The sequence below is a fragment of the Apteryx rowi genome, unplaced genomic scaffold, assembly GCF_003343035.1.
Source record: "Apteryx rowi isolate R43461 unplaced genomic scaffold, aptRow1 scaffold_1140, whole genome shotgun sequence".
In the NCBI taxonomy this organism is placed as follows: domain Eukaryota; kingdom Metazoa; phylum Chordata; class Aves; order Apterygiformes; family Apterygidae; genus Apteryx; species Apteryx rowi.
This window is the reverse complement of record NW_020447354.1, coordinates 1-135911: the sequence shown is the minus strand read 5'-3', so window position 1 is coordinate 135911 and position 135911 is coordinate 1. Positions and strand designations below refer to the sequence as shown.

The 135911-nt window shown below is 36.9% G+C and overlaps 2 protein-coding genes across 2 annotated transcripts; one reads left to right on the top strand and one right to left on the bottom strand.

Moving 5' to 3' along the window:
* The first annotated feature begins 34641 nt into the window (after window positions 1-34641).
* IMPG1 (interphotoreceptor matrix proteoglycan 1) lies at window positions 34642-83244 on the top strand. The gene is given in 19 exon segments (XM_026079243.1): window positions 34642-34645; window positions 35287-35520; window positions 40402-40568; window positions 40781-40809; window positions 43481-43548; window positions 44620-44711; window positions 47272-47418; window positions 51356-51414; window positions 53206-53226; window positions 54616-54869; window positions 56393-56469; window positions 56983-57493; window positions 71914-72488; window positions 73461-73680; window positions 78119-78329; window positions 81363-81462; window positions 81464-81540; window positions 81638-81819; window positions 83048-83244. Coding segments are annotated over 19 exon segments (3225 nt in total).
* A 4825-nt stretch (window positions 83245-88069) lies between these two features.
* LOC112972565 (unconventional myosin-VI) lies at window positions 88070-133133 on the bottom strand (the record flags this gene model as incomplete). Its single annotated transcript, XM_026079230.1, has 22 exons — window positions 88070-91412; window positions 92820-93038; window positions 97674-97805; window positions 99328-99431; window positions 102876-102914; window positions 103401-103430; window positions 107214-107374; window positions 111915-111993; window positions 112393-112601; window positions 114050-114200; window positions 115078-115168; window positions 115972-116101; window positions 117062-117139; window positions 117267-117397; window positions 119497-119590; window positions 121197-121235; window positions 124878-125051; window positions 127183-127278; window positions 128385-128512; window positions 131145-131217; window positions 131765-131856; window positions 132976-133133. Coding segments are annotated over 22 exons (2608 nt in total), but the record flags the coding sequence as incomplete, so codon positions are not given.
* Window positions 133134-135911: the final 2778 nt, after the last annotated feature.

The following is a 135911-nucleotide window of genomic DNA, read 5'->3' as shown; positions in this document are numbered from 1 at the left end:
ACTGACTCACAGGGTGCTTGACCGCCCTAATCAAGGGCCACTGGGATCAAAGGCCCCAACTCCCTCTGGCCGGGGCAACCAAGAGAGCTCGTTAGAAGCTATCATACACTAAATTTCTTAACTTTCAATTTTATGAAATTTCATATATTTCAAAACAATAAACTAAAACATCAGTGAAGCAAGCGGTCACTTACAAAGTCACATTAGCACTAAAATTTCCTCTAGCGAACTTGGAACGTATTTCTAACAAAGGAGGTAGCAACACTTCCCAACAGTAACAAAGCAGTATACAAGAGTTCTCAAATGTACAATAGTTCGAGGAATTCTTAGGAAGCATCTCTCAATTTGGATGGTAGCAGGAGAAGCAAATAGGCTAGCAATATTTAGAGTAAGACAGCAATATTTAGACAGGAGAACTTTCTTCTTACTTTTACTGGTGCAGACTTTCCTGCCCCAAAGCTACTGGCCATAAATGGAAGCATGACACAAAGAAGGAAATGAAATTAAGCGGTATTCGCCAATTTTATTCATAATTGTATATAGAGATACCTCTAGGCATAAATCCTGTCTAGCACACAGTAATGTTGTACCCTGCACAGAAATACTGAGGTTCCTAGATCTAATTTCAACTCTTGCTGGACACAGAGTGCAGAGCATGATTCATATACACCTAGAAGTGGCCACCTTCTTTTCCCAAGGAAAAAAGCATGGCTGGATCTGTAGTACAGAAGTCAAGACAGAACAACCTTGTACGTAGCAAGCATAAGTTACACAGTAATGCTATGTTGCCCTGTAGAATGTGTACCCTTCCACATGGGCATGTTGCCCTTTAGACTATCCATGCTTCAACATCATAACTGAAGTAAAAGAGGCTAYTGCTATTCTTAAGGAACGAACAGCAAAATCATCACTGTTCAGACCCATAATCTCATTTCATCACTGCTGCAAACTGAAATCTGTTTAGCAGTCCCCAGTCCCATGTATGAATGGGTAGATACTGACTGACTCTAAATTCCCAAATACCTCTATCCAAACATACTGCAGAAGAACCCAAGCATTCCCTTCAGTATATCCTACATAATTGTTCTCAGACATGTATCCCAACACACAGCAGCAGGAAATCCGGAAAGCTATACCAAAAATTGGATTCCATCCAACTGATTAAATATGATGGTAGCAGCTGGGCTCATGGTGCTGAAGTGATTTATATAATAAATATAATAAATCAATACATAATTGACTGAGACACCACCACCACCACCCAAATTCTAAAACTTTAAGTGTGAACCTATTTCAAGTCAGTTTTTTGGCACGAATGCTACCAACACTCTTTTCAATGCTGACCAGGACCAATGCTGAATAAGCAGCGTTGAGCATCAAGATGGCTCTCTGTCAGCCTCTGAAAAGATACATGAAAGTTATTCCTAGAACTTTCATCTGAAACTGAACTGAGCACTTAATCAATAGTCTACAAAGTACTTCTRCCACCTCATGGTTTGAGGTCTTAGGCCAGAAATGACCCAGGATTACTTACTCCAGGTGCTGATCCAGGTGGACACAGATCTAGCAGAGGCAGTGTCAGATATGTCAGCCCTGTAGAGATGTTTTGGATACCTTTGGGCACCTCAAATAACACAAGACACATACGGGAGCCATTAAATCAAGCCCTAGGGAGTTTCTTAAGCATCAGCTGAATTTTTATGATCCTGTTGACTAGATCTACAGTGACAATGGCTTAGATACTTAACTCCTGTGCAGATTCCTACATTCAGAAACCTAAATTTAGGTGTCTTATTCTCAATATGGATCTTTTGCTGAAGTATGAAAGTGGCCTTAGCTATTTGTTTAAAAAAAAAAAAAAAAGTGGAAGCCCAGGAACATAAGTGATGAGAGGATCAGAAATTTCGCTGGAGAATTACTAATAATAATAATAATTACTCCACTTTTCCTTAGATATTTCCCACTGGCTACAGTAGTGAGAGATAAACAAATCAGGACAAATATTTGGCCTGATCGAGTATGGCCATATTTATCTTTCTTAGTTTTTTTCATGAATAAAATATTTAAAATGGAAGAAAATGTATTTAAATACCAAGTCTTCTGCCTTGAATACGGTAGTTTTAAAATATAATCAAATGCCTGCTTTTAAACCAGAATCTTGCATATAAGTTTTCTTTAGAAATTTGACTTAAAGTACTTAACTGTCCTTCTTTAAGAAAAAGTTAACATAAACATCAAAGACTAAGCAGTTTCTTCCACTTATGCAATACGGTCTCCATTATATAACATATAAATAATCAATAGTAATAGATGCTATTTGCAAGTGGTACTAGAATAATTAGCTGTATAAAAAAATACAGGAAAAAGGGGGCTGAAACTCTCAAAATAATTCTCAGCAAGTTTGTCCATGAAAGATAATAAAGTCACACTTCTTCCTAAATTTTCATAACCATGGTCTTCAATGCTCTACTGGCTCACAGAAATGGAAGATGCTAATCAGTCACATAAAAATGGGACTGAAAATGAATTTGCATGCACAGACAGACATACTTCCTTGAATTTATTTTCAGCAGGTGCCTCATCAGAGATGCTAGGTTTTTAGGAATGATTTTCTCATTTAGGAGGTGCAATAGGTGTAGGATGAACAGAAAAGGGGTTTTATAGGAATAGTTGGACTGTGGATAACATTTTGAATCAATCAATATTCATGGTGTCTGAGCATTAAAAATCTTTGCCATCTTAAATGCTAATGTGATGCAATAATAATACTCTGCACTATTATATTACCTTTCATCGAGAGGTCTCAAAATAGTTATCAGGCATCTTTAAATTAAGCCTCAGAAAATCATTGTTACGTAAGTATCATATCTATTCTGCAGGAAGGGGAACAGGCAAAGAACAGTTCCATGTCTTGCTGGAGGTAATGCAAGAAATGTTGTAGGGGAAAGATGACAGAACCAAAAACAATATTCCAGGTGAGTACATCCCACTGAGTTACATGAAAATTTTACAGTAAATTCAGGATCATTTCTCTTCTATTTTGGCCATTCCCTAACCATGTCTTATTTTTCACTGAGGTGTCAACAGTGATGGTTAGGTCTTTGTATCTGAGTGGCTCTGTATTCAGATCTCAGTGATAGATACGAGTAAATCCAATTATTTCTTCTACCACTGATTATGTTGCATACATCAGCCATGAATTCTGTTTGCCATCATGCTGCTCAGTTTCCTAGTTCCCTCTGGAGTTCCTCTCAAGGTTATTTACTGAGCCAATAAAAATGTAATAGATCTGACTAATCATATTGCTTTCCAACAGCCAACATATCTGCATATATTTTTATATAAATACATTGGGACAAATTCTTTTCCAATGTAAGATGAATAGATTTACAACTCTGTAGAACTAACCTTTTAAAATTTTAATCGGGGGAAGAGTAAACCATGGCTGCCATCAATTCATGCCTTCTCAGCAGGCAATAATCATTAGTAATATATCGGATATCTTCTTTTGTTTTTTCTACATTCACTCTTGTCTTTTAATAATTAAACTTGTAGATAAACTGATAGATAGTTTTGAGACAGAGCACAAAACCATTTTCATAACATTTCCTGTGCCTACAGCTCTGTGTTTGCAAAGGTTCCATTATTTTTATATCTTATGGCAAATGAATGAGATGATTGATATAGAGGGGTGTCTAAAAAAGTGCACAAATTAGATCAGCGCAAGTAAATTCAAACAGTCTCTCTGAACCCAAAAGTAAAGTTGCTATTCTAGTCTTATGTAAACAAACTTAAAACAATCGTTATCTTTTCTACAAATAATCTATCATTCATGCTTCAAGAACTACTGAGAAGATGATACCCGAAAATCCATCTTATAAGAGAGAGACACAAACAGAGAGAATGTTCAAAGGCAGGATTTCATTTTCATTCCTCAGGAGAGAAATTTTCAAATATATTTTTATAAGGGAAGAGAAATTGTATGAAGAAACATTATATCAATGATTTAAAAGCAATGGGAAGGCCTATAATGTATGAGAAGATGTCCCCGGAGTCCACTGACATTTTCAACACAGAGAAAATCTGTCGGGGATCTTTTTTTTTTTTGGTAGCCAGTGGGAGTTAAATAAATTCTAGGAAGATATTAAAGTCAAGCAAGCAATGACAGGCAGTCTATCTTTTTGTCTTAATAATATCAGAGTTCAGTGATTTTTTTTTTTATAACAATTCCCACTGACTGAAGAGTCATCTACAGATGAAAACAGAATTGACCAGCTAAAAGTTTCTTTGCTATTGTTCTTATTCAGATCATCAACCTTGCCTTGAAGTTGTCTTATCTAGTATCTTGAAAACCTCAAGAAAACTTTTTCTACTACACAAGAAGGAAAGCTATATTATGATTTAAACAGTCAGGCATAACTAACAACTTCATTAAAAAAAATCCCTTTTGCAGCAAAAGCAGTTAATGATTATATTTCAAACACAGGAATACAGGAATAACATAGATGCATAACAATTATTAGAGTAACATGAACCCAAGAATGAGGGCAAAGCGCATACAAAATAATCATTCTATCTGCACACACAGGCCTTTTTATAATATCACAAACAAAGCATCTGTACAAGCAAATAACTAGCTGTGAATCAGCAATCTGAACAAATAATTGGCATACACCTTTTGAAGGTATAGGAAAGGTCAGCAACTGCGCACAAGTCAGTGCTTCTGATTTCCAAATGTCTGTGGTACTCCCCTCACTATCATAAAACTACTCTTTTTTTTTTTACCATGTTCAACCTCCCAGTATTATCTTGAGATAGAAAAGTATTATGGAAATGAGTTAGATTGACAGATAAAGCCCCAGATCATCAGAGGCGATTAAGCCCCTAACTCCCACAGACTGCAGCCTTGGGGATCTGACCAAAGGGCTGTTCTGAAGGTCACACAGGATGTCTGTAGAAGAACAGAGAATTCAATCCATCTAAATTCCCAGAATATTATCCTAATTACATTTCCTTGAATCCCTACGCCTTAAGGAGATTGCTGAGATAGTTTTTCTATATTAGAAATACTTAGCAATTTTTTTTTTAATGTAGATAGATACTGTTATTTTAAAACTATACATTGTTCAGTGGCAAAATATGTGTGGAGTTGCTGGTTTTAAGTTGTTTTAATTAGCTTTAATTTTGCATAGGTCAGGATTATCTCAGTTACTTATTCACCTGACAATCTCATTCTAGGTCATAATATTCAGTCTCATTTGTATTATGTTAGGCAATATTTGCATATATGTGAGGTAATTTTCTGAATAGCTGCTTTGCCTGTACTCCACCCCAGCCACTCCCGTGAAAACTTCTTCTCTCTTATGTGCTGTAGCCAGAAAACACGTTTAGTTGCAGTCTCTGATTCAGTCATTAGATGTCTCCGTGCACTGTGAAGGATTCTATGCAAGGTGTAGTCCCTGGTAAACAACACAGAGCTGAACTAGACCGGTTCTGAGAAGTCTGCTTGTTGTATTAATACTTGTTACTCTTCTGTTAAATAAGTGCCTTCTCTTTAAGAAGGCCTGTTGTACATCATTGTACAGGATCCAAGTGGTTACATATCCAGAAACATTAATCAGTTATTCCTGGTTAAATAACATTGTTCCTTTTACTCAGTAGGACAAAATGCTGTCAACTGACAGGTGGCCCCTTTAATTCGTCCAGCATTAGATTAAAGCTAAACAATAAGAACTAAAGATCACTGACTTGCAGCGATCACTTGCTGTGAGCATCTTTTCTTCTTCACTTGAGTTCATGCCATTCCTCAACTCTCTGGCTTTTGCTCTCTACCCACCCTCCTTGTGCAACACGCACTCATCTGAATAATGGAGTAGATTCTGTGGGGATGACAACCTGGTGATTTTCCCATAAGCTTGCAGTTTTTCATGAGACTGAATTTTGGACTCAGCCATATAATAAACATTCACAACAAATTAGTTACAAAGCCTAAAAGAAGTAAACAATAAATCATAAAATATAAGCATAATATAAAATACTTCATGCTAATTCCCTTAAGACCATAAACAACTTCAACAGGAATACTGACTGCACAATTAAAGCAGAACAGACCAGTTTGTATTATATCAAAAGAATGATTATTACCTGCCCTATCTATTCCTCATTCTGGAGGAATGTTTTTTTCACATTGCACTCAACAAACGGTAGAATTTCCAGCACTGACCATCAGTACCAAAGTACCCATTCTGCATTTGTGGACATGAAATAAGCTTTACAAAAGCAAAGGGGAGAAAAAGTACTTTTCTGTCCTATCACTTGGCAAGCCCAACTAACGCCACACAATATTTTCATATCCCCTAATGCTTCAATAGTTGTCATATGAATTTCACAAAGCCTTTTATATTATGAAATGGAAAATATATTCAGAAGTATCAGAAGACCCTGATATTAAATGTTTTCTCTCTGTAATGAAGTCTCTGTAAATGTAACAAATGCAACTACTGTAGCAACAATTCTAATTACTTTCCTGTCACACAAAGAAATGATGACATTTTAATGGAAATTTAATCTCTGCAATTTAACAAAGATGTGTATTCCTATTATTTCCCTTACACTAGTTCATGTATTAAGTTAGACTGTGTAGGTTTCCCTGCCCTAAACAAACATCTCAGTAAAAAGATTTTTAGGTAACCTTTTAATTACTGTTCTCTTCAGTGTTTTTAAATTCTATATAAAATGCCACAAATGAACTATATTTTTAAAGAGGCTCTGACAAAATGAGTAAGTGTCATGAAATATTCCCATCCTACATTTGTACCGATCTTTGTAAAGGACAGATTCATTTAATTTCTTGTGTAACAGATTTTAAGATCTCTATGAAACAATGGCCTACTTTTAGAATTCAGTCACTACAAAACAAATAGCTAATTCAGCTCATTGTATTATTTATATTTCAGCCACTTATTTATCTTTTTAAGATTTTCCTCTCTGTAAATTATAGCTGACAATCTGGGAATGTGACTAATACATTTGTTAATTCTGAATTAGAAAATTATTAACAAAGGCTAATGAAAGTTGGTATCCAGGGCTACAATCATACCAACACATACATGTGTGCTACACTTTGCTTACATAAGAGGAATCAGTAGTTTTGATGAGACTAGTTATGTACTCTAAATCAATTATGTATTTTTCTGTAGAATTCAAGCCAAAAAGATGATGGAATCAAGTCCTTTATTAAGAGCACACTTGGGACATTTATACATAGGACCCTTCAGATTACAGCTCTCCATCTGTTGTGTGTTAATGGGAATCAGAATAAAGCTAATTTACATGCTGAAAGGCAATGCACTTTCACTAAAAAAACACCAATCCAGTCTACTAAGAGGGTTACAAGAAGAAGAATCAGTAACGCAAATATAAGATACTTATCTGATGTTGCTGGCTCTAGTAATTTTCTGGAAGAAGCAGCTATCTTCCTGTTCAGCAGAAGCCCTAGCTTCAGTCTCTGCAAATTTTCAGTAGAACAGTCTGCATTCACATCTGAATTCTATAGAAGAAAATGATTAAGTCCCATGTGGGACTTTTTAGTTACTCTTACAAAACACTTAAACTGACAACTATTCTACAGCACACAATTCTCTGCAGAAAGTAATATAATTCAACCAATGCAATAAAAGTAAGCGTGTAGCATAATATATGACAATTTAAATTTATGCGACATTAACTGCTTTTCTGCAGTAAAGCAAAATATAATTTGAAAACATTTCTCCTCCATTGTCAATAAAGACCCAATTTTGAAATAATTATGATGTATTGCAGAAACCCTTCTATACCTTTATGGTAGGCTTTGTAATACTGAATGAGCAGCTACGTTTTATGATTCTCAGCCATCCTAATGGTGGTAGCTGACAGTTTGCTTTACAGACAAGTGTTAGTTCTGCCAGGTAAATCACTTATACCTCTAGATCAGGTATATGCAATCAGCATTCATCCTCATAGTGAATTCCATTTTTATCTAGTCTGTTCCCATTAGAGATGCAACACACATAGGTTCAATACAGCTTCTACAAATCAAATAGTGAGATGTTTTTATTCACCAGTTGTGCTTATTTAGTTAGCTTTGCTGTAGAACTTGCTGGGTGAGCAGTGTTTCTGAGGCGCACCAGGAAATCAATGTCAAAAGTGTTACTGGGGGAATTCTAATGTATTTGAAAACATTTTACCATATTATTTAATCTATGTTACATTTGTTAGTAGGAATCTTTGTGTCATAGATGTAATAAGACTTTTTGTTACTGCATTAGCAAAAATGAATACTGATAAGAGAATATTACAAATAATGAAAATTTGATCAGACTGTCATATTGTAGCAGAAGGCTATTTCTATATTCAAAAAATTGCATTAAGAGAGAACATGGAGCACACTGCATCTCATTTTCACAGCTGATGCAGGAATATTGAGAGTGGTGCCATTCACACATTTTTAAGATATTAGGATAGGATCTCAGTCCATCTCTCCCTTCTTCTTGCCTGGCTTAGCAAAGTTCTGGGAGATTTGAGCAAAAACAATCTGCATTTTCCCAAATGTTTAATAAATATATACAGCACCTTATTCCATTGTTTTCCATCACTGTTATTCCTTGCATTGTTATTATTATTTGCTATTATTTGGTCTCATGTTTCTCCTCTGTTTCTTCATTATGACCATTTTATTTCATTACAACATCTTAATTTCAGTCTCTTTTTACTGAGTAGGTTTGTCTGTGGTTTTACCCTCACTTACACATTATGCTTTTGGATAAAATCCTGGTCACCATGAGGGATTTTTGCTAATCACAGTAGGATTTTTGCCAATCACTTCCATAACACCAAAAACTTAACCTTTTAATCTCTGCAATTAAGTTCTCTTTTCTACTCTCCATATGTTATATTGCCTAAATCATTTGTAGTTTTTTGACGATGAAAGTAAGTTACATTTTATAGCACAGAGTTTAAAAATATATGTAATATTTCTCAGAAGTGGCTACTGAGCTCTCCACATTTTAACACAGCGTCTGGCCCCAAATCCAACCAGTGCTAACCTCCAGTGTTGAAGATATCGCTGTGGAAAGCTGCCCCAGTTGACAGCCAGAAGCAATCAGTAATTATTATATTTTTTATATTTATATATTATAATTTTATATTTATATATTATAATTAAAAATCAGTACTGCACCCTCCCCCACATACCCAACCTTAAATCCAGATCAACCACAGACATCCCACAGGCTTACTCACAAGAGCCCTTAGCACAAAGAAAAGTTGCTTATTACTAAGCACTGTTCTCTGTTTTAAAATCAGGTATCCAGATTATGCTGCTACTGACAAGGCATAGCAACGCTAGTTCAGGAATTTCAGCTTAGTGAGGCATTCCTTTGCATTGTTCTCAAAAAGGTGTTAGATTTCCTAAGAGAGTTAATCTTTTCCAACTGAAAAACAGATAGCCAATTTCAACTCAAGCATGGAGACATGCTTGCCCTGGATAAAAATGAGACCCAGGGAAAAATATATGGAAAGAAAAATGAGGATAAATGCAAATTTGACATTGTCTTCAACATGAATGTAGGACAGAATGTTGCTTTCAACTTGTTTTTGTGGTCTAGTGTTGACAATCATATGTTTATCACTTTCCTAGGATAAATCAGACTCCCTGTAGACAGAATTCCTATAAAGCAGGGCCATTTGATGAACACTCCAAGGTATATGAACAGATGGCCCCTAAGGAATGCCCCCCAACTATTTTCAGAGAAAATACAGGCCCCCAAAAAGCAGGAACTTCCTTACATATGGTGGGCACATCCACCCATCTGGAGAATAAAGGATAAGACAAGATAGGTGCTAAATCCCTGCACAAGCTTCCCATGAGAGGTGCTACCACAGACCCTAACCCAGGATCCCACAAGTTATATGCTTCAAATAAGGATGGCCATACTTGTTTCAAACTAGGTTTTAAACTGCTAGAAAAGTAACATGGAGCTATGCACTGTGTAACTGCTTAAATACTTTTCTTCTTGACTTTCATAGACAATGCTGAGCTATGTGCTGCTGTGTCTCCATCACTAAGATATGGATGGACTTCGGGTATCAGTACACAAGTTGCAGAATGTCTCAACAATGCACATTTGAACTGAAAACAGAGGCCTCTGTGGTAAATGGGAGAAATACAGGGCAGTGGCATCCTTCCAGAGACAGTGTTCCCTTTCCTTCAYCCCAAATTATTCAAGCTGCATGAGTCAGGAGGGTGGAGTTTCCACTCAGTGCCACAGGTCCCCCCCATCCTCACATATGAAGGGTCAACGAGACCTGTTTGTTTTGGGTACAATACTATAAAATGCTCATGGAACATCTTCATGGAAGCTGGCACCTAGCATCCATTCCCCAAAAAACTTCCAGCATGACTAGATGGCACTATTAAAGGTGGGTTAGTTTCACAGGCTGGATCTGTTTGCAGAAGCAGGATCCCAAACAGATCTCAAACASAGAGCAGTAAAATAGCTGCCACTAGCACCCTCAAGAGTGGCCTCTGATCACTTTCAAATGAAGTATGATATTAGCATTTATTGTATTTGTTACCACAGTGCTTAGGAAAGTGGGGCTGGCACAATACAAGCATAGCATCCCTGGCCCACAACAACTTATTATCTAAACAGACAAGCAGATAAAAGCTAGCAAAAAGGATTAAATGGGCAAACAGTGCAAGAAGAATAACAGCCTGCAAGTTTCATGCCAGTTCAGCTACTTTATTTGTCCTTTGGGCAGAGTTTATATTAGTAGAGGATTAGCTGACAGAAAGATAGAGGACAGGAGATGTGAAAGAGAGGCACGAGAGAGACAGAGCAATAGCCAGAGCAAAGGATGGAAGGAGGAGAGGAGCGTGAAAAGCAGCTGGAGTGACACTAAGCTGAAAGAGGCTGTGAGGAAGGAAGCTTAAGGGGTTGCAAAAGGTGGCTGTATGTCAGAGGGGAGAGGTATTCATAAAAAGAAGTTGTAAAAAGCAGTCTCATGTCTGTGACGTTAACTGTAAAGGGACAGAGCCACTAACCTGCATTACTATTAAGGGGTTTATAGCAAGGAGGCAGCCCTGAATAAGAAATACACAGTGTGTCTTCTCATATTTACAGGGAAATAGCTGGTATACAGAATGCTATTTGCTTTAATTTCTTTAGTGCCAAAAACCAAACAAACAAAAACTGTGACTGGCTCCTCCATTTAAAGCTTTTGCATGGCTGAAGAAAGTTAAAATGTGGTGAAAAAACAAAACCTGACAAATCCCTGAAGGTACCTTTCCTTTGCTATTCCAGATGAGAGTGCTAAGGATCCCCAGCAAACCTGAGTTCTTTCGCTCCCCTGTCACCTCAGGTAAGGTGGGAGCAATCCACACAAAACATCCTCTTTCAGCTGCACTGAGCAAAGCACCAAGTCCAGCTGAAAACAGTTTCTGGAGTTTGCTTGAGAAGGGGAAAAAGACCCTCATTGTAGTGTGTCATGGGGAAGCTGGAGATCACTGTGGGAAATTACAAAATAGTAATTAAGGAAGAGGAGTCAGAATGAAAAAGATGTCAGACAAAAACAAGCTAAATAAATTCACATGCTGACACAGTGCAACACGGGGCGGGAAGAAAGGCACAGTGCTGGAGTTTCTTTTTCCCAATAAGAAGATATTCAGCCTTTCCAGGTTATTACTTCTCTTGTTAATTTTGACAGCAGGAGTTTGCTACACATTGCAATAGGCTTCAGTAAAATGTAGAGGGAAGGAAGGAGGAACTGCCAGAGGAGGGTGGTATTATATAAAATAAAATTGAAAAAAGTTTTTCCCTTCTTATCCTGGACTCATCAATAAGGGGTAGCTAATAACCCCCACCACCGTCTTCTACTCCATTATTAGCTTTCAAAACAACATGCAGTAAGTAGTGGGCTGGAAAGCACCTTAAGGCCAAGGACATGTAGAAGATGAAAAAACTGCAGAAAGAAGCAGAATGAAATTGGGAGGTGGACTGAAATGGGAAGGTCAGAAAGGAGGAAAAGCAGAAATGGGGATGATGCAAACCTGGGGAAAGATGACCAGATGGGAGGTTAGACAGTCACCATGGAAGATCATCATCAGATGGTGGTTGGGTAAATAATAACTTGGTGGGGAAGGTGATAAAAAAAAAAGGAAAAATAGATGAGGGAAAGATTGACAGTTTAGGGTTAATTCTGGAGTGAAGAAGAAGGAACAAGAGGATTTGTGTACAACAGATTTCCTGATCCAGCTTCTCCCATCCTGCCTTCCATATGCACCATCAATGCTATGCAGAGGGTAAGTGTACCCTAACTGAAGGATGCAGGTTACAAACTGGAAGTTACTTCACCACARTTGATCCTGCTTACACTGTGAAACATTTCTGAACTCCTGTCCTATAACTTTGATCAATCCTGTACGTTCTTTTTTGGGAATGGATCATCTTTAACTGAGCATTAGTACACTGTACCCTGAACAGCTGAAGCCTGCTTTAGGAATTACTGTAAGAATTATGATTAACACATAAAAGCCTGAATACTATACTAACCCCATTTCTAACAATGCACGCAACAGAACTTCTGCCACACCCTGGAATTTTGTTCCAGGCATGAACAAATTCCAGAAGTTTTTCTTTTTATTGTCTRAAGTTTCCTTTCTTTAAAATGTAATTTTAGCTTTCTACACTTGATATCCTCCTAACTGCATGCCAAATAATTCTTCACCTTCTGTATGGGTTACGCTTTTAAATGTTTGTATGTGAATATATTGGCTACATCAAAGAATCACATTGAAAATACTGTTTGGAGCTAAATGTGCCTTATGGAGGCCCTATGGTAGACTTAGGTGGTACACAAATGAATCTGAGAAATAGCTGTTTGCCTCTTTATGGGGAGTTCCTTCTGTTCACTCACTATGAGAATACCACTGAACAGCTGAGGTAGGAAGGGATGTCTGCAGATCATCTAGTCCAGCCCCTCTGCTCAAAGCGGGGTCACCTAGAGCAGATTGCTCACGGCCATGTTCAGTCAGATGTTGAGTATCTCCAAGAATGGAGACTCCACAACCTCTCCAGACAACCTATTACAGTGTTTAATCACTCTTACAGTGAAGAAGTGTTTTATGTTTGARTGGAATTTGCTGTATTTCAATTTGTGCCCATTGCCTCCTGTCTAGCACCACTGAAAAGAGTCTGGCTCCATCCTCCTTACTCCCTTCCCCCCCCATCAGATATTTGTACATATTGATAAGATCCCCCTGGAGCCTGCTCTTCTCAAAAATAAACAAACCAAGCTCTACTCAGCATTCAGAGTAATGCATGTAAAACACATTTGGCCCTGTAGAACGGTACATTTAAACTGCAAACACTTTCAGAAATACAAATAGGTAGAAAAGAAAAATAAACAGAAGTGAGAGGCAATCTGCATCTTTACAGAAAAGCATAGGTCATAGCCTTGCTAAATAACATATGACAACTTTCCAAGTTGTTTAGTGAAAGTTAAAAAATAAATTCTTAAACATGAGAATGCCTTCAAGTTACAACTTTTGGAAACGATAAAAATATACATGTCTTCATAGAAAACAGCCAAAATTCATTCAGAAAGTTTTCTGTTAGGAACAGACAGTGAACAAGAACTCATCTATTTCATGTTGCTCATAAACACTATCAGTAACAAAATATCAAAATGAGAAAGGGCAATTGAGCAATATAATGAATAACTGTAACATGATTTGAAAGAACTAGCATAAATATCTTCATGTCATTAGGCTGCATCAACTCCTTTTCCAAAAAAAGTAGATATGAGATGCAGAATTAGGGCCAACTCATATAGAGCCCTTTGGAGACAATGTAAAAGTAAAATAATAATTAATAATAATAATACAATCTGATTTAACAATCTAAAATAAAGTGACTAATTATACCAGGAAAAGAGCATAATCTGTATCATGGCAATGTTATACTGAATAAACCATAGAGGAGATTACTGGTGGTAACCAAAATAACAAAGTTAACTGTGAGATTCCATGGAGGGATCCAGCAGCAGCAGCAGAAGGTAAAAAAGCAACTTCTGCACTTACATAGACTCCTTTATCTAAACAATGATAAGCATAATAGTGTAGGCTGGGTAGAAAAGAGATATGAATCAATCAAAAGCATAAAACAAGCTATACAGATGAGAGGACAGTACTTGTTAGTATATAAACTGCCTCTCAAATATCTTTGACAGAAGAGATTTTCACGGAATTTCTCTGAGTACACATACCATAAGTTTATTACCAAAAGTAACTGAAGCAGAAAGATCAGTAATACTGACAACAGCAGAGCTTAAATTGTATAAATGCTTCCCCAAGTATTGTCAGGCATAGTTAAATGCAACCTCAAACTATCCTTCCAATTTTCCTGGAGTTTGTTAAGAAACTTTGGGACCTAAATCTGGAAATTTACTCTTGTTAGTACTAAGTGTTACTGAATGACAGTTACCATCACACTTATAGTAAGGAAAGATCAGGAAATCCCAGGGTATGGTCAGGCCCAAGGAGTCCTGCTGACTGTCRATGCAAGTACAAGGTTCACCTGTCCCTGGCCAGAACAAAAAGGGACATGCACCCCTCCTGAAAAAAGGACAGTAAGAAACTTCAAGTAAAGCAGTAAGTATTAAAAAAATCAAAGCTGCAACCTTAAGGATACTAATTTTCTGTTTTCATTGTGGCTTTCAACTATAGAATAGCAAACAAACTGAAGAGGAAAGGTTAGTGAAAAACTGCTTGCCAGTGATGTGCACTTTTAACTACATCTTGTGCAGATTTTTATTTTTCTGGATAGGTTTTTGAGATAGATTTCTCTCCCCTTAACAGTTTCAGTGCCTCATGACACCAGTGCACATCCTGAGTTTTTGCAAGAACATTTCTTGGGCCAAATACTCTTGCCTGTGCACACAGGAAACACGGTCATTTCATGCTTCACTCTCATTTGGCAAATCCAGAAAATAAAACACTGATGATAACAAAACGCTGTCATTGTTCATGATGAGGAATAACTGAAAAACAGTGAAGAAAAAAAAAATGAAGTGTTAGACTTGGCAATAAAAGGTAGCTACTGTATCATGCCAAGTCCCTCACAGAGGGAAAGCTAAGCTAGTATAAAGATACAAGCACACCTAACACTTCAGATGTTTCCCTTCTTCCCTTCTCACTCGCTACTAAACATCTTCATCCATTGCTATAAAAAGAAACTGAGCTACCAGCTACTTCTGTATTTTCTGCTTCTGATTAGACAATACATATTATAACAGATCATGTCCCTGCCTGCCTTGCTTCACATACAGGGACACATTTGGTAGCTTTTATTTTTTTATAACTGATAACTACAATGTTCAACATAATTTGCTACACTACCCAGGACCCTTTTATGAACAGTAACATCAGCTAACTCTATCAGCTAAATCTAGAAAAATCCTTTCTGAGAAGCAAGAGGAAAACAACTTGTCAAGTAGGTGAAGAAACATGTTTCAGCTCATTACAGCTCCCCATGATAAAAGCTTAAATAGCTCTGGGAATAACAGAAAGTTGTGTATGGGTATGCAGATGAGTACAAGATAATCTGTTTGGGCAGATGTACTGTAGACTATCTCCCCTGACTGGAAGCTAATGGTCAGCTTGCTGTATCACTGTCCACCAGAAAAAATCATTTTAATCCCATTTAGACTGTCAACATTAACACTGTCAAGATTAGTATAATTGGTTAATCAGCAATCATCCTGAAATAGCAGCCAGACTGAGGTATCTTCCCCACAATTATGCTGAGTTACTCAGTTAATACCATGCTTTTTCCATACTCTTAACTTTCTATCACACTAAACAGCACCTAAACTCATTAATTCTTTTAACAGTGTATAGCATAAAAAATTCCAGAAGAAAACACAGATGGCAGGTCAAGCAGTCATTGACAGGGACACATCTGGAATCCTCATGTAAACGTACGCACATGACAACATTTTTTTGAGAGATGCTAGTATTACGTAACTGTGTTAGTAACTGCAAAACAGCAAAGCTTTTTATAGATGCCAGAGCATCTTGGAGATTATTTAGATTATAAAAGACTTAAAAATCTTTCATTCATGGAAGGAGACACAGAACTGCATTAAAGCATCATCTGTACTTCAGTTTTGGGCCCAGACTAGAATTCCACAGCATTTGCTGCCATCGCAGAACAGAACTTCAGGATCTTTGTCTTGGAGGAGAGAGGTATCAGAGAAAGCAGACCAGTTTGTTGCAGCACTCAATGTTAGCTGGAGTTGTCATAACACTTGGGTCAGCTTGAGTTAAGGACTACAGCTCAGTGCCTAACAGTAGCCACGTTGACCAACGGTCCTGTTAATCTACTATTTTATCTACATTAATGGCCCATAGCAGATGCACAGGAGAATACAAAGAACAGACAAGAAATAAGTGATCCATTTCCTAGCTTTCCCTCACAACGTTTGAAAATCATGAGCTAACAGACATTGAAGAGGYTGCAGCTGGAACTTTACCACATTCCTTGATGGACTTAACCGTCATTAATTTGTCTAATTGCTTCTTATTCTTATATAGAGGAAGCACTTTTTCATAAAATGTCTAATTATAGTGGAGAATGCACTGCCCCATGCAGTTGTGGAAACCAAAAATATATAAGGCTCAGGAAGAAAGTGGACAATATATTTACTGCCTGAAAATTAAGTTGGGTATTTTTGTGTTTTCCTATAATGAGAAAAAGTAAATAATCATTTCCTTTTTGCCATTCTTTTGTAATTTTATATATCAAGGTTCAACCTCCCTGATCATCTCTCTTCAGGCCAAAGACTCCTAGCCTGTGTAATGTTTCCTTACATGGAAGCCATTCTACACCTTTGATCAACTTCACCATCCTCTCATTAACATCTTTAGTTTTACTATGTGTTATTGCTATTACAGGACCAGAGCATCATTAAATACTCCTGATATGGATATACCAAAGTTTTATAAAGTTTTTTTTATTTGTTTTCATGCCTTTCCCAGTAAAGCACTAATATTTTATTTGTCCTTCTGATCATGACTAAACATTGAGCTTCTATTATCAAAGAATTATTATTTCAAACTCTGCTTTCCAAGTGGCTATACCCAATTTACAGCAAATAATTATCTATTCATTGCTAGGATTTTTTTTTTCCTTTGGATATATTTCATCCACGGCTTTATTATCCATGCTCAGTAGGAGGACACAGGTCTGTATTTTTTCACTRTTATTTAAATCTTAACTTTTTGAACAAGTCTGTGCCATCAGCAAATTTTGTCACCTTATTATTTGCCTCCTCTTCCAGCATAAATCCCTGGGGAAACATCTTGCCATTGAAATCCTTTTTCTTTCCCTGATTTCTCATCTTTTAACAAGTTATTAATACAAAAGAAAAATTTTCCTTTTATTCTATGACAGCTTCTCATCAAAAGCTGTTGGATAACCACAGACACTGTGTCAGCCAGATCCTTCTCATTAGCATGCTCATTGCTTTTGTTATAGTTTCTATCAATTTGCCTAATACAGAAGTCAGACTTGCCAAACTGCAGTTCCCTGGACTCCTAATGAAAGCTTTCTGAAAACCCAGTCCTTCGGTACAGAGACTGATTTAAACAGTCAGTTGCATGGTCAGCAACTCAAAACTTTAATTTCTGAGTTTCTTTTGAACTCCCAGGTCACTGATATCTGCTTTTGGCTATTCATCACTGTTAAAATTTACTGCTTTTTTCTAAAGAAATTACTCTACTTTAGACAGCTACTCAGACTAATACTCCATCTCATTTCCATAGTAGGTGTTGTATTATTATTATTTTATTGACACCCCAACAGAAATGTAGGTGGGACTTTAAGTCCATAATCCCAGTGCTATCACTGTCTATGGCCATCAGCAAAGTAAGTTATGTTGCACTCCTACAGGATATACTGGCCAAGTTCAGCACTGAGGGGAGAATTTAAGGATTTTCAGAAGAAATAGGTTTTAATGAACAATTGGTCTGAAAAACAACATGGCATTTTGCACGGAAAGTGTCTGGACATGGATCAATTCTTTCATGCAGAAAATAGTTTTGCTTATTCCCGAACTGGCTTTCCCCTGATGTGACTTATTTGCTCCCTGCTACTAAGAAGAGATGCCAGAGAGAAGCTGTCTATGAAATATAAACAAAGACAGTAACTACAACATAAATATTGTTAAACTGTATTGAGGGGTAGGTTTTACGCTTCTTTTTTATTTGATTTTCCTCACTAAATATGTCTTGCATTACTTCAGTAAGAAAAAGAAAACTAGATGACTGGGCAACAGTAGAGGGCAAAATACAAATACGGCCTAGCCGGAAAAGCTTAAAGAAGAGGGAAAAAAAGTTGTGGTCTTCACAACAAACTCATTAAATCCAATATAGGACTAGTGCTGATGCCTAACTTTGATATGCAAAACAGATCATCTAAAAATAAAATAATAATTCAACTCACAGTTTTTTCAATTTCAAAGTAATAATTTTGTTTGTGAAATATTTCATTATCATTTTAATTTCAAGGAGGAGAAAAAAAAAAAAAATCAGCCATTCTTGCTTATACCTATTCTCTCATTTGCTCTTACAGAGACTCTTCTAGTTCTCCAGGGTCATCCCTTCCATTTGCAGATAGGGAGACTGAGAGACAAGGCTTGGTTTGGCCAGACCCAACAGCAAAGAAGGGAGCAGAAAAAAACAGGTTTCCTCAGTTTTAATCAGAAGCCTAAAGCTGTGCCTGGCATGTGCTGGCTGCCAGGTACCAACCTGGCTCCTATATAAGTAATGAACACTGGAGAAGGACTTGGGGTTATGGCTAAATGGTAGTTCCTGATCATAGATCTCCCCTGGCTCAGGGTGGGACAGGTCTCTGAAGTAAATATAGCATGGAAAACAGTTGGCTAAACTGCTAGGAGAAGTGACTTGGGTCAACTAAAGCCAGAATTCTAACTTACGTGGTATGAATTGCTCTTTGGAAAAGAAAATCAGTTTCTCCTCATGGGGAACTTGAGTTGGCTGGCATCCCAAGTTACATACCTAAGTAAAGTACCTAAAATTCAGCAGTGTACATACCTAGTTGTAGATCATCTTTATGCTGCCAAGTGCCTTGAATCCCAGACCAGCCAACCATTTACATAAAAAGCTTTCTAAACTGAGTCCTTGATGGCTCAAACTGTCATCTTTCTGCACGCAAAGGAAACAGCTTTTGTTGTCTTTAAACAGCACAGCAGTGCATTATTTCAGATATGTGCAGTGAATCATTGAGGTGACCATTAACAGGTATGATTTATCCATTTATGTGCACTTATCTTGGATGAATGGATACTTTAGTATAAGGTATTGATTGCCCTTCCCATGCCTTGGTAGTGCACTATTTGTGCACTTTGTGTATTTGTAATGCACTACTGAATTTCAGTAGATTTTTTTTTAATTGCCTCTTTAAGAATATATAATTATTGTTGACAGCAAACCAGCTAGGAGAAGCACTTCTAGATTAATTAACAGTGACCTATAATTAAACACAACAGTACTTAGAGATGGAGTGGTCCCTAGATAATATTGCTTTAGCTTTAATGAGTGTTTATCATTCTTGTTTGCTTCCACTGTGGCAGTTATCAAGGTTAGTTACCAGATTTCTTAATTAAATGGAAATACATAGAAGGCACTGCCTTAACAGAAAACAGCTTGAAATATTCATGACTTAAACACAATCTCAAAGTATGCAGACTCCCTCCCTACAATTTCTTAGGTGCATTTTACCTGTGAAGCCTAGTATTTTCCATAAGTCATACCTTGACACTAAAGAACGCTGCTGTCTTCTAGGATTGCGCATGTGCATGTTCATTTTAAGTTCTCTGAAAGACAAGAATAAAGTATGTTTTATTAAATGTGTGTTATTCTCCAACATGTGAAAGGCTCACTCATCAATGTTTTTAGAGAAAGCTTTGCTACAGGGATTTTTGATTCTTGGTCCAGGCTTCATTAACAACTCTCTGCATAATAATGAAGCAAATCTCTATTGCACATGTTCAAAGCATTCTCCGATGCTTAAATTAGATCTCTAATGGAATTAAAAGATCAAATTCCTACTGAATTCCATAGGGAATTTGGTACCCAGAGTGGTCTGAGGAACTAGCCTATGACTTTTTGAAACACCAACCCTGCACTTTCACATGATGTCAACACAAACAGTAGATTCCACCAACCTCAGAAAAACTTCCCAGAATTCCAAAATGTGCAGATTCAGAGCCAAAGCAACTAAAAACACAATGAGGTTTTGGGGGAACTTCATCTTTCAACTATAATGTGCTTCTAAATGCTTGCTAAAGCTTACTTGGACCATAGGGGTAGGCCTTATATGACTATATTATATACCATATGATTATGGTATATAACTTACATAAAGACAAATAGTGGTGTTACTAAAGAATGGTCTTTACATACTACTCAAATATTCTCCAGTTGAAATTCTCATCACCTCCACTGTTGCCTTGCATTGCTTTGCTAGCAAGGTCTTAATTTGTTTTGTTGGAACAGTTTTCTAAAAATGATGTACATAAAACAGTATATATAACACATTACAATGAGCACTGAAAAGAAGAAAAAGGACTGGGAAAATAGAAAGCAGATCATGTCTGGTCCTAGCTCAGTCTCTGTACTATTTGCTCTAAGTAGGTAAAATTAGGCAATCTTGGGAAGGGAGCAAGGTTGCCATTGTTTAAATGCAAGGTAAAAATAGAATACTGACTGGGTTCAAACGAAGGCTGTTCTTAAAGCAACTTGTACTTACAGTGATAAACAAGAGATTCTTGCTGTCAGTGTCGATAGCTCCTATGCTAAAGCACAGTTGCACAGAAGTCTCTAAGTAGGTCAGACCATTACAAATGTCCACCTGGTAGCTTTTTATGTGCAGTGAAACTCTACAAAACATTCTTAAAAATAAAAAATAAGTGTGAGGCACCTACATGTGCCAAATATATAACAGGAATAGTTATTCAGGAAACTGCAAAAGATCTGTTCGAAAAATGTATTCACTCACTGACGATTCTTGGCCTATTTATAGCTATTCGCTTGAAATGGCATTTCCCTCTTTCTGTTTCTTATTCTCTCTCCATACAGCATCCTCCCTCCCCCATTCCCAATTTGGAATTATATTGTGCTAGCCCTGAACGCTGCTGCAATTTACTGCTGAGTCACATTGTTTCACCACTGTCACAGAAAATCATCATCACTGCTCTGATAGGAGTACTGCAACAGCAACCTTTGGGCAAGAGGAGGGAGACAGGCTTCCAAGTCAAATGCAGTAAAAAAGCTGAATACAGTATGTTCTTGCAGAAAAATACGGTCTTCCTCTTCAAAGTTACCCACTTTTTATGATCACAAGTTTGGAAACAGTACAATCAGCTCTCCCCATGATTTCACCTCTGCTCACACGCCATACCTCTGGAATGCCCAAATGACCAATGACTGAAGGCAATGGGCACTAGAAGAGACTTCTGTTGTTTATCCTGGTGCTACTGAAGGCTTCTGGGGCTGACAGATGCTGCTCCAGAAGGTTAATAAGATGAAGACAGCTCTTCCAGCTGGACCGTAAGAGGGATTATGTCTGAGCAGCAGATAAACAGATTATTCCAGAAACAGACACTGCTTTTAAAAAAACAAAAAACAAACAAAATAAACCTTCGTCACTCTAGTCTTAACACTCCAGTCCCCAAGGCTAGAAGCATGTGCATTTGAGGGGTTTGTCCAGTTCTTGCCTTCTGGCACCTGTTGCACTGTTCGCCTAGGTGCAACTCAAAGCAGTCCAAAGCTGTGGGACACCTGAAAAAACAATAAAAAGAAGGAAGAGGAAGAAGTTTGGGGATTTTAGTTCTTTAAGAAAAAAATTTTTTCTACTTGACCTAAATATTCATGTTTCCTGCATGACTGTTCTTGAAAATTGTGAATGATTAATAGCCGGCATGCATTTGAAAACTGGATTAATATTTCTGGTCATTTGCCTTTCTCTACAAGCCCACGGAAGCAAGGGTAAGTTAATGTATAACAAGATTATATTAATTTACATTGCATGTGTTGAAAAAAATTGGAAAAATCAGGTTGTCAGTTACGGAATTTGTTTGGAATTTGGTGGTGTTACAGTATAGTTAGTAACAATGTTACCACTGAAAGGCTAGATAAATGAAATGTTGACCAGATTTATCACATGTATTTTCACATTTTACATTCTTTCTGATGTAAATTTCTAAAGAAGCTTTGGAGTCTCTGCAAGAGATGCCATTTAGTTTTGATACATTTGCATATGTTTCATGATGAAAAAAACTTAATTTTAAAACAATTGTATGAAAGGGGCAAAACAGCTGAAAAGAATATCAAAGAAAGTGCTGTCATTGTTAAAGATGTTTGCTATAATCAACATGAAGAGAAACTAAATTTCTGTATTTACTAGMCATTCTTAGAAACAACTCCAAAGACTTTCAAATATGCAAATTCTGGAGGCATAAACCATATTGCCAAATAAATAAAGATGGCAATACTGGTAAGGACTATGTGCAGAACAGAACAAGCAGAAAAATATACACATTACAAAACAAAAATGAGAAAGGATCCATCTGCCAACATAAGTACTTATTTGGGAAAGTAAAAACAGAGAAAGAAAACAGCTATAATCATAATAATTGGACAGAATATATACCTTTCATAACATGTAATATAATTTTCAAATCCACTATGATGAATAGTGCTCCTTTTAAACACACTAAAAAGTTTACAGCAATTTTAAAGCTTCAACAACAAAAAACAAAAGATGGTGATGTGATTTTTCCCTGCTCATTTCCATACTCAATAGATTTAGAGGTTTGGGGGAGGTCTTTAATTTTTGGGTAGGCTGCTTACTAACATTTCTGCCTATGCTTTGACATTTATATAACTGAATAAAAAGCCCACATCACAACTGCTTTATGCTTGGCCCAAATTATTCATGAATGACCACCTACTTTCTGTCAATCTTAGTCATGTTAATTAAATGCAAAAAAATAAAAGTGATAAAAGAGATGGTCTCTTCAATGGTATATTTAAATATTTGTTAAAGAGACAGCACAAAACAAAACRCTGTGCTGTCAATACTATTTGGAAAGCTTTGTTTATACGTCACATTTATCATTTTTTCAGTCTTGCTGTTCTCTGCACTGATTTTCTTCAAAAAATAAAGAACACAAAAGTCTTATATCTCACTGGAATTATGTACATCTTCTCTAGTGGACAACTGCAGCAGTGAAAAACTCCCCGATACAATATAATGCATCAGCTAACAGCAGATTTATATGCTGGTGCTCTATGATTTTACCTTCCCATTTCATGTAAATAGTCTCATTTAATCATTAATAATATCCTGCAAATGTGGCCAAAAAGAGAGAATGAGTGATAGATAGTTCATCTCTGACAAGAAGAGGTTTATCAGTATGCACTGCATTTAAGTTGTATATTCTATGATGGAATGAGATAAAATGAATTTCAGGTTATTAGTGCATGATTGATGGTATCATTTATGTTCACAGTTGTAATTATGAAATGAGAAAGCAATAATGTGAAAAGTGGGGTCAAATATTTTCACCCATTGTTAATTGTGCTTGTATGTTACAATACATTTCCTATAAAAGACTTTGGTAAAACACTGTGAGAGTATCTTGACAGAGGGGAATACAGAACCACATATCATTTCTCCAACAGATGTAGTAGAAGACTCAGTGCTTAGAATGTTTGTCAATACTCAGGAACTAATGCTGAATAATAAACTCCATACAGCATCTTGCATTAGGGGAAAGAAAGACTAAATTAAGAGTGAAATGATCTTTTTTCCTCTCTTGTATTCTCACCCTTTCAGATATGACAAACAACTCACCTGTCATTGCAATATGTAACAAAGTTTACATAACAGTCTTGGAATTTTCGGATTTTTGATGGCTTTCAAGGCAAAGATATTCTTTCTACATATTCATGGGAATGACAATTGAAAAAATTCCTTCCTACCAATTTTATAAAGTACATCTGGTAGGCACAAATGTGTAAAAATTAGTTTTTACTGTCATGTAGTTATGCCATATATTATAACATTTTATAACTCTGTTGTATCTCAAGTATATGCACACAAATCTCTAAGGAAACTTAATGCTTGCCTGAAGAATCATCTTTACGAGAGGAGGGATGGTTACAAAACTGCTGTTCTACAACTTAGCATTAGGGCCAGATATTTAGGGGAAAATATGTGCAAAAGTACACAGGCATTCCCAGTAGTTTGAATGCTTATATTAGTCACTCATTAATGATCTTAATATAGATGATCTGAGGCTTTTAGGGCTACTTAAGTTTACAGTACACGTCAACTACAACAGACTAGGAAATAAGAGGCTAAGATACAAAATACTCCTATCTTAAAAGAAAAACACAGAACTAATAATCTCCACATATTTATAGGGTTAACCAGTTGCTTTTTTCCCCTCAATAACAAAACTGTCTTAAACCTAAATTCCTGTTTTACTCATACCTGTATTTCAGGGTGAACAAATATGGGGTTAGGTCAGGAATGCCTTTTGGTCCTTCTTTTCCCACCTTATTTTACTAAAAGAGTCCTTCTCTCAGCCACTTAGAGGCCATCCAGGAGCACCTCCAGTTCCCAAGCAAGCAAACAGAAATCTGTGGGGGGTAATGCAAAGACTCTTCAGAGATGGAGTATTTATCTTTGGCCACAAATAGTGCCAGCTTTCAGGAAATGACCTCAGGTCTTGAGCTCAGATATTTGCCCTTGTCCTGACACAAAGTGTCTCTAAGAATGAGAAAAGAAGGTAAGGGGGATAAAATCTTTATGATGACAAAAAAAATATACATGCAAAATATGATGCTAGAGCAAATTTTAACTGTTGAATTGTAAAGCATTGAAAATTCAGGCTAACTAGTGAAATATAGAGAAGCTTTGAACTCTCAAAACTGTATACTGATGCTGGGTACATCCTAGCAGTTGACGGTCACTGAGAATGCAAGGGAGCCAGAGAGTATTCAAGGCTGCTTAGTGTTAGTTTTTACTCAACAAGCAAATATCCTCTATTTACTCAGTCATTCTTTAGGACACAAAGGCTTTCTGTGTGCTCTGTGAAATCATTTTAATTCATTCTGACTTACCCCTTCCCATTCAGCTGTCCCAATTCAACAATAACTGTTGCAGATCTTCATTACTATAACTGCCCTTGAAAAAAGGGTTAAACAAATCTGTGCCAAAAGGAGAGGGAAGTGAAAGAACAAGAAACTTCAAAGAAAGAAAGAAAAGACATTAGCTTTTTGCACTAAGATTATTCTCTACTTTAACCCATGAAATAAGATTTATCAACTTAAAGCTAGCTGTCCTTGCTGTACTTCTAAACATACGAAAAGTAAAACTTTGTTTTTCAAACAAAAGTGAAACTGTATTAGTTTTAGATAGACTAGAATAATTTTTAGTTATTTCCTAAGAGCTAAAATTGAATAAACATTCTAGAATATTAAATTTTAATTCCAGATGTCCTCACACCCATACCAGAGTGATTAGTGTGCGATATGTAACTGAACAGTTAGTTGTGTGGCTTTTTTGTCTGAAAGCAACTGTGGAGAACAAGGTTATTATTAATAATAAAAGATTTTCTCCTTTGATAGGACATGATTTAATAGGCTACAATAAATTAACTTTACCTGGAGGTAGTCTTCACCTGCTAGAAATCCAGATTACCATTTACGCTATTCTACACTGCTCAGTTAACTGTGGTTTCCTTGTAGCTTCAGCAGAACACTAAGTGACATAGCCAAAATTCATCATGTGTAGCAAACATTCTATCCTCTTCCCAGAAGGAAAACTGTATATGCATTCTGTTGCATCCTGATGGTTTCAAATCTTTTAGATACATGTTTTCTCCTCTGAGTACCTCTTTCCCATTCCCGGTCCCTCTGAGATTAAAGTAAGAGTCATCTCCTGCTTCTCTCCCACACAATTCTTCTATCTTTATCAGGAAATAGGTGCACTAACCTGCACATTCTTGCAAGGCCAGCTAGATTTCCAACAATGAATTTCTTCCCTTTAGGAATGTATGGTATTGAACAACACATCTCTTAAAAAGAAATATCTCCCAATATCTCTATCTATATACACAGAGATAGATATAAAATATAAAAATAGATCTATTTGATCAATAAATTGCTTTGTCTGTAAATGAAGTTAAATTGGTCAAGTATTTTTCCATCCTAAGTACAGACCATTGCCTGTATTTTCCTGCAAGCCCAAATGCTGTGTGGTCCTTATCCAAACTGTTCCTCCCATAAGCAAATGACAGACATGCAAGGTGCTCATTCTGTCATTGCCTTTTAACAAGTGGCTATTATACTCTTATTTAATAAGGCTATTATTAAAAAGGGACTACTCTATAGATGTGAAGAGGGGCCTTCATACTCTACTGGCACTTAGTCACTATCAATTACCATTTACTGGGCAGGTACTTTAGAATAATAGCATATCTGAAAAACACAGGATTGACAACCATCTGAGAGTTCCCTGCTATCTTCCACAGAGCAGGTATGTTTATATTCCCTTACGTAATTGGCACTCATTATCAGAGTATACAAGTGGATCACCAGTTCTAACTTTACAATCTACCCATCAGACAGAGCAACACCATCATCCTCATTTCACAAAAGGGGACCTGAGATGCAATGTAGAAACCGAAGCTCTAACTTGTAAGAGACATTAGGGTCATAAAGTAAGACAACTGTAGAGTTTAGCAAGTTGATTTTCAAAGCAAATGTCTAATCACATAGATGTCTGCAAGTTAGTAGGGCCTATATTCCATTTAAAAATCAAACAAAAATTAGGAGCCTATGTACCCGATCACATTTAGGCCACTGTGCCTGCCTTTTCAGTAATGAGGTTCTACTGGCTCTTAAATTTCTACTTCACTTGCAGAGCCAAAATTAGTTCCCTGATGACCATTCTGAACCTTTCAGTACCTCTCTCAGACATTATCCAACCATGTATTAATAACCTCAGTATCCATGAACCTAAGTGGCCTGAAAATGCCAGTTTTAGTAGGTATGCTCCAGGTATACCTTTCATACATATGAGTATTCATGTCAACACAGATCATGAAAGCCTTAGCAATTTCAGGTAGGAGGTAGTGATGTACTCACCTTTATTTTATGACATTACTGTTACAGCACTAATGGAGATAGTTCTTCTAATCAAGTTATTTTCCTTCTCCTCTCTTCCCTCAAATCTAGATCAATTTGATCTAGCTCAGAAATTGTCCCAGCTTAGAGCAAGGAATGAGACTAGATGACCTCCAGATACCCCTTCCAACTTAACTTTTTCTATGTAGCTTCACACTCAAACTTTACTGCAATCTAACTTGGGAGATACCAATTAAGTACAGTTAAGACCAAGTCACCCTCTGTCAGAATGAGATGGAATGAATTAACCAGAGACTGTAGATTATATTGCAGGATGAGTGCTCCTAAACTGAGGAAAAATTGACTGGTTCCAATTATACTGATTCAAGCACCAGGATGGCACAGTGGCTTCTCGTTCCTGGAAACTTTCTCATATACCAGCCATTCTAATCATGACCATACTTGAATTCAGCTACTTCAATAAGCCCATTCTGTACTAATGTTACTCTTTGTCCTGCACACCACGATTGCTGCAATGTTGACATATATGGCAAATATTGTAAGAACCTGAACCTACGCTGTCTCACTGACTTTCTTAGAGGATGGTTGTACATCTTGAGTAAGGCTGGTTAGCAAATGAATAGCAGAGGTGCTGAAATGAGTGTTGCAACATTGCAGATTTGGATGAGTCTCTCAAAGAACCACTCAGAACATTCACTTGCATATTTTGATGCAATACTTATCAGATAATAAAACCGCACTTCAGACCAAATGCTTCTAATATGGCCAAGGAAATAGAAAGAGATATACAAGCTTCATATGTCAACATTAAAAACCACCATCTTTCAATGCTGTTTCTAGTCTGGTTCCTGGGCTTTAACCAGACTGTGACAGGATTCAGATGTTGGTAATGAACTCATTAACAGCCTTTGATAGTTTTTCCATGAACTTCAGCAGCAGTGGTTAGTAGAGCTGAAGATGATCAATGAGACTTCTTCACCAGAATTTGTACACGTCTGCATGAAAGAGAAAGAATATATTTCTACCCTAAATGAGATATGTGACATCAAGGAAAACATGAGTTTCTTACAATGCTCTTTCAGCTAAGAAGGACACGGGTCAGAATCACATGTGTTGAGTCATAAAGTTTTCAGCATGTCCAATATTTGTGGTTGGTACAACTGTGTTCATTGTGAATGCGGATTTGTTATTGGTCAGTATAAGACAACTGTATTCACAAAAGCAAGAGAATGTTACCAGTAACATATTATCTTTCCAGTATAATAGGTAGATAATTCACCACAGTTCTTTTGTCATGAATTGTACAGTTAGCATAATTCAAAGATTTTTACCAAATTATCTTTTTAGAGGGTGAGAAGAAATTTCCACTTAGCACTGAAAATCCCACAGACCTGTGCGAGTGGTTGGGAGAAGGGGAACAGCTGAGATATTATTATATCTGCTTTAGTTTCTTTCAGAAATGAATTTCTTCACACTTAATGAAATTCCAAAGCACCTTAGTCAAATAAAAGCAGTGATCTTTGCCAATCCAGGTTAATGAAAGGTTTGTGCCTAAAAAGAATAAGTTACCATTATTTAATTCCATATCCTAGCTTTGGATGTAACACCATTAAAAATAAAAAGAAAATTTAAAAAAATTACAATGACATTGCTGTCATTGCTAAAAGCCATATAGTTTAGAATAAATTATCACTTTTTCTCCAGATTTTTTTCCATATATGATCTGAGGTGCAGATTGCTTCCCTATAATCAGACAGTTAGTATTTTTCACATAAGGAAAACAAGAGGAATATATCATATAAGGACTCATTCAAGTACTATGCTACAATGAAAAAAATTGTTCATCTTCCATAAATGCATGAAGGAGCGTTGTCACCTGTTCCTGCCAAATAGCAGGATTTATGAAAACCCACCACTTTCCTGAATTCTGAAGAATGAAAATCCCTTTATATAGAGCTATCTCAAAACAAGAATTTAAAAATGCTTTAAAGCTTCAGCTTTAAAATCCTGAATGTTACAGAACATTCTTTTAAGCAACTTAATATCACAGCTCCATGCCAGGAGCCGAGAGCTCCTCTCCTGTGTCTCAGAGGGCTTGAGCACAGCTTGTGAATATGTGCAGGTGACTTTTTTGTCATAATGAATCCAAGCATGAGATACAGAGACTGGATTTACTGTGCTTTCAGTACAGAGTCTATTGTACATGTGCATATGAAGGGCCCAGTGATTCCCTGACACGTAAGGTGACACTGAATCTAGCATAAGACTAGATAATAACAGGTACATGAAAGGTTCTGTGCTGCTGGGGATGCAGACATCAGCTATGTGACATTTACTAGTGGACAGTCAATTCAAGACAGAGTCTTCCTGGCTGGAGGTCTGGGCCAGGACCCCACAGATCCTTGCCACAATTAGACACCCAAGCTTCATTCCACAGCTAATGTTACAATTCAATGACACTTAAGAATGGCATTCACACAAGCCAACAGGCCAGCTAGCAATCGCAGAGCTCATTATAGCCAATATTAATTTTGAGAAGTATTTGCCTTAGCCCTCTTCCTGTCTTTCAGGAACACAAGCATTATTCTCTGGCCAGTGTTCAATTTCCTCTGAAGTTAGGCATCTATGTGCATCCTTTATCCCTCAGCAAAATATACCTGCAGTAGCGGGGACTGCCCTCTTACTGAGCAGTTCACCAGCTGAGTGTACTTAAATCTGGAGGAGTGAGATCCAAATCAAATTCCCTCCTGTGCCTCAGCTATACCAGTTAGCTCACAGATAAGACGCACTACCCACCAGGATGCAATGAACATTGGGCAGAGTCCTCTCAGCAATTCCTCTCAAAGTTTTTCCACTCTATGCATTCAAAATAGTTAAAGGATATATTGGACCCAAAGATAAGCACAAACAAGACAAGTAATTTTGGGTTTAAGGGCACTCTGCTAGCAGAGAAAAGACTTGAGCAGATGAACTTTTAGTATTGATTTTTCTAACATGGGATTCCATTCTGTCAAGCTTTTAGAGTTGTCAGCTCTCACAGTTGTGAAAACAAGCTGGGAGACATTACCCAAATACAGTCAGAGCCATAGTTTCTGACAAAGCACTAACAGCAAGCAGCCCCAACAACAGCAAGAGGTATAAAAGGCACCACACATCTCAGCTGGGTGCCAATGCCTGAAACCCCTGCTCTGGAAAAAAAAAAAAAAAAAGTAAAAAGCACATTAGCAGACTTGTTGGAACTTGGTAAAAGAAGTACAGTGTGACAAGCATCATCCACCAACCATAGTGCACAAACCTTGACTGCCAGATTAAGCGTGGGAGGGGTCCTGTTATTCCTGCTTCTCTGCAAAGCTAAGAGCCTCTGCTTCGATTTCTGCATGGGAAAATGGAGGCTCTTGCATGCTTCTCTGGAAGTATAAGTCTTGCTCCTAGTATTCATTTATAGAACGTAGGCTGCATTTGATTGATAAAGCCATGTCTTATTTCAATCTGCCTCTGCTCATCTGATCCCCTTTTAGCTGGTCAGATCCTCCCCATGCAACTCGGATAGAAACTATACAGTATAAAAAGTATATAGCAAGGAAGATAAGGAGAGAATACATCATGGATACCTTATCTGTCACTGGCAAGTGCCATTAGAATTTAGGATCCTCACTACTCCAGTGTAAGGAAGAGACCGACTCCAAGTGAAGGGTCCAGGATCTTACCTTTATTTGTACCTTCTGCGCTCCATCTGGTGTTTACACTAGCCAGCCCTTTCAGAGATCTCAAGATCTACTTTCATCATTATTCATCCTTGTTTTTTGTTACCAACATGGCTGTTGGCCCCGCTGTACACTTAACTGCATCACAAACACATTTACAGGGTCTTTGCTGAAATCACCCTCTTTGCTAAGCTTTCTTCTTGATCTATTTCAGCAGACCTCCTTAAATAAGACTTGTTTTCTTAATTAGTAATTGTTTTACTACAAAGGCAACGTCTCATTTATCAATCAAGCATTCCTATCTATCCTAGAAGAACATCCACATATTTATACAGCTCCATGAGTCCCAACCCCCTACAGCAGTGGAGTTGCCAGAGGGCTCTGTGCCATGTGAAATGGTACATCATAACACCGTAGAAGAAGGCTGGAAACTGGTCACTGCTCGTGGGAGGAGAAAGGCTCCTACTCCTCCYGAAGACYTGMAGCTGAAGAACAGGTTTAGTGCCCTCCAGGATGAGGAGGAGATGGGCATGGCTGCAAGGGAAGTAACTGGGACAGCAGACCCTGTGCCTTGTCAGAACGCCCAGAAGAAGCGGCGGGTGATTGTTGTGGGGGACTCCCTGCTGCAGGGGAGAGAGGCACCTATCTGCCGACCTGACCTCTTGTCTAGAGAGGTTTGTGGCCTGCCAGGGGCTCGCGTACGAGACACCATGGAAAGACTGCCAAGGCTTGTCCACGCTTCGGACTATTACCCACTGCTGCTCTTCCATGTGGGCACYAATGACACCAAGGGCAAACTGGAGACCATCAAGCAGGATTTCAGAGCTCTGGGGATGGTGGTCAAGGGTCTGGGAGCCCAGGTCATCTTCTCCTCAATCCTGCCAGTGAGGRGGATGGATGAGAGGAGGAGGAGACAGACTTTCCAAGTTAACAACTGGCTGCGCCGCTGGTGTTGGCAACAGGGTTTTGGTTTCTACGACCATGGGACCCTGTTTGAAGATCGACAACTSATGGCAAGAGATGGGATCCACCTCACGAGGCAGGGCACGCGGGTCTTTGCCAACAGGTTGGCCAACCTGGTAAGGAGGGCTTTAAACTAGGAAAGATGGGGGAAGGGGAGAGTTATAGTGCCAGGGTAGYTGGCAAAAGACTGCTCAAGTCAGGATGCCTCCAGCAGGTGAATGCAGCCAGGGAAGTGCGCATGGGACGTGGCTATGGAGGATCCTCTTGTATCCCTCCTGGGAAACCTGCATGCTCGATCACCTCCCTGAAATGCCTGTACACCAACGCACGCAGCATGGGGAATAAACAGGAAGAAGTAGAGATGTGTGTGCGGTCACAGGGCCGTGATCTCATTGCCGTTACAGAGACATGGTGGGATAGCTCGCATGACTGGAATGTTGTCATGGATGGCTACGTGCTTTTTAGGAAAGACAGRCCAGGAAAGCGAGGTGGTGGAGTTGCTCTTTATGTGAGAGAGCAACTGGAATGTATTGAGCTGTGCCTAGGGTGGATGAAGAGCGAGTCGAGAGCTTATGGGTAAGGATTAAAGGGCAGGCTAGCATGGGTGACACTGTTGTGGGTGTTTACTACAGGCCACCTGATCAGGAAGAGGAAGTCGATGAGGCCTTCTACAGACAGCTGGAAGTAGCCTCACGATCCCAGGCCCTGGTTCTCATGGGGGACTTCAACCACCCTGACATCTGCTGGAAAGACAACACAGCTAGGCACAAACAGTCCCGGAGGTTCCTGCAGAGCATTGGTGACAACTTCTTGACACAGGTGGTGGAGGAGCCAACAAGGAGAGGTGTGCTGCTGGACCTGGTACTAACAAACAAAGAAGGACTGGTTGAAGATGTGAAGGCTGGGGGTGGCCTTGGCTGCAGTGATCATGAGATGGTGGAGTCAGGATCCTGCGAGGAGGAGAGCGGTGCATCCCTGTGAGTAAGAAGTCAAGCAAAGGAGGCAGGAGACCTGCATGGATGAGTAAGGAGCTCCTGGCAAAACTCAAGCAGAAGAAGGAAGTATACAGAAAGTGGAAAGGGGGACAGGCCACTTGGGAGGAATATAGGAACCTTGTCAGAGTATGCAGGGATGTGACGAGGAAGGCTAAGGCCCGTTTGGAATTAAATTTGGAATTAAAATCTGGAATTAAATTTCATTGAAATCATTCAACGTCTCAAATGATCCAGTGTTTGGCCCCTTGTGGTTTCTGACAAACCTTGAAGCCACGTGTTCACAGGGCAAGTTCCTTTTCTGCAGTGTTACTGTTATAGTTCATGATCTGACATCACAGCAGAAAAATATTTATTTCCACTRGATTTTATGACAAACACCATATGCATCATTTTTATTTACCTTGCAACTATCAGACAGTTCCATTTGCTGGGTCTACAGGTTGCTACTGAGCTACCTGTAGCATGATTTACAAAGCAGTCAGTCGCCTGCTGCCTTCATTTTTATAAATTCCCATCTTACATACAAAACTTATCATAATCAAGCAGTCAACTCTTTTCCTTACCAGAGTACCACCTATTTCATAACAGATTTGTTATTGTCATTTCTGCTCAGTAAACACTGGATGTTCACTCTGAACTTAAATAAGAACGAGACAATATTGACATACACAGAACAGCTTCTCCCATCCTTCACTTGAAGTAGCTTTCTTTTGCAACATTACACTTTTCTATTATTTTTCTCTTATCTTTTATCTACCCATTTTTCTTTAAATGTTTAATTAACACAGTTGTCAAGATGATGTGTTTTTACCTTCCTTTTCTCTTGATTTGTCTAAGAAAATAATAATTGTTGGTGGGTTTGTTTGTTTTAAACACATTTACCGCACGTCATTTCTTCCCTTTCTTGAGCAAATTGATCTTTTTTAATTTTTCTATTATTACTCTCTCTAAACTTGATCCTTTGGAACCATACTATTTCCTTTCAATTTTCCTTTAAAAAAATTTTAAACTGTTCTCCAAAGCAATCTTTTTTCAGTCAATTCATCAGCTGTCTTTCTCACATTTTCTACCTTAGAAAGTTTTCCAAGTACATCCAGATTTTACCCCTTTCTTTCAGAGCAGTTCTTCCATCAAGCCATTTATTATATGAAAATACAGCAAAAAAGACCCTTACAAACTAACTTTAGTATCATTATTACAATGGATACAAAAATTTGGAAGATAATCTAATATATATTAATTGCTTCATTCAAATGATCCAGCAAAATACCATATTTCAGCTCATGTAAATGCATACCTTACATTTTTATTGTTAACATTTTTACAGGAAATTAAATTATGTCATATATTACTGCATCACAAACACTTAGGAAGTAGAACCAAACAAGTCCTGAATTTTTGTGTGCTTAAGATAGGGGGTTTGTGTTCTTGAGGCTATTTTGACACTCTAGAAGCATTTCCATTTTTTTTAACTGAATAACTGCATAAACAAAACTCAGCCTAGATCCTCAATTCCCACTCACTGATTTCACTCTTTTATACTGAAGCTGCTTCACTTTCCAAAGAATAGTTAAAGATCTGTTAAGATATAAAGAACCAGAGTGTTCATGACACTATCATCCAGTGGTGAAGAAACACAGTGAGAAAGAGAAGACCTATGTTCCAGTCGCTCTAATTAATACTTCAGGCTAGGCGAGGGATGGGTAGAGGAGTGCACTGCAGAGTAAAGGAGGACAACCAGAAACAGCTCTTTCTTTCCCCAAAGATGATCAAAATCCTGTTCAGCTTTTGAAAGAGTTTCAGTGTTTAGTTTCTGGGGTGGGTTGAAGAGTATGAACCTTATGTGAAGGGAGATGTACCCTGAAGCCCAGAGCAAAGATCAGAACACCTTAAAAAGGTGATGATTTAAGGTACAACTATCCTTCATATTACCTATTGACTAGCATAAGCACCATTTAACACTGTCAGCTGATACAGATACCTTTCATTTTCCCCAAGCTCCAGATAGGTACTTACTGCAGTGCTGCTAATTTCAAGCACCTAAGTGTCCTTTGTGGATCCAAAGTTCAATCAAGAAAACAAGACAGGTTTTTAAAACTTTTACCCTGTATGACCTGGAGGTGATGTGATGAGCTACCAGGTCTCTTGAGTCTCAGCTCTCCAGGGTGATCACAGAACTGTTCTCCTCAGTACATTCATTCAGTCAGAACATTGAAAACACCAACACAATGCAACAGAAAGAGCTCTCAGGTTCACACCCATTTTCAAGACACGATCTTGCAGTGCACACCTACTGCCTACACAATGTATGTTTATGTACATGTTTACATTTTATCTTTTCCAGAAATCCCTAATAAAATAAATCGTGGTGAAGTCAAACATCTTGCAGACACCTCAGGGTCAGATAAAACAGAAAGAACAACAAAGAGGTCCAGAGTGTCAACCATAAGGCGAATATTTGACATGGCAAAGCACCGAACAAAGAGGTCACCCTTCTTCCCAACTGGTGTGAAAGTTTGCCCACAAGAATCAGTGAAGCAGATTTTAGCCAGTCACCAAGCTCACTATAGATTACGAGGTAAGATGATGATTGTACCACATGCTTCCTTCCTGAAGGTCTTTCCTTTCATTGAGGAAAAACAAGAATTTTTCAGAAGCCTGTTTTATAACTCTGGGCAGTGTATGTGGTACTTGCTCTATTCTTTGTTTTTATTTACCTGATTAAATGTTATATGTACATCAGCGTGCTTCAAGATACAGACAATTATCAGAACAGAATAAAACAATGCACTCAAAAGGCTAATGAGTTCAGTGAAATGGTATGTGTTCTACTATGGCAGAATGTGAAGACCACATTTTGTTAGCACTACTGTGTAAAGATGTACCACCTTCCCCAAAAGTGTAGCACGTACCATGTTTGCTACTCAGAGTTAATCCCACCAGTTTAAGTCAGGTAATGAAACTATTCATCCGTCATTGTATAAATACTTCAGTGTATCTGCAGTTGTATTTAGTCTGTGGCAGTGCTGGTACTCTTCAAACATTAAGATAATTGTGATAGCTCCTGCAAAGAGCTGAAGAGAGCCCACAGAGGTGCCACTACAATTTCAGGCCCCTAGAGAGCACAGTGCACCCTCTTTCTCCCAGCCTTTCATGCTGCAGCAGTTCCAAATTGTATTAAAAAATTGCATATTTTTGGGCTGCAGCTAGGGAGTCCAACACTAACTCTAAAACCTACTCAGGACTTCTGGGATGCAAGTAGTCTACACCTACTCTCTTAAATAATGTAATTTATCTATTTGTTCCTCTGTATTAGTATCCAACAATTCATATACATGTATGTTATTCTGCTGCTCCTGAGCTCTCTTCCATGGAACCAACTAGTTCCCTCTAAAATGAAACTAGGGTGTAAAGCTGGGAAAATTTTGCTGTAGCAGCCACTTCCTATAGGCAGCATAGCAGACTGTATAAGCAGACTACACCAATGTCTGTAGCCATTCCTATGGATCCAAACATATTCAGATTCCAGTTAGGGACTAAGTTCCAACTAAGTTGGGCATTAGACAGAATTCAGAAACCTGTGTGAAAGAGCTGATTGAAAAAGCCTTTCCTAAACATTAATTAGACTCCTAAAACAAGCTCTCTTATGGTGGTACCATTTAACCTGAAATCAAAGCACTGAACCTATGACATTTTCATTTAAAACTCATACTGATGCTACTACTACCTTTTCTGGAGAGCAACACATTGGTTCAGAGCAGGACAATGTGGTCTCTAAGCCTTCTAGTGCAAGCAGGTTTAACCTTACAGCTCTTCTTTCCAGTAGTGTCCTACACACTCAGATTTTTCTGTATAGGGATCATCCTGTTCTCCAGCTGAAACTCAGCTACTTCCCAAAGAGGAAGCAAGAGAACAGAAGACTGCAGCTGAATAATTCAGATATTCATCCAGAAATAGGTGTTCCTGCTTCCTTGAACAGCTGCACATTTTCCATTACAATATGTCCCTGGTAAAAACCTGGAAAAAAAAAAAATCTTTCTTTCAAGGAAAAATCAGAACCAAACACTTATGTCCTCCCAGCTGAGCACACGAAACTACTTGACAAATGGGAAAAAAAAAAAAAAAAAAGTGGAGGTGAAAATTTGGTGACACAAGCATTATCCTTGAAGCTGGGCCTAGTAACCACAAAACTAACCTTCATGGAAATGTAACCTGGTAGCCACACTGGATGGAGTCTTATGGCTTACACTAGATAGCATATCTGTGGCACAACCTTATCTTCATTTTTTTTTGTGGACATAACTTTAGATCCATTCTCTCTTCCTTATCTAAAGGCTAGGGGACCGCTTCCACCCCTCCAAGTGCCACGAGACATTTAGAACAGTAATGGCACCATGAATCACATTTGTCCTCTATAGAATTTCACTGCTTCCTAAAGGAAGTTACACAAAAATTTTGATATTCTACCACCCTTAGTTTACCTTAAAAGGCTTTCAGGAATGAGTACACAACACAAAGCAGCTGAGATAAGAGCCTAGCCAGTTACTGGCTGAGCCTAGTGTGACCCTACACCAACTCTGAAATACACCATAGCACAAATCACCATAAAGGCAGTCTCTCAAGTGAGGCAACATGAGAACACATACGGAGTCAGCTACAACATCTCCTCAGCTGGCCATGTGTCATGTTTATCTAAACCATAATAACGGGATTGCTTTTCATCAGATATGATCTCCTTCTTCAGCAGATACTGCTCAGAAAAAACAAGACACTAAAAAAGTAATAAACGAGAGAAAGATGACAGAAAGTAGCCCTAACTGCTAGGTCATTATGAACAAATTCTCCCAAAAGACAGCCTGTTCCCTTTTAATAATCTAGCCACCTATGCTCTATAATCAGCTGCTCTACTGGGAGGGCAGGTGGTTCCCTAGTTATTACTGAGGTGCCCTGACACAGCTGTGTGAGTATATCCCTACAGCAAGTTTGGGAAATAAGGCAATCAGTGTTAGGAATGGGTAATTTCAAACAGTGGTATTTTAGATAATGCAGATAATTATATCATCCTAAGTCAGAGAAGGTATTCAGTACTGAAAACAAATATCCCATCTCACAGTAACTAACTATGCAAAGTGCTAAAGGCAACAGTGTTTAAATTGCTGGAAAGTTTTTTGCCAAAATTATTTTTCTATTATGTTTGAAAATCTCCTTCTCTAAAAGCATTTTAACTTGAAAGAATATTTTGAAGTCTGTTCTTTCATTTTAACAAAGCCAAAATTCCAGCTAGGTTTGTTGACACTAAAAATACTAAACAGAGGAATCAACAAGTAACAACAGAAGCAGTCATCCATTAAYGGGGAGGTAGGGACTTCAGTAAGGAAAAACAACATTGTCAAACTGCTGAGTTCATAAATCCAAGAACTAGATTGTATTACAAGCAGTATTAGAGCTGATACGGAAGCCTTTAATACTTAATCGTCACAGCCATCATTAGCAAAGACAAATCCTTTCACACCAGTCTTGAAGACTGACTTGTTTTGTATCTGCAGATAAACTGAACTGATTCTGCTCAAAACAGATGGGTTCTAACAGGCACAGAGCCATGTTTGTTATCCTACAAGAGCCAAATTTACAGGTCCTGCAGCAGACAACCCGCATAAGTGTGTATTTCTGCAGGTAAGAAGGAAAGCCCACACAGAACTGCACTTCCTGGCTGTAGCTTGTGCTAGCCTGAGGATTTCTGCAGCACTCAGTGATTTCAGACACAACCCAAGTACAGCCAGGATTCATTCTACACTTAGTTCAAGGCTGTGCAAAGTATATTAGGTGAAACCCAAACATTTTAGGTGCAGGGAAGGGCTGGTATCTAGACAGGCATCCAAAGACATATCAGCATAATTAATCAGATAGGCAGTAGCTTTCTGGAAATCCCTAAATCAGTTTATCTTCCAGAATCTTTTAGAGTTAGAAATGGTTTCAATTAACAAAAAAGAGGAGACTTCAGCAAGGTGTTTGTAACAGTGCACTCGGAAGTGGAGCCCCACCTGCCCTGTTCTACATCTCCTCGACTTTCAAAAACTCCCTTCTGCAGAGACACCTAGAAGCTGTGTTCTCAGAAAAATTAAAGGAAAATAAGCCTTATAAAGTATGTCTGAGCAGCCATTTTATAACCTAGCTGCTTCTGCTTTCTCTCCTCCCTCACTTATTCATCCATGTCATGAACCTCACTTACACACCATGTAGAGACCAAGCTCTTTGCAGCAGAACTCTTTACAAGTTCTCTTTGGAATGCCTGACACACTTCTGGTTGTTACAAAATAGATTAAAAAACTGAAGGCCAGGACCGAATATGCCATGACCGAATATACATGTTTGCAACATACTACAGCTAAACTTCACAGCTTTTGTGCATAAGGAGTGAGGCAGCGGGATATGTATGAGTACTAGTAACCATTATTAGATTTTTATGTATGCATCATCTCACATAAGTAACAGCTGGAGCCAGTTTGTATCCACTAAATGAAAATCCCTTAGAGCCATTCACAAATACCATCTTTTCCAAATCTCCCCCACTGTCATACTCTCTGTGTTCATTTTCATTTCCTTAAATGATTTAGAATACTGCTCTTCTCTCCATAGCTACAGTACCTGTTAACCTTGCTTGATGTAGCTTGGCATTCAACAGAGTGATTCATCACTGTGGAGGAGATATTTAATATTGAATAAATGAATGTGTACACTTGTAGGGGAAAAAGGAAACTCTGTTCTTTCCAAAGGAGTTTTACCTTTATTCAATTTTTCCAGAGGTGCTTAAAGAAACAGGAAAAAGAAATAGGTAGTTTTATATGTCAAATTCTTGCTGCAAAAAAAATCTTTAAGGCTTTTAAAAGACTAAATACACTTAAAATTCAGAATATTAGCATAGCATTTTGGCCTGCTGCATTTTAAAAAAAATGTTTTCCATTAAAAGGATTTTATTATATGAGTGGGAAATATCAAAATCTTAAGCATGTTCTGTTTAGCTTGTTCTATCCCTAGTTAATAATTTCTAATATATAAAACCTTAGTATACAGTTAAAATTATGATTATTCAAGTATTAAAACTGCTAGATGATTTACTTTACCTCCCTGTTTGCTCTCATTACAAAAACATTCGGTGTATGTGTCTTTGAGATGAAGGAAGAGTGATTTGTGTTTGTTCTTTATTTATAATGATGATGATGGGCCAAATTAATCTCTCTTTTAAGATGAGGGTAGTCAGCAAGCCTTAAGTCAGAGAAGACTAAACCTTCAACATAAAGGCAAATGACCGTCAACTCAAAAATACCTAAAAGACTTAAAGAAGTTTGATTTGTTTACTAGCTACAATAAAATGTGCAACTCCCAAATCATTTTAAAATGGCTTTAAAGTTTTACTTTTTGGTACAAAGTATCCATCCCTAGCCCCCTTCTTCTTATTCAGTCTGCCAGGAAGCTGTATGGGAAGCCTTTCGTATTTTTCTGGATCGGATTCCTGACAGTTTTGAGTATCAGAACTGGGTTACTGCCTGCCAGAGGGAAACCTTCTGCATATTCGACATTGGCAAAAACTTCAGCAATTCCCAAGAGCATCTGGAAATAATTCAACAGGTAAGAATCACTGACATTTGTTTAGAAACTGAGGAGGATTTCCCAGCCCCTCCCCAACTGTATATATAAAAGCAAAGTATTGCTCAGGAAGAGGAGGGGGTATGTGTTAGAAGGATAACATAAAAGTACTGTAAACAAAGGGCTAACAGGCTTCTGTTATATTGTTGGATACATCCACTAGTAAAATGTTGTTTTTCTTAATCTTTTTGCAGCGAGTAAAATATAGAACCTTCCAGGAAAGGTAAGTAAAGCAAAAGTAGAAATCTTGCTGCTTGATGCTACTGCCTTTTTTTGAAAAAGTTACATGTAGATGTGCATGGCTGCGAGTATATACACAGACAGCACTGTGATGTATTTGGTGTGTGCCATGAGAGATGTGTATACTGTACATACTGTAGTACAGGTAACTGAATCACAAATAATGAATGTTGCCCAAATGTTTGAGTTGCCTGTCTACTTTGAGAAAGAATGTCCTCTTAGACCAACATAAGCATCAATCTCCAGCAGAGTCACCACCTGTTAGCCACTGGACTAGTTTTGATGCTGAGCGTGGCTAAAGCTTACCCACAGACCATAATTCTCCTCAAAAGGAAAGTCAGAGAGGTGAAAAAAAAGTTTATCTTGGAGGTTGCATTGAGCAATAATATGACAACTCTGTGTCTTCATTTCAGCTTTCCTCTGTATTTGTATAGGTCACACTAGTGTTAATGTGCTGCTTTATTCTGTAAATACTCTTTGAAAAAAAAAAAATTATGCTTCTCCCAATCCTCTGAAGTCTGAGAAAGGTAGGATTAAAGTTACAAGACTGAACTCTGTCTCTCTGCATGTAAATATCACAGTACAGCCAGACAAGTCATTGTCCACTGTTTCTCAGATTAATGTATTATTTCTCCTTCAAATTTTCCTAGATTTTCAGATGTAGCAAACAATTCCTTCCATTCTTATGTTCTACTGTCTCAGGATCACAGAGGTTTTATGTATCTTTATTGGTTACAATATGGGAGCTTTGAGTGTTCTTCTAAGAAATGTATTTTTAATAATGTAGGGCATAATAAAACTCCCCTTGAAGTCCAAAGGGAGGTCTTTCACTCAGTCTAGTGCAAACAGCAGCAGCGAGGCAATGAGTGAAGTGACTGATTTCAGAGATTTTATGCTCTTTGTGAACTGTACAGCTTTCCCTAGGCACAGCTCAGAGGATGAAGTAAATTATATACATATTTTAGCTGGAAATGTAGGCAACCATGGTGCATTGTTGGACTTCATTACTATTGTGTAGTTTGGGGAAACAGGTTGTTCTGTATCTTCTGTAGATGTCATGTAAAGAGATCAGTCTCACAATTAAAGATGCTACACATAATTACTTGACATTCTCAAACATTACAAATGGTAATTTAGTTCTAACCACACAAGATATCTTAGAGTAGGAGGTAAGTCAGGCATTGCCCATATTCTTTAGATATGTTACTAAAAAGCAAGGTTGGTTCTGTACACAAATGCAGCCCAACCCTCTTTTGCTGTATGCATTACATGAGCTTCACGGTGATAAATGAGAACACCACACTATGCGTTTGCAGTGCCCTGAATTCTTTCACTTAGATCAGTCTTCACAAACATTCCAGTCTTATGCATTGCCTTAATAGTAGCTATTTCTATAGAAATTTGAAGAAATTCTATCCTCATTTATTTCAGTGATGGCACTTTTTTATTTTTATGTTGTAATTTTTTTTTCCCACTTAGAATCCAAATAATCTGAAATTCTTCATTTCAATTTTCAGGAAAGGAAAATCTCAAAATATAACTTAGAAAATCCTTATCTAAGAATCTGAATGTTTCCAAAAGCTATAAATGAATAAAAGTTAGGTTTTTACAGCAAAAATTATTTGATAGTCTTATGGAAATCTTTAACACATTTATTATAAAATGGGCATATATACATATACCACCTCTGCTTATCAGACAAGTTAACACTCGCTTTCAAAATTCATTCATCAGCACATATCTGTAAAACTTACAACCAAAATAATGAATAACAACAACAATACAAAAACTAATGCCATGACACAAGGTAGACAATCTGTGTATCACACATACCATATTCTTGAGTTCTCAAGTACCTGCCATAGGGCTCATGGTAGGCTTTAGTCCATGAATATTACAACCAGATCTAAATCTAAACATCCCTACAATTCATAATGATCTTGATCCAGAAATCTAATTTGAAACTATCATTAGTTGGAAGTGGCCTAACGATATTCTAATGCAGACTGACAACTGAACAGTAACTCCTCCCCATTCTCTACTCACACCAAACCACGAAATGCCCTGGAAGAATCCAGAGGCTACAAAATTAAAAGAAGCCCAAAGCCCCCACTAAACTATACTGATAGCATGAGGTACAGCAAAGGAGAGAATGCTTGATTTAGATAAGTTACAAGAAAGCTTACTCCCATTTTAGGCAGTGGTCAACTATTTGTTAACTTCATAGAGAGAAAAAGCAAGCCCTGCTGCATAGTCCATGAATTGACAGTACTATTACAGTTCATTTGTGTGACTCCATCTGTCTGACTTCCCAGAGAAAATCACTCGTGAAACCTCATCAACCAAGAGGAGTGATAGTCACACAGCTTCTCAGTGGAGGACAGTATCAAATCAGTATTGTTCTCAATGAAAGAACAAATATGCTGAAGGAAAAGAAGCAAATATTTTATAAACTGTAGAATATAAAATAGGACCTACTGTACCACTGCCCTATTTAACCAGGTTCTCAAAATATTACATTAGAAATTCATTAGTTCTTTCATTTAAAAGCACATTTAATATAGGAGTAATTTCTACATTTTGTTACATCTTTGCCATTGCCAGTAAAGCATTGGTGTTGATAATTAAATTACTCATTTCTATTTGATTGATAGGAAAGATGAAATATCCACACAGAAAACAGGTGGCAAAAAGCTGGAAGACATTCCTTCCATTTCTACAGGTAAAAATCAAAACTGCTTGCTCCAAATCTACCCATTAAACAGACTTGCTAAAGCCAGTGACTTGTAGATCTCAAAAGGCTGTAGTTTAACSAATGCAATAGAAGCATGTCAAGTTCAGTGAACTACAATAAAAACGCTTTGACAAAATGATCTATAAAAAGCACTTTTTGACTTCTCAATAGCATGTCTGCTACGCAAATGTAGCATTTCAGGTTTGTTTCACAGTTTTTAAATGCATCTTCTGAACTATGTTTTCTTTGTTTCATGTGCAGTGAGTAAAGCTAATTTTGCTTCAGTTATGAAATAACATTTAGAGTGTCAGCTGCTGCATTTTGTTAGCCAAAATAAGCAAACAGATGAAAATAAAGAATGAGTAATAGCCATAAAGTCACACTGATGCCAAAATATTAAGATCAGTAGATTATTCAGTTTAGATATATCAACACTGTTGCATACCATAGTTCTTTAAAACAATGCTAGAAAATCACGCAGTGATAAGAATCTGTAAATATGACCAGCTTGGTTCAATGAGGAAACATCCTGCATATATATTTTTGAGGGCTGTACATGACAGAACCTTACTGACAGTGACTTCCAGCACAGTATATTTGCCTCCAGCTAGAAAATTCAGTCTTCCTCAAAGCCTCTTGTTACTTTAAATTGAAGCCCTAAAGAAGGGTGTCCATTATAGAGACAATTATCTCAGCTGCCAAAATCAAAGAAACACATTCAGTTATATATATTTCAGTGTAACAGGAATTGCTCATGTATAATATTTAATTCACATGACTTCATACACACATAGACAGTTCCATTTTGCTTTCAGTCACAAACATGCAGCTCTATTGATGTTTCAACCAGAAAGAAAGGTCATCTGTTATACAAAAAGATGCAGCTTTACTCATGCCACAAGTCATGGCCACCTTTAAATGGCACAGGCTTGCACCCCAACACACCCTCCTTAAGGAAAGCTTCTCCTGCAAGCTGGCAGCTCAGCGACAGAAAAAGAAGATTTTTGTCTGTCTGATGCGCATCCCATTCTTGCTCGATTTTATTTCAAACTCTCGCAGGTTCCCCCAGCCCGTCCCTTTCTGCATACGCACCGGTGCTGAATGGTACACTGCTCAACGAAATCATCAACGACACAAAGACTCCCGTGAAGGTGAGGACAGCCTACATTCCCATCCCACTTACCTGCAGTTTCTGAACTCAGCGGGCAAAAAAGAGGAGGGTGGGGGCAGCCTTATAAACTCTGCAGCTCACAGCCATTAGCGCTACACTCTGCTACTGCTGATGGGACTGAAGGGTTTTAATTAGCATCTATTCTACACTGGAATCGTGAATAACGTTTCTTGTAGCCTTGTTTTTCATTAAATTCTGTAAAAGCGCGTACCTTTCGAGCTTTCCGCAACACAGTGGACAGGACCAGACCTTCTCGCCTCCTTCCTGCCTCGTCAGTCAGCCCCCCAGAGGGGATCTCCTCCACCAGAGTCTCCTCGGGCAGCACCGAGAGCCGCCCCGTCTCCGTGCAGGTTTACAACCGCTCCCAAGCGCCGCAGCTCACGTCCGCCAGCGCTCGAGGAACGGCCGTTGTTTGCCCGACCGGGGCTGCTGCGTCGGGGCAGCGCCCCTCCCCCCACCCTCCCCCGAGCGGCTGCGCGGCCGCCGCGGAACCTTCTGGAAAGCGATGAGGGCCGCGCGGTGGAGCTGCTGGCGCTTGCCTCCGCCGCCCAAAGTTTCCCAAACCGAGAGGAAAGCCTATCCCAAATTATTACGGCCTCAGGATCTAAAGAAACAGAACCATCTTAATGTACTTGCCTATATATTGCTTATCTGTATCATGGCTCTGGGAGAGGAACAGCAGATACAAATATGAGGAAAAAATGGGTCTAAGATCTCTTATTTGTGTTAAGTTTGAGATGGACTAGGAGACTGGCATTGATTAATTCCTCCTTTCTTGCTCTCCTCATTCTTTCTTGGCCCAGTCTTTGGTAGCCAGCTCCCTAAAGGAATTTTGAAAGTCTTATAGCAGCTCTATGTATAGCATGTATACCTTGATCACGTTTTTATTGTAGAACAGCACTGCGTGCTCTAGCTCTGACTGATGAGCCACTGAAAGTTATTTTTTATGTACAGCACAAGACATATTTGTCTGAAACTGAGGCATCCTAAGTAATGATTTAGCACAGCTGAGTCATGCAGAATGGATGGGTGCAAAAAGTATTCTTTCCTGTTTTGCTCATTTTTGATTACATTAACATTTTATCTCTTATCCCCTGTCTCATAATAGGACCCATTTCTTGTTCTGCTTTTTCTTGGAAGCTAGCAAAACCTAGACGTTAGGTAAGGGACTGATCTCCCCAGCAGCATAGTGCCAACCCACCTGACAGCAGAAATGGAAACACCGCCTGTGTTGGATTCAAAATTGATGAGCTTGCTGCTTTGTTGGGCCAATTTCTTCTTTAACATTGACTTGCTCTTGTTGGTGGGTTTCTTTTGTTTGTTAAAAAGCCTAGCTGAGAGTAGAATTGCCCTTCAGCAAATAAAAATGTCAAAAATAAAGTATTCARAGAACACAGAATATTTAAGTTTTACTAGTAAGTATAAATATGCAATATTTATGCAATAAATGCAGTAAAGAAAAACTTGTTCTAGATTCTTTGTGTTTTTAACAGGCAAACATAATAGAACCCTGAAAGGTTTTATTCAGAAAAAACTGAAAGGTTTTATTCTGCAGTAAAATAGATTGGCAATGGAATAAAGGCATGATACCTGTTCACATTAGTAATGAGAGTTATAAAGAAGGACTGAGAGACTGACAAAAGGCAAGAGTTTCCTATGTGGCCCATCTGTATCACCTTTTCAGGTACTTGCATTCCAAGACTTAAAATCTGAAGCTCAGCTTTGCTTGTGAGTGAGGAGCAGGAGAGTTCTCCTGATCTTAAAATTAACAAAAGCGTAATATTATATCTGGGATGAGTTAGGAAATATTTGTGAATGCACCCAAAGTGGCTGTCCTTCTTATGAGCAGCACACAGTAGCCTGTAAATGACATGTCTTCTGGAGATTAACATTATTAAAGGAAAAAATTAGAAAGTGTAGACCAAAATTGCACATAGTGTTATGAAGCAGTAAACAAAAGAAGAGTGCTTTTAATAACAGTAAATTCAACTGCATAGGGAAGGTGTAACACAAGTAGCACCAATTCTATTTTTTTTTACCAGAAAACAAAACAAAACAAAACTGCAAATATCTAAACATGAAACAGCATCAGACAATCTGGCAATCTCCTCTGATCGACTAAAGGTGTTCTGAGCATAGGATACCAACTAGCTTTTAGCATTTGCTTGTCCCTCTCCTTAATGTCACAAATCTTCCTCCAAAGTGGCAATTAAAGCTGTATCACTTTAATCATGGTGGAAACAAGAAAACTTTTTGCAACACTCACTCTGCAACAAATGACTTGTTTCTCTTTATCGTCCTCCTTTATGCATATCAATAGCAACTTTCAAGCCACAGTGATAAAAACTTGTTTATAAAGGCAGAAGAATTAAGCCAACAGATGTGGTTAGGAGTCCTCACCCTTTGCGGGATAGAGTTCAGAAAGTTGTTTTAGGGAAGGGCTTAAGAGGGAGCCCTTCTACCTATTAAATATTGAAGTATGGGGAAAAAAATCACTTAGTATTATTTCTCCTCTTTTTTTCTTTTGCCTTTTTTTCCAGGAGCTGGGAACAAATACAGTTCCAGAACTGCCTGTGGAGCAAATGGTAGAATTCAGTGTCACTCTCACTAATCAGGAGTATACAGCTGAGCTTAATGATCTCAACTCCCCACAGTACCGGCAACTTGCTGCCAAATTTCAGCTACAGGTAAGGAGGCTGACTAAATGCTTTGTACACCTTGATAGACTCATAATAAGAAACTACAGAAATGTGCTCACAACAGTGAAATGAAGGCACTTTGGCAACTATCCCTAACTAGGTATCACACTGCAGCATGTTGGCCTATTAAAATGCCAGTTTGCAGGTTTCTAGGGAATTGGTCACTGCTGGTCACTGAGGGATATTAATGGAAGTTAGTAGACTCTCTAACATTGCCAACTCTCTGCACTAATTCAAGATGTCATCAGAACTTCAGGCAAGTACAATATGAGTATCACAAGTATGATTATAAACAAGACGGCAGTAGAAAGTATAAGCCATTGCACTACACAAGGAAAGATTAGGARTATTATTTATATCATAGCAGCACAGGGCAGAGGGGCACTGGTCAAATGATGTACCTTCATAAACTCACAGCGGAGCGTATCTTTGGATGTTCAGAAATCATCATTGTTCCACAGGAGTAACATAACTATTAAAATGTGTAATAAGGCCTTGTATTTTATGTTCAAGAGCACAAAGTTGGGGTACTCTTCCATACTTCATGTTTGCATAGTGCCTGCCATCACTGGGACTTCCACCATGAAATAGAACTAGAATCTAGATAACTGTCCTCATTTAAACCAGATAATTTGTATTGTCTCCAGTTTTGCTTCAGGTATAGCCATCTTCCCCCACCATTTAGGACATCTGTTCAGCTACCAAGCTAACAAGACAACATCTTTTTCAACAGTAAAGCCTCAGATAACTGGTGAACAGAGTATTAGCCCCCCTGTAGCTTTAGAAACATCATTTGGGCCTGATCAGGAATTAATGAACAGTACTTTGATGTAATTTAATTTCTACAGGTTAATAAACCTAATGAGAAATGTAATACAAATGAAAGAAATTAGCTATCATTGTCTGAACTATTCTTCAAAGGCAGCGGCCAACAGATCTGAAAACAGAATGATTTCCAAGTCATTTTGTTGTGCATTACCATAGTCTTTTCAAGACCTGTAACGTTTGTGGTGTTTTTATATAATTAATAACATTAACTGAATGTTCAGTTATCAGTTTAATAGATAGCAGTTAATGAGCTAAGGTTCCCCAAAGGTTTGCTCAATAAAATTAACTAAAGCTCCTCATCAGTTTCACAGGTACTCCTTAGTGCAAGCTATTTTACTATCCTGGTTCAGTTTCAGCTATGCATAGAGAAATGATGATGCAAGTGTTGGCAGAGCTGATGAAAAGTGGGTTCTCTGGAGATTTCCAGGATTATTCTCACATAGAACACAGAACTGCCTGCAGGCTTTGTTTGCTACACATAAAGTTTTGTAATTCAGCAATCTGATTTTTGAGTTATTTCGCTACTTTTGTTTTAACAAGTTCCTATTGCATCTATGAGGAATATAAGAGGAAAAAAATTGGAAAGTTTCTTGACTGTTAAGCTATTTTCCATTTTCATGAAATTTTATCCATCCACTTTAAAAGTGTCCAAAGCTGTTCTTGACATGCAGTTTTGAATAGAAAATGAATTGTAACCCAAGACCATGAAATGCAACTGGTGTTCTTTCCTCCAAAGTATGCTGAAGGGGTGAAAGTGAGGAGGTTAGAATCAGAAACTCATCCAACTGTATGAACTCCTGCACAAACTCCCATAAAAGCCCTTGTGAGGGTTGGGACTGTGGGGTTCCAAGCTCCTATCACCTTCTAATTCATTCTAGGACATGGCAAAAGAGAGGAGTTACAGCAGACATTACAATGTAAATGTTCTGAAGGACATTTATATATTACAGAATTTACTTAAAACCACATGAAAAATGGAATACACATTCAGTTGCTTATGCTACTCAGTGAATCGAGTTTCATTTGGCTAAAGTAGGAAATATTAAGCTGCATGTGTGCATACAGTTAAAAGAAAGCATTATTTATTATGGTATAAAGTGAACCAGGAAGAGACAGAGCCCATAGCAACAGTCAACTGGCAAAATATATCTAAAAACAGATTGAGTGTCATCACCATCAACATCAGTTGCCATTTTAGGTGCCTGAGGGTATCCAACTATCTGCATAGGGCTTTCAAATATGAGAGCAGCAGCTGAGCAGAAAACCTTGAGGAATCTAGAATGATACTACTGGCCTACATTTAGGAAAATCAATTTTATCCTGCTGACGCAGATTTTACTGATATTTAGGCCCTTAACCTCTGTTATCTTTAGTATTATTGCCCTGAATACTATTAAAAATCTCCCTGCAGTCTAATTATTAATTCTGCTCCACTTTTACTAACTCAAACCAAGCTCAAAAGTGAAGCAGTCATCTGAGTTCCTTCCCTACTTTCCTCTTGAGAGAGATGGTCAAAGGGAGTATAGATGATAGGCCATTTTCTGCCCTAGACATTAGCTTCTCTACTGCTTGCTATGATGAAAAAGACACCTAGGCAGATACTGTGTAGCTGACATCTGGAACTGTGATAATATACTGGTCCTGGGCTACTTCACTTAGCTAATATTAGAGACACAAAGAAAGTTGTGGAAGTTACCTAGCAATCTTTCTGACACCTAACAAAGAACATCTTCTGTGTTCGTAGGGTTATGTAACACCCAAACCCTAAGATGCCGTTTTAATACAGGGAGAATAAATCTGAAACTCTCTCAACCATTGGTGAAACCTAGAAAAGAACAGGCATTAAGCAACAACCAACAAAACATAGCACCTTGGTTCTTTCAAAGACTCAAGAAAGGAGGAATGGAAAAAGTGAAAATCTCTGCACACTAGAGGGCTTTATAGATGTTCCCTACTCACCTTCCTTGGAGTTACCAGCCATTTCCAGTACTACTGAAACAGCTAACCTGGTTCTGACTGCCTACCAGTTCGGACAAATTCTCACTCATGAATGAATTTTAAATTTATGCTGAGTTTGTACAGAATCATACAACTAAAAAAGAGAAAAGACCTCCACATTTGTTCATACTTTTTAAGTGATAAACTGAATTAAAAAGACCTGATTCCTCAAAAGGCTTTTTCACTTCTTTTCAAGTGCTGACTTCCCCCTCCTCCACAGACTTTACTAGCAGATGAAAGGCCTAAGGGATGTGCTGCCTGGCACTTAGCAGGACCAGGAAGTTAATCAGAGAGGAACTGTGCATTTAAAAAAAAAACACCTTTCCTCTGATATACTAGAAGTACATAAAGTATTTTGTTTGACTTAGCTGTATAAATGTTACCACAGTTTGAAGAGATCAGTTTGTTTCTATCAATGTGCTGGACCTCAATACATTGTTAGTGCTGGAGGTGCTAATAAAAATGCTTACCCTCTGAAGTCTGAAAGATGCATACAAAATTCACATTTTCTGTTCATTATTTGTGCTTCATATTGGCTTTTCTATTTAAAAAGTTCTAACTGCAATTACTTGCATTAGAATTAAAAATATATGAAGTGACTGTACAAGACAGTTAAAATGTTTAATTCATAAATAATTTCACAAGTAATCTAAATCCATCTGCATTTGGTTAATATTTTTAAATAATTAATAATTTACAGTTAAGGTGAATTACAAAGTAATTCATGAACCAAAATTTTTGAAGATAAGAAAAACGTTTGATTCAATTAATACCAATTTGACTTGCTCTATTATGAACTAGATTACCACTAATTTACATAATTACAATACCAAAAAAGCTATAGTTTGTATTTCATTTTGCCTATTAACAGGTAATACAGACAGCATATACAAAACCAAATAGTGTTTTTAAGTTGAGCAATGATGATACTACAGAAAGGGCTGTTGACACAGTTTCCTAAAACTTTTACTGAAATATGAAAAATGTGGTCTAGGTAACTAACCTGTGCTTTTACTTTTTGGCAGCAGATATTTGCATTTAAATAAATCATTTAGCAGCAGAACTTACACTGAATTAATGAGCTTATATTTTTTTGTAGATGCAAAAAATATTTGAGAAACTTCCAGGATTCAAAGAAATCCATGTGTTAGGATTTAAGTAAGTAAGAAAATGGGACTCATTTTTCTGTTGGCTGCTAGGATTCTCATCTCCCTTCCCTCCTCCATTATTAAGAGACCTATTAGTAGTGGAGCGTGTGTTGCTGTAAATAGAAATTAATTCTCTGGGAAAAATACAGAGAAAATATGGAGAGAAGTACAAACACATCCCAAGTGAGGCTATAAACCTTTGAATTATTAAGGAGGAGAAGTAGTTCTGGTTCCCTGAGGAAATTAGAAATACTGTTTCAGGTGACTTATTAATGTTTTCAAATCGTTTGTTTGCTAGCATCATTGAAATAAGAAATTTCTTAAATGGCTTGGGCAAAGAGGGTTAAGAGCATGAATGATTTGAATGGATAGCTTTTTGTGTGTGGATCCTGTGCCCTTTATAGAGCACAGTGAAGGTGCTTTGGCAAGAGTAGGTTGCAGGAGGATATGATACATTCACACATGTAAAATTTTTGCACTTTTCCAGGTGTTTTAAACCATTCAGATGCTTTACTTTTGAATCAATTCCTGTTCTGTCTTGCCCTTCTTATATTTTTAACTTCCTCATATGTTTACTGCTAATACAAGCTACTATGTATTGTTTCAATAGAGAATCTACAGTTTTTTCAAAAAATGAGTATTTCATGTGGTTGATTCCAAAGATAAGAGCATGTGATATGTGAAGAGTCCAGGGAAAACAAAATTACAAATAGTAATAAAAAACAGAAACTGAAAGGGGAGAAAGAGCAAGAAGAGACATGAATTCATGTGGGCTTATGTCACAGCCTGAAGAAGATTCAGTTTTTCTATTAGTATTTAGTACATGTTGAAGAATAATCATATTACAGTGTAATTTTAGACAAGAGCTTACTTTTCCCAGCTTTTCTCTCTGCAAAATTACTGGGAAAAGGGAGAGATAAGAACAAAACAGAGTGAAAGTGAGTTGTTTAACATTTTGATAGACAGTGAAAGGAAGAAGAGCAAAAGCTGACTACTACAGAACAAGCAGAGAAAATCTGTAGAGGCATCTTGCAGTCACAGCTTACACTAAGTAACCTCCTTCAGTTGCGACTCCAAGAGATTTGGGATCAATTTTTGTTTAGTATCTTGGTCTTAAGTCTCAGACGCTGATGAGAAAGTACGTTCATCAATGTAAAAGACAAGGATTGCTTCCCAACAGCAAAAATAGGCTTAGAATGTTGCTGTCTATTCTCCTTTGGCTGTTTTGGTACATTTGTTAGCAGAATTTGCCATGAGGCAATACAGAGGGACAATATTGGAGATGTGCTAGAGAATTCATCAGGGAAATAAAAATAACAGGGCATCATGCTGCATTATATTACAGAAGGTCACTACAGGCATGTCATCCAGATGCAATTAATAGGTCAAAGTTACTCTGCGACTAGGATCTGAGTAGGCAACAAGTACGGTAACAGTAATAGTTGCCACTGTCATCATAGGTGTTCATTACCACTGTAAAAATATAGAATAGCGAAGACAGTACCTCAAATTGCATTATTTGTCTTGGAAATATGAAAGCAAATCTTTCAAGCTATCAAGGTAAAGTAAAATTCCTGTTTTCCCACTCATGAAGATTCCCATTGTTTGGAAGAGAAACAGTGTAATGATGGAGAGTAGGCTGTAATTTTCACTGAGATAAAGACTATAGAGGACAGACAGAAGATAAAATGTCATGATGTTTTTGATGTATGACTGCATGGTTTGCCAATATACATGAATCTCTGTTTTTCTTTTTTTTTGCCATGCATTCTCACACCCTTTCTTCTGTGATGAAATGAAGACAGAAGAAGGAAAAAGATGGGTAATTTGTCTGTAATTAATAAGATAAATCTTTTTATAAACTAATAAATGTAGATAGGTACATCCATAAATGTTTTTTATCTTGATGTGACAAAGTAAATTGATTTGTGTTCTGCCCAGGTACAGGATCTGAGATAAAGTGGCAGGGACAGTTTTTGCCTTAATCTGAAAGGTTCACATAATCAAATTTTGTCAGTATCTCTCTAGAAAGAAGGGAATTGTCTGAACAAAATTCCCATTCAGATGACTGGAGATCTCTGTTAGCCATAAACTTAAAGTAAAAAAATAGGGAAACTTCATATTTACATTTGCATTTTTGATCAGCTGTTTCTTAGCTGTGTTCCATATATACATTCTGCTGAGTAAGTATGTAGGATTTGATTGGCTGCCTCAATTACCAGAACGGATAGAATGGTAAAGAGACCAGTTGTTAGTCTGATAAAATGCAGGGAGCTTTTGACTGGTAATACATACAACTGTGGAATCTTTTGTTATTGCTTGAAAGTGCTCCTGGCGATTAATTTCTCTAGCAAGTCTCAAAATTTCTCTTTTACCTGTATTTTAAAAGGAATAGTTGCCTAGTGCCTTTCCTGTATTTTTGTAATGTCACATAAATACATAGCACGTACTAGATAAGATGAAATTTCTCTCTCTCCGGTTATGTGAAATTGTAGAAAGCAACATAGTGCAATACAAATGTTTCACAATATATTTGTTATTTTTTCACTTTAGTTAAGTACATTTAGCATTTATGAAAAGTGCTGTATTAATAATTGAAAAGATTCAAGTCTTTCGTTAAACTAGTACATCTAAGCAGAATCTATACACACTCAGCTGGACAAGCTAACACCTACTGTGGAAAGTGATTTGCTTCCAACATTAGTTAATTTTCTTGGCTGTTCTTCAAAAAGAGTGAAAATTGTATGAAACATGATAGAATTTTTGGTTATGTGTAGTTCTATAAGCTGAAGACTGTCTACTCACTTTTCATGGGTTCCTGCATAATCAATAGGTGATTATGGCTTCTGTTAACTTCCAGCGTGCATTTATGACTGTGTGAACCGATAACCAATAACTTCACACTGCATTATCAGTCCTACAAGGCTCTGAGTAGTCAGCTTTAACTGGATTATGTTAGGACATTTTTATAATGTTCTTCAAAATTGAAATTTTTATTAAAAAATTATGCATAGAAGAAAAAAGGCTTAGGTATAGCAAAAGTAATTTGGAGGTGACCATATGGCTAGAAAAAAGTTTATCTGTGTTATTTTTACAGGCGATGATATGTTTGGGCTGCATAGATTGTTTTTGTTTTTGTTTTTTCTAAATTCAGTCCTCAACCAGTAAGTGATTTTGTTGCACTGGACATTATTGTATCCTCCCTTTGCAGATCAAGCAGCACTATAGCACGATATGTGGTAAACTTTGAGAGAGATGGCTCAGAAATCAAAAGCCCAGCAGATGACATCTCAACTATTGGCTCTAATAAGGTTGAAAATGAAAAAACTCCACCTTCTCCAAAGGAAGAGAAGGAGGTAGCAGCAACTAAACTCACAGTAATAGATCTTCAGCAACTGGTTGCCACAGCACTCCGTGAGGACAAGTCCCTGCCGATGGACCTTGGAACACTTCAATTTAACGATGGTCAGTAGGCAGGCCAGTACAGGCACAGGTCTAAACCTTGCCTTGCAAATATATGCAATTTGAGTAAGGTCTTTGCCTCCCTCACAGATCATTTTCATTTGACATAGCCCATTCTGCTATACTTTGCATAGCATCCAAAGGATGCTTAGATCTAAGTTAAATTTTAAAACAAAATGGCCCTTTATAATTTTAGAGCCTAACGTCTAATCACATTGGAGGATCTGTTTTTATAGGTCATTTGTTTAGAAAAGCTGAATATTTTGTAGATTCAGTCAAATAAGAGAAGAAACAAGAAATATAGTACGGAAATTCACAAAATCATTTGATTTCCCAGTAAGGACAGTCTCCTGTTTTTAATAAGAAAAAAGTGAGTGTTTCCGCTAACCTAGATTTAGCTATCTGAAAACTAAGCCTCCATTGTAGGCAAGCTGTCTAACCTTCCAGTGGAGTCAGAGGAGAAAGGCAAGCACTTTAAAGAGCATTTGATCTCATGCTAAAATTGGTGGTGTGAATCTCACATTGTGAGGGGGCATTTCTTTCCCGGAAGCACAGATGGAGTGTAGATGACAAGCTTAGAGTAGAGAGCTAAAGCTGGGTGAGGAAAAACCCCAGCAGAAGGTTCAGAGGCTCTATCATGTCCAGTAATCCATCGTAGATATCCCCTTATAGTCCATCAGTTATTTTTTCAAAGCTAGCATAGCCTTAGTTTTGGAGAGCTAGGTTAAAAATTGGGAAAACAGTTCAAAAGTTTTTTTTCATATATATATATATATCAAAACAATGTTAAAACACTCAGCAAATTTTAGCCATACCATTTCATTTACAAACAGCAACATTTTCTTCTGTCAAAAAATGTTTAGATGAACTAATATTTTTGGCATGATTAAAATGTTTTATTTAATAAAGATTAAAAGTGACAAGAAAAAAATTAAGGGGTGTAAAACATTTTAACAATATAAATTGTTAAGTAACTTTTTTCCCACTAGCTATTTTTAATTACTAGTTTTAGGAAATCAACTTGCGTGTATGTATGTTTTACAGAGCTCCTCAGAGAAGGTTAAGGAGGCAACTGGGCATTAAAACCAAAACTACTGAGAGTAACAATGGTGTGGGCTTTGGGTAAAACTGAAAAGAATTTTAGCTTAATGAACAACACAATGTAATGAGTCATCATAACCCTTGTGGATTTCACTGATTGGTTTGTACTTCAACTGGTTTTAATCATTCATCCAGCTATGCATGGTTCAGCCCTCTGCAGACCTATCCCATTTATACTATATAAGGAGTACAAAGAATAGTGCATATAAAATTCCTACTTTCCTCACAATTGTCAGTTTAAATTGAAGTTTATGCCTCTTTCTTCTTAACATTGATTTTTAAAAGTCATCTTTTTGATGGAGAATAATTGTTTTAATACTGTTTTTTACTGAGTTTATAAGTTTTGATCAGTTGTCAATGTGACCATCTTTGAACTATTCAGTTCTCTGTGTGTGTATATATAAAAATATGATTATTTTTTGCAGAATCTATTAAACCACCTAGTGATTCAGATAATGATATCCAGTCCATGGTCACTGTTCCTCTAGCAATCCCTGAGTTGGTAAGTTAATTCAGGGTGAGATTTTTATTCATTTCTCCACAAGAAATGAATGTAAACAGTCTAAGATATATGCAAATATAAGGAAAAATACTCTAGTACTAAAATACATATCTGTCTTTATATAAATTCTGCAAAGATAAGTATTGTGATGTTCCACAGCAAAAGCAGAGACATTGTTTAAAGTATTTACACATGAATACTACTGCTTGATTACCTTTGCCATTTTTAATTACAAGGTAAACCATGGCTCACCAGTAAAGTAATACATGTCAGTGAGGAAAGAAGAGCAAATGATAGAGGTAGTAAAAGTCATCTTTCTTTGACTGATTTTAAAATAACAGGCAATGTGATTAGGATCACATGCATATGTCAAACATTTTATATATCCCATGACTTCATGATGAGTTAGTTGTTCACAAGATCCTGTGACTAAAGATTATTAGCCTTTCTAGCAGTGAAAGTTAATGCAAATGACTTTGCATTAATTTTTTTCCCTCTGAATCCCTTTTTCAGGAGGAATCCATGAGTGTTGAACTTCCACTAGCTTATCCCAGCCCAGCACCAGTGGACCAAACAGGAGACATCTTGGTCAATGAATTTGCAACTGAAATCCCTGTGCTAAGTGGAGAGATCAGTGCCCCTGAAGACTTTAATAATTTTTTTTCATCTGAAACTGCATTCCCTACCAAACCCTCCAGAGAACTGTCTCGAGAGAGATTTCCTCCAAACACAGAAGATACCACTACTGACCAACAAAGTTTCACAGTGCCTTTCAATGCTCTGGGTGGCACTCACAGTCCTCCAAAACCAGAAGATTCCTATTTGCTTCCTCCAGCAGATGAGTATACCAGCAGTGAATTAATCACTGATGACTTGGAGTCTCCAACAGAGCAGGCTATCATGCTGGCAGTTTATACCACAGGTAGCTTTACCCCACTCTCTGAAGCAGAGAGGAAGAAAGAGCTGACCGGTATAACAGAACCACCTTTCAAGGAAGCTGACCAAGATGGTCTGGCTGGACAAGGTAAGATGCAAAACACGTTTCCATTAGGAAGAGTAGGAGAGATTCAGTTGTTACTACACATACACAGTCACGTATGGGTGCTGTAAACATTCCTTTAAGTTTTCACTTGTCACAGAAATATTTCTGGACCATCAAGGGTAGAACATACACTTTGCATTTCTGATGCCCACTTCAAGAAAATCCTATTCTAATTGACTTAGAGGTTGGCAAAGCAAAAAAGAACACATAYCTAAGGATAAGACAGGATTTGTACAGGGTATTGTGGTAAAATTTCACAAACCCAAAGCAAAAAGACATGCCAGAAAAAAATAAAATAAAGGAAATCTGAGGCTAGCACAAATAAGAATAATTCCAGTACTTAAAACATGGGAGGTAAATTACTTTGAGTACTACAGACAGGTCTGGATGATGTCCACAAGAGTATCATACAATAATTTATTCCAAGCAATGAGTAGCATGGCTCAGAAAAATTTACATTTCTACAGGTCTGATGAATGTGAAAAACTTTTAAAAAATTACTCTTTTCCATGTTTGTTTATTCAGTTTTATCTATACTGTAGTTCTTTGCTTTATAGCATACAGTTGTATAAGAAAAAACACATTGTAAGTCAAAAACACAAATACCTACATAAGTCTGGGTAGAGAAAAGTCTGTATAATCTAAAATGAAAGGATAGCCATGTTTTTCATAGCTAGCAGAAAAGCGTTGACCCTGCAGATGAAAAAAGTCAGCAGGAAGATATCAGGATGAGCTTTAGGGCACAGACAAATCATGGTTTTCCACAGAGCAGCAAAATACTGGTAAGGCTGCTGCCTCCATCACCTTCACCAGCAGCCTGGAAAGCCAGGCTGGACACAGCGGAGAATTATGGTGTGGAGGTAACTGGCGTGTATGGGGCTGCAGCTTCCACTGGCAGAGCAGCCTTTGAGCAGTAGTTCCTGCCATCACCCTCCATCTATCCCARAATTCCAGCCATCATAGAGGAAGCAATATTTCTGAAATATAGGACCAGAAATATAGGACATTCCAGAAATATAGGACAAAATAAAGCTTTTTACTATTCTGTTGTACTCATACATCTCAGTCTCACCAGCCTGGATCATCCTCATGCTCTCAAGAAACACTTTAAGGAGGGAAGACACTGCAGAGTGTATCACAGTGTTTTTCCTGTGAGAAAAACACTGATGAGGAGTGGATGGTGGTCACATCCCTGTATGCGTGACTGGTAAGAGCCTCACTCATGAACTGTATTTTCATAATTGCTCTCATATTGACACAGCCTTGCTTTGAGCCGAGCTGTTTGACATCCTCTTCCTGCCTGACAATTAATTCAGTTGCACAATTCTCCTCACTCACTGCTATTTCCTAGCAGTCTCTAGAAAAGCTGAATTTTCTGGATGTTTGGCAGGTTCTTTCTGCCTCTGGTTCATCTCCAGCTGCCTGAGAGCCATGTGTGTTTAGCATAGCTTTCTTTTTGGCATAACGAGCATTGTCATGGAAGAGAAAACCCCATCACTTCTTGCAAGAACTACTCCAAATGTTCCCAGGACTGGAATTCACCCATCCTTTGTGCCGGACATGCCAGCCAGGTTTTTTTGCATCACTGGTTATACAGGGTAAGAATTCCTCTGTTTTCACTGCAGGTTTTTCTGGTTTCCTTGTTCCCTTTGACCATAAACTGACAAGCTTCTTTCAACATTCTCCCCCATCAGATTCGCTCTGCACCCTTTCACTCTCCCTGATTGTCACTGGCTGCTTCAGATGTGCTAAGAATGCTTTTTGTGAAGGTGCTGCTTTAGTCTGATGCTCAGAAGAGTGAAAAGGTAGGTCTAGTTGTGTAATTTTCTCAAGCATGATATACAAGATTGATTAGCCTAAAATTTTTCCTTAAACTGAAGCTGAGGGTGAATGCAAAAGTTTCAGCACGCACATGTTAAGATGCATCAAGCTTAAGAAAAAGTTCATAGTATGCTCACTGTTGTGCTCAAGTTAGTTAGAATTCGATACTGAGAGTCCTACATGTATCCTGAAGAGTCCTAAAGATACTAGAATATGTGAATAGCATACAGCAAATGTAGATAGCCTGCTGTTCAGCTATCTCCTTGCTGGACACAGCAGAAACAACCTAAACAGAATAAAACTTGCATCACATCCTCAAAACATACTTAAAAATGCTGAATTGAAATATAATCTGAGCAAAAAGGTACGAGACAAATAGAGTACTATCTATTTTCCCAATTTAACACATCACTTGCTTAAATTATCCAGTTTCTCCTGTTCAGTTTCATTTTATTTTAAGGTTAAGCTTTCCTTCCTTCAAATATGATTTCTTATTCACTTCCCCCAAATATGCAGTGTAAATACACTTTAACAAAAGCACRTGAGACTCTATGCATTTATATACAACTGGTAATTCCATTGACTCAGTGACATTTTTATGTAAAGTACAAAAACAATTTATATTTCTGTTGAGAAAATTTGCCTATCCAGAGGCAAAACTCCTAAGCCACTTGTACAGTGAAAAAGCGTAACACTTCATTCTCCACCTATATGCAGGGAGATGTACCTCAGTGCTCTGCGACACGTTCAGTTATACTTTTTCATCTAGCTTTCTTCCACAGACACGGGCACACATTGCTCTTTCATAGTTTCCACATGTGCACACCTGGACCACATTGCTCATCTCCCACACTCATACTTGGAGTCTCTCTCACACAGTCATCATTTTGCATCACTTAGTCAACTCCCTTACTCAGCTCCTGCAGTTCTCATGCACCTCACATGTGCCCTTTTAATCTCTCAGAACTAACCTTTCCTCAGTACCGCTGTTTCCAAAATGCTATCACTTCATATATGTTTCCTTCATATCCTATAATCAGCATTACCCTCCTGGCTGTCCCCTTCCATGTCAGAGCTATTTTACTCCAAAGTAATCATCTCCCTCCCTCCAAATTCACCATAATATTGCTTCTTTAAAATGATCCTACCAGCCAAAACTTAAGCTTTTCACTGATTGCAGGTAACCCTCCGCTATTAGTGAGATGTAATGTATGTAATACAGACTTTGGCACATTTCAGTCTCAGATCCTGTCTTGTGTTAAAAACAATATACGATAACCTTTCTGTCTGTATGCAGGCATGAGATTGAAGCAGAAAAAATGATAAAGTTCTCCCACCTGCTCCCAAGGCTGACAGCAACAGCCACAAAGGCTACAGAGAGTCAGAGGAGAGGAGGAAGGGAGTACCTGCTGTATGGTAATATTTAAAATCTGACAAACCTACAACCCACCTATACTTCTTTACCTTCTTTGTTACAGTGTGCATAGAAGCTTTCCCTCCAGAAGGGGTATGTAGCTGCTGCTGCTATGGCTCAGCTTGTGGTAGCTGAATCTTTGATTGCATTTTGTTCCAGTTAATTTTTTTTGAAACTAAAGGGATGAAAACTCCTTTGAGGAAGTTACATTCTTCAGGCACTGATTGCAGTAGTTCTAATCCTCTAATAAAAAAGGAATATAAAAAAGGCAGAAATAAGTTCAGAAGTTTAAAGGCCAGTATCACAAATAACTTCAATATATTAACATCTTGAAAAATTTATTTAGAAACTTGCCACCAGTGCAGTAATAAAATAAGAAAAATGTTTTTAAGTAAATGATACAGACTTTTAGGCTGAAGCTGTAAGATTACCCTTTACCAGGTTATAAATATGTGAAGCTACTGAAGTTTACACATCATATAGTCCTATACTAACAAATATCAGCCAAAGTTGCACTGCTGAGACTAACATGCCCTGAATAATACATTTCCCTCACTCAGTAAAAATCCTTGATTTTGCTAGAAATGCTGGCTTCAAGAAATAATGTATTATGACCAAATAGTACTAAAATTTTGATTTTCTAAAATTACTACAGCTGTTTCTTTGGAGGATTCAGTATCCTTTCAGTGTAAGAAGGTACATTATAAGCTTGGGCTGGCATTTTCGTAGTGAATTCCTTGTTAGGGAATAACTCATGCCATCTGTACTAGACTATTTTAGGTGTGTAACTTGGGTGCTCTGAATCACATCTCCGGATCTACAAGCTATGGAGAGAGCTTCAGCTTCCAACTTTGGTTCTCTCAGCCATACCTGAGATGCCTAACATAGGTGGCACTGGTGCTTATATCAACATAAGCTGCGTATTCTTCAATCTGAAAGATGTCATAACATTAAAAAAAAGGACTTAAAAAATCCTCAATGAAGCCAAATTTAAGAAAAGATTTATACTAAATTTCTTGAGTATTGTGTCTGTGAAAATCTAGAATGTGCAAAACTCCTGGTTTTCTAGGAGTTTTTTATATTTGCACATTGGAATTTTTGTATGCCTATTTTTTTTAATCAGTTCTGACTTCTGCTTGAAGATACTGGGCATTTTTTCCATTAAGTTCTTAACACTGCTTTCTCAGTACAACTATATAGAAAGGTATATAGCTCAAAAGATTAAACACTATTTCAAGTAAGGATATCCATGATCTAAATAGAAAGAGGGATTTCACTTTCTAGTGGTTTGGTCCTTCACTCTGTATGGTGGGGTTTGTGGGGGGGTGTTTTGTTTTTTGTTTTTTTCCTACCAGGTAGAAGTTTCACTTTCATTCTGAAGAGTGATAAGATAATTATGTGTGTCATTAAGAACTTGATTAAACCAAGCCTGGATGCAAAAGAATTAGTTTCTTGTTCATTTTATTACATTCACGTTTGGGTTTCTTTTAGTTCTTCCCCAGTTAGTGGAAATGTGTTTGGTTTTTTTAATTTAAAAAAATATTGTTACTGTACAATAGTGTTGCAAATAACAGATAACCAAGTTTACTATCAAAAATTTTACTTTCTGTATATGGTCAATCATTCCTTTAGTAACCATATTTTTTGCCATGCAATTTGCACTGACAGCAGATTTCAAGCAGAGTTGGAGGAGAGTATTGTGGATGTAGCAAAACCTGCCAGCAAAGGAGATAACTGAGAAAACAAGTAGTATTAGTGGTCTCATTAGTGACCTTCCCAACAAAAATGAACAGTATCTTCAAACAGAAGTTGGAACTAATTTTTTAAAAATAGGCATACAAAAATTCCAGTGTGCAAATCAGTTTCTTTGTGTCCACTTACATCTATTGCAGTTCAGTTGTTCCCCTTTTACTGAAAAGTTCTTTTTAAAATATTGTGAAGCTGGTATTGGTTACACCTAAAATTTCTTTCATGTGGATGAAGAGTGGAGTTTAGAAACAGCTAGCTGGTTGTTTTTTCTTTGCTTTGGGTTCCCATTATAATAGTAAGTTCTGTGACCAGTCACTCTTGTTGCAGTAACAGCTGTAATAATGGTTCTTCTTTGCATCATCACCTCTGCCAAACAACAATTAAGAAAAGTTAAATGAAATCCATGTAATTTAATCCAAAGGTTTTAGGTGAGAAAGGTCACTTTTTTTTTTTAAATGTCATTTTTTGAGAGAAACTAGCAAATGTCTTATGACTTCCACACCCCAGTGTTTTATGAAAGTCTCAGGGAATTTCAATACAAACAGCTAAAGGCTGTATGGACCCATTTTACTGAACCATGTAGTTATTGTTGTTTTTAATATTTAAACTGCCAACTCCCAGATAACAGTGCTCTGTTATGAGCTGCTCAGATTCAGAATCTGGCCATGATGATATTTTAACAAGCCAAGTCAGCACTAAGGCATCTGGTCCAAAATCATTATCAGTAGCATTTAAATTGAAATGCATACTTACAATACAAGATACTGTAAAACCAACAGGACCATCATGGTTAAGTATTTCCTTCCATCTCTCTCTGTCACACAGAAATATATATATAGTCAGTCATTTCCTTCAAAGCTATGAAAAGATCAGCTTACTTGCATGATTTCCAAGGCATTGTTTAGGACAATAAAATACTCTTCATTCTCTGACTTTCATTCATTAATTCCATATTATTCAAGCACAAGTGATCATATAGTATGAAAAATTTCTGTGTATTTAGTGTTACCATTTTTCTTTGCAAGTCTAGAAGTGCTCATATGATGACAAGATCTGAAGATAGTCACAAGTTTTAACTTTCTAATTTCATGTTTGTCTTTTTGTTTCTAGGTCCTTGGATCAACAATATTACTTGAATTTATGTAGTGTGTGACTTCTATTTTGTTTTTATGATTCCACAAACTTAATAAACTCCAATATCACAAAACTGTCTGATGATCCCATCACCTACAAAAATTTGCTGTTATTTTTCCTATTATATGGTAGAGAAAAATAGAGAAAGTGTCCAGGGATTTGGAGGGTGCGCTCAGTTCTGAAGGACAGGTATTGTACTTGTAACTTGTCAGGGTGTAACTTTGTAAGAGTGTATTCATATTTGCAAATTCACTGCTCCTCAATTTCGTTTCTCTGTTTAATTCATTGATTTGAATACTGATCAAATCCAGACATCTTGGTTTGACATGGTACCTTACTTGTTTGGGATATATTTTAATACTGATAAATACAAATGGCAAATAGTGCATCATTTTACTACAAAAGAACTTACAATAAAAGATAGTCACAGCAGCCATTAACAATTTTGACATGTTTTCACTGTAAATGAAATTTACTTACTTACTTACAAATTTAATTGCTACCTTACTAATTCCTCTATTTCACAGTATTATTCTACTCTCAGTTGAATCATTTATCAAGGACTTTAATGAGAAAACTGACTTTTCCAGCACTTGAACACTAAAATGTCATTTTATTTGGCAATCTCAGTAAGAGATGGGGTAAGGGTTCAGTAAAGGGTAAAAGCGACTTGTCATGGAAAATAACCTACCATTGACCTACTGACCATACAAGGTATCTAATTATACTCCTGTGTGTTTAATATTCTTATAAAATGCAGGAATACTGGCTCAACATTCCACTCTCTTCATAATACTTTAATTAAGAGTGTGCATACTGTTAACTACCTAAAGCAACTAATACAGAAATACTGACTTTTCTATTGCTATAGTCAGAAGGGTCCTGAGGCAAGTGAATGTTCGCACATCTGTTTTGAGTCTTAACTTAAAGAGGCAACACATTTGCCATAAACAGGTGCAACAGCTCTTGAAATCAGTGGAGAAACTGCAGTGGAATGATGGATCAGGCCCCAGGTTAACTGATTATCATTTTCTGCTCTCCAGTGTCTTTCCCACAGATACTTTTATTGAAGAGCTTCATTGCAGAATGAAGACAAACATTACTACTCAGAGGTCTTGGGACATTTTAAACACCACGTATTCCTGTATTTTTCAAAGTATTTATGTGTTTCCAAAATGGTTAACGCTTTTGAACTGCTGAAACATGATAATGCCAAAGACAGTCAAGTCTCTTAGTATATGTATTTGACACAGGTCTATAAAGTAAACTAGTCTAATTACTTGTATCTATTTTATTCCCACCTTTTGTAGTTAAATGGCCATTTTGTATCTGAGAAAATTATAAAATTCATATATTTATTGTATTTATTACATTATTTCAAATCTTTAAAGCAGTGAGCTTACTCAACAAAGCATGTAGAAAGCCTTTAGTGAAAAATCTGTTAGCAGATAGCTAACTGGAGTATATAAAATCCTTAATGAGACGCAAAATAGCAAGTTGAATTACTATTTTTGGACCATGCATTGGCCAACACATGTGGAAATGTAAATCAAAAAAAAAAAGGATTTGTAATAGAGATCACAAGAAACTGATACTTCAGTGGACTCTAACAGGTACAACAAAACACCTGAAATTGCTAAAGTGGATCTGATTCTCTCATAGTTGCAGCTGACTGACTTCTATAAAGGCTAAGGAGCTTGCATTTCCCAGGGAGAGCTGGGTCAAAGAATATTAACCCTCAAATATTCTGTAAAGGGAATTCCTTCCTTATGGGGAAGACTGGGTGATTTGAGGAAGACTAGCTAATTTATGTCAGTGAAAAGTTCATGGACAGTCAGACAGATACTGATGTTGTGAGCTGCATCACTCTCTCTCAGTCACAGGCAAAAATAGCTGAACTGAGGGGAAAGCTTCAGGCAGGTAAGAATAGTCAGGGGATAGATGTGTGGTTTGGGCTTGATTTTGTTTTTAATCATTTGCTCTAAATGTTTTGCATCTTTAAGGAACAAATGTACAATTCTTTGCTTTTAAGTTATTCTTTCAATCCCTGCAGAAGTATATACTGCTGCTGACATCAAAAAAGGAAACATTGCAAAGGTGCCTAAATGAGATGAGGGCCATGTCATAACTTTGGGAGGAAATATGTCGCAAAGCAAGGGGACAGTCTATTGTCTTGATCAAATTATCCAGTTAAGCATAAAAGTCAGTAAAACAGGCTTGTCCAGTTGTTGCCAAACAGAAGGTGGGCCTTGCTGTCAAAGTAGAGAGTCCAGCTAAATAAGTTCTTTCAGTCTTGGCTTTGTGAAGAGGCTCCTGCAGTGCTTCCCCAGACTGGATTTCAGGCTAACTGCAGTCAGCAGCCCCAGGTCCCACAGCCATCAGAATTATGGTTACCTATGTAAAATTAACTAGTCTTCTAAGTGCATATAAATTTGACACAGTTTTAAAATACATGGGCACATACCATTTTTTCCCACAGTCACAAGATGGACCTGCTCTGAATGTGCTAGGTCTGTCTAAACAGAGGAAACTATTGCAAATAGGACACAGAAATGAGGAAGCACATAGCAAAGAATAGGTCTCCACAAAGACAGAGAATGATCTGATGATCAAAATCAGATCTGACTGCCGCAGGAAACAGGGCTCTTCCTTTTACTCTAGTTGCTTTCTGATGCTCAGCAATCCCATGAACTGAATTTTACAGGTAATGTTGCAGTCCTCATTCTGCAACCTAATATCTTGAAGCAAGTTTGCAGGAATGCTGAGCGTTCACGTCTGTGATGCAAGCTCTGCTTAGAGCACATAATTTAAATGTCCAAAAGCCAGTCATTGAAGTCTGAGATTCTCACTTTAGGTCCCTTTATGGAAAGAAAGAGACTCTAGAGAGCAATGCAGTCATCTTAAATTGAAGTGAAATGAGTTGCCAATCAGAGATACCTTTTTGCCTTCAGTTACTGTAAAAGAAGCCTCAGGTGACTAGTTCAGACTTGGATAACTAACTATAAACATCTAAAATTAGAATGAGGACTTAGCACTGAGGGGCAGAATTCAAATATCAAATACCAAAACTACCCATGAAACAATGAAGGAATGCTGCATTGCTGCTCACTCATGGAGAATCACCAACTTCTGTCCCCCATGATGCAGAGGTACTTATGGAAAAATAAATAGTTAGGTAATCAAAGATTCTTTCATAAAGAACATATACAAAAGAGTAGCAAGATATGGTTGTTCAGTACCCTGAATTCTGCAGTTTTAGCATTTCAGAGCTTGATTTTGCAAATTTAACTCTTAGTACTTAGTACTCTTAGTTTTCTGAGTGTAAGGTAGAAGTGAAATGTTCTTAGAATGAGAGATGATTATCATTACTAAATATTATTTTCTTGGGATACAGAGTACTCCTCTTGTGACATCATAAATCAGAATGACATTTATTTGCATCTTTGGTGGTGAGGACATGATGACAACGCATAGCTGTGGGGTATGAAGGCTTTCAGAATAAACTGAAGGCTTTTAAAATAAGTTACATAGAGCACTACATGGTATTGGAGCTAGGGCTGCAGCTATCAGGCTGTTCTGTGAAAAATAAGACCACAGAGAAGGTTTCAGCCAGGATTCTGAAGAAGAACATCAAGAGATGCAACATTTTTTAGGCCTGAAGATAAAGAAGTGATAGGGTTTGCTTCCAGTGTACAGGGGTTCACTGAAGTCAGTAGAGAAGGAGTTCTACTGGTTTCACTGGGCACTAAACCCAGCTTCTGGAGAGTTCATATACAGCCACCAGTAAGGCTCGTCTGGTTTGTTCTTACAGTTAAAAAGGCAAACTTATTCAGTAATTATGTGTGGTGAGACATTTGCTGTGACATGTTAGATCAGTGATCCTCTTCCCTGTAGCTCTCTTACTCCTCGTCTTACTTGTACCCTAGTTAAAAATGAAAGACCTGAAGCACAAACTCACCACTTTTTATCTGTTTGCTTGTATATAACAGTCCTGCATCCAGCATTTACATTTCAGGCACCAACAAAATATATAAATTTGAATTCAGCTACTTGCTGTACCATTCCTTCTGGGATTTATGTCAGCAGAACTGCGCATAAGGAGTTTCTTATGCTTCTTTATGGACCAATCATCTTTTAAGTGTGTATTTATTTCTTGGTTAGCTCTTTTCTCTCTTCAGTCGTCATATATACAAACACATGCATATAGAGCATAATACTTCAGTCTTCATATAGAGAACAATGTGTGTCAGTGGAACTGGAAAATTTGTCCATTGCCTATAGGAAATATCAGTGCTTATTAAGCTCATGAATGAAATGAGATGCCAGGCTCTCTTATGTATAACCTTCTGGGCCTGCTTATAAATGCAAAGCTGCTAGAAAAACATTCCATGGCAATTTGACCTTTCACAAATAATAATTCCTTATTCACAGTGAATTAGAAGGGTTTTCCTCACTTAAAAAATATAAGAGGACAGCTAATTAGTTATCTAAAATAAAACTGTTAAAATTGCAGTCAATTTTTTTTCTGGTAAATCAGACCTACATATTCTACTGTCTCTGCTGGGAATAAATGCCTGCATGTAGCATTTCTTTTACAAAGATTTAATATAGCAGCATGCACAGCAAATTGCCTCTTAATTTAGAGTTTACACATATTTGCCAACAGCAGTTTAGTTTTAGATACAAAGCTCTCCTCAGTACAAGCTTGTCCTGCAGTATCCATATAATACAAAAATGTCTGGAGATTTCAGTGAACTTCTTTGTGGGAGGGTAAGAGGTGGCTGAGAGCTAGAGTTGAGTTTTTTTATTGTTGACAACAGTTTTTAATCCCATGCCATTGTTCAACCTTTGATATGGTTACTCTGGGGGCATGTTTGACTTCAGCATCCTATTTCCTACTCTCTACAGGTTCACTACACCTAAATGGTGGTGTTGTAGATCAAACTGCATGCTGAAATGAAATACGCTGAGACTAAGAATGTCTAAAACTTCAGTGTTTATGCATTTAAAGGTTTCATAAAATAATTGCCTGTGTAGTTTTTTTTTTAATCCTTCTGCCGTAAAAATCCTATCTAAAAGGCAAACCATGGAAAAGTGTTGCAAATACTTGCTTTATGAGGAAGTAGTTCAAGTATAGTTTGTGTTCCAAGCTATTTCAAAGTAATATAAAACTAACATTTAAAATGCAAATGGGCAGGAGTGTTTTGGATTCCAAATGTCTAGGTCTTCTTTACATTTCACCCATAGTTTTTAATTCATAAAGATTCATTTGAATACATAGCCTCATGTAGACAGTGAAAAAACTTGGCATAAACTGGTTGCAAATCATTTTACTGCTGATTTTAAAGGGTGGCTTGTGTAGGCATGTCCTGCAGCAGTAATAAGACACACACACATTAGCCAAAGTGCGACCAAGAGACTGGGTCAGTAACCCAAGGTTTGGGATTGGTGCTGTGTTGCAGTAAGCACTCAGCAGTCTTTTGGTGAGCCCATTTTCTTTCACTTTGCAGGTGATTGATAAACCCATCTGTGGTCAGTGACTGTCTCAGCTAGAGGGGCAGTGACTGATAAATAAGGATTGGCATCTTATTACAACAGGTGATATATGTGCCATCTTGGTATGCCCTCAAGGCCTTCTAAGTTACTTTGCTTGTGTATAAGAGAATGCCAGAAGACATTTATAGTCTATATGTAGCCTATAGGCTATATATATGCATATATAAGGTAGGCTATATATAGCTATATTCCAAATCTATGGTGTATGTATGATTTGTCTGCTTCATATTTGCTGCAATTTCAAAGCCTTTTTGGTACTTCTTTCTCCTATAGTTGCCTATTTCTAAAATGTAAACTGCCTAACAAATACCGTCATGATTGTACATCCACCAGACCTCGAAACATTTGGGTGTATGTTGTCATGCTGAAAGAAGGTTGTTCCAGGGAGCTGCAGCTTCATCCCGTCAGTAGATCATCCTGCATTAAAGTCTCAAGTACTAACTCTAAGAAATCTTTTCTGAATTCCCTTAACCAATGTGTGTCACACTCTTTATCAGTGCAACAAATAACATCAAGAGTTTTGTTAAACAGAGAACATCACTTGTGCTGTTTTAATTTGCTTTCCTAATCTGTCCATATCCTTGATAATACAACAAACATGAGGTCGTGACAAAAGAAAAGCACCTCAGGTTCCTGATGTAGTGTTAGGGCACCAAGCTGTGGTGCAGCGTTTGGTGTTACATGCTGCATGCACAACCCCTGTTCCATGCAATGCTCTGCTATTCTCTTTGGCTCCATTGTCTCAGACTACAGGACTAGGGCTGTAGCTCTTGTATTATATTGGCATCAGTGCAAATTACACATCACGACAAATGGAGACTGCACAACTGTGCTAGCTTAAATGGGAATTTACTGCACCCACTTCATGGCCCTTTGGTGTTTCCAGATCAACACAGACAGTTTGGCCTTATAGTAAGTGAGGATGCAGCACTTGGTCTCTTTCTGCATTCCATCCAGTACGGATGTTGCATATTAGTAGTGCGTTTCAGAGTCTTTTCCTGAATCGCCAATGCTTTGACATCATTTGAAACAGAACCAAAACGTAGAACTCCCACATCCTACTCCAACAGTTTAATCACTAACCAGTCTACTATGTGTTTTAGCTAAACATACTACAATCACTAAATCACCATATCAACACATATAGTAAAACAAATGACTAAAGGAAAAAAAAATGTAGCAGATGTTAGCAAAGCTTTTTGCAAAGTGGTAACTGGATGGGAAAAAATTGTTTCCAAGGATCTAATTGTAGTAAAACTACATATGGTGTTTCAGAGCAATTTTGGAAGAAAATGTGTGTTTTGAGAGGTGTGGTCAGCTTAACTGAATGAGGACATGGCTATGCATTCCTACTAAAGCACAGTAGCTTTAGCCAGTGTATGAAAGTATATGGTAAATCAATAAGGAAAAGAACAGAAGCATGAAAATAGTGCTTTAATAATGGCTACATAGGAAAAAAGTCCACATTAGACAGATTAATCCTTTGAACAAGGCATTATACATACGGAGAGGAAGTTAGGAACTAGTACATTCCATTAAATTACTGGTGTCGAGAAAGTAGATGGCTGTTTTATATTAATCTTTTCTTTGTTGGAAATGTATGTTTGTTCATAAAAACAACAACATGATAAACAGAAGTTTGGACCACATTCCTTTAGAAGAAAGGAAACATAAAAGGAAACGAAGAACATCTGTGGATAACTCCTATTAAATGGATAGAATAATTGCCATCTCTTTCAGTCCGGGTTATTTCAGATGCAAAAAAAGAAAAAAAAAAGCTCTTAGTACTTTTATTTTATTGCCACTAAGCAGAGATTAGTGTTTAGAGATGGAGAAAAGTCCATCAATCGGACAAAAACTTCTTTCCTTTCTTATCACCTGAGATGAGTGATTTTGCCTGCAAGGTACTGCTAAAAGTCCCACATGAGGAGCTCACATAAGTAAATCAGTGGAAAAGTACAAAGTTGTCGGTTTGGCCAGATGTCTGTCACTTAAAGGCCATAATTTTCCGTGAAGCAATTGAATATAGCTGCCAGCCAAATTCACACAGTCTCAGTCATCACGCTCTAGACTGGAATTTCAGCTACATTTATCATACTTCCTAGACCCATGCCAAACTCCAGTGGGGATCTCATAAAAGTTTGGCATCTGGGTCAAATGTCTGCTTTAAGTGCAGCAGATGATTTCCTCTTAGGGTTTGGGGTTTGTTTTCATTGATGCTGTTGTTGTCTTTTAGGTAAATTGACACAGTTTGCATCCAAAGACGCTGTGCCATTTTGCATAACCACATTTTATGATTACTGACAAATAGCAGCTTTAACCTCTTATGGAGGAGGAGGGAACCAAAATGACTCAGGCATTGTACTGATCCAAGCAGACAACTCGAAGCTACAATCTACTCTTTCAGTCAATATAAACTGACAGTGTGATTATGTTCCTTCAAAACTAGAGTGCACTTAGGAATAGCTCAGGAAATACTTACCAAATGTAATTATTATTTAAACACAGCACCCACAAAAATCTCATCACTCAAACACATGGATTGGGTGTTTTTATTCCAGTAGTTCTTCCTAGGTGATGGCAATAACATTTTCATGTTTAGATAATGTTAGTGCTTGTTTTTAAAAATGCTTCAGTGAAAATTCAATGTACCTGTAGTTCCCCTGCTTGATGTCTGATAGATCTGCTTTTTGAAATAGCTATTTGCTTTTCCCCTGTTTTTCTGCAGCAGTCAAGATCATGGATCAACCAGAATCATCAGGTGATGACATTTTGGTTACAGACAGCACTTACCTTCAAACAAAAACGTTGCCTTTCTTTATTGGTGATCTCTCTGCCACACAGCCTGAAGATGTTATTGCAGATGCGCTACCATCAGAACAAGTAGCAGTGCTGCCTTCAGCGACTAGCCCATCCCACAGCCTGTCTGTTGTCATCGACCAGTCCCTTGAAGTAACAGATTCCTCAGTGCCAGCAGCTGACAGCATTGCTCCTATGGGCGCTGGGACAGGAGTGCAGGATATTGCTGCAGAGTTAGATGGCGTCAGTGAGATGAGCACAGCAGCACTGGATGAAGCAGGGCTTGGCAGCGGATATATCTCAGAGCTGAGAACTCAGCCTGCAGAAGCCACCCCAGCTCCTACACTGAAGTATGTAACTACCAGCTCCATGACAACTGCAGCCAAAGGCAAAGAGCTAGTGGTTTTCTTCAGCCTAAGGGTAACCAACATGCACTTTTCCGATGACCTCTTCAATAGGAGTTCTCCAGAATACAAAGCACTAGAACAACAGTTCGTGCAATTGGTGGGTGAAAATCAACTTGAACGTTATACACAGTAGTCAGGCACGGTTTAACAAAATACATAGTCCCCACCACTAAGTTAAATTAATTTTCGCTCCGTAAGTCAGGAGAAGCAACCATAAGCTTCTGTGACCACTGTACCTTGAGGTTTTGGCTGGCAAATGATGGTCCATTCCAGTTGACTCAGTCAGTTAACTAGACACTGAAAAGCACAATATGTTAACAGTATCAGACCCTACTACCATTCAATCTGATAAGCTGTGTTTTTAGTGGTTTCTTGGGGAGTGGGAGGACACACAAGCCTGGGATGCTGTCAGGGTATGAAGAAGCAGTTTATGAAGTTGGTTTCCTGTGTCAAGAGACATATGAAAGTGTTCACCTGTTCAAGATGCTCCAGATACATGCCTGGCATATAATTTTATTCGGCTTTTTTTTATATTCATGTCAACAGTATGGTAATGCTGATTACGTCTAAGGCTCATGTCTTTATTCTAGATTTAAAAATAAGCCTTTAAAAATATATCATAGCTTAGCAAAGGGAATGTGATTAGATATGGATTTTCTCCATGGGTACAGTAGGGCAACAGGTCACTTCAGTAACACGCCTACTATGCTGTGCTCTAACCCACCTGGATTGAACGTTTGAAAGTAATTAAAGCTGGCTTTTGGGAGAGGTGATTTTTTTTTTAATGCCAGATGAATAAACTCCCCAACTGCTGTGCACTTCATTATTGGGGAAATTGCTGCCCATCCATCTCCATACCTCATTCAGAAAGATGCAAAGATCCAGAGGAATACAGCAATAAACAGAAAAGTGAATTTGGTGGTGGACTTTAACACTTGTATTAAATTCAGATAAATAAGTGTGCGATAGATTTATGTACTTGATAATGAAAAGTGACTATGAAAAGAGAAATTAATAGCAGCTAGACATCAAAAGTAAGTTAAAATAAAAGCAACTTTCTGTTTTGCAGCTACTTCCATACCTTCAGTCCAACCTTACAGGTTTTAAACAACTTGAAATACTTAACTTCAGGAATGGAAGTGTGATTGTCAATAGTAAAATGAAATTTGCCAGAACAGTGCCATACAATATCACAGAAGCGGTACACTGTGTTTTGGAAGATTTCTGTGATGCTGCAGCCCAACGCCTCAATTTGGAGATTGACAGCTATTCCCTCGATATTGAGCCAGGTAAGACTGCATTATTAATGTATGTGCAAAACCAAAACCAGATAGGTAACCTTTTCCATATACCTGCAACTTCAAAAAGATTACTGTCTGTTTTGGAAAGACTGGTATTAGCAATAGTCTCCCAGCGATAAGAAATATGAAAAACCAAGATCTTGCAGATTCAACTACCAGCAGACATTTTTGCATACTGTAATAATATATCATGAACAAATTACATTGTTTTGTTAATAGGCAGCAAAGCCAAAGGCAGAACAGACATGATGTGAATTGTTCTTCTCTTAGATAGTAACCCCTCAGTCAGTCATTCTGGCACACTGGTAGGACAGGCCACTTAGGACATTCATGTTAAGAGTAAAGATCTCCAGGATGCATGCAGAAATCACTGGGTAGAAAAATCACATTAACAAAATATGCACATGCAATGATGTCTTGGACTATACAGGCAACTCCTTTGAGAAAAACGGGACTTAGAAGGAGATCGCAAGAGCTATCGATCATTCTGAGTTTTTGTGGTTTAAAGCTCCCTTTTTCACTTCTGCATCTAAGTTTTTCCTGCTATCTTTAGGAAATAAAAATAACAAGAATATGGAATTTAAAGAAATACAAGAAACAACTCTTTGGGAAAAACAATGAAAACTACATCAAGAGGTTGAGATTCCAGTATAAGGCGATGCTGGGTGGTGGTGTTGGTCTCTGCATTGCATATACAAGTGCTTTTGAGAACAAGAGCTAAGTACAGGAAATTAAAAGCTTTCTAGTGTAAGTGCTGGGTGAAGACAGGGTAAAAAGTGCTTATGCAGTTTACATGAGTGATCCAAATCTTGCATCTGAGTATATAAAACATTGGTTTTGATTATTTTTGCAATGCTGTAAGCGAACCTTAGGTCATAGCATCATTAAACTATCGTTAAAGCGCTATAGAGTTCAAGACAGGAGGGTAATTTCTAGGAATAATTATATTCTACAGAAATTCACTGACCAGCAACATTACTATCTGTTGCACTCCATAGGTTTCTAATTTCAGAATCCCTGCTGATTTAATACCTTTCAAATACCATATGTCTGCAACCCTTGTTAAATTGTATAAAGTCAGTAACAATACATTGGGACACTACTTTAATGTAGGAAGCTTAGAATTTTCAGTCTGAGTCATGACTTTTCCTTATACTGTTTTGTAAAACTGAAGCCTGGATCTGTTTTCGGTTTTTAGTTTTTACTGTTTCAGTTGTGAACTTAATTTAATTGAAATGGAGAAGAAAGATGCTATTACCTTAGCATGCAGATGCCTTTATCGGTTTTGGTTAAGCTGTCTTTTTATGTAAAGATCTTTGGCAACTCCAGAACAAAACATCCATATACAATTCATACAACAGTTTCTAACCTATCTTCATTTTACATATCTCTTCATGGCCACTAAAAGAATTGGAAGTGTTTGTAAAGAAAATTTAAAAACTGCAGTATTTTAACTTTTAAATACTGCTATGATAAATTTATATTTTGCTGAATAAAGTAATAAATGAGTCCAAGAAAGAGTGAACTTCAGGCTATCACACATTCTCTGCTTTGGCAGTAAATTTCATTAAATAAAAATTAATTCAAAAAAGCTGATAAAATGCAAATACAGAAAAGTACAAAAATCTTTTTTCGCCTCCATATCTACTGCTTTATTGATATGGTATTTCAACTTTAATTCAAGAAAGAGATATCAAAATGAATTTACACAAGATTGTTCTCAGAACACAGCTTTCAAGGATCATGAGCAGTAGCAAAATAAAATTTTTTTTAGAACCTCACCGTATTTCCATATAGGTGTTTCAAAGCCCCACTGTCTTTTTACTTCAAAAAAAAAAAAAAAAACTGTTTAGTAAATTAAAGTAATTGAAGCAAATCCTTATTTATTGTGAAAATAAGAGCCATCTAGTGGTAACAAAGTTATACCACAGTAAAACTCTCAAGGGAACTGACAAGTCCAAACTTTATTACTACGAGACCCAGCCTTTTATAAGCGACAGCTGCAAGGGGCTGATTGCATTGGTTGTAAATAATGCCATAAAGAATAACGTAGCAGGATTTTAAAAATATCTGCATATATTTTTTCTTAATCTAAACAAAGTGAAAACATAGAAAAGATGACAAAGTATGGCAGGCACATAGCCCGAAACTGTGTTAAGGAAAATGAAATACTATCACAAAGAAAATGACCCTTTAACTCAGCAAAATGCTCATACCTAACTCTACTTATCAAATAGAAAAACACTGATACCGTTCAGCTTCTGAAAACTGAAGAGCTGTAGCACACAACCATAGATAATGCATAGCTAGAGCCTGTTTTTCTCTGATAGCAGCATCAAACTTTATTTCCACTAGTATGAAGTTAAACTGTGATCATGAAAACTGGGGAGAGACTTACAGCAGACATGCAGTTAATGCAGCTATTAATATTTTAATCAATTACTTTGTTCTACAAACTCTTCTGTTAATCATTTTTATTTTGTGAGTGTTCTGGATTTGTTAGGAATGCAATTCTCTGTGGGATAAGCGAGGAATGTGTAGAAACTAACTTCCTCTTTTGATTTGCCACCTATTTTTGTTCCGTTAGAAATTACATTTTGTAATTCCCCATCAGTAATTTCAATGACCAGAATGAAGTACTTTTTTAGAATAATTATCTTATAGGCATATAGGCATATACATACATATACATATGCCTACATATAGGCAAGGGTTTGCCTGACAGTAATGTTATCTTGTAATTTATTGTAATTCAGCAATGCTCAGTATTGTTTTAAGGTTTATTTGTAAATCCATTTATAATCCAGGAGCAAAGTAGATCTCAAATTAACATGCATAGGGCATAGAGCAAAGAGAGAGCAAGCATGTTAAAACTGCTTCCACTAGTCTTAAATTCAAAAAAGCAACTAGCTATAGAATTAAAGAGGAGTTCAAAATGAACAGCTCAGCTGGATTAATTTCCAGCAGTTTAGCATATCCTAGTGCATGGCTGAGATTTCCAGCACTGCTATAAAGAATGTAATTCTCATTTTTCACAGAAATTAATATAACTAAGCATCTAGGTCCCTGAAATGGCTCTGGAAAAAAATTCTCAGCCACAGATACATAGGTACTAGGTGCAATATCCAGTATGAATCTTAAAGAGAAATGTTAAGCCTGCATAACTAGAAAAGGTTGTTTTTCTTCCGCACTGATATTTTAAGTGATTTTGATAATTAACTCCTGTATACCAGACCCAACCCCAAGTTCCTCTGTTTAGCTAAGACAACATGTGCAAAATTTCCTTGAACAGTTCAGGTCGCTCAGAACTTGGTGTCCTGTGTAGCCTGGCTTGTATCTGTGAACCTGCTCTCATTTCCTTCTCCGTGCTCTGCTTTCTCGCCTTTGTACACTTTTTTTTTTTTCTTCTTCCTTTCTGTATTCACGCATCTGATGGAAACTGTTTGCTGCTCATTTACTGATAAGAATAGAATTTGTAGCCCCTAATCTCGTTCTTCTTAGCTTTTGCCTTCTCTCTATGGGCTTTACCCCATGATGTGCAAGAAACTGCTTCCACAAGACAAGATTGGTGGATGCAGCCCTCCTCCTTATTACCTTATTCTGCCTTTTCAGCATGCAGCTGGGCTGCGAACTGTGTAAAGATGACTCCTGTTGGGTCTTTCATTCATTTCTAGTAAGAAGCAGGGGATAGGAAAGGAGAAGTAGACTTGTCTGACAGGGAAAGATAGGACTTTAGGCTCTCTCTAACTTTAGCCTTACTCTGAACATCAGCAGATTCATTTTCCCTGAATCTCATAGATTACAAATCAAAAAAGAGTAAGAGACTTACAGCAGTAAGTCCCTTACTAATAAGCCATAAGCCCCTTACTAATCAAAAAATAAAAAAATCAGCAAGTTTTCCCAGTGCTACCAGATCTCTTCCCAAAAAAGCCCTGAAAACATGTATTTTCTGTAGACAGTGCCAGTATTTCTAGGTTGCAGTCATCATACTATTGTGCAATACTCAATAATCTAATTTCCTCTCCTGGTCATGTTCAAAATTAGATTAAGATGATTGCAGCAGGAGCTATATTTCTTACACATGTGTAAGACAGTAGCATAGCACCGATGAGTGTAAAGCTAGCACTTTATAGTAAAAAAGGATCAAAATATCCAAAAGTGAAAGTCCTTGTCAATGAGACAGAAATAAAGTCACAGCTTAAAATAATGGGGGAAACTGTACAAGAAAATATTAGCTTTCATGCTTCCTGTGTCATCTAGAAAAAGAAAAAACATGTCCTTTTTTGCTGGACTACATGCTCCTATTAACGTGCACAAGTAGCAGCCTAGTAAATTTGTATTGTTCTCTCTAGCTGCCACAAAGCCTGACAAATACTTTGGGGTAATGCATCAACACATCAATTAATGATTTGCCCATCCTTTACAGCTGATCAGGCAGACCCATGCAAATTCATGGCCTGTGACAAGTTTTCAGAATGCGTAATGAACGAGTGGACAAAAGAGGCTGACTGCCTTTGTAAGCCTGGTTACGCACGCCGGGATGGACTACCGTGTCGGAGCCTGTGTGAGATGGAACCGCATCTCTGTGTCAATGGTGGGACATGTGAGTTAGTTCCAGGAGGAGGAGCTGTCTGCAGGTAAATAAGTGACATTTAACACACACTCTGTTAATGGATCCCCTGAAATGTCTGTTGCATGAAGAAACAGTGCTGAGTCTGTACTTTAAACAGCACAAACTATCTGCTAACAAGCCAAGAACTTGGTAATCAGACACTTTAGACTACATTGCTATACTCTGCCTCAGCACAAATAGATTCACAGAATCACAGAATGGTTGAGGTTGGAAGGGACCTCTGGAGATCATCTAGTCCAACCCCCCGATCAAGCAGGGTCACCTAGAGCACGTTGCACAGGATCACGTCCAGGCGGGTTTTGAATATCTCCAGAGAAGGAGACTCCACAACCTCTCTGGGCAACCTGTTCCAGTGCTCTGGCACCCTCACCGTGAAAAAGTTTTTCCTCATGTTCAGATGGAAGCGTCTGTGTTTCAGTTTGTGCCCGTTGCCTCGCGTCCTGTCGCTGGGCACCACTGAAAAGAGTCTGGYCCCATCCTCTYGACACCCTCCCTTCAGATACTTGTACACATTGATAAGATCCCCTCTCAGCCTTCTCTTCTCCARGCTAAACAGGCCCAGCTCTCTCAGTCTTTCCTCATAAGAGAGATGCTCCAGTCCCCTCATCATCTTTGTAGCCCTTCACTGGACTTGCTCCAGTAGTGCCACATCCCTCTTGTACTGGGGAGCCCAGAACTGGATGCAGTACTCCAGATGTGGCCTCACCAGGGCTGAGTAGAGGGGGAGGATCACCTCCCTCGACCTGCTGGCAACATTCTTCCTGATGCACCCCAGGACACCATTGGCCTTCTTGGCCACAAGGGCACATTGCTGCCTCATGCTTAACTTGGTGTCCACCAGCACTCCCAGGTCCTTCTCCACAGAGCTGCTTTCCAGCAGGTCAACCCCCAACCTGTACTGGTGCATGGGGTTATTCCTCCCCAGGTGCAGGACCCTGCACTTGCCTTTGTTGAACTTCAGGAGGTTCCTCTCYGCCCACCTCTCCAGCCTGTCCAGGTCTCTCTGAATGGCAGCACAGCCCTCTGGYGTATSVGCCACTCCTCCCAGTTTTGTATCGTCAGCAAACTTGCTGAGGGTGCACTCTGTCCCTTCATCCAGGTCATTGATGAAGAAGTTGAACAGGGCTGGACCCAGTACTGACCCCTGGGGGACACCGCTAGCTACAGGCCTCCAACTAGACTCTGCGCCACTGGTCACAACTCTCTGAGCTCTGCCATGCAGCCAGTTAAACTAAACCATTCACTATGGATAAATCAATTTTGGCCTATTAATATGCATAGACCATCGTGATCTAGTTATTTATTAGAGATTCATTAGAGATGCATTAGAAATTCAGTGTCATTGGCAGAGATGACAACATTGCAATCATACATTCCTTTCAGATTCCCAGATACATCTTGGAAAAATAAAATTATAACATCTTCACACTTTTGCTATTGATTAAATAGTACAATTTTAAGAAATTAAGTTTTTCTGAGCTGAACTAAAAAGGAAATCTATATTTTTTTAAACACGGCTATGAACACCACTGTATGACTCCAGGCCAGCCAGTAAAGCACATAAAGGCTGAGACTGCTTGCAGGTTTCAGAGCTTTCTAGGAAAGAATTGAGGAATAGCAGCTGCTCCTAACTGCAAACGGATTCCATAAGGATTTTTACATGGAGTGACATTAAGACAATATTAAGTACTGCAATAGTACCTGAACACATTGATTGTCCTGTAAAAACATCAAGCGTAATCTCACTTTAAGACTAGACTGCCCAGAGCCCATGTGGAACTCTGTATACCAGACTGGCACATGGTAGTTGACCAGCCAAGTGCGTAAGCAAGCGACAAGTTATGTAATCCTTGTACTTGCTCATTCTCTCTTACTACCAACTTTAGTAGATTAATGATATGTCTCTTAAAGTATTTAAGGTTAATATCAAACAACAAGACCACTGAACAAATTCTGCATATGGTAATTTCACTTTAACAACATAACTGCCATAATTTATTTTCTGCAGCAGGCATCACAGAAAAGATACCGGAAGATTATACTGAATTCGCCAAAGTTACTGTTGAATTCCTGATTTTCGGAGTCACAGCAGTACAGCAGCAGCAGTACTTTGTACTAGTAATTAGTCTGCGATCTAAAGGGGGCCTGTTAAAAACTTCAAAGGGTATAGATTACTGTTCCAGATAAACACACTAAGGAAAAATAACACCTTTCCATTTCAGAGACGCCTGGCTTAGACAGTGTACGGTAATTAGCAAACCATCATTTGGGAGGTCCTGAATGCCATCTGTAGAATGCTTTATCTTATAGACAGGCCATGGACATAGCAGAGATAAAAGTGTTTAAAATAATAAATGAAACTTTGTGAATTATACTAAATTACAATAATTTAGCATCAGTCTCAACCTGACAACTTGTGCAAACTTGTGCAGTCTGCACATAGTAAATTATAACCTACAGTGGAAGCATCTGTTTTAGTCAAGCACTTGTTTTGCTTGTGAATTTACTCAGAACCACACTAGTATTCACTTCCACTAATTTGAAACCCTGTGTTCTCATACATAACAGGGCAGTCTTCTCCCTTGCCTTAAGGGGAACTATTCTTCGTAGAACTCCCATTTTAGATCTTGCTTCTCAGGTTAAACATAAACAGAACAGGTGTCAAAGACATTACATTTACAGATTAATCCAAAACACCTCTGAACTTTTAGGGCGCTAGAACATAAACATTATTTCAACTTCATTGTGGGGCTAGGAATTAGTCGGAGTTGTTCCAGATGTGTAATTTACTTAAAATTTGGAGGTGGGGAAAGAATATGGTAGGGTCTTGTTGTTTAACGGTAACACTCATGAATCTAAGAATATTTTCTTTCTTCTATTATCAATCATATTGTTTCATACAGTCATATTACATTTAATTATATTGGGAATACCATGTTTATATTTAATTACAGATTTTCCTTTATTTTCAATTGAGGTACTCTATATTTTCTGCCCTGAAGTTCTGTATATTTCTCTCTTCCTCTCCATATTTTAGATGCCCTGTACGCAGACACAAGTTTTACCAAGGAGAGCGCTGTGCAAAATTTGCTCCAGAACCCATGCAACCCTTCATTTTTAAACCTGTCATTCTTGGCTTTACTAAGCCTTGTTTTTCTTTTCATCATTTTAATTTTTAAGTTAAGAAGAATATCCAAAAGAAATTCTAATTTGGAGTAAGCTGCTCATGATCTTTATCTTCACATTTTTAAATGTTCCTTTTTTTCTTTGTAATTTAAAGTCTTATATAAACAAAAATGTTCTGTATTGTAGAACTCCTACTTTCAACAGCTGCAATTCAGAAAATGCTGTAAGAATTAATCCTGCTTTTGAACATGATGAACCCATAACTAGCTTTTGTCATACGGCTTGTAGCGTAAGTGCTTGTGTCAGTTCTTCAGAGATCATTGATCAAGGAGCATTACACACATTTGAAAACACAGTTCAGCATGGAAGTAAAATGCATGTAAATCCTTTCCTTGTCCCTCAACAAATAGCCGCACCTCAAATAACAGGTCCATTTTCATGTATTAACTCTACAACTAAGTCATATTTGACTCTAACCTCTTGCTTGATAATTTCAGAACTAAAAATACTAATTCATATATTTAATTTTTACATTTACTGCTGTGTAGGCTTCCTAACAGAATTGTAGAACTGCCTTTGTTACAGCTCCTTTGCATGGCTTTGGTGGTCCAACCTATCAGAGTGTTTTTGGTGATTTAATGAAATAATTAATCATCCTGTGCATTTTTTTTTTTTTTAACTGTTGTAGGTCACCAGAAGACCAGTTTACCAAGCCAAGACTAACAAGTTAGTCTCTGAAATTCTGCAATTCGAGCATCAGCCAGACAAAAGCAAGGTTTGTGACTATTTTAAAGAGCTTTCAAGTTCTATTGAGTTTCCTATTTGTAGATGTTACCAGGAAGCCTCTCTTCTTACTAGTTCCATATTCCATTTACAACTGAAAAAACTGTCTGATGTGAATTTGTTTTCTTTTTTCTGTTGAAGATCACTTTTGTTTGGATGCTTGCTATGACAACAATAATCAATTCTGAAGTGCTTTTATGCAAAGTTTTATTATATGCAAAGTGCTTTTATGCAAAGTTTTATGTCATAGTCATATTCATATAATAAGTATTCACCATATTCATATCTAAAATAATGAAAATGAAACTTTATTAGGAGTAACAGATCATTTAAAAACGAGCTTAAAGTTTAAAAACTACGTAGCTTTGGAACAAGCAGGAATTCCAATTTGAGCAGAATATTGTATAATGCTCATATCTTAAACATGTTGTTTCAAGTATGGGATACCCCTTGTACTTGAATAAAAATGTGGGGAGGGGGGGAGAAGGGAGAAAAGCCAAGTCAAGAATTTCTCTAGTTGCCAGACTGTCCCTTAGTTCTGATGTATTTGAGCGTTCTCCCTCAAAAGATGGACCAAAAGCTTTTATCTTGCCATTTGCATTGTTCTGAATCATAGGCTGGTTAGGAACAAGAAGGTTTTACTATAGCTGTTAGTACCCATATCCCTACAGGGTTGCCCTACCTCTAGGTATTAGAGACAGGATACTGGACTACAAAATCTTTGGCTTGAGCCAGTACAGCCATGCTTAGGTAAATACGGAAACAGGTAATTATACCATAGAGAACAATTTATTTTCACTGATCTTGACACAGAGGATTCCTACCCAGATTTGGTCTCTATGGGTACTTCAGGTGAGAGTTTAGGCCGAGCTGACAAGAAGGGGGCCTGGAACACAATGAAAAGATCTACAAGTCGACAAGGACGAGCTGTGAGCTCGGGAGAGCTTGAGAATGAATTGGCTTCTCTCCTAATAAAAGCACTAACATCTGCAATTGTTTTTAAGACCTAGAATGCAGCATTTTGTTACACCCATCTTAAAAGAAGTGTGTGTTGGGGGGGGGGGGTTAGACCAGTAAACTTCACTTTTATACCAGCTGAACTAGTTAAAGTTATTACTTACAAAAGCATTAAATAACTTATGACAAAAATAAATTAGCACAACATGTGTGGGAGAAAACTGTGCCTCCATAATCTGGGCTGTATTTAACTGCCAAAAGTGTATTGACAGAGCTCTTCACAAGATCTAGCAAAGGAAATGCTGAAACTAAGAGCAACAGCTCCATTTCATAATCTGGAACACTTCTTTGGGGACAGGATTTTTATGGCACTTGAATTTTCAGAAGGAGCTGGATGTCTAGAACTCTTAAACTGATTTGAAAATTCCAGCCCAGATCTTTAAAATGATTTTAATTTTTTTTCCAATGCATAATGACACCTTACCTTTTAGGACACCTCAACTACAGTAAGTATAACTCTGATTTTACAAAAGAATATATGAAAATAAACATAAAATTCCAGTAGAAACTAAAAGAACTTCTAATCCCCTCCTAAGCATGAAAAATGTTTCCATTTTCAGCTATAGAGTCACTACATGGATTCCCAGTTAGTTCTCAGAAAAAAAACTGTACCCAGTTAGTCATCCCAGAATAAACAGAAAGTGTGTTTCATGTCCATGTGAAGAACTTGCTCTTCCTTTTTTCTGAGCTCAGTTGAAAGCACACGTTGTTGCAAACAGCTGAAAACCACAGCTACTGCTCTACAGGATTAGGTCTCTGGGAACATTTTGTATCTTGCTCAGCAAGTAGTATAATAGGAGGAATAAAACAATCATGTGAGTCTCTTTCTTTGAGCCAAAGCAGTACTTGACAATGAGCTAGAATTCACACGTTCAAGCACATTCAGACTGAGACATAAGGCAAACAAAAAAGCCCACATCTAGATGGTTTACTACAGTCGAAAGTCAAGCAAGCTAAAGTTCTCTACAAACGATCTTGATTCTCTGCTGCTTAAGTCATCTACACATGTGCTTTCTGCTCTTTTGAGAAGCAGAGTTGAACACAGCTCATTCAAAATGCAACGTTTGTCAGGTAGTATCAGGAGAGAAAGGAAGTCTTTTTTTTTTTTCTTTTTTTTTTTTAAACTATTTTGTCAACTGCTGTCCTTTTAGTGACTGCTGTCCATCCCCTATTCAGGGAAAGGGAAGCTGAAAAAGAMGACACTACTTTCAGGTGCAAGGATCTTAAGACAAGCTGTCTGGAAAGTCTGTTTTTTTCAGTTCATCTACTGGATGCTATTCTGTGTGTCATCTGTTTGTGCTTGCACATGGCATTTAGGGTGAATAGGCTTCTTAGCCTAATAAACACCTGTGCTGCGAAAGATACCAGAGAGGAGATGTAACAAACAGACAAAACCTCAGAGGACCTAGAAGTATTTGACCTAAAACATCCTGAAAGTATTGTAAATGAAGCACTGGATAAGAAAATGGTAGAATAATTTGTTTCATGATGCTGAATCTAATTGGTATGGCCAAAGGGTGCTCCATTGATGTAATTCAGCTGAAGCCTTTGTGGATTCCCCATCATAAATGTATGAAGCGTCATTCTCTGCTCATCAAGACCAGTTACTGCCAAGTAGCATCATCCTCTGAAAAAGTGACTCTCAGCCACCAGGAAAGATGACTGGAATTAAATTTGAGGAGGAAAAAGAAGAGACTACAATTTGTTTCATATTCATGCCAGTCACTTGGATTATCAAGCAAACAGTATTTTGGACTAAAGAGATATGGCAACAATGCAAGTTAGTCTATTTGAGCTCCCCACCAATATCACAGATTTAGCGTACAGTCACAGGGGAAAGAAGACCTAAAAGAGCATTCAAAGGTGGAAGTGCTCTCTTCTCAGTTCAGTTTTACAAATTTACAAATATGTATGGTAGAGTGGCACACTGCATTCTAATTATTTTATAGTAAAAAATACGTCCTTCAAATTATGATGAAATAGGTGATACTTGTTATTTTGTATAGAAACACGGCATTGCTATACCAGGGAGTAAAAATAATAATTCTACTGTAAACTCAATGACTTGTGTAAAAGTAGGTATGTAAAATAGCTTCAAGAATAGAATTAACTCAGTTTTCCTTAGAATGAATTGGAAATTAGCCCAACAGATTTTAGTGAGATCTTGCCTATTAACAGCAGATTAGTAATAATTTTCAAATGCAAAAATGCTTTTTAAATGTCTTATGAAAGTTTCTCTTACAGGTGTTCAAAAAAAAAAAAAGGATGCCTGTGTTATTCAAGATGGGACTTTCAGGTTACATTATGCATGAGAAAATTCAAGGATTACTACAGATTCACCATTTTAGAGAGAAAATCAGTATATATGAAACACATTGTTTCACTAAAGAAAAACAACACCTATTTGACCATGTTTAAAATTTTCCTGTTAAGAAGTCACCAGTGTTAAGATGCATGCATTAAGCATACAGTGCTTACAGGTTTTAATTGTATTTTTATTTAAGAGCCTAGTGCTAGAAACAGATCTTGCTGAAAAGTGACAGTTTGCAATATTGTATGTCACAAACAGTCTGCTAAACACGTAGATAAACCTTTAAAGCAGTTCTACACCATTTTCTTAACCTTTCTACATTCGCTAAAGCGGTGTAAGTGGCAAACATTAAAGCAAGAGCTGTCATTAGTAAGGGTCTTTTTTTATGACCAAAGGCCACATTAAAAGCGTTTGGGAACTTTTTCATTCTCACCTTACAAAACTCAGATTACAAATCACAAACTGGTTGGGGTTTTTGTGAGCGAGTGAGTATGTGTGTGTGTGTGTGTGTGTTTTGTTTTGTTTTTTTAATGGCTTCTCTGAACATCACTCGATTTCCTGTTAACATTGTGTGTATTTGCGCGCGTGTGTTTGTGTGTGTATATATACCTCCTCCCGCAGACACACACACTTCACTGCTTAATTGCTGGTGATAAACTCTCTTATCCAAAGACTTCACACTTTTTGCAGAGGCAAAATATCTGCAGTTTTCATCATTTAAGGATATGAGATTTATATTCACAACCACCCAGCAAGTTGATTACATATTCACACAGGCATGCACGCTTAAAACTCGGCATACACACAAATAATTTTGAGAGGTTACTGTTATTTTTTGTAGAAGAAATTTCAGCAGACAATCGGTGGCCATTAAGTATTTTATAGGCTTAGCAATTTGTGTTCAGTGGATCCACAGTCCAGATTCAAGTATGAGTATTACTTTTCCTTGAACATCTTTTTCATGAGCATATACATGTTGCACCAGCACTGTGTAACGTTCAGGCACTGCTTGCTGCTTGGTTCATACCAGCAGTTGTATTTACAGTTCAAAGCGAGGTTCTACAAAGCTCATGACTATACTGGCTGACACCTCATTCAGATCTGAACTGTGTGGGTATTTGGGATTGTAGCTGATCTCAGTGACAATTCTTTTTTGTTTTTAACAGCTAGCCCCACACAATTAGCACAGCAAAGACTGAACTTTAGTTTACCTTATTATCTGCCCTCAAGAGAACTCTTTATGAATTCCAGACAAGTAACTGCACAAACAGGTTTGCCTGCAGAACCAACAGAACTAGAAAATGTGTACAAATGAAAGCAATTCACCAAGAAACCAAGGCTGAGTTTCCACTGCTGAAATATTTTTGATATATTTAACTAAGAAATATGAAAAAAAGAAAAAAAAACAGAAACTGAAGATGCAGTCTTACATAGTAACACTTCAGAGTGGAACCTCACTTTAAAAATACTTCTTGCAAAGCATTGAAAGTCATCCCTGCCAACAAATATTAGCTTTTTGCAGTTGCTCACATAAGTTAAGAATGCTGAAAGCATTCCATCGTTTCCCTTACGACTGTATATTTTGTATGTGTTTAGCATATTTTAATTAATACCAGTTTGCATTAGGTAAAAGTAATTTTTAAATGTGTAATTTAATAATGATTATTCATGACTATTTATCATGCCCAACTATTAATTACCAAATATATTTGCTGGATTTAAGTCTTTTGTATTTCAATAAAATATAATAAAACTATTTACTTGAAAATTTCACAGGTTATTGAATTGGTATTTAATCTTACACTAAAAAAACCACTATCTTAGAGTTGGTGTTAAACCATAGTTTAACATAGGAAATAAAGATCATAAAGAAAATGATACAGAACTATAGTTACTAGATATCAAAGTCTGAATTTCTTCAATCATCTTAAATTTGAAAAAAATACCACTCTGATTTGGCCCTTAAAACAGCGAAGTTTCATGATTAACGCATTTTTTGAAGGAAAAAAAAAAAAATTCTTGCAGCTTATAAAGTCCAAGCATCGTAAGCAGTTTCACTAGTCAGATTGGCATAATTGAAAATGAAAGAAACAGTAAACAGCATAGCAGATGATAAATATGTTGGATACCAAAAAAGTCTCATGGTGAAGTGATAAAAAAAAGTAATAAAAGTAAAAAGACTTTTTAAATAAATCCTGAGATATGAGACTAAGCTAACAATATTAGAATTTCTTGATATCAGAATGTTATTTCAGAGGGACATTTACCTTAGAAACTAAAGATAAAATCTTTATTAGAGTAGCTTTAAGCACCATAAACATCTGATAGAAAGGCAGCAGACAGTTCTAGCACAAACATTTCCCTGTCCTTCCCATAACTTAATAAACTCTTACTTATGACACTTTAAATCCTTAAAGACAAAATGCTAAGAGATATGCAAGAGATTTCAACATGGAATGTATTTATTTATTGCTTTTTTAATTTTCAGTACATTATTAGGAGGTCATTTAAATACTTTTAAAATATTTTGGAAAAAAAACCCAAAGGATTCAAATAGAAAAGAAAAACAATCTCATCAGTGGATGAAAGACATGTATTTAATGACCTTATGGTCTCTGAAGTAACATTTTCTAGAATATTTATATTCTTAGGTCACCTACTCAGGACCGTAGCCTAGCATGGTGATTCTCTTCCTCTCTTGTTTTCTGGAGTGTTTTATGCAGAAGATCTCAACTACAATGGACAGCTTTGCTGAGAAGCAGGAAGAAATGTTGTTTTTAAAATCAAACACACAGAACCAAACCAAGACATTTACCTCATCATTTCGCTTTAAAAACAAAATTAAATTTCTCTCTATAACTGTAGCTCAGAAGGGCATTAGCTAACACTATAATCCTACAGGCCTTTTTTTTTTTTTTTTTTTTAAACTCAACCAACAGCATCACACTATCTGATGCAGCAGATGGGACAATAAAGACTCTGTAAGCAACTGAATATTGCCTCACATAAAAAAAAATAAATCTGAAATGAACTGAAAATTAACTATATTGCACAAAAAGATTAGCCATCAGCAACACTAAAAGAAGAGGCTGCTTTTAATGGATAGGAAAAATGCATACTACTAGACAGACTAGAACAAACTAGAACACCCCAATTTTTGGAAAAAATCTTCTGCTTGCATTAGGCATACTGCTACAGCAATGCAGAGAAGTGGGAAACATCTCATGTGCAAACGTCCAGCCACCAGTTCCTCTTTCACTATTTCAATGTCAAAATTATTCTTCTGATAACACATATTTGTCAGTCATTTAGTTAACAAAAACCCCCTATATGCATCATGCTATAAAACAAAGGAAAGTTTCCTCTTGATGTCTATCTGTTGATAACTTACTATCAGGAAACAGCCTGCATCAAGCAAATACTGGCATAATAAAAGGAACAGACTGGATTTTTTTTTTTTTGGTCGCTCCTCCACAAGTATACATAACAGATCTTATGTGACTGAACACAGTAAGCCAAGAACTTAAATGCAGATAGAAATAAGCATGGGGTGAGGCTCCTCAGCCCTATCAATTCAGCGATCTCCATCCTTGTGTCCAACATATATGGCCATAGTTTCTCGGAGTGCTAATATTTAAAAATTTATGGAGACTGGAAGTTTCAAGACTTTGCTTCCAATTCAGTAACACAATAAAACAGTAATTAAGCTGCAGAAGTAGTACCTTTAAACCCATGCAACATTGTACAGGTTTGTACGCGACTTGCTAGCCAGCAGCCTGATGCACTCGTCTTTCATCTTACAGCCAAAAATTATTGCTTCAGTGAAGAGTTTGTGTGGGTTACAATGAAAATGTATTTTCTAGGTTGCAATCACATGATCAAAAAAGCAGGCTGTCTATGCAGTGATACTGACCTTGAAAATATACAGTTCAGGGAAGCTGCGATTCCCTGATGTAGCAAATTTATACAGAGTTAGTGCACTACTCAAATGTCTTCATATATATTACAGGAAGGAGTGCATTTGTAACAACAAGCAGACTGTGGCATGCAGGCACAATCGAAGGTCAGCAAGAACATATGCATCAACAGCTTTCTCTGACTGTGCTACAGAGCTGTACCTCCTGAAAATTAATAATCAAGTATATGTATGTATTCAAAAACTAAAGTTTCCAAAAGGTTTCAAACTTAGTAAACTGAAAGGAAATAAGTTAGTGTGAGCAAACTTTGTAACTCTCTAGAGCCAAACTTTGTTTTTTAATCAGGTTGATTATTTAATTGGACATCAAGCTACTTATTTTATATTTCAGTCCTATTGGAGAGATAACAACTATCACATTGAATTTGTTGAAATATGGCCAGCACTGTGAAACACCCATGTAAATGAATAAAATGCGTCTTAAAAACTGTATGAAATTAATAATTCCTATCCACAAAAACTCTTATTGCTAAATAAGGGAACTGTTACAAGCTATGAAACTTGACAGAGGATATTAGATAAAGATCAATGTCTGAATCACTAAGATATTCCAGTACACTAAAAATTGTAGCTATTTCAATCAGCATAGAGCACTTAGATGGCGCATTATGTTATTGGCCAGATTTTTATACAGTCTAACAGAAGTTACAGACCTTGTGCATCTCATTAGAATTAAAATAAAAAGGATGGTTGAGGCTCAGACCTCAACATTCAGTTGTTATGCTATCACCAAAAAACTAAGCATATTTCCCTTACACTATCCTTAATCTTACAAGCCTCCACATATAAACCTTGGACAATTTTGCATAATATATTTAAATTACACTACCTGGATAAATGAACCATTCAAGAATTCCTAATGGAAATTTGGTGAAAAAAATTAAACAGTCTAATGGAAATCTGTACTTCAAAAAAAAAAAAAATCCCTAAGAGAAAAGTGGTATAAGCCCTAATGAGCAGTACATTCTTTGAGTACCTCTAATACTATATGTATTGACATATATGAACACTCTTCCCAGAATGTACAGAAAACCATTTATCTTAAACCAAGACAGAGGATGCATTTAAGTAGGAATTCATGAGTCTAAGTTTAAGAGGATTTCACATCAGTTTCTGAAAAAGTCGGTAAATACAGACATTAAGCAGTTTTCAAATCAGGACATAAAATGTCTCAGATCATATAAAAGCATACTCCAACTTCTCCGGAACAGAAGTCAAAGCTAAGGCCTCACAATTCCAGTTATGAGATACAATGTATCCTCTTTACTAGGCCACCACTTAAAGCCAACTATTCAGTGTGTTAAAGAGGGATTTTTTAAAAAGGTGGTTGCAATGCAATTCTTTGTACTACGTACCCAAAGTACAGTGAGATTACTTATAAGTGGTAAAGAGTTATAACAGAAACTTTCCAAGACAATGCAACTTATAAACTGAATACGACAAACTGCACTGACTGAAATTTCTTCAAGATCCGCATAACTAGTAAGCTCACTACACAAATTAAACATCATAAAGTACAAATTAACAAGCCACATGATTAATAAAATCTGTTCACTTTATATTAAACATCTCTAATACAATTATAGAACGTTTACATACTCCGTGGCGCAGAGGAACTCTTCCCTTTGTGTCACAGGCAAGGGTTCGCATCTCTAATGCTGTTGTGGAAAATGACTATTTCAATAGATTCTGCAGCATGGCCGTAGCATAGGTGGGACGAGCTTGTCTGCTTTCAATTGCATTTTGAAGATACTGGATACCTCCGCAGCGCTCCCAAATCTCTTCAAACTGTCTCGGCAAAATTTCAGCACCTCGCTTTCGAGTTAAGCCAGTCTCTTCAAGATTAAGCTCACACATCTCTATATCATCCTTACCTGAAATGGTTAAGGAAAAAAAAAATCCATATAAGGCTTTTACACTATTTAAAGGTGCCATTAACAAAGATAAGATCTTTGCTTTGTTTCCTCTCTCAAGCTGTAGTGTGTTAGCAGAGTTTAGAGCTCATGAGGAAAACAGGCCTCAGACAGATTTTTACACAAGAGCAAAGACATAACAGATGTTTTCAGAATAAACTAATATCAGATGCTGAGACTGACAAAACCATGCTTAAAAAGCGAGCAAAAGGGAACAAAAGGGAGATGCCAAAAAGAGATCTTGAGATACTCTCCTGAAATCCAGTACAGGATGACCACTGAATTTCTTTTACATATGCCACTGAACTGTTGTTATTATTATTGAATTTGTTTAAGCACAGCAAAATGACCAAGAAATTAGACTTTTGATCCTGTTGCCAGTATTGTGAATCCGTCAGCCTCATATGCCAAACAAACTTCATGTTTACCAAATGGTACTGCCCACATGGAGTCCAATGAAATTATTTTAATCTTATTTTTAACAGGTGAACCACTGAATGTGGCATTCATGATAGCAATGCAGCCCTACTTTTAGTTATGGCCTTTGGCACTAAACAGAAGATGGTTTAAGTACTTCTATTAAAAATAATTAGTAGAAAGATAAGGAACTTTGGCTGTGGTTACAGCATCGTTCTGTGAAGCTAACAAATTACGGCCTTTTCCTCTGTTCAAGTTGAACACAAAAACTCAAAATACAACTGTAAACAGAGCATTTTTCCAGTTTTCCTTCCTCCTTCAATCAACCTCCAGACAGTGAAGACCTATTTCATTACCAGATCTTTCACTATCCATTGCCACATTTAGCTTTTATTTTAAATGTTTAAGATTAAGAAGCCCTTGTCCCATACTAGGCAGCATAAATAGTGTAAAAGCATCAGTCTGTTATTAGCACCATCTTACAGAAAGACAAAATTTTTAATGCACAAGRTGTTTTGATACATATTGCTGTAATGTTTCAAAGCTAACTCAAATCCAATACAGCAGGGACTAGGAGTTTCCCAGATCAGTTTATGACCACTTTTTATTTTCATGCTGTCTCCAATTCAGTGCGTAATCTGAGCATGGTTAATAATCAAACTATTTACACCTAACTTCCACACTTCTTTCTGTGATTTCCTAGATTAAAGTACACACACAAGTACAATACACGTGACCAGTTACACCTTCAAATGGTCTTGCATGACATTTGGCCACCATCAACACCAGTACCAAATTCTCAAATTCTGCCCAGACAAGAAAGAAAAAAGCTGAAAAACACTGATGAAAAAAACAGGATATGACTTGGGGAACTTACATCATTGTCCTCCTTTTCTAAAATATGTTAACAATGAACCTTTTCTACATTTGAATTCTGCTTTCAATACCAACCAGCTACAAGGAGAATGGGTGCCTTGTCAGGATGAAGTTCCATTTGCCGAGCAATCCATGGCCCATCAAAATGCGCGTACCACCAACCCTTCTTCTTGTTCTGGGGATCTTTATATTGGTCCATGGGACGGATGAAAGGAATACGGAAGTAACGCTGTTGTCTGTTTATTTCGATCTCCTGTTGTCTGGCTGGTAGCTGGGCTGTTGGGTTCTGTTGAGCTATCATACCAAAAAAAAAAAAAAAAAAAAAAAAAAGACAAATTGGTTAATTAATCAGCAAAGAAAAAATGAGACACTCCCAGAATACAAAGTCATCCAAAAGTCTAAAGCGCTCCAGTCTAACAGAATGTGCATTCTTCTAATCACTACAACAACGATGCTGGTGAAAAAAGGCTCGTGTTCAACTACTATTCCTGCCTCTAACACCAGGCTGCTCACTGGCCTCAAGTACATTTATACAAAACAAGGTGAATGAAGTATCACATTCTGCTTTAAACCAATATTTAAGGTATAACTTTCTATATAAAATTCCTTATCAGCCAGAAATATTAATCAATAGTTGGTCTAGTTCAGTCCATTCCTTTGTAAAACAAGGTCACTGTGCAAAGAACCAATTTTAGATACAAAAATACAAAGCACCACCTTTAAAGAAAGATTTTTCTTTTGACAGTCAACACAGAAGGGTGTGTAATTTTGTTACTGGCTAATTTGTTAATAGAAATATTAACATATCCTGCTTACTACAAAACAGCCATCAAAAATAACCATCTGTCTTGATTCCTGTGTACTATATTCCAGTGTTAGAACTACTTTCTGGCCGTTTTTTTTTTCTTTTTTTTTTTCTTTTTTTTTTTTTTTAAGAAGGTATTTATTTCAGACCATTAAGATCCACTGACCAAACTTCTACAGGAGACCACTTAGAGCTTCACATACATTTTTGGTAAACATTTCCCATATGCATTTTTGGACTCTCACAGAGTTCCACAGATTTCTTTCCAACTTTGCAGAGAAAAGAGAAACTTCCTGTCGAAGAAAAGCAAATACTCTCTATGTTAACTCATCAACTGATCAACCTTCTTACAGTTATGAACACAGTGTCATAATCGGTCTTGACTAGGAAAGGCTTCTGAGCRAGACCCTTTTCTTTAAGACCTGCCTCCTGCAAAAGCTTATTGAAGTGATCTTGTTTTAGTGGTTTATAATAAATACTCTCTTTAAGAAATTCTGAATAGGAATCTATGCCATCTATACAGAAGAACATTAGTATTAATAGTTCAGTGTCTTAGAATAAAGGGAGTAAAATTAATTCCTTTTTGGCAGTTGTCTATTAAGTAGCAAAACTAACTGTGGAGCTAAAATTTAATAGAATGAAAAATGACAGTCACTTTTAATAATGTGTTTTTACAGTTATGAACAAGATTAATAGACTAGCAAGTGTCCCTTGAAATTGCTTTTACTCACATTCAAGAAAAAACAAATTTCTAAAGCTGAAAAGTGGTATCTTAAAAATACATACATTACCCCCTCAAACTTTTTCTCATGTCCACATAAATAAAAAGAAGAAAAATAAAATAGATTTTAGTATGTGAATACTACTTTTATTCAGCAGCTCTGATAAAACATGTTTTATTCAAAGATGTTTTATATGGAGACATAGTCTATAATTGCAGAAAATTAATTCTATTTCTGCAAATTGTCTGAATATCTATCACAGCAGATCAGTGCTTTAATACTATCAAAAGCTTTTTGCACTGCAATGGCAATTGCTAAAACTTATTTCTAATCCTGCGCGTATCTACATACAAGAGGAAATCGAAAAGCTGGAAACACTAAGCAGCCAATATAGCCGCTATTTCTCACCGCTAAGGAAGTGTATTTCTTTATTCAAAAAGAAACCATCACCTGAATGTTAGTTTGTGTGCTAGGAAAATAGCTGTTATATTAAGTTGATTCCAGAGTTTTGCTACAACAGATAAGCTTGTGCAGAGAGTAAAAATAGTAGTCAGAATTAGCACAGCATTTATTGGGGGGGGGGGGTGCTTGTTCTTTCGAATAACCTGTATTAGAAGGTTATTTCGTTCTCTCTTCCCATGACTGCTCAGATGGGTAGGATCTGATGAAAATATACAGTAAAATACACTAGAGTAATATATAATTACCATCAGTTGAATATAATTAAAAAATAGTAATATAACATTCTATTTTAACAATTCTATGTACATGTGTAGCAAAACACTGGATAAATGAAGTTAGTATAGAGCTTTCAAGTGTTCCTATTCTTTAMAGTTAGCTTAAAAAACCATTTCCCCACTTACTTGAGTTGTTCAAAAATGGTGCAAAATCTGTAAACAAATATTACATGTTGAACAAAACATAAAAGCACTGATCCTGTTTAAGTTATACTTTCATTACCTCAATGATTTTCACGAATGCTGATGACAGACAAACTGAAATTCTAGTTAAAAAAGAAATGGAGGTGTTGAGCTAATTATTTGTACTCATTTTCTGCTCTCTGACATGAATAAAATGTCTCCTTTCTCAACTTTCATAGATTTCCAATTGCTTCTAGTTCCATCAGGATTTAATTTTGAAACTGATTATTCAATGATTCTCAATGCCTGTTACAAAAAACTCAGCTGTAAGCTAAGCACAGCTTGCTGTAACAAATCTGCTAGCTATTCAACAGAGTACTTTTAATTTTTGATATTTTTATTAGGAAATAAAAGCCTCTAATTTCCAGACCTCTATTAATATCAAATCTACCCATTCTAATAATCATCCACAAGCCAGTGCTTAGCCCTTGTATTGAACAAATGACTTTAATCAATGGACAACTGTAAAAATATATGACATTAGTGCTAAAAGATGGAAAGAAGCAGCTACATCATTTGAAGCATATATTCACCGATATCTACGCAAAGGAATTATACCTTGCCATCTAAGAAACCAGAATTTTTTTCATTACTTTCTAGGATAATTATAATACAAAGAAGTAAAATGCTCATGTAGTATAATTACTCACAACAGAAAGAATTACCTCTGACACTAATGGTAGACTATAAAGGTCAGTATCAGTACATTACTGTATTTTTCTTATCATCTGCAGTGTTCTAACTTTTTTGCAGAAATATGGAGCCATATTTCAAGAAAAGTGAAAAAATGCAACAAAAAATGTTGGAAAGAATGATGTAAATTTGTCTTTTTAAAGTCAGTATGATGAGAACATGGATATTGCAACCTTTATTTGTACAATTCCAAAGATTTTATGCTCTTTAATATTTCCCATTAGCAATAAAGTGCTTTATGGCTCATGAATATTTTAACTGCTTAGCTCCAGATGGAATGTAGGAGCTCAAACTCAAAACAACTTACAACTTTGCAGAAGCACTTGAAAAGCCTTTCACCGCTGTTTCAGTCATCAGCTTTCTTAAGCACTTAAAGCCACATTACTAGGCATGGCAACAAGGACCCTGATTTTTGCTAACACCTTTTTCATGCTTAGGCTGTACAGCAGGGGGTCCTAAACCTTCCTACTACATATACACACCAAAGTTCCCTGAGAAGCTCAAATTCTCAGGTAATGCTCAGGCAACACCTAACTCAGTAAATGCATCAAGGGGAAGAAGAGACTTTTGTATAACAACTGACAGTGAGAACAAGTGGGATACCTGGGATCCACAGCCCCCGTCATCCCAGGACAGTGGCCTAAACCCAGCCCAATGGGACTATGGAGAGAGCACCCTCTCCCCCGCTTCCCCTTCCTCATCCTCCCCCATTAACTCTGCAGGCAGGAACACAAGAGCTGTGGGTCCAGAAGGCAGCAGGAAAGACTGGACTGTACGATTACATCTGTTCACTGCAATTCTGTTCATTTCTTAGATTCCTTTTATAGCAGGTGATCACTGGACTAGGAAAAAGAAAAAAGGTAACAATCCACCCTGCAAGTATTACTCCAGAAACAGGGCACCTAATTTTCAGGTCTGGCAGTGTTAAACATAACTCCTACATCTTCTTGTTGAATAGGAAAGGTAGTCAGTTATTCTCATTAGTGCATTATTTTGAAAGCTCACAATAAACACCCATCTGTGCAATCAGCAGAATAGCAGCCTAATACGAAAGCAGGGACTACATAAAATTTGCCATCCCATAATCAGAAGTTGCAATATCAATGTTTATAGAATTAAAAAAGGAAAAGGTCACCTGAAATATATAAGGCTTAAAGCAATCTAAATAAGAAAATCATTAGCTGCTTAGAAAAATAAAACTGTATCTTAAAAAATGATAAAACCTGAGAAAGAAAACCTCACCAAGCCTTTTGTTTGTCTGGACCCCAAACATACCAGGAAGGAATCATGCTCTATTTACTAATTTACTATCTCCTTTTTTTCTAGCACCAAGAAACCATACACAGTTCTTTGACAGATGGAGTATTTGTGGGAATTGTTTAGAAACTCTATTCTATCTTAGATGATAGTTTGTAACAGAGAATTACACCTAGGAGTACTCTGAAAGAAGTATCTGTTAACTACAGAGGTCAGAAATAGTCTGAACCACCTTAAAAACATTATATATGTAATAAGATGTACTAGAAAGTCTTCAAATACAAGCCACAGTTTCATAAACGAAAAACAACCTTCCTCAATCTTAAGTGGCACAGTAACTCAACTTCTACTCACTGCAAAGCATTTTCCAGTTCTAATCTTTTCGAAATATTTACCTTAATTCAATATAAAAATAGTTTAAGCAAACAAGAATTTTCTTCAATATAACAAGAAAAAAATATTCATTCTAAAAATGTTTTATCTGGAATATTTTACCCAAAGTTATTACAAACATAAATTTATCTCTCCTCACCATAGTCTGTGACTGATTTGGGTGCACGCTGTTCCATTTCTGCATTGCGCTTCTTATTCTTGGATTTCCAAGCATGATATACCTTTAGCCGTCTATGAAACTCTTCTCTGCAAGCTGCCAATAGTTCGATATCTGTCTCAAAAAAGAGAAAGGAAGGTAGAAGTCAAAAATAGTCAAATAAGAGTCAAATCAGAAAACAGATTTATTAAATGCTTTTCATTAATAGTTACATAATTTTAGATCAAATTGTAACACTAATGTGTTATAATACAAGGAAATTAAAATTTTGTGAGCTGTAACTTTTATATACAGGTTGCTAAAAGCTCCGTCTATTTTCACAGCCAAAAGTAGTTTCTTAAACAACTTTCTAACACAGATTTTTATTAATAACTATTAATATTGCATTAAACATAAAGACATGATTCTTTGCAATATCAGGGCCTGAATTTTATAGCTCAAACTCCCTTGGAGTGCTATGCCCTTTTCCCCTTTAGAGGGGCAACAGTCCCCAAAGTAGCTGTTCTACTGTCAGATTTGGGGCAGTGAGTTGCTGCAATTACAATTTTCACTTCACTTAACTTTGCCTGTTGACTTCATCATAAGCCAACAGGAGACAAAAAATCTCACCCTTTATTTCTGCAACTGGGGTGGGGGGGAGGAATATCTGGCAACTTGACCACTCAGATTTGGGTTCCTTTTCCACTTTACTAAAGATCTTTTATTTTTGCTGAATTTCATGATACCAGGAAACAGAATGATTCCAAGGCATTTCACTAGTCACCTAGGAGAGTCTGAACTGGGTTCATTAGGGGTGAACAGCTATGTGCATTAGCACCACCTATTACTACATCACCCAGCCTGTTGAAAACATCATCCCAGTCTTACCTGTTTAAAAGTGGTAAAAAGACAGCTAGCATTTGGAGCTAACTTAGGGGGTTAAAAACAAATACAGAGAATATGGATTTGTTTCCAATTACTAAATCAGGGAGGAATTCGAAGTAATCTTTTCCAAGAAGTTAATCAACTGCTTGCAGTTAGAAGCAGGATAAAAACAGTAATATATAATAAAGGAGTAGTTCATGTTAATTTCTACCTTCATAATGTTGGGGGAAAAGTAATTAACATCATAACTGTTAGCTTCCCGAATGAAGCTACACATTGGGAAAACTATTCAAAGAATAATCTAAACATCCAAGATAGAAAATATTTTATACTACGCTTAACATGACAAATTTTCTTTCTTGTGATTTGGTGACAGCAAGATATGATAGCAAGAAGTTATAAATCCTGATGGAACATTCAAACTTTAGGTAAAGCATTATAAATATAATTCCCTTTGTAGAAATACATAAAACTGAAACAATGTCATTAAGAAATCACAGCATACATTTTATGGCCCAAGCATTTTTGTATTATAAATATATAATCTGTAAAAGAGGTAACAAAGCAACTCCTGTTTCCTGAATAAGGAAATAACTGAGTTCGCTAGTTTTTTGGGGGGGAAACTATAACATTTTAAAATTAATAGGACATTCATTCGAACATGAATAAAGTCATGACTTGAGCTTTTAACTTTGTCACAAGGAAAAAGTAACAGCTTTTATATTACTAGAACCTGATTTCTCTCTCTCCTCCAAACCAGAAGAAAACTTACCACAGGATGTATTGATTGTATCACGAAGTTCTGCATATTTCCACTTACTGAGATCATGCTTCTTAGTACCAGCGGCAGCTTTTGTGGCTTGAACTGAAGGACCCCTACAATTATTAAAAAAAAAAAAAGTATCTCTTTTCAAGGTACAGATAGGTATGAAATAAGAAATATTACAACAGGAGGAATGGATTCCAAGATCGACACTGTAGCGTGCTCACAACGACAAAAACCAGCAGCAGCAGGAGGACTGAATTCAAAGGCAAAGTACCAAATTACTTTTAAGACTTCCAAAAGATTAAGGAAAAGTGAAAGTATCTTTTAGGACCAAAATTATTCTCTATGAATAATCTGATCAGTTGCCAAGAGATTAAAAGGAATTATCATTAATAGTTAATGCAAGATGACACATATTCTGCGTGTTTACCCTAACCCATGGTGATGTGCATTATTCTTGGTAAGAGTCAAGATGCAGAATACTGCTAACAAAGAGTGGCCACATACATTTTCAGTTCCATTAGAAAAACAGAAGAGGGGGAAAAGTAATTCTAAAGTAGACAAGAAGGGAGAAAAGGTGTTTCCTCTGCTGTTTAACAACTGGATTAGAACAAAATCCTTGTTCCAACACTAGAGAATATATTCCATGCCTCTCATAAAAGTCTCATTTGGGAGAAGAAATCAAATTAATTCTAATTAATGTTACAGTAGCTCTCTGAGAACAGCAATAGCTATTCTGGGGAGGGAAAAAAAAAAAAAAATCACTGAGAGACCAAAAGACAAAGACCATTCTCAGAAGAAAGGCTGACTAATATAAGAGAGACCCACCCAGGAAGAGCATTTCTCAAAGGCAAAAGGTATTAATTACGTAAATAATGTGCAACACAGCCAACTGCAAATGCGAGTAAGAAACTATTACGAAAACATCCATCTTCTCTAAAAGTATGTATAAGGTACCAGCAAATATACACTACATGTACATGTATGAAGATAATCCCGACAAAAATACTTTCATTTGTTATTCTTACAAATGGCGTGGATAAGGAGTTAAAGGACTCTCCCTCTGGGACTGTGATCTTCTCATGGATTATCAAGACACAAATCAGGTTCAAAATGCTACAACTGTCGGTGAAAATCCGAACACTTTTAAACACCAAGGAACTCAGAACAGATGCATGACTTTGCCAACATCTGCTAATGCCTGTGAGTAAGATAGGAGGCAGACTAAATTATCTTTCAGTCTCTGAGAGGATTTGTTCCACAGGCCAGACAGAAGATCCTTAACAGGGGAGCAAAATACTTGATACAACAGGCTACATTAAAAATTCAGAAGAAAAAGAGACAGAAAACAGCTCTTTTCAGTTAAATGCTGTTTTTGCAATAACATCTTTGTGGGACTATTACATTATTACAGTGTTCAAAATGATATTCACTGGATTATAAAGTTTATTTTTCTGTAAAATCTAAAGGTCTCTGAAAAGAGACTGTAAATTGTTAATGTTACTTATTTTCCCTTTTTAGTTAACAGGATATGAATACATTTGCTATTGCAGAATGTCTCTATGTAGATATGAGAGTCCTGAAAGAGGAGATAACACAGCAAATGAATACCATTTGCAGGTTTCATGGAATAAATCTGTTTAACAATCTGTTTAACAAAATGCTCTTAACAGCAACTGAACCATCTCCACAAATGTAATTAACACTACAGAATCTTACTGTTTATTGCAGCATCAGTTTAATTCAGTCTACTCGTACTACTAATCTGAATCAACAATCAGCTTCCAGTTATGTATTGTACATCAGAAGTTTGACAAAGAAAATTCTCTTTGCCTTTTAATCAATACATAGCTCAGTGACGGTAAGTTTTCCCTACCCATAGTACTATACGTGATAGATGTAAAATAAATCATCAAAGAGAATATCTTCAAAATATATATATTAATATTGCATTATAAACAGCATGCCTGTAGGACATTAAAAGATTGTTGCTAAATGTAATTTCCGTTACCTGGTGTCTAACCTTCTTGAATCTTAATTTGCCAAATCCTGAGGATTTTCCATATTTAGCAACACTACCCACTGTTCTAAGAGTTGCTACATAATTTAGAGGAGCAGAACTAGGCTGTATGAGCTCTGGTTAACTAGTAATCTTTAAGAATGTTAATGCAATTGAACAGCTTGACCTTTCCATTACAGTGCTACTCTGCACTTAGGATCACCATTTTGTTTTCTTCATGATTTTAAGCGTAACAGTCTGGCAGTCAGTCTTCACTGCTCAATCTGACCATAACAGGTCATACATCAAAAAAAGGACAATTTCAAACTTAAAAATTCAGTCTCAAATCAAAAGTCTCCAGTCTATGGAAAGTGAAAATTTTTAGTCAAATAAGCATGCACTAAGAAGTACTGTATTTTTAGTTCTACTGACACACAGAACCTCTCATTTTGGTCAAAGTTTAGTGACTTCTTTTGCATATTAAGACTTGACCGGTGTCACTGGAACTATGTCAATATATGTGATACAATCTGGTCATCTATATTGGTCCAAATTAATTAAATACAACATTCTTCACTCCCATTTTTAAAATACTGCTACAATGAACAAATTTAGTTAACAGCTGTGTTCACAATTATCAGTATTATAACTAGAAAACACATCAACCATGTGAGATTGATAATCTTGAGACTATATAGACAGCACAGTGGCTTGTTTTACAGAGGATTTACTTTTAAAAACTCAAAGCAATTTGAGTTCCCAAGTAAGTTCCAGACAATGAATGTCAAAAGGCTGCTTCTGTCCTCAGGTTACAGAAAACATCTTCTAGTTACTCACTGAGGTGGAGGACACCATAACAATTCCTTGCAACAGAGAATGAGTCTTCTAATACAAACTAGTATGAGACTGTTACAGGAGAATTGCATTCAGACCTGAACCTGCATTTTCTCTTACTCCTGCACTGTGCATGAAATCCTCCATTAGCATCTGAAAAAAATCTCAGATGGGGGGGGGGGGGGGGGGGGGGGGGTTGTTTAGTGTTTTAGAGTGCTTTTTATACACTTAACAAGATAACTTTCAAAATTGTGTTTATTTGAATGGAATTACAACTGAACTTAGTATCTCATTAAAAGCTCCTAACAGTTACATTAACATTAGATAATTTTATTAATTAACACGGTGTTGAATTTGCAAAAATTCTTCTTGAAAAGATGTGGAGCCTAGTTTTGTATCATCCTCAGAAAAAGGGTGAAGAGAGAAGCAAGCTTGAGGAACATTATCTATCAAAATTATACAAAACCCCAGAATAGTTATCCACTGAGTTACTCTTATTCTTTCTTTACATAATCAATTAAAATAACAGAAAAATAATTACTGAAAAATCAGGTAATGATTGTTAACACAAAAGGTGTTGATATAGGAAATTTATCTGAAAAAATTGTTTATTAGCATTTAAAAATTAATTCCATTACTTTTCAATTATATTTCAACCCATTTCATGTGTAATTTCTTTTTACAAAATGATTAATTCAATTGGTGTTGTCTTTTCACCTACCTAGACAATATTTCTGACATTTCTGTGGCCATTTGTTCCCTATAAAAAAATTGATAAATAAGCATAAACCAAATATATTAAATAAAAATAGCCTTTATAACTGTAGTAGTCTCTTGACAACCAAACTGAAGCTAATTCAAGTGCAGAAAATAAACAGCTGCTAATTTTAAGTAATAACCATTCTCATTATATATAATATTTAGTCCTGATTTGTTGTTAAGAAGAAATAAATCATATAGGACAGTAAAAAATGGCTGGTATGCAGAAAAATTTACACTAATTATAATCATCTTTAAATGAACATTATTAGATTTATTAGTTTACTGTTAAATTGTATATTAGATATAAGCAAAGTAGGGGATATAAAGTATTACAAATTGCTTTGTATTTTACAGATTCAGTCTAATAAAGATTATTATAGGGGTATTAGTAAATGATATGAGGACAATATCAATTTCCTTTGAATTAATTAATGTTACATTATTTTCTATTAGAATATTCAAGATGAAAAAAAAAATATCATACGCAGTCATTTGCAGCTTTGTTTCATTGGCTCTGCAAACAGAAGATATTTATGTTAGTCTAGTTATTCCCTAATTAGCCTTCTAATAATCTGAAGGAGGAAAAGGTTGGTCATTGTATTATTCCCCCCCCAACACACACACACATCCTCTGATTTATCTTATGATTTTTTCTGATTATGGATTGTATATACTTTTTTCCTACATCTTTCTCATTCTGTCATGAGGGCAATATTGTTAGAAAAAGTAAAATTAAGATAGTTTGGAAAAATTTTTAATTCACAGCTGGAACTTTCCCTTTTTTATTATGCTTATGTTTTATATTTTAACATTAAGTTCAGATTTCTTTACTTATTTGTAAGTCAGTTGATTTCACCTTTTGAATCAAAGATTCAGAGACATGCTATTTATGGATTTTATGCGTAGATAAGCATATCACAAGAAATAACAACAATCCTCATTCAGCTGCTCCAGGAACAGGGCAGAGAGCTGCTTCATGCAGTCTGTTAAAAGACACTGGGAATTCAGTCTGACTACCATAACGAAGACCCACATGTACACACATGCAGCAGAGTGCCAGCATCAAATATGCTACAAATAAGAACACATTTGGATTGGTCCAACGAAACATACAGAACAGATAAATCATCTTCACTGAGGCTAGCTTATTTTAGTGCTACATACTGTATTATTTAATACATTGAAATAAGCCACAAAAAATTTTGCACAGATGAAAATAGATAAGGCCATTATTTAATTGTAACTTCTACTCAACTGTTAAACACTTCTGTTAAATTACACTTGTGTGCAGTAAATCCCTTATTACATGTGCTTCTCAATTTTGGATGAATAATAAAATTCTATGAATCCAGGAGAAGTCCAGCATATTCAGCACAGAATAATACAAATAAAAAAGCTGAAGCCGCTGCCAGAACAACATACCAGGCTTTTTTTCTTTGACAAATATCAATGAGTATATTTCTAAAAGAAACTACACCTATTTACACTCCTGTAAATATTTAGAAAAACTAAGGTAAATGAAGCAAGGTATCGAGGAGAAAAAAAAAATGAAACAGAGGCTGCCTATTTTCAAATACGCCAGTGCATAGCATCACAGGTTCCGTAAAAGTGGGCAAAACATGGGAGTTCCTTTGCAGTGGCACATAACTGCCTAAGCAGCTAAGAAGTTGCAGAGCTTACTATTTGCACTCCACAGGTAGTGCAGCACAATGGAAAATATCCCTTTGTTCATGCCAAAGCCTAAACCTAAAACACTTATTTGCAAATGTGACAGCACTGGAGAACCGGTGGCACTGTGCGAATTCAGCATAATGCACACATACTGCATCTTACTACACCAAGCTTTAATGGAAAGGGAAAATACACATAAAAGTCACAGTGATTTTAAGGTAAGATAGAATATGGAGGTCTTGAATCCAGAAGATGGCAGAATACAACTTCAGTAGACTCTAGTAAAACGTTAATTGATATCAGTTAAACATAAGTCCTGAGGACTTGTTTTAATTAACTTGCACATTTTGTTCAAACCAATGATGAGATTTAACTTACAGAGAAGAATTTCAACACATCTTCCAGCTTCAAACCCATTCCTGCAGTTATATGGAAATTTTGCCCTTTAATTTCAGTAGAAGATACTGGGTTTTGGGCAAGGTTTTAGTTCGTTTTTAAATAAATCAGAACAAAATCAAATCAAAGCTGAAATTAACAGAATCTTCTTTTTTGGACATGTTTAACACTCTGGAAAGTTGGGGATGTCTAAAAACAGTCAGGAAGAAATTTTTTGCTAATGACCTAAAAAGAAGTCTCATATAAGCAGAAAAATCTCTCTACTATTTTTCCTAGGTTTATATCTCATCTTGCTCAAGCAAGGATTTACATTGCTGTGTTAACTTGTTCAGACCATTCTGTCCTTTCTAACCCTTCAGAGCAGAGTCTTCATTCTCCTACCACTTCACGGCAGAGGGAAACTGGCTGGTTAGCCTAAGCATCCATCCCTGGACTTCACGAGGAAGACCAATACCAGGATTGCCCTTGAGCAGTAGGAAGTACTGTGGAGATTAGAGCTTCGTTGACCCAGGAAAGTTATTGAATTCTCTGAGCCCTCCTCCTCCAAACCCTCTCTTCCTTCATATTTGAGAGGAGAAGTTTGCCAGGTTGCAACACTACAGTGACTTTGGGTTCATTTTCCACGTACTGTATTGCACCAAAATCCAAATAGGGAAAACGTGAAAAATCTCCAGAATGATGCCTGTAAAGCGCTTAGCTTGGACATCCAGCTGAACAGCTTAAAGTCATATCTGAGATAATATGATAGCTATTGTATGATAAACAAGAGCAAAAACACTGATAATTTTAGCAGCAGTGTTTACAAATTAATATGGTACATGACACAAAAATTACCTAGGTATGTCATACAGAGATGCAGTTATTAAAAAAGTACGCATCTAAATAAAATTCTGAGTAGCAAACAGAGAATATTTAAGAGCTTGAATCATGTGGAAACACTCATTTATGAAGGGCTTTTGCATCATCTAACAAGCCAATGGCACAATCATGTTGGTAAGCCCCTAAAAACAATCTGATCAGTAAATACTATTTTTTTTTACATTCATGCCAAATTCTCAACTAAGCTTTTCACAATATTCCTGCAGCACTCTTGATACAGGAAGTCAAAAGCCCTGATTCACTTTTCATTGAACCCCAATTAATGTATGGAGCCTTTAGAAACTGCCCAGGTGGGACAGTGAAACTTCATTAAACCACATGTGTATTTACAAGTATAAGTGTGTGTGTGTGTGTGTGTGTGTGTGTATACACGCGCACCTGTGTGTTTAATATATAAATATACACATATTATATAAATCTTGATCATACTTGAACTAAGTAATCTGAAATCAGAACTACTCATATAAAAACAAAAGAAAACTCCTTTTTGTGAGCTTATAACTGCCAAAAAACATAAATATCTTTCTGTGTTAGCACCTAAGGAGAACTGCATTAAGAACATATCCTAAAAATAACTTCTGGGGAGAAACAAAGGCACACCACCACACAGTCAGAATATGCATCAATTATATGTATATTTGCTGGCTATAGAGCTTCTGTGGATTCACCCTTTAAACATAAAGGGGTCATGCTTTGCAGGCAATATGGATCTGCACACCAAAAGTCAAGCACTGACTCATTGGAAAGTTCAAACAAAACAACAACAGAAAATATTTAAGAAAATGCTTAATTTTCAAGCCCATAGCCTTTCTGCGTTATAAAAACTTACCAGTCAGGATAGGGAAATAAATATTATTTCTGCCTTAAAAGAGGGCATCTTAGTTGAAAATAAATAAATTGGTAATATACAACTGCAATCATCAAGTATTAGAAAGGCTACATTTTATTCCTGCTAACCACTGAAAAAATTCCGGCCCCTACTTTAAATGGGTCATAAAATCGTAATTCAAATCAGTTGCCATCCTCACCAGGATTCAAGAAGAGAAAAAGAAACGGACTGAGGTTTTGTTTTTTTCAACATGATGCTTTCCCACAGAACTGGAGTCATATTCACATATATCTAAATTACTGATGTAGCAAGATGCACAATGGAAAAACTATTTCTCAGCAGAAACAAGCAGTTTTTAACAAATTTGACAAGTTAATTTGAAAAAAATATTCTAATATGTTAACTTGAAAGGTTTTTTTAGTTAATACATAAACACATAAAACAAACGAGAGCTTAGTATTCTCAAGAGAAATCAGCTAAGGAAAAGAAAAAGCAGAGATTTAAAAGTATTAAGCCCCATACCTCCGCAATCCTAAATCAAGCTGTGCCTCATCACTGATGAGTTCTGCCTCAGTCTGGGCAATTCTCATTGCAAGTTCACGATCACGACGTTCCTGTTCAAGGACTGCTTGGTGCTGGGTTTCTTCTTCACGTTCTCTAGCTAGCTGAGCCTCAATTTCAGCCTGTTTTATAAAACCAAAACTTTAATCTTATCCAATCAAAAACAAAATGTTACTTAAGCAAATGGTTAGAAAGATGTGCAAAAAAGTACATTTATAGCTTACATGCCAAATTTACAAAATTAAAAAAGTAACAGGAATAGTTCTTAAATTGATTCAAGAAAAATACAAGAGCTACAGATTGCATCTTGCTTCTCATAGTTTATCAGATGATTAGAACTCATCACTTGAATTACTTACTCAAATTAAAATGTCAATCAATCACTCCTATATAAAAAACACATCACGTTTTTCCTCAACTATTTTACTAATCATGAAAATTAGATTTGAGAAATCTTTAGAATTAATAAAACTCAGATGACACACAGCAGTATGGTTAGTCCTCCATAGCCCTAACACAGTATTTCCTTTGTATTCTGCATTTGGCATTTATAGGACCTAGCAATAAGTATTATTTTGCATATAGGTCTGTGGTTCATTTTGAAAGGGGATCAGGATGAACGCTTTAGACCTGATCTGTCCCCAAATTTAAGTAAACGGCAAAATTCTGACTTACTGCAGTGAGGAAACAATCCAGATATGTTGCCTCTGCAGAGCAAAGCCACAATTCCGCCTTACCATCATTATTTAACAAAGAAGGGTCTTGCACACACAACAAGTAAAATTTGAGCATTCAATGCAAACTTCTGAAAGTCATACATGCCAACTTTAAGCAATGCCTTTCTTGGTGCCCAAAAGTCAACAAAACAAAGCCACTCCCACTGGTCATCGTGAATTTGCATCAGCAAAGCAATGCAGTAACACCAGAGACTTTCTCTGTGAAGCCTAGATTAGCTAATAGTATCAACCACCAAAAGGAGAGATAATGAATAACTGTATGTAGAACTGTATGTAGAACTGTATGTAGAACTGTATGTAGAACTGTATGTAGAACTGTATGTAGAACTGTATGTAGAACTGTATGTAGAAGAAAGAAATGCCCTACAGAATTACATATCTGCTTTTTATCCAGAATGCAGTAAGTGTTTCTAAGTAAAAGTGTAATTACATCCTGCACTGCAGATATGCACATTTCAGAAACAAAGAAATATAAATAAAAGCTAGCCTTAAAAATGCATATAGGACTGGCAGACCAAGTTTTTAAAACTTCTGGTAGTAGTCCATCTTCTTTCCTCAGCAGACACAGTTTAATCCATTTAAACTGTTCCTGAATGAAAACTTCTATGAATTTCTCCCAAAATACTAGGAACTTCTGAAATAGTCTCTGAACAATGATTTGAAGACTAGCAGCTAACTTTTTATACCTAATTTCTATAAACTGATGTTGCTTACTATCGTGACACAGGTGATAGACACGGTAACACAAGAAAGATCCATTTTTGGTCAAAGTTAGGATATAACCTCTAAGTTAGTTCCAGCCACTTAATTCGTAACAAGGGTACAAAAACCAACTTGGAAACTCAGGAAATACAATCTTTAGGACTTGATTAAATCATGGTACAGGGAGGGCATCATTTAGGGCTTGCAAGCAATCTTCATTGATTTTTACAGACACTATGCCTAACCACATAGTTACAACCAAAATACTTCATTGCTTTTAGATTCAGAATACAGAGAGCTCATTTTTCATACACAATAAATGCTCCTCTCTCTTCCTCTACTTTCCTTTCAGCCCAAGCCCACTGCAGCCTAGGTTAAAGGTTATTTCTCTACACTAAACAGGTACTTCCTCATCTTGAAACATTTGCACTAGAAACTGAGCAAAATTGAATCACTTGAAGGTATTTCAATTAAAATAATTTCCATATTCTTCATGGCGGTATCATGATTAGTCATGATCATATAGCATATGAAGTATTATCAGAAGCTTAATTCATATGACTCTGTGCAATACCACTCTGGACAGAAAACTGCAAAATATGTGAGTTTTAGCAACACCTCCCCAAATCAAAACACTGAACAGAGACCTAAATGACAAATGTTTCTTTTTCATTGAAAATATTTAGTTAACACCTCCTGTTCCTAAAAATTATTCCTTTATTTACCAGTTCAACTTACTACAATAGCCTAATTTCCATCACAAATCTAGTATGATCCCACTCTACAAATGTTTTCCTTGATGCATGTAGTGCAATTGGGCTCACAACAATTCCATCACCCTCAACACCCAGCTTCAATATAAGTTATCAGAAAGAATAAGAAATGGGCTCTGAAAGATCATCTCCAGGTCGGATTGTATCTCCATTTCTTTTTCATCTCAGTTCTATTACAGCCTTCCATATCACTTTATTTTTATGTTGTGGAAGCTCTTCAACTCTACTAAATGCCTTTAAATCCAGGATTGAGCTCTTAATCACAGAATCACAGATGGTTGAGGCTGGAAAGAATCTCTGGAGATCATTTAGCACAATCCCTACTCAAAGCAGGATCAGCTAGAGAGCACTGCACAACACCATGTCCAGTCAGGTTTTGAGTATCTTCAAGGACAGAGACGCCACAACCTCTCTGGGCAACCATTCCAGTGTTCAATCACCCTCACAATAAAAATGTTTCTTCTTATATTTAAATGTGTTTTCCAGTATTTCAATTTGTGCCCATTGCCTCTCATCCTGTCACTGGGCATGCCTGAGAAAAAAGTCTGGCTTCATCTTCTTTACTTCYCTCCCATTAGGTATTTATACACATCAGTGAGATCCCCCCTGAGCAAGCTTTTCTCCAACATAAACAGTCCCAAGTTCTACCAGTGTCCCCTTCTATCTCAGACGTTCCAGTCCCTTAATCATCTTCATGGTCCTTTGGAGGAATTGCTCCAGTATGTCCATGTCCCTCTTATACCGGGGAGCCCTAAACTTGACACAGCACTCCAGATGTGGCCTCACCGGTAACAATTACAGGGGAAGAATCACCTCTGTCAACCTGCTGGCAATGTTCTTCCTTATGCACCACTGGCCTTCTTGGCTTCAAAGACACACTGCCGGCTCATGTCCAACTGGTTGTCCACCAGGACTCCCAGGGCCTTTTCTGCAAAGCTGCTCTCCAGCTGGTCAGCCTTTAGCCTGTACTGGTGCACAGGGTTTTTCCTACCCGGGGGCAGGTATCTGCACTTCCCTTTGTTGAACTTCATGGGATCCTTGCCAGCCCGCTTCTCCAGTCTGTCACAATCCCTCTGAATGACAGCTCAACCATCTAGTGTATCAGCCACTCTTCCCAGTTTTGTATCATCTGCAAGCTTGCTGAGGTGGCACTCTGTCCCATCATCTAGGTCATTAGCAAAGATGCGAGTACTGGACCCAGCATCAACCCCTGAGTGGCTGGCCTCTAGCTGGACTTCGCGCTGCTCATCGCAATCCTTTTAGCCCAACAGTTCAGCCCATTTTCAGCCTGCCTCACTGCCCACTTATCTAGCCCATACTTTCATCAGTTTGTCTACAAGGATGTTATGGGAGACAGTGTCAAAAGCCTTGCTAAAGTTAAGGTAAACAACATCCACTGCTCTCCCCTCATCCACCAGCCAGTTATCTCTTCATAGAGGACTATCAGGTTTGTCAGGCATGATCTCCCCTTCATAAATCCATGCTGACTATTCCCAAACACCTTCTTGACCTTCCCATGTTTGAAAATGGTTTCCAGGGAGATTCACTCCATCACCTCCCCAGGGACTGAGGTGAGGCTGATCGGCCTGCAGTTCCCTGGATCCTCCTCCTTGCCCTTCAGGAAGACAGTCTTCCAGTCCTCAGGAACCTCTCCCAACCACCATAACCTTTCAAAGATAATTGAGARTGGCCTTGTAATGACACCAGGCAGCTCCCTCAGCACTCAGGGGTGCATCCCGTCAGGTCTTGTGGACTTGTGTATGTCCAGTGTGTTTACATGTTCCCTCACCTGATCCTCCTCCACTGAAGGTAACTCTTCCTTGCTTCACACTTTCCCACAGGTCCCAGGGACCTGGGATTCCTACAGACTGGTCTTACCAGTAAAGACTGAGGCAAAAAAAAAAAAAAAAAAAAAAAAAAAAAAAAAAAAAAATTTTTTTTTTTTTTTTTTTACAATGTTACTTTACTTGTCCCTTTATTTTCTTTACCTTTAACACCATAGGATGCCAAACAGTGATTTCTAAAATGTCTGATTTTGCTGTTTATTCCTACTCAGTCATGTCAACAAATACTGCCAAAAGAATTTTCAGGAACATTAATACTTTCTTAAATTACCTTTTGGCCCCTTCTCTCTTGTGTCTCAGACAAAATATACAACCTTGATACAGATAACTGTCCAGCTCCTGTCAACAGGCCTCTCATTCACACACACATCCCTTCTTATCTGACAACAGAATTTACTTAACATAGTTTTTCTATTTTTGTAGTTACAATTAAATAAAATTACATAGTACTATTTCTAGATAGATTATATTAAACATGCCAAATACAACACTGCCATATGATTTTGAGACCCACTTATAAAATGAAGCTATTAGACTCAGTAGTTTCAGGTGGAAAATGTTAAGTTGTGGAAAAGATTTTTTTGGAAAGCACAGTTAAAACATTACCTGAATATGCTTTTCTTCCTCTTCCCTCTTTTTCCTCTCTTCCTCTTCCTGTTTTCTCTTTGCCTCAATCTCAGATTTCCTATTACAAGAGCAGGGGAGGAAAGGGGGAAGATGAAAAAACTTTCAGTAATTATATTATGATGCAAGTGAACATGAAATAAGAAAGCATCTTCCACAAAATTAAATAGTAACCCAGAAGTCAGTACAGTCCTTATGACAAGGCACTATGTGTAAAGTCAAGAAACTTTCCAAGTCTGACTGTATTCCCAGTTGCTTCATATCTTCTCTTCCATACTCTCTTCTGACTATACCTACAATATAAACCCTTATGAAAAAATGTTTTTTACACAGTGCATAGCACACCAGGAGTACAATCTGTATTATTCTCTTTTGGYACAGGAATATTAAACACAAGCTGATTAAAATGCCTTTCCTATTCGCTTCTCATTCCAAAAGTAGCAACTTATTCAACACTAACAAACGTCTTTCCTCTTCTTCCTTCCTTCGGCGTTGCTCCTCCTCTTCACGTCTCTTTCTTTCTTTTTCCATTTCCTCCTGGATGCGTCGCAGCCTCTCTGCTTCTTCCTCTTGCTGTTTCTTTTCCTGTAGTGCACTCAGAAGATGCTCAGAGCTTCTAACTAGAGCATCATATTCTTTCTGTATCTGTTCTCTTGTCATTATAGTGGTCTGCAAAATGAAATAGTAAGAAGGGATAATATTCCTTTAAGTTTGTACTTCATCTTTAAAAATTATATGAAGTGCTACGAAAGCACTGAGCACTGTAACTAAAATATATATATGAGGGAGCGGGGGAAGAGGAACCTTAAGCAAGTCCTTCATTTCCTTTCTAAAATCCTGCGGATACATTACTTTCTTCTTTCATTTAAAGCCATAGAAAGCAGTCTCCATTTTTGTCACTGACACTGGACAGGACTTCACTTTAAAACCTGCCTTCACTTTTGAAACCTGCCGTTTTTAAGCAACAGAAATTAATCCTTACCATTCTGAGAACTAGGAGCTTCCTATGTGCATTCTGTGTCATGTCCTTAGCTTCTGTAGTGGTTACTTAACAGTTCCACCTTATATATGGTAGCACAGAATAGTTTTAGATCTCTTATTATGCTAGCACCCATGGTAAAAATATTGGGCCACAATACAAAACATTTAAAAATATTTAAAAAATGAGTAGCAAATAACATGATGAAAATATTTAATAAAGCAATACCCTTTGTTACATATATTTTCAAATCTCACTGACAGATATAACAATTTCATTTTCTGTTTTCCTTTACTCTTCGTGCTGAGGCGTACAAAGAAAAAAAAAAGACAATAAGCACGTGTGACATGGGGTGTTTGGTGACCTTTTTTGAGGCTATCTCATACTAATAGTCAACTTGCCTTATTTCTATTAGAGAAGGGAGCTATAAATTTTAACTGCTTTAAAACCCAGCACATTATCTTATTATTAGCTACCATCTTTTCAACAAGAGATTTTAAATAGCAAAATCTGAATACAGTACACTAGAGAAGGTTATAATATGGCCTAGAACATAAAACTCAACACACTAAAATCCTTCTACCATTAATAAATTTCAGTATGCTTTCATTTTGCCTCTGTGCTCTTGTGATAAGGGATCAAGAACTATGGACCTCAAAGCAAATTCAGCAAGCTGAACTCTCTTTACTACCAGCTCTGAAAAAAAAAAAAAAAAGAGACATAACCAGAATATGAATCTCACCACTATGTTTGTTGTTTAATGTTTGTAAGTTTCAGCCCTGATTAATTTAAAATACTGCCAATACGCATCACTAAGAATAAAGGCAACAACCAAATTATTAACACCACAGCCTCACAATGTCACCACACATTGAAACATAGATGTATGCCCCCAATTTCATGATTCATTTCAGCTACATTCACAAATAACTTTAAATAGGATTTAGAAGTGCCCAGTGCCTCTGAAAAATGAGACCTCTGACATAAATGTCTACAGGAAGCCATTTAAATACAAAATCTTTGTCCAAAGTACTTCCTATTAAAAAGAAAAAAAAAGAAATAATGTTGGCCTTCTATTTGAGATTAAGTTTTAAGAGATTTCAGTAATAAGAAGCCATTTCTCTGGTTAATATCATACCTTAATTTTGGTCATTGAAGCATCAATAGAATATTCCAGCTCCTTGACCTGCTTGCTTGTCTCTGCCTTCCCCTCCTTCAGAGCACTTACTACTTCATTAAACTTATCAAGTCTCTTTTTCAGTGTACGCACTTTTACCAGACCATCAATGCTGTGAATGGAAGACAGTTTATTGTATCTTCAGATTATTTTACAATTATGATTTTACAATGGGGTCATTAGACCCCATAGAAAATAAAAGTCTGGGGAAAGAGAGTCCAGAAAAGCTTGCAGCTTCTTAAAGAAACAATACTGAAGGCCAAATTATAACTCTACAGAGGCAGTTTAGAAAGAAAGAAATCACTGAACAGGAATTCAGAAAAAACAACATACAAAAAGTAGAAACTAAATCAAATCATTAAAGATGAGCATAGAAGAACAGCATAAACATTTAGGGAAATGATCAGAAACACTAAGGTACAAAATGAAATGTAACTATCAAAGGATGTAAAAGAAAACATTTTATAAGAACCCCAGTAATGAAGAACAAAGAGTGTTGGGTCTCTATCAAAGAACAATAATGTCAGGAGTGCTTAATGGCCAAAGTTTTTTCCATCAGTATTCCATACAATCAGATTAAAGCTAACGGAGTTACTTAACTTCAAGAGGAAAAGAGAGACAGAGAGAGAGAACACACAATTATTGCTCAGATGTGGAAGAAAGGAGGCCTACAGAGGAAAGTGAGAATGAGTAAAGGACAAAAAGTCCTGAATCACATATGGAAAGACTCAGCTCTGTTCTTAGGAACCCTTAGTTATCACTGGAGAATTCTACAAACAAGTTAAACATCTCTTAGGAAAGGTTCAGATTTACTTGATTCATCCTTGGGAAAGAGAGGTGGAAGGCAGCACCCCTCAAAGCCCCTTTCACTCATACATCATTCTATGACTTTGTATACATTTAGTTAAGCATAGTAAATCTCTTATTTACGTTCAGAAGAAACTATTTTAAAAACAGACATTTTCTTCAATCAAGGAATAACCTCTTACCGTGGTTTGTGCTTTCTCTTGCAAAGCCACATTCGAATAGTCTTTTGTATTTTAATGCAGGCACTGGCTCGATATTTTATCTTGTTTTTCACTGTAACACACAAAAGACTGACTGAGTCTCAATGGTTTGAACAATTTAACAGAACTCCTATATTTCCTCTATTACTCACACACTTGATAGGCTCAAACTTGTATGTAGACGATACGTGCTTAAGAGCTAGGTCCATTAAGTCACAGTAGACAACAGAATTCAGTCTTGAGTTAGGCATACAGGCATCTTTAATGAACCACCTCACCAGTACCAAACTATTCCACACTGCCTTGCTCCTACTCAGCACAGTGAGCAGAGCAGGCTGAGCATTTAGAAAGCATGTATCAGTAGTGACTGGCACTCTCCAATCCGCAGTAACTCCTGGAATGGAGACATTTGCCCCATGATTCATATCAGTGCTTCTGAATGTGCTGTTACTGCCTGGATGTTAATAATCTCTGTGCAGGCAATTCCCCGAAGCTCAACTAAATGACTCTATATTGTCAGCTCAGAGCTGAAACTGCTGCTCTTTCCTGCCAACGTCGAGGTGCCTCCCCAAGACCTTTAATCGGTAGCTATTTCAGCGCAAGTGTTTACCAGGGCTTCAGGAAGCATCTAAGCAGCCTGGACACAGGAGGTTGGAAAATACAGCCCACCACATCACCACTTTTACAAACCTCTGCTTTAAGCCCTCCTATATTTACCTAACACAAACTATGAGAAATCTCACCAGTCTTGAAAGGAACTACTCAGAATTTACCATGTCAGCATCTGTTATATATGACCACGGCCACATTTCAAGATGATGGTAACTGCTTTGCTATACTGCTAACAAACATTTTATTAAAATATAAAATACATACATTTAATCACTGAGAGAGAACACCACTGAACTTTTTTCCAGCGACTGCAGATAAGCCAGTGATTGACTCGTTTAACTAGCTCTGCTAAATGATCCGGATCCGACTTCATTATCTGATCAAACTCTGCAAACTAAGTACAAAACCAGTTTTACAAATGAGGAGAACAGAAAGTGTTAGACATTATTTAAGAGCAAGTTGAGTAAAATATATGTAATGTAAACAGAACACTGAACTGTACATTACCATTATATCCACTCAATTAATTCAAGACAAGAAGGTATGTATCTGGCATAACTTTAGTTATAACTTTGATGATAACAGAAATGACTTATTTTTTAATTGATGTGAAATGCTTAAGATTTTGAATAACCCAACCATTTACTAATCATTAAAAATAAAAATGTATAGACAATATTTTAAGGAATGATTTGGTACTCTACTTCCTAAATAATTGCTCTGAAGTTCCATAACTTTAAGATACCTCAAATTCTGCATTTGGTGAAAAATTAAAGCCCTGAAAACATTGCTCAACTTTTTAAATCTTCATATAAGAGTCTAACTAAAGGCAAACTCTTCTGAAAATCCTGCATTTCCACTTACGGATAATTATGACAGTTAAGACACTGTTCTGTGCCTATGATGAAGGTTCCTTTCCAGTCACAACAGCTCCCTACTTCTTCTTCTTTCTCTGTCCTAGCAACAGCAGTGCTCATGATCATAGGAAGAGCTTTCAGCTATAAATACCTTTTAGTGGAAAGTGTTTATTTCTTTCCTCTGACTTGCTCTTTTTAGTAGTCCTAAATAGATTTCTAAGTGACTTGTAGAACATGGGGGAAACTTGTGAAATACAAAGCCACAAATATTGCTTCAGAAATACAGCACTTCTAGCAACAAAACTATGAAGACAGTTATGATTTTTTTTCCATAGAAAATGATCAATATTTACAAAAGACTCTGAGCAACATCACCTAAGTTGGTCCTACTTTAAGCAAAGTGTTGACCAAATGACCTTCAGAGGTCCCTTCCAATGTCAATTATTCTTTGATTCACATTCATGAGCTCCAAATGGAAAAAGAAAGAGACACATTACCTTGCCAGGTCTAAAAAACACCTTGGTTAACCCAAATTTGTAATCATTTTCATTCAATCCTAAGGCTTTAAATAGTGCCTGAAACAAAGAAAAAAAAACAAATTTGGCTTATCTTTCTCCTCCAAAAAACATAAAAGACAAAAAATACACACAAATATATTTTCTGCCCTTGATGGTATGGCAGAAGAATTAATTTCTAACTTACCTTGCAAAAGAGCCTAGGATCCAATCGAGCCAATTTTTCAGGCAAGTATTTCTTGTACATATTATATAGTTCATGAAATGATGCTCGTGAAGGGAAACCGCCTTGCATTAAGTCCAAAACAGACACCATTCCTATATTCATAGGAACACACACACAAAAGTTGGTACTAGTAAAATGTAAATAAAGCAATGATTTTTATGATAACCAGTAGTTCACGACAAAGCCTCACAAACATTGTTCAGAATCCAATCCATAAAGTTCATCACAGATTAGACCAAGCCTCTAGCATTTCTTGATCATGTGATCACTCACAAAGAGTTACGAACAGGTGAGAGAGGTCCATTATGACTTTCTCCCTATTTAGACAGGTAAGTAACACCCAAACATGAAGAGCATTTTTTTTCCCAGTCATTCTGCTAAATATTTTTTTCTTTTTAGCAGACTTGAGATTTTGCAATTCTGTCTTAAAAAAGGAAAAACCATGTCCAGTATGGCTCTCCTTTTTATCGCGTCAATATTTGTGAGATGCGGTACAGATGCAGTGCCTGATACAAGTGCACTTTTAGAACATTTTGTGTACTTGCAGTACTAGATGTCAGTTGGAAAGATGTAATTTTAATTCCYCAAACAGTGCTTCTACATTTCAGCTATAACTAGGGCATCAGTAGAGCACAAAGTCAGGAAATGGTTCAAATTACTTCAAGAAGCACAGACCATGCTAGGTTTTGCCCATTCCTCTACATAGCTCCAGCAACAGATTTTGTACATCAGTTTCTAAGTTTACTGTTAACTCATGGTTGCCGTCTCTAACCTTCATAATTTGCAGACTTGTTTTTAATGATTTGATTTGTTTCCACTAAGTCTTTCTTAAAAAATATATATATATATGCACATACATATATATATAGTATTAATTCTTACTTTTTTAACATTATATATCTTTTTTTTTTTTTTTACTAGATTGAACTTCATTTACTGTTGCTAAAGTAGCACACACAGAAAAGTAAACTTGTAAGATTATTATAAAACATTACAATTGTTACAGTGGAAAATAAAAGAAGTTCATTTCTTACTTTCTCCTCTCTTTGACATGCCAAATGCTATTAACCTGAAGAAACCTACTACTAATAATGTTAATGGAATCCTAATTGCCAAAAAGTTGTTAAGCATTTGTGATTATAACGTGATATGATAAATACATGGTGGCTTGCCAAAACACCAGCTGCAAAACCTGGAAATGTCTCTTGACTTCCAAAAGTGAAAAAAGTAAACACAAGTTACCAAAAGGACAAGAATACTAGAAGGAAAAACATAGGAAGGGAAAAAAATAAATATCAAAATATGTTGGTGAATAAGCACCGTATGAAGAATGACGTGACACAATACCAACAAGCATTCTAACAACCTAGCAAGCTATTCAGGCTGCTGCTCAGTGGGGCAAAAAAAGACTGCTAATACTTGTCCTTTAAAATAAAGCTATAAAATTTGAAAGCACCTAGCATTTCAAGAACAGCGAAAATGTAGCCTCACATTACCACTGTAGTACACAAAACAACAGGAAAGACTATGCGGAAATGCCATTGTTGGAAGCTTAGATCCAAATCAAATTAACAGTGGTATAAAGTAATTTTTAAAAAGTAAAATGGGACTTATTTGATTCTGTTATAGAAGGAAATGGAAGAAAACAGATTTGTTTCAACAATTAGATACCCCAGCTAATACTGACTGTCTCTAAATGCACAAGTGAGTTTCTAACACTTCAATTGCCGCAGGAATTCAAAGGAATTCTGTTGTTCTGGACTGAGCTGCTGCCCCAGCAACATTGTGGGCAAAACACTGAGACATGGATTCAGCTCCAGATTAAGAAATCTAAATTTAAGTACCAATACATGGCTCCTTATTGTGTCTATACTCTCATTAAAATCAATTCAGAAATGGTTGATGGAGATTAAAGCAACTCTGCTTGCAAATAAGAGGTCTTATGGCTGTTCATATGAATCACTTCCTAGGCTGCATTAACTAAATCTCTTTTGACTAAAATGGGAGCCTCAGTTACTGAGAATCGAAATTAGTTAGTGCTTGAAAGACATAAATAACTGACCTTCTAGAAAGCAACAGTTCAAGTTAGGAAACATACTGTTTCCATTTCACATATTTCAAATTTAGGTCAATCTACAAAGCTCGAAATAATAAATGGGGGGGGAGGGGGGATATCAGATGCATACATTACCTGAACACTGAAGCTGAGAGAGGATCTGTCCCCCTTCAAAATGGTGACTTGTCATCTTTAAATTGGGTTTGATGCAGCGAATAAAACTAGACCCCTATTGTCAAAAGGGCAAGTTAGCAGAATCTATATATTTTTAAACCTCCTGAAATTACTTCAGTAATTCTTAAATAACTGTTAAGAAAAAAGTAAAATAACAGATTTCTAAAAAGAGAAAATTTGACATCATTTTTCTTGTTAGAGCCAGTTTGCATTCTAATTTTGTCTTGACATAACTGATCTCAATGCTTAAGCTATTAATTGGAACCTCAACTTTTGAGTTTTCACTCAACTCCTCTTCTTACCATTAAAACAATCTAATTATGATGTACAGCTCTAGTTTCTACTACACTCATCATCTTCACAGCCACATCAGCTAAATATCTCAGTCCTCCAGAGTTCACATCACAGGGGACATCCTTCCAACCTCCTGACGCTGGAATCATGGCAGTTAAACTTGACTTTTCTTCTAACTGACTTTTTCCAGTTTCCTTTGCCTCATGGCTTCACTTTCCCTTCCTCCATTTGTTGTTCCAACCTGCTCTTCTCTTATCACCATATATACTTTCTTTACAATTTCAGCCACTGCTTTCTCTGATTATTTCACAATCCCTCTTTAAGGGAGGACTTTTTTTTTTTTAATCATCATCTAGTTACTCAGTTTTTCCTATAATAGGCAGCTAATGAAATCCTATCCTATATACAAAAACAAAACTGGGACTAAGAAAACATAATTCTACTCCTGGTTTGAATGTTTTGAGAGTGTTTTGTACCCATTCTCTCCCCTTGGAGTCAGAAAGGGCCTGCCAAAGACAGCTCTATATTAATGATACATCTCTAACCATTGGTTAGCTAAACTCAGAGTGGCCACACTCCTTTTCGTTGGACTGACTCTCAGTTTCAKGCTGTTCTGAGGTGAAGGACATTATCTCCCTTTCAGACCAGCCTCACAAGTACAGCGAGGTCTGAATGCTGGCTACATTCCGGCACCTGTCCCATTCATTTGGCAGGTTTTTTTTCTGCCAGAGCATAATCTCTGAGAGAAATAACAAGAATGTATTCTCACAAATGCATCTTCTAAAATAAATAAATAAATAAATAAATGATTAGCTGAATTACAGGGAGAATTCCACAAGCTATCAAATCATATCAGCTAAATGAGTAAATACTCATTCGGTAGAATCAGGCTCTTTGACCATCTGTGCATCTGCAGCCTATCACAAAAAGGAGTTAAAACATCTTAGTTTAAACTACCTTATGGAATGTGAAAACAGAAGTTATTAATATATTGCCTATCTTACTTTTAAATAAAACTCTAAATCTTCTGCAGATTAGTCATCAATGATAAGCAGTGAAAGGAAGAAAGTGAAACTAACAGAAAAGGAGATTGCAGCCTGGATAGATTTAAGTAGAATACAATATTGTTTACTTAAAACCGCGTAACTTTTGTTCAACAACAAAATTTTCAGTTTTTTCCCCCCCAAAAAATTAACTCAATATTCATTAGCTGCACAGCAAGACACTTCACATAACTGCAGACTCTGAAGTTATTTTTTATCACTAGACATCTACTTTAAGCGAAATTGTTGAGATAACTGATTAGAATTTATGTGAGAAGCACTGGAAAGAGAAAATGATGAACCTGCATCTGTATTTATACTTACAGTACTGTGAAGCTTCTCAAGAAGCAAATTTAACTGAGTCTGCAAAAGAAAACAGGTATTTCAAAAGACTGACATAGAATAACTTACCATGATAACTACAAAAGCAGACACACAGTACAGTGATATAGCATTACCGCATGCATGTTTATTGTTAGTAGATCAGACAGAACTGATAAATCAAATGTTCACAAATCTTTAACAGGCAAAATCATGCAAGAGTGCATGAATGATCCTGAGGAAACAGCTTGTGTTGAATTTAACAACAATACCATGTGTATGACTGAAATTTGGCTATCAAAAAAAGTGCAAACCCATTTGGGAAAATAAAGGAAATAATGTCCATATAAAAAAGTTACTAAGGAAGTGAGACTGACCAGCAATGATACAAAAAATACATTAAAATTTTGAAAACCCAAATTTAACCTATAACAAATATATACCTATATGTTAAATAATTCACACAGATAACAGATATGTTCAGCTTCCTTTACAGATCACTTCAATCTTTCGATGTTTTTTGTTGCTGTTGAAGCTGTGTTGCACTGTTGGCTTGAAAGTTTGAGTCAAAATTTTAGTAGATGAATCTGTATTATCAAATTCTTTTTTTTAATTCCAAACTCTCCTTTGATGAGAAATTCAACAGACTAGTCTTAATTTTAAACTACATTTATTCAGGCTGGATTTAAACAAATTGTGATGACAAAAGACCTTATGATTTTTTGGGGAAAGGGTATAAGATCACTAGAGACTTAGGGCTATGAGGGGAAGAGGGTTAGTTGCTCTTGAATGTATTTTGGGAGGGACTTAAATATTCCAGAACCAGATCAAATACAAGAGTTATACTTCTACTTTACAGATGTGCCTGTTGTACCCATACAGATTACTGTCATGACAGTCTTTCTAGTTTACTCACAAAATTAAGAATGTGGATTGATCTAAGACAGAATTCTAAACATCTTAATATATTCCTCATTTTCTGTATTGGAAGCAGATCAAAGGGATCTGACTTTTGTCTATATTTTTGTGACCAGATCTTTCAATTACCTTGAATCCCAGAAGCTGGATTTGTACCAGCAGATACGCTTCACCTAGAGCTGCCAGTCTTGCTTCCAGTGGATAAAAATGTGTTTTTTATTTTTCATGTATATGGTTAGAAAGAGGGAGGGAGTGCCACAAGAGACATGATAAACACTGATAACCTCCTGCTCAGTTCTCACAGACAAATACTTTAATATCTACTTTGCATATAATCTTCATGTTTCCTTAAATTTGTGATGCTTCATTTTGGAAGGGACAGCCTAATTTCCATCATCAAAATATAGTTCTGGCTAGAGCAAAAATACCCCTCCTTATATCCCCTGGATGCCCACAATTTGACAAGAAATAAGCCAGAGTCACTAACTAGTTTCAATAATGAAATGATCATATAAATAAGGCATATTGCTAAAACTACTGCTGTTCTGAATTATCGCAATTTAATCCATCATTACCATATTAAGGTAAAATTACCCCCCAAATCCTTGAGTAGATGTGATAAATTAGTTCATCATTTTCTCAACTTGTTTATGTGAATTAATTTTAATTAGTTATAAGGAAAGGATGTAATTAGAGGAATTCAAGACTGGCTTATATACTGATACATTGAGAATTCTTATTCTTAAAGAGATGAAACTTCTACACAGATAAGAGAACATATTTTGATGCCATCTGAAGTGAAATTTTCAAGGCTATTAGTGTTCATCAGTAGTATGTGCTTTGTCTGGGAAGGGAACACTAAATGAATTATTGGAAGTAACACATACATTCAAAATGCCATGAAAGTTGAAAACATTTAAAGAATTATAGATTGGTGGGCCAGATCCAAAAAGGACTTTAGTCATGTTCTAGGTGCAGAGGTGAACACTGAAGCCCAAAAGGCAATTCAGAAAGTCTCCCACTCAGTTGCTGTTTAACTTAAACACTTTCCTTTTTACTTCAACCCCCTTTGGACAACAGTATCCATTCACCTGTCCATAGCAACTGGATGGGGGGTGCTAAATCCAAAAGGAATTGAGAACCCAGATGGAACAAAGTGGAAATCATCTCACAGGTCCTGCAGTTGCTTGCATTTTGAAAATGCGGTTATAAAAACAATGCACAATATCCCAGCTTCCCTTACAACAGACATATCATGGTTGCAGGTCTTGTTCAGAAGGTAGGATATCTGTATGACTTCTGCTCATGCATTTTATATTAAACCAATGGCTACAGGATAATTCTACAACAACTGAATAATAAGGAGAAGGAGGAAAGAATCCCGAAAGCAAAACTCAGAGAAAAGGTTGCCCAATTCCCAGTAAAGACCAAAACCACTACATTATATCTCCCTTATACTCCTCCTGGCCCCGTTAAAACTTTATTTTTTGCTACATAACAGCTCAGCTCCAGAAGGGAATGAGGGAGATCACCTCTGACAGATTAGCCAATAGCTTGTTGCTAAGGGAAATATACTGGAGATAAAACACTGAATAGAGTATAGAAACGAAGCAGAACACAGCTGCTATATATAAAGCAAGTGTTGGTACCATACCCTTCCTTTTCTTCTAGCCTCTGCGTTTTTAGAGAACCATTCTACTCACTAAGCCACCGGATAAGATTTTGAAAGAAGAAATCTCTCTCACAGTCCTGATTCAGGCATGTAACCTTGAGATGGAGCAGGAATGGAGAAAGAGTCTGTTGCTATTAGCCACTCTGCCTGTGTTTTTTTGGATTGTCCTGCTTTCCCCATGGACTGCAAAAGTTGTCTAGGAACATGATTTGGGGTTTTAGGTGCCTTAGCTAAGGTAGCAAACCAAAAATGTTGCAGCACCTGATTTGAAGGCATCTAAATCCTTCATTGGATCTGGCCCAGATGCGTTGAGAAGAACTCTTGCTGGAATTGCAGCAACTCTATCAATAATAAGTCCATGAGATTGAAAAATTTACCTGCAGCCCATGGTTGTGCCTGCTTTTCCTCTCACAATTCCCCTATAGTTCTCTTTTCTAGCCATCCTAAGCTGGAATAGTCCAGCTAAAATAAAACTGCTGAATGAGAAAAGGATGCAGAAAACAATTGGAGAAGACAGGGTTTGAAGGTCAGCTTTACAACAAGCAGAAGAAAGGAGAAAATGAGGAAAAGCATGAGATTCAGGTATTGAGAAAGGAATTGTTCAGCACAATGAATATACTTCTGTGAAAGCAATTACTATCTTAACAATATTTTAAAAGGAGAAGTACAGTGGTTAGGTTAGCTGTCGAATTTTGAGAATGGCAAACTGTAGTCCAGTTGATGCATCTCCTACAGCACACAATTAAGACAGGATGGAAGAACACTTTTTGTCACATACAGAATCCCTCAGAGGCCACAGAAGCCAGATTTAGACCAGGAGTTTAGACCTTCAGAATAAAGGTTTCCTTGTGTCCTTGCAAAATTACAACTTCTGAATTACTGCATAATCTCTACAAGGACTATTTTCAAATGTCTTTTTGACAGAAATGGGTAGCATTTAACTTGAATACACTGATTTCTTACGCTTCAAAGAATTTTCTTTGTATGAATCTCAAGTTACCACTAGTTCTCCCATCCTTAGGTTCTACTTATTTCAGATAACTTATGAGTGGCATATTTTAGAAGAAAATGGATTCTTTGCTGTACTGTCTTACCTTGAATTTGTTTCCCACACTGATGAAACTAAGTTTTCCTGCTTTTTGTTTGGGATCCTTGTTGTTGTTAGTGTTAGATTCAAATAGCTGTCGAACGAACTTGTCCTTGGACTCGCATATAAGAGATTCAAGGGACATGTGCAAAGCATCATTATTTTTCTCCACAAACTGCGTCTGAAAAGACAACCCAAGAAATAATAGCACATTTGTTTCACAACCCTAAGTAGTTATGTCTTAAAGAAAATTGAAAGAAAAACAAAATTACATGCTTAACTCAAAATCAGCTAGAATTGTGGAATAAATATTTGTATATTATTTCAAATGACTTTTCAGCAGGACACGCAAAACACTAATGACAACAGAGAGAAAAGATATTCTTAAATTTGAAGGATGTTGATGGAATCATGAGACTCAAGGCAAGGTCTAGTGCCTTTTAAGAAATCAGTTGTGCTTTTGCCAATGATTATACTCCCCATCTCCGCTTCCAGCTCTCAACACCTCGTCACTTGGGAGTTCTGGGAAGCTTAATTCTTCATCACTCATAAAATCATTTAAGATTTGCTGTGAAACAAGAACTAGCCTGCACACTAACTGGTGCATCTAGAGTTTTGGCAAATGAAATGAAAAATGAACAGTTATTTCAGTAGTACTGTTATATTATGACTGTTTAAGGGCAGCTGGTATAATAAAAGATATTATCCCCTTCCTACAAACCATACCTCTCTGGTTTATTTAAATCAGCTAACTTTTAAAAAGTCAGTAGCAAAGCATTAAACTGAACTCCAGAGATCAAGAAACCTATATCCAATTTCACGCAACAAAATTCTTAATAGTTTTTGGTGCAACTTTCATAGTGATTTGGGCATCTATGAACATTTATGAAATTAATTTGAACAAGAAAAATACAAATTTGCCAATACATCCCATAAAAAGCTTCAGTGCTGATAGGAATGAAAGAACAAAGGCCTACAAAATTTACTTGGACTGTGAGAACACAAGACTGGAATACGAATGCAGCCACGTGAGCGTCCTCACCACAAAGCAGATTGTGAGAGTTGTCACGACAACAAATGCAGTGACAGAGAAGGAGAAAGAAAGAACTGGTAAGGTACAAGGCAGCTGCGGTCCAGAAATTGTTCAGCCTAAGCTAAGTAAGTCACGCTGAGGGGCAGGATAAATTAACTGAAGCATATTAGTATAGCTTCTGGATCAAAGCTGCCTCATATCTGATTGGTTCTGAGAGCAGAGCTTGTGCGCGCATCTCTGACTTGTCAGGTATCGTGAAGGCATTATTGATGTATCCTGATGAGGTACACAGTTTAACACAGAGCACTTAGAACAATTCTTCTAATGCTTCTTTCTAATTGTAAGTCTTCTAATTGTATTTATTATTTTGATATTGACTCGTGTTACCTCAAAAATCACTTAGGCAGCACACAGACCTCAATTTTCTTAACTGTAAAATGATGTACACAGTGTACCTACTTCAAAACAGCATAGGAACCATTATCATTCTTAGAGTATTTTGAAGAAAGTAAGAAAGTACTGTGAAAGTCCCCATTTTCAAATGATAAAAACCAGCTTTGGAAATAGCTTGTCTTTTACACACTGGAGTTAGAGACGAGAACAACAAAGCATTAGGGACCTTCCCCCCTCCCCCCAACTCTTATTTTCAGCTATTCATATTTAATGCATAATTTTTAAAAAATTGTTTTAGTTACTGGTTTAGGACATTTCAATGTTTTCGTATGATGAATAGTCATATAAAAGTGCAAGAATCCAGAACGTATTTCAGGGTGACAATTTCAGATATTTCATATCCTTACATGAATAATTCTATTGTAAGCAGCAATGGAAAATACTAAAAAAAAAAAAATGTGATTTTTTAACATAAAAATAAACAGTTGTGGAGAAGTATGCTTCTGAAAGTTACTGTTAAGTGCAACACTTACATCATATGGTGCACTCCTTTCCCCAAGATGCAAACTTCTGTTGACRTAAGATTTTGCAGCAGACCATGAAATCAATATATTTAATATTGACACCATTACCTAAATATAGATTTGTAACAAGCACTTGTATAAGATACGTCTCAACAGAACAGTCTGTAATTTGAGAAGTTAAAGTAAAATGTCAGTTCTGTCATGAATCACAAAATTTAGATTCAAAGCTAAAATACAAATCATCTCTTGAATTTCTCTTTGGATGAAAAAGTACTTTATTTGTAGCCTCTAAACTCAAAAAATAAGATACTATAAAGCATAATAAAACTAGCTGACTTGATTTTGTTGTTAAGTAAAATTACCGTCTCATAGCATACTGCTCCTGCAAAATGCCGGATAATAAAGCCTTCATCATCTCTGATATTTCTGTGAACAGCCAATTTAGACTTTCTCGGAATCTGTAATTAAAAAGTAAAATTACAAAGAAGAATTACATTGAACAGTGAGGAGAAGTTACTGCTGGGACAACACCATGTTTCTGCCAGGAGTACTAGGTGTTAAAAATGACACTTCTTGCTGTATAATTGTGATGACCACCACCATTTCAGTTCAAAACAAGATATTAAAAACAAAAACAAACACTATTTTCATTCCCATTCATACCCTTAGGTACCTCAAATCTGAATGAGCCTCAAATTCAAAATAAAACTCACCAAGACTGCTGAGACCAGATGGTTGAATCTCCCCCCATTTATTCAATAATTTTTATTCCATTCATTCCCTAGCTGACTACAGGCTGATGCATAATGTTGTCATAGGATTTGGGAATAGAAGTTTAAAATACAGGTTTGGATGGTATCTTTACCATCTTTATCTTTAAAAGGCAACCAGCTAGCTGATCATACATATACTGGGAAGAATGTTTCATTGCACAGGAATCTAGTTAAGCAGCTTAGGTGGAAATTTATGAAAGGTAAAAGTGGATAACTTTTATTTTGGCTCCCTTTGTTTGCATTTTTTCAGCAGGGAATTAAAATTCATATATTTTTGCAATTCAGCAGAAGTCATGTACATAAATAGCCATGGTTTGCATCAGTCTTCCACAGAGTGCTGTACGTTAAAGAACTAACAACAAAAAAGTTTTCCTGGTGTGTTCCTCATTTTCATCTGAAGTGCCAGCTAGACACTTCATGCCAGTTAGATATTCTCCAAAACAAGCAATACTGGAAAGGAACAACAAAATAGTTCATTCGATACAAAATAATCTAAATTGTGGTTTTATTTTCTTTATGCATTATGTGCTAATAAACATCAAGAACAGATGAAGACAGACGACAGCACTTTCAGCAGGATATTAGAATGTCTACAAGACTTAACAAGCCTTCAGTGAACTTTTCAACAAACCTTATGTCTAAACTTGTTCTTGACAAAACAATACAAATTGTGGAAACTGATGCAATTTGGGATATCTTAGAAAAGGTTTTCATTAAATTGAAGTGTTACTATCAAATGTTCCGAGAACTCATTTTTATTAGAACAACACAGACAACATAAATAAACTTACAGAGAGTCTGAAATGGTCCTTGTGTTTTTGGTGCACAACTGAAGTAAAATGCTGGTCACTTGGTTGGGGAAGACGATTTTCTTCATCCAAAATATCCAGTACACCTATTAATTTTGCTTCAATCAAATCTATTTGTAAAAGCAAAACAAAACAAAAAAACAATGTTTACAAAAATTCAATTAATAATCACATATCAGATCATGAACATCACAAGTTTAAAATGCTACTGAACTGGTTTTGTGTAATTGTATCCAGGTGAAGCTGTTAGCATAAGGAACAAAGTCACCGTAAACTACTTTTACCTACTGGAATTGCTGATTTAATCAATATTCTATACACATTATCAGAAGTTCCAACTTTAACACAAGAAACACAAATACTGAACCTTTTGGGTCCTTTCATGGCCAGTCATCTAACTCCCAAAAGATGCCTAAATGTTTTTGTGGTATGGGCATAGGTCTTTATGGGATAATTGCTTATACTGATTTTTTTTTTTTAAGCTTTTCATCCATGTTTTGCCACATGTTGAATCTAAAAGCACAAAAAGGCTCATACTTTCTTTCACAGCAGGACCCAAGGGAAAAAACAAAAGGCATTTTATTTTAAGAAAGATGGATCAGACCTGAGCATAATGTGCTAATTTCAAAACTTTTTACAAGAGTATTGTTTTGATTTTTCACGTACAAACACAAAAGCACTTGAAAGCTGACGCAGAAATTTATGCTCTGGAAATTATCAGACACATATGCATTTTGCAGCTTTTAAAGACTTTGCCATATCACCTAAGAAGTTGTTCTTTAAGAGGAATTTTTATTACCCATTTTTTTATGAGGAAAGGAAAAAATGACTAATATTTGTACTGCAGCAGTGTCTATGAGCTCATATAATAGATCTTATAATATGAGGCTATAAAACACAAGACAACACTGATCCAAAGAATTTATGCTTATAAAATTGGAATAATTCATTTTATTGATATATTTTATGCATATAGTGTATATTAAATGATATTATGACGAATAAAATAAATATAAAATGAATTTAGCTTCAGAGATTATTTCTATTTCATCAAAACATGCTAATTACTATCTTTAAAATTCTTCCATAGCATTAAAAAAATTTTCATGTCAACATAATACACCTCTCTCTAGTGACGGTTAACACTTTTATGTGTTCACTGCTATTGCTGGTCTGGCCCAACACCTTAAATAAAAAAGAAAAAAAAAATGAAAATGTTGTTTTCCACAGATTTCTCACTCGCTCCAAGAGGAAGTAGAAAATCATTTTTTCCTAACTATGCAAAAAGAGAATTAAGGCACAAATGGTGGGGTGAAGTTAGGCAAGAATTTTATTAGCTTATCTAAGAATAAGTCATACTACGTAGAAATGTGTGAAATCTGTAGTGCAGTGTCGTATGTTGGCTAGAATAGCAAAAGGGGTCATGACTGGGTGACAGAGCATCTCTGCTGCCACTGTTCTTAGGTCAACTGCCCAAACCACTTCTGTGGCTAGTGGATGACTCTATGGCAACAATTTCAACAACCTGAAAGAGGGCAAAAAACAAATCATGACCCATTTTCCTCCTAAGAGTAAGACCTATTTTTTCAAACAGGCATCAGAGAAAATGCTTTTGGTTCTCAGATATGTTTCAAAACAAACACGCATGAGAGAAAAAAGTTTTGTTTTATTTTTGTTTTTTTAAATGGGAACATGACAGTCTCTGAGCTATCACAATATTTTGGGGAATAGGGTCATACAGCCATTATCAAACCACCAGATGAGATACAGTTTGMATTCATAAAAGTCACATATTTACTGTTGCTACGCTTTTGTTCCCTCCTCCAGGCGCCTTCCTACTGCTTTTTCTCAAGATGGCCAATAGTTTTGCTTGACACATGTTGTCTTTAGTTAACTCAAAAGGTAGTAACTGCACAGTCCTACCTGACAAAGCGAAAACTTCTTGAGCAGAGCTACAGAAACTCAGAAGAACCTGACATTTTGCAACAGATGTTGCACTCTCTCACTGTGAGTCCTCTACGCAGAATTACACCAGCTACTACAGGCAAACTGCTGTAAATGTGAAAGCACAATCCGTTCTGTTCACAATACAGCAAGTGGAGAACACAAGCTGAGAGTAGAAAAAAAAATCGTAAGCCTTTGATATATCAATCTGTGCAAATCTAAAACCAACAGTAAAACCTACAACCTTTTGTCTATACTTTTTTCCCCCCCTTTACTGATTGTCTCAAGTGTGTGTGTGCGTGGGGGGTGGGACTGCAATTCATGGGATTTTTCCCTGCCGAGACATCCTCAAACCCTTCTTTGCTTTTAATCGTTTCACACCACACACACACACACAAAAAAAMCCACTTTATTTATCCTATTTTGTGTGTTTTGATTAGTTTTCTTGGAAAATCCAAAAGAAATTCACAAGTCCCAACTGCAGTTACTACACACTGTAGGACAACATGGCTCCATTACCAACTGAAACTGTAACATTACAAATTTACACACACACACAAAGATGCAATATTCAGAACTTTGCTTTGGGATATAACAAGATCCCAATCTTGCGACTGCAAGTAAAAACAACCTCAAACAAACATATATACAAGAATAAGGTCTAAGGAAGAATTCACAAGGCTGCAACGGTCATTAGAAGCATAAAATTGCTAGTGCTACCTATGTTTCGTCTACTCTACTTTAAGGTTTGCACTCCCTGATATTAACAAACAGTTTGATATTTCAAGAAGTACATACCTATACAGTCCTGATTATCTACATAGTGCACTTCATTAACCCCCAGGCCTTCTTTCTGGTAAAGTTCTTGTTCCTGAACAAAAATGAATAATAATTGTGAAACAGAAAACACCACTCTCCATATGTTTTTTTTTTATCCACCAGAAAGGTTTTTTTTTCTTACTAAATATGAAGACATCATTGTTATATACAGCATGAATAAATATGTATTTTAAATTTCTCTGACACAGCTTATCATATTCCAGCTTCAATTCCTTAATTATATGCTCAATGAAAACACAGATGTAGATGTTCCTAACAGTTTTTCGATGCCTGATGTTAATGAAACATATCTGGAGTAGGACTTCTTGTTTGAATATGATTTAAAAAAAAGAAAAAGAAAAGAAAGAGACAGTGTGAACATGTGTGTGTGTGTGCGCGCGCACACACAAGAGAGTAAGTTTTGGTTGTCAAAAGGTCATACTCTTTTCTAGCTTAACCTGATCTCACACAGCAAAAAGACACAATTTGTCGACTGAAATTTTTAACCTGAGCAGAAAGAGCAATCTTACAGAAAATGCTATTTTACTAAAAAAAAAAAAAAAAACCAACACCCTCAGATATAACAAAATATAACATACCTCTTTCAGAATCCTTTCATTAAAAAACTGCTGCAGCTTTTCATTACAGTAGTTAATGCAGAATTGTTCAAAACTGTTGTGTTCAAAGTATTCTGAAAAACAGAAGTTAAAACTTCTGTGATAAACCAGTGTTCCAAGAGTTTATATTACACAGTAAGTGCGAAAAGCTTCAGAGTGTAAATATTTAAAGGTGTGCTCAGATCCATGTGTTTCATTCAATAAATAAAAGCTTTTACAAATTTTCAAGTTGCATATAAGAGAGTCTTGTAAAAACACTGAGGTAGATCCATATCTCTAACACAACAACAGTCAGTTACATCTGTTAGCAAATCTAACCGAGRTGCTACCATAAAATGACACTGTGTCAATACACAGTCATGCATCCGTGTTATGACAGGCTGGCACTTGACATCATAGCCCTAAGGACCCCAAAACCAAAGGTTCTCTTTTTACCGTTCTTGGACTACCTTCCTTAGCAGGGTTTCAGCACACGAGCAAACATGCCCTACTGTGAATCTTAAGGAGCCTAAGACTCCACCAGCTTTATGGGAATCATCAATGCCCACCACTTCCAGGAAGCAACCAGAAACCTGCAGTCCAGCTCTCTTACAGAAACATCCCCCAGGAATTTTAATTCAAAGACTTCGTTTGCTTGTCAATCAGTACGTGGAGATCTTCTTAGGACTGAATGAAAACAGTGTGCACATTCAACACCTTTCCTAATTTTACTAGGTGGCCACAGTAAGATTCTATGCAAAGAAAGTAGGCGTAAGCACTTCAGCCCCGCTTTTTTTAATCAACACAACATCAAGAAACAGATTCCTCAGAGTACTGAGTAACAGCTGCTACTGTTAAAACGAGTAGCAAACTTCTAGTGCTTCAAAACAGTATAGGAATGACCACAGGAGAAAAAGTAGCATCTGTCCAGGCACTGCAGGAATCACAAATCTTTACAGAGATGTCTAGTTTCATACTAACACTTCTGACTGCTAGGTCAGCAGCAGAAGCTCCAGACCTCCTCTGCATTCCCATATCTCAGGAAAAACAAGGCACTGTCTGCTCTCTGGATATCCTCCTCAGTACACATATCCCATCTCATGTACCACCACCAAAAACAAAACCCTACCACATTCTGTTTTAAAATTTATCACTGAATCTTTGGTGGCAATAATATCCAACTAGAAAAAAAGAATTTTTTGAAGTATACTTACCAAAACCAGCTATATCTAAAACGCCAATGAAGAAAGAAGAAGTCTCAAATGGAAAACACTGGTTTACCCTGTTTACTACATGGTCAAAGAGATGACTATACACCGTTTTAGCCAAGGCATCACGAGCGTTGTTTGCTTGTTCCACTTTCAAGGGTACCCTATAGAACAAAAATACAGATGTTAAGTTTCAAAATTCCTCACTCTAAAATACTTGAGATTAGGCCCTAAACTTAAAAAGAGCCTTTCCCATTCTTGTGAATTAGGACACAAAAACCTGAGCTCTGGACCCAGGTAGAAGTCTAATGTGGCAAGACTGTTTAACTACTCTACCTGTAAAAAGTAAGAATAATGTTTCACTATTCTCCCTAGCAGTGAGATGCAGATTATAGATCTAATAAACATGAATGAAATATCAGAACTATGTTGATGACAGACAGACAAAGACATCTAAAATACACATAGTCCCATCTACAAAAATATTTCAACGTTAGTTATGATCTGCCTAATTACAATAAAAGCTTAACAAATACAATAAAATTTCAGTTTTGCTCTGACAACCTTGACCTTATGTATTCATAAGGGCTATAACTGAAACTATAGGGCTGCAAATTAACTGGTAACAGAAATAAGAAAGTGAAGATAAGGAGTATGTGTTCTGATGGTGAAAGCTAGATGCAACCTCAAAATAAGGATTCTTTTTATTCACTAGAAAAAGAGGTCTTTTAACAGCTGAGAATTTATCCTTTTTTTCCCCTCTTGACTTATAAACTTTTACTCTGCACTGGGCCTATTTATTATAAGTTTATATCCCAGTTTAGCATTTATCTTTGTTAGCTGTTTTTAAAACCTGAGTCAAAGTGTCAAAGGTTATGAAATGCATGACAAAACTGTAGGAATACCAGGCAAATATAAACATATATTTTAGCTATATAAATTATAATATAAATTTAGCTATTTCATGAAGTCACTATGGAAGGAACATGTTTAGAATGCATATATTTAAAAGCACATCTAACTAGCCCATTTCCTGGATAAATATGTTCTGCATGACTTTTTTTTTTTTCCCTTTTTTTTTTTTTTAAATAGGGTTGAGTTTTACAAAAAGAGTACCAAAAAAGTTATACTATATACAGCTCAGGAAGTACCTCTAAAAGTCCGCAGAATAAGACAACTCATTCATGGATAAAGTTTTAAGGAACTAGTTGAAAAAACAGCATGAGAGAAGCATGAGAAATGAGACTCCCAACAAAAATGAACTTTGAGCTTTATAAAATGATCACAAATTGCACTTAGATCTTTATCAAATTGCCAAAGAATTCAAAAGCAAAATTCCCAGCAACCTCCACAGAACAGAATCTGATCAAAGATCAAAACTCTCCAAAGGATTTTTAGATGTCAGTGAAAAACATCAAAGCAAAGAGAGAAAAAATTAAACGGAAACACTGACAGCCCCTTGATCAGACATTATCAAAATTTTACACACAGAAAGAAGGTCTATAATTTAAGTTTCTTACCAGAACAACCATGGGTACACAAAGGCTTTGCACAACACTGTATCATGATATACAGATATATCCAATGTTTAAGTAAATCAAAAAAAGAAAATTTAGGGAGACAGCCTTTACTAAACAAACTAATATAATTTGCAGAAAGGGACAGGGGGAATGTCAAGATTTTTAATCACACCAGTCCTCTTATGCCATGAAAAATCCTGGATGATGGTTTCAGCTGTATGCTGAAAGCTCTCCTGTTTTGTCTAAATACATCAATCAGTTGGCTTAAAAGAAATCACTTCTCCCCATATAACATCCTGTATTACTTCTCCCTATGTTACCTGCCCCTCATATCCTTTGACCACCACAGCTACAGTAACAATTAGTATTCGATCAAAGGACAGACTGCTCTGGTAAGGTGCTGGATAATCAAGTACAGAACCTTTCTAATATGCAAGAACCTACCTTTAAAAAGTCACTCTTATCTAAACTGTTTGGTAACCCCAACCTAAGAGGTTTAAGATGTCACAGTTGCGGAACTGCTCTGTCGCCCCCTCCAGGTTGTTTTCTTTACACCGGAGTAGCAAGAACTGGCAGGTCAGGTAAGGAAAACCAACACTACACAGTTTACCCGCACTGCACCGTTTCCTTGACTTCCCAGGGTTCACAAGCACTAAACTCACTCACAATTGCTATTTCTGTAATTTTCAAAGATGACACTTCTGAAGCAGAAACCTGAGACTGTTGGAGATCACTTTCTATTGAGACTGGTAAGTCAGGAAACTAGAGACTCCACTCACTAAGGACACCTGCAGCTACATTACATTAGATAGTAATTAGCTTTAACACCATCTCGTCTTCCACTAAGTATCTGTTGATTTATCTTAGGGTAACAAGTACCAACAGAAATCTTATAAACAGAAGGAAGGTACCTTTACGTTCTGATATGTTTAAGAGATCAGAATGCTAATTCCCACATCAGCTGCAGACCTATTACATAACACAGTATGACAAAATCATTTATGCTTTCTATTGTTTTTAAGTCCGTTAAACAACATGGGAAACAGTTATACTTCTAGAGCATATAGCTACAAAATAGCTCTATTCTACAAAAAATAAACTGTACCAGTATTATGTAGAGTTCCAGAGAAGGCACAAAACCCTATTATTAATATGAATTATCACAGTATTCAACAGAAACACACGGAAAGAAAGAAAACCTAACAGAATCACAGAATCGCTGAGGTTGGAAGGGACCTCTGGAGATCGTCTAGTCCAACCCCCCTGATCAAGCAGGGTCACCTAGAGCACATTGCACAGGATTGCATCCAGGTGGGCTCTGAATATCTCCAGAGAAGGAGACTCCACCACCTCTCGGGGCAACCTGTTCCAGTGCTCTGGCACCCTCACCGTGAAAAAGTTTTTCCTCATGTTCAGATGGAA